Source organism: Diospyros lotus, chromosome 4 (genome assembly GCF_014633365.1).
Source record: "Diospyros lotus cultivar Yz01 chromosome 4, ASM1463336v1, whole genome shotgun sequence".
In the NCBI taxonomy this organism is placed as follows: domain Eukaryota; kingdom Viridiplantae; phylum Streptophyta; class Magnoliopsida; order Ericales; family Ebenaceae; genus Diospyros; species Diospyros lotus.
In genome coordinates, this window is record NC_068341.1 from 32,960,566 (window position 1) to 33,104,744 (window position 144,179).

At 38.1% G+C, this 144,179-nt stretch overlaps 4 protein-coding genes across 5 annotated transcripts; 1 reads left to right on the plus strand and 3 right to left on the minus strand.

Annotated features, from left to right (window-relative positions):
• Positions 1-19,342: 19,342 nt before the first annotated feature.
• Positions 19,343-21,997, minus strand: LOC127798947 (psbP domain-containing protein 2, chloroplastic). The gene is made up of 3 exons (XM_052332605.1): positions 21,640-21,997; positions 21,391-21,546; positions 19,343-19,939 (listed from the first exon to the last, which is right to left on the minus strand). Exons 1-3 carry the CDS (start codon positions 21,952-21,954, stop codon positions 19,673-19,675), a joined length of 738 nt encoding a protein of 245 aa, XP_052188565.1. The 5' UTR covers positions 21,955-21,997; the 3' UTR covers positions 19,343-19,672.
• A 12,745-nt stretch (positions 21,998-34,742) lies between these two features.
• On the plus strand, positions 34,743-64,085 carry LOC127800774 (RNA polymerase II transcriptional coactivator KIWI-like). Its single transcript, XM_052335576.1, has 4 exons — positions 34,743-35,019; positions 35,130-35,235; positions 63,548-63,570; positions 63,672-64,085. The coding sequence occupies exons 1-4, from the start codon at positions 34,897-34,899 to the stop codon at positions 63,732-63,734; spliced, it is 315 nt and encodes a 104-aa protein (XP_052191536.1). The 5' UTR covers positions 34,743-34,896; the 3' UTR covers positions 63,735-64,085.
• A 686-nt stretch (positions 64,086-64,771) lies between these two features.
• On the minus strand, positions 64,772-102,799 carry LOC127800773 (NAD-dependent protein deacylase SRT2). 2 transcript variants are annotated; one of them, XM_052335573.1, is made up of 12 exons: positions 102,647-102,798; positions 102,433-102,553; positions 101,518-101,560; positions 101,195-101,408; positions 101,002-101,067; positions 99,339-99,384; positions 95,080-95,240; positions 94,511-94,640; positions 78,221-78,382; positions 77,007-77,134; positions 65,204-65,303; positions 64,772-65,098 (listed from the first exon to the last, which is right to left on the minus strand). In XM_052335573.1, exons 2-12 carry the CDS (start codon positions 102,472-102,474, stop codon positions 65,048-65,050), a joined length of 1,143 nt encoding a protein of 380 aa, XP_052191533.1. In that variant the 5' UTR covers positions 102,475-102,553; positions 102,647-102,798; the 3' UTR covers positions 64,772-65,047. The 2 variants fall into 2 exon arrangements, with proteins under 2 accessions (XP_052191533.1, XP_052191535.1); XM_052335575.1 differs by lacking the exon at positions 78,221-78,382 and having other exon boundaries at positions 102,647-102,799.
• Positions 102,800-139,664: 36,865 nt separating this feature from the next.
• LOC127799783 (uncharacterized) lies at positions 139,665-140,372 on the minus strand. The gene has a single exon (XM_052334008.1). The coding sequence runs from the start codon at positions 140,370-140,372 to the stop codon at positions 139,665-139,667; it is 708 nt and encodes a 235-aa protein (XP_052189968.1).
• Between the last annotated feature and the right edge of the window lie 3,807 nt (positions 140,373-144,179).

Sequence of the window (144,179 nt, forward strand, 5' to 3'; positions counted from 1 at the left end):
AATAACCAGAAAACAGTCGTGGACTAGGCATCATTCAGACCGAACCAGGTAAAAATCTTGTGTGCTCTTTGTTTATTCTTTTGCTTCTGTTCCTTACTCTTTGGCACCTGTTATCGCATTGTGGGTTCTCGAACTCCGATTGACGGTTCTCGTACGTCAACATCTTGACGCTAGAAGGAGGGCCCGCACTGATCGAAAGCAATGGCAAGAGGAAGGAATGCACGAATCTCTAATGCAATCGTCGATTTGCCAAAAAATCATCACAACCAACAGCACGACGATCCGCCTGTCAGAGGGTCCGTTGCCCCAGCAACGGAAACTTTGGTTCCACTAATTACCGGTGTCACTGCTGGAGTGCCCCTGCGGGCTTCGGCTCAACCTGCCGCCCCAACTGTCAGACCAGAGGTGATTCAGGCCTGGCAGCAATGTCAGGAGGCACTGGAAAACACCGTAAGGTAGCTCGTTGAAGCGGTCAGGGCCCTTGCCCGGGCCCACCCGCAAATAGTCCCGAGACAGCCAGAACCACCATCACCCCGGAGAACTCGCCACCCACGAGAGGAAAGGCTCTCGTCAAATGGAGAAGCTGACAGAGTTCCCTCGCCAGAAGGGTCAGTAAATTCCTCTAACTCAGGGTCCAAGAGTACAGACCCCCTGTTATATTGCTCCCCAGGGAGAGGAAGCAGGCGACCACAGCTCCAGCGATCTGTGGACCAGGGCACAGCCGTGGAGGAGTTGCTCTAAAGGGTGCAGGAGTTGGAGGCACGGCAAGGAGCTCGTGGCCAAAGTAGTGGCTACGGAGAGAGGACGTCGTTCACGAGAGAAGTCGAGCTCGAAGCTCTCCCCAGGAGATTCAAGGTTCCAAGCATACCGCAGTACAATGGCGACAGCGACCCCTATGACCATCTGGGCGCATTCAATGTCCAGATGGACCTGCAGACCACTAGCTCACTGGTAAGGTGCCGGCTGTTCCCCGCGACCTTGGGAGACATTCCGCGTGCTTGGCTCAGAAGCCTTCCATCTCGCAGCATTGGCAGTTGGGAAGAATGACAGCGGAGGTTCCTCGGTCAGTACAGGGCACTGAGGCGGCAGCTCGCTCCTCCATGCCACCTCGCCACGGTCTTCCAGAGGTCGAGCGAGTCCCTCAAGGACTACATCACCAGGTTCTGGCACGAGGTGAGTAACGTCGAAAGTCCCTCTGCTGAAAGTATCTTGACGGCCATCCCGGCAGGCCTCCGAAAAGATGGGAAGCTCTATGAGAGCATCTACAAATCCCCCGTTACAGATCTGGGAGAGTTCTATAAGCGAGCTGCAAAGGAGATCCGATGGGAAGAGGCATTCGGTTCGAAGAAGCCCGCCGGACATAGGGAGGAAGTCGGAAGTTCTAGACGAGACAGGAAAAGAAACGACGGGGGAAATGGAAGGGACAACCATGATTAGCGGTCCAGCTATTGGCTGCACTCCCACCCTGCAATTAAAACACAAAACAAAACACAATAAAAATTTTATATTTTTTTCTTTATTTAAGTGAGAGGTTTATACTCGTCAGTGTACGAGTGCAGTTGTAGTCCAAACTTAAATTTATATTTTCTGAATGAGTCCAGGTCGTCCACTGAGAGATTTATTTATGGCAAAATAAAAAGAATGTCACACAAGCACACACGCATTTGGACAAATTGGCAACAAGATTTTTTATGGTTTTTTAAACAACAGATACTAGGAAATAAATTAAGGCAGTAATTGAAATAAATACTTTAAGTGAGAATATAAAATTAGATAGTACTTGAGTTAAGACAATTTCAGTGCCAACCCGTTGATTCCCAAATTTTAGCATAAAAGATTAGCAACATTAATTTAATTTCAGATATGAGGGTTTGTTATTAAATGCAATTAGAAATGATGATAGTTCTAGGTTAAGCAATCCCCATACATGATATGCGGGATTCTAATTTAAGCAACCACCATAAATCCAATTGCAATTAATACACAAAACAACTAAATTAATCATCCGGGTTTGGGTATGATAGCGTTTCCAGTTCTAGTAACTCTCATACATAGCATGAAAGCTCTAAGTTAGGCTTACGCTCCAATCCAAACCTAGTGATTTTTCAATAATTAATACACACTCATACTGAAATTTAAATTAATGTTACTTATTTAAAGCGCAGGTTTCTTTGGGAATCATTGGCGTTGGACACTGTCCTTGCCTTAACCCAAGATTAGATTTAGCTACTCATTTCCATTTAAAAATTAATTGACATGAATTTAAACGACATAATTTAAATAACAGAATTTAAATGACAAGAAATTTAAAGGCATAAACTAACCGGCCATTTAGGCGGTAGATAATTAAATGACAAGAATTAAAATTGCAAAAATTTAAAGGCATAAACTAACCGTCCATTTAGGCGGTGAACAATTAAATGACAAGAATTAAAATTGCAGAAATTTAAAACCACAAATTAACCGGCCATTTAGGCGGTGAATAATAAAGTAATAATAAATGACATAAGAATTTAAAAGAAGAAATGAAGGAAGTAAGATCACAAGAGAGAATACTAAAGAAAAGAGGAAAGAACAAGAACAATTCTCAAAGAGAGAATTATAAGGAAACAACTAAACTTTGATTCAAGAATAATAATCACACTTACAAATGCAATCAAGTGAGCTATTTATAGGCCACAAGATGCAATACAAACCACACAATTTCAATTATTCAATTAGACATAATTATATCTAATGGGCACTCACACACTTAAAGTTAAATGGATTTTAGCTATAATACACACCTAATATTAAATGGATTTTAGCTAAAATACATACCTAATAAAGCACTCATAAAGTTAAATGGATTTTAGCTATAATATCCACCTAATAGTTAAATGGATTTTAGCTAAAAAAACACACCTAATAAAGCTCTCACATAAAAAATAAAAATAGATTTCTATAAATTGATTTTTTAATCTTCATTAGGATTAAAAATAATCCTTGGGCTTTCTCCAAATAATATCTTCCATGGGTTGCTCAAATTGGGCCTTAATTCTTCATGGGCTTGAATTCTTCATGGACTTTAATTTTTCATGGGCTTGATTTCTTCATAGGTTTGATTTCTTCATGGATTTGAATTCTTCATGGACTTGATTTCTTCATGGACTTTAAGTCTTCATGGGTTTGAATTCTTCATGCCTAAAAAAAATAATTTAATGTTATTAATAAATTATATATTATATATATGTATTACACATGGCACGTATATATATTAGATTATATTATATATATATATATTACATGCATGCATATAATGATGTATATGTATTATATATAATTTTATATATTATTATTATTTACTTTAGAACTTCATTTCATTCATCTTTCAATTTAAACTTGCATATAACCATAAAATATATATTAATATCTAATTTAAGCCATTTTTAAGATAAAAAGAAGGGTATAATTATAACAAATTTTTTACAAAATTAACCACTAATCAGCTATCAGGTAGCCAAGCGAGTTTGACGGGAAGAGCGAGAGAAGCCACCTCCAAGGTAGGGCCGTTTCAACAACTACGCGGCCCTATCGAATTCTCAAGAGAGGATTTTCGCTATGGAAAAGAGAAGAGAAGATTTCGGGAGGCCGAACCCGATAAAAACTCCCAATAAGTTCAGAAACCAGGAGAAGTTTTGTGCATACCACAACGAGGTGAGGCACGACACCTTTGAATGCTACGCCCTGAAAGATGCAAATGAAGAACTGATTCGAAAGGGTTGGCTGCGAGATTACGTGGTGCGACCTGCAAACCAGCCACCCCAGTAGACGAATCAACAACGACCTCCCCCCGAGGATGAGTATGTGCCTGCTGTTCGAACGATCTACACAATCCACGGTGGACCTCACCTCGCAAGCACCTCTAACAGGTCACATGAAAGGTATGTACGCGAAGCTAATCACTTCTTGATAGCAGGATCTGTTGAGCAGATAGGACCATCTAAGTGAGCTAGGGTGGCAATGAAAGAAATCACCTTCTTCAAAGATGATGCCAGAGACATACACTGGCCGCACAATGACGCCCTTGTCATTCGTGCTCACATCGGCAACATGGAGGTACGAAGAATAATGGTGGACACTGGCAGCTCGGTGAACGTGATGTATAGGGCCTGTTTCGACCAGATGGGACTAGGGCCCGAACAATTGAGCTCGTCCCCAGAGCCGCTTTACGGATTCACGGGAGACGCAGTTGTTCCCATAGGGCAGGTTAAACTCCCATTCACTGTTGGGAGCCCAGGTCGCGAAGCAACGGCGATGGCAGAATTCCTCATTATTAACTGTCCATCAGCGTACAACGTTGTACTCGGGCGGCCAGTGATGAACGAGCTGGACATGGTCGCCTCAACTAGGTCTCTGACCGTCAAGTTCCCGACCAACAATCGAACAGGATGCGTGCGGGGAGAACAGCACCTCGCGAGACGCTGCTATGAGGACGCGGTCAAGATGGGGGCCAAAGGAAAGAAAGTAAACGTGGTCGCAGAAGGAGCTCAGCGACCTTCAAGTCCGAGCAGGGTAAACTATGACCTGGATCCCCGAGAAGTGGATTGTGACAAGGCCTCTGGCCCGGTGAAAGAACTTGAAGAAGTCCCGGCCAGCGAAGTGGATGCTGAAAGGTATCTGAAGCTCGGAAAGAATCTGGCCCCTGAGGTAAAGTGCCTATTGGTTGAATTCCTTAAAGCTAACCTGGATGTGTTTGCATGGAACCATGAAGATATGGTAGGCATATCCTTGGAGGTCATGTCGCACAGCCTCAACGTGGACCCCAGCTACAGACCAATGCGGCAGAAGAGGAGGCCAATGACTCTAGAGCGTTATGCCGCCCTTAAGGAGGAGATGGATAAGCTCCTGGACAATGGATTCATCAGAGAAGCCCAGTACCCAGTCTGGGTAGCCAATCCAGTCCTGGTGAAGAAAAAGAACGGAAAATGGAGGACCTGCATCGATTTCACCGACCTAAATAAGGCCTACCCAAAAGACAACTTTCCTCTTCCCAGGATTGACCAGCTCGTGGATGCAACAGCAGGGCACCAGCTCATCAGTTTCATGGACGCCTACTCGGGATACAACCAGATCCCCATGAATCCTAGCGAGGAGGAGCACACGTCGTTTATCACCGATTGTGGGCTGTACTGCTACAAAGTTATGCCGTTCGGACTGAAGAATGCTGGGGCCACCTACCAGAGGCTCGTGAATACAATGTTCGAAGCGCAGATTGGGAGAACAGTGGAGGTATATGTCGACATTATGCTGGTCAAATCTGAGTAGGTCGCAGATCATGTTCGCGATTTAGGAGAAATGTTCGAGATCCTCAAGAGCTACCACATGAAACTAAATCCACTGAAGTGCGCTTTTGGAGTGGCTTCCGAGAAATTCTTGGGATTCATGGTCAACAACAGAGGCATCGAGGCCAACCCGAAAAAAATAAAGGCCTTGCTGGATATGAGATCTCCCACAAAAATGAAGGATGTGCAGAGCCTTACTGGTCAGGTCGCTGCCATGAGTCGGTTTATCTCCAAGGCAACTGACAAGTGTATTCCTTTCTTCAATACGTTAAGGAAGGCCCAAGGCTTCAATTAGAGTGAAGAATGCTAGCTTGCCTTCCAGCAGTTGAAGGCGTACATAGGGCAAGCGCCGTTACTTTCAAAACCTAAGGATGGGGAAAAATTAGTCTTTTACCTGGGAGTGTCAGAGCACTCTCTTAGAGCAGCATTGATTCGGGAGGAAGAAGGGGTGCAATACCCCGTCTACTACGTCAGCAAGAGGTTGGTGGACGCGGAAACAAGGTACACACTGATAGAGAAGTTCGCATACTACCTAGTCACAGCATCGAGGAAGTTGCGTCCCTATTTTCAGGCCCATCAGATCGACGTTCTGACCAAGTACCCCTTGAAGTAGATTTTGCAGAAACAAGACACTTCAGGTCGCCTGCTGAAATGGGCGATCGAGCTCGCTCAGTTCGACTTGGAATACAAACTAAGGACGGCTATCAAAGGACAAGCACTCGTGGATTTCATTGCTGAATTCACTGGACCAGCCCAAGTGGGAGAAGAAGTCTCGGAAGGACCGTCCTGGGAGCTATATGTTGACGGATCGTCAAGCGATCAAGGAGCTGGGGCTGGAGTTATGTTAATCAGCCCGGAGGGCCACAGGATCCTCTCTTCCCTACGATTCGGTTTCCAAGCTACTAACAATGAGGCCAAGTACGAGGCATTGCTCACAGGGCTACGCCTGGCAAATGAGGTACGAGCCGAAGTAGTTGTAATCTTTAGCGACTCCCAACTGGTCGTTAATCAAATACAGGGGGAATATCAAGCAAAAGGTGCAAAGATGGCGGCATACTTGCTCAAAGTGCTCGAGCTTTTGGCCTTTCTCCCAAAATTCGAGCTACGCCAGATTCCCCGTTCTCAAAATTTCCATGCAGACGCACTAGCTCGACTGGCAACTGCGCGAGATACAGAGTTTCTGGGGGCTATACCGGTGGAATTTCTAGCCGCCCTTAGCACAGAACAATCGGCTGAGACGATGGTGATTAGCGCACCCCAGGGTTCATGGATGAGTCCTATTCTAGAGTATCTACGGGGCGGAAAGCTGCCAATAGACAAACTCAAAGCGCGCAGACTGTGAGCTCGAGCTGTCCGCTACTGTCTCTACGATGAGGTGTTGTATAAGTGAGGATTCACAGCTCCATTGTTAAGGTGTATCGAGGGACCTGATTGTCGGACCGTGCTGGAGGAAATACATGCTGGACATTGCGGCAACCACGCTGGGGCTCTGTCGCTAGCCCAAAAAGCACTTCGGCAAGGATTCTATTGGCCCACGATGAAACAGGATGCAATAGAGCTGGTGAAGAGGTGTGAAAAGTGCCAACGGTTTGCTAAAATCCCGCGAGCTCCTCCAGTCTATCTCCAACAGATGAGCAGCCCGTGGCCATTTGCTTTCTGGGGCATGGACCTGATCGGGCCACTCCCAACGGCTCGAGGTAACTGCAAGCATTTCATCATGGCGGTAGATTACTTCACCAAGTTGGCCGAAGCGAAAGAACTCGTCGAAATCTCCACCTCCAAGGTACAAAAATTCATCTGGGATAATATCATTTGTAGGTTTGGCGTCCACAGCAGATAATTACGGACAACGGGACTCAATTCACCAGCGAGCAGTTCATTCGATTTTGCGAGTCACTAGGCATTCAAAAGAGCTTCACGGTCGTAGACCATCCCCAAGCGAACGGGCAAGTAGAGGCAGTTAACAAGATCATCAAGCATGCCCTAAAGACGAAGCTGGAGAACAAGAAGGGTGCTTGGGCAGATGAACTACAAACAGTGCTCTGGCATATTGGACGACAGCTCGCACCAGCACAGGGGAGACTCCTTTTTCGTTGGCCTACGGATCCGAAACTATGATCCCAGAAGAATATGAGGTGACAAGCCAGCGAAGAGCCACCTTCAACCTAGAAGGGAATCACGAACTGCTAGCTGTAAATTTGGACCTACTGGAGGAAGCAAGAGACATAGCTCATTTAAAGATCGTCGTATACCAACAAATCGTAGCGCCTTACTATAACAGAAAAGTCCGGATCAGGCATTATAAAGTTGGAGATCGCATACTACGCTTAATACTTCCCGCAGCTCGGAAAGCCAGTGACGGCACGCTTGGCCCAAACTGGGAAGGACCCTTTGTCATCCACAAAGACTTGGGCAACGGGGCGTATCATCTAGCCAACATGGACGGGGCTGTCCTCCCGCGAGCCTGGAACGCGGAGCACCTTCGCCCCTATTATCAGTAAAAGTGTTTTATTTTTGCCTATGTTTCATGTTACAATTCTTTAAGCTCGATTGAGATTAATAAATTTTTGCCTGATCAATTTTGCTACACTTTGTTGTCTGTTCTCCACCACAACATCTTAACATTTTCGGGGGAAGGGTAAAAACCATGGTTTGCGAGCTGGGGCCCATTCATCTTAGTCGACGGGCTATAGTTTGTGGCTTATCTGAGCATTCCTCTTGGTCCTCCCCCAGGTCGTGGTTTGCTAGCTGAGGCCCATTTATCTTGATCCAATGTCACGGTTTGGCGCTTACCTGGGCAACCACTTCCATCTCGAGCGAAGGGATCACTAGCTAAGACCCCTTTCATTCAGCTGACGAGCTGGAACCGGTCCCGCAGGGCGAACCCAAAATACCCAAGGCCCAATAAGCCGACCGGAATTCCTTAGAGGCCCGCCAGGCCCAGAGATCGAGAACCACCAATGAAGAGTCTCACGGTAAAAAGTTAAGTCGCTTGAAGATAGCGAGCTCACTTAGGGCGAGCTCGCTCAAAACAACATCCCAGCATCACAACATCACGACTTCAGCTTCGCTGAAAGACACGCTAAAGATTAGAACAACTAGAAGACCACGAGATAATCAGAAGTGATATACACCTACCTATCAGAAGTAATTCAAATCCCTGAAGATAAGGAACGTATCCCTGATATTCCGAAGCCGATAAGGAAAATGCCATCAATGGAATAGACTCATTCCATACTTAGAACTTATTCGAATTGTAAACAACACGACTCTATTTATAAAGAAGGATACGCCACTGTAAAGAGAGGGATGACTGAATTACATACTGTGACTCTGCCGGAATAACCAGAGAACAGTCGTGGACTAGGCATCATTCGGGCCGAACCACGTAAAAATCTTGTGTGCTTCTTGTTTGTTCTTTTGCTTTTGTTCCTTACTCTTCGGCACCTGTTATCGCATTATGGGTTCTCGAACTCCGTTTGACGGTTCTCGTACGTCAACATCTTGGCGCTAGAAGGAGGGCCCGCACTGATCGAAAGCAATGGCAAGAGGAAGAAATGCACAAAGCTCTGATACAATCGCTGATTTGCCAAAAAATCATCACAACCAACCGCACGACGATCCGCCTGTCGGAGGGTCCGTTGCCCCAGCAACGGAAACTTTGGTTCCACTAATTACCAGAGTCACTGCTGGAGTGCCCCCGCGGGATTCGACTCAACCTACCGCCCCAACCATCAGAGCAGAGGCGATTCAGGCCTGGCAGCAACGTCAGGAGGCACTGGAAAACACCGTAAGGCAGCTCGCCGAAGCGGTCAGGGCCCTTGCCCGGGCCCAGCCGCAAACAGTCCCGAGACAGCCAGAACCACCATCACCCCGGAGAGCTCGCCACCCACGAGAGGAAAGGCCCCCACCAAATGGAGAAGCTGACAGAGTTCCCTCGCCAGAAGGGTCAGTAAATTCCTCTAACTCAAGGTCCAAGAGTACAGACCCCTCATTATATCGCTCCCTGGGGAGAGGAAGCAGGCGAACGGGCGGTAGATTACTTCACCAAGTGGGCCGAAGCGAAAGAACTCGCCGAAATCTCCACCTCCAAGGTACAAAAATTCGTCTGGGATAATATCATTTGCAGGTTTGGGGTCCCACAGCAGATAATTACCGACAAGGGGACCCATTTCACCAGCGAGCAATTCATTCGGTTTTGTGAGTCACTAGGCATTCAAAAGAGCTTCACGGCCGTAGACCACCCCCAGGTGAATGGGCAGGTCGAGGCAGTTAATAAGATCATCAAGAACGCCCTAAAGACGAAGCTAGAGAACAGGAAGGGTGCTTGGGCAGACGAACTGCAAACAGTGCTCTGGGCATATCGGACGACAGCTCGCACCAGCACAAGGGAGACTCTTTTTCCCTTGGCCTACGGATCCGAAGCTATGATCCCAGCGGAATACGAGGTGACAAGCCAGCGAAGAGCCACCTTCAACCCAAAAGGGAATCACGAACTGCTAGCTGTAAATTTGGACCTACTGGAGGAAGCAAGAGACATAGCTCGTTTAAAGATCGTCGTATACCAACAAAGGGTAGCGCGTTACTATAACAGAAAAGTCTGGATCAGGCATTATAAAGTTGGAGATCGCGTACTACGATTAATACTTCCCGCAGCTCGAAAAGCCAGTGACGGCACGTTTGGCCCAAACTGGGAAGAACCCTTTGTCATCCACAAAGACTTGGGCAACGGGGCATACCATCTAGCCAACATGGACGGGGCTGTCCTTCCGCGAGCCTGGAACGCGGAGCACCTCCGCCCCTACTATCAGTAAAAGTGTTTATCTTTGCCTATGTTTCATGTTGCAATTCTTTAAGCTCGATTGAGATCAATAAATTCTTGCCTGATCAATTTTGCTGCACTTTGTTGTCTTTTCTCCACCACAACATCTTAACATTTTCGGGGGAAGGGTAAAAACCATGGTTTGCGAGCTGGGGCCCATTCATCTTAGTCGACGAGCTATGGTTTATGGCTTATCTGAGCATTCCTCTTGGTCCTTCCCCAGATCGTGGTTTGCTAGCTGAGGCCCATTCATCTTGACCCAATGTCACGGTTTGGCGCCTACCTGGGCAACCACTTCCATCTTGAGCGAAGGGATCACTACTTGAGACCCCTTTCATCTCCAATACGACTATGATCTACGGTCTACCTGGGTGTCCCCCCCCCCTCGAGCCAACCACGGAAGAACCATGGTATGTTAGCTGAGGCCGCTATGCTACCTACCTGGACATATATCTTGGTAGGGTCTTCAACTCCCATGTAAAAACTTATGGAAGAGCCATGGTATGTTAGCTGAGGCCGCTATGCGACCTACCTGGACATATATCTTGGTTGGGTCTTCAACTTCCATGCAAAAACTTATGGAAGAGCCATGGTATGTTAGCTGAGGCCGCTATGCGACCTACCTAGACATATATCTTGGTGGGGTCTTCAACTTCATTGCAAAAACTTATGGAAGAGCCATGGTATGTTAGCTGAGGCCGCTATGCGACCTACCTGGACATATATCTTGGTTGGGTCTTCAACTCCCATGCAAAAACTTATGGAAGAGCCACGGTATGTTAGCTGAGGTCGCTATGCGACCTACCTGGACATATATCTTGGCTGGATCTTCGACTCCTATACGAATTTACAAGAAAAGCCCTGATATGTTAACTGAGGTCGCTCGGTGACCTACCCGGACATGTATCTTGGCTGTCATCAACTTTTCCGTGGGAATATATCTCCCACAGGAAACTCGTCTCGAGCCACAGCCCGTTAGCTGAGATCGTGAAATGGTCTATGAAGGCGTATGATTCGGCCAAGTCGCAATACAACTCTCTCTCTCTCTATGTTTGCAACAGCTCATTTTGGTTTTATAAGTTATTTCAACAGTAGATCATTTATCCTCTCGACGAACTGATTAAAGCGTCTGAAGGTTATTTACGACCTGCTGCTCAACTAGGCAAAGCTTTCGAGACAAGAAACTTGCGACCTACAATCAAAGATTTATTATTAAAGAACAATCGTTCTGAGAAACTCTTTAAGATCGCAGGATTAATTCAAAGCGAACATCGTTTTATTACAAGAAGGTATCTGATCCAAGAATTTTCTACCGAACTACAGCATGAAGAAGGAATGAAGCCTAAACAAACTAGAGGATAACCAGAGTCCACAATGATCTCTGGCCTCCCCAGAAAGCAAGAAAAAGACACAGTTAGCCGGATCCCAAGAGGCTCGGCAGTCTTCAACCTTTAGCCGCGCGATCCAACAACCTTCAGCTTTGACCGAGCGGCCGACAATCCTCTTCGTCCCACATTCGACAGAAAATGAAGAAGAAGATTGCCGGACCGCTTGGCCGCAGTTGAAATATTGGAGTACAGCGACCAGCCTCATGCCTACAAGAACATTCCACTAAGCAACCCAGAATAAACATGCCTTGATAGCTTGAAAACAAATGGGGTATTTATAAGTCCCGTCTTAGAACAAGGGGGGACGCACGGTCAAAACCATGAAAAGTGGGGCCGTAATGGTAGCCCTCGTTCCTGGGTCCGCTGACTATTTTCGGAGTCCAAAAATTGTTCCCAAGGATATGGCAAGTCCCAAGACGACGGTCAAACTTCGTAAAGCAAAGCATAGGTCGCCGGCGAATTAAACCTTAGCTCCCAGATCGCATGACGAACTGCGAGCTGGGGGATGCGAGGTAAGGGGATGCGAGGTTGAGCGTTGAGCTGGGCCAATATCCGAAGCGTTGCGAGGCGCGAGCTCCTTGATGGGTCTTCGAACACACGATAACGAGCTCGCAGTGCAAAAATTTCGAAACAACGACCCAAAGCCAATTCAAATCCCGCTCCGACATGACCTAACATCTCTACTCGATAAGTCAGGTTTAAGTTCCACTTTTTCAAAATTTTGACTGAGTTTACTTTGATTATTTATGAAGTTCTCTAAAGTTGCACCCTGAAGCTCGACCCGTCGAGACTTGAGCTACCAAGACCCAAAAGCTCAACCAAATCTGAGCTCGAAGAAAAAACCAAAGAGATACAAAAGCATTGGGGTTTCATTGAAACATAAATGTCTTACAAAAAAAAAGAGAGAAAAACCCTAGCTAGAGAGGGGAATCGCGGTTTCATGAGGAAGGCCGGCAGCATCCTGAGTAGGATGGGTAGCTTCGGTCTAATCAGGCTGAGTGGAAGTCCCAGCAGCCTCTCCTTCAGCTACCTCGGTCTAATCAGGCTGAGTGGAAGTCCCAGCAGCCTCTCCTTCAGCTGCCTCAGCTGCATACCTTGCAAACTCTTCCACGGCATCAGCACCAAAGAAAGAGACATCCAGATCGGGGTGAACTGTCCACAAAGAATACAGAAACTCGATTGAATTTTCTGAAGCAGCCTCTTCGCACTACTGGGTCACCCGAGCTCCAACCTCAACTTTTTTTCGCACGAACTCCTCCTTGAACTTCTCCAGCTCGCGAGCAATAGCTTCAGCTCGCTCCTCGGCCAACCTCTGTGCCTTCCTGCTTTCCTCCAGCTCCTCCAAAGCTTTCTTGAGCTTCACGTTATAACTGGAAAAGGCCTCGACATACATGGATTTCTCTTTAAAGAGCTCGTCCTCAGCTTCCCTCTTAGCCTCCTGGGCCACCCGGACGCGGTCTGCGAGCCCCTCCTGGTGACTCCGCATCTTCCGGGTCTCCTCCGTCAGATAGGAGAGGCTATCTTGCAACTTCTTCTTATCCTCCTTGAGGTCCTTAGCGAGAGTCGCAAGCCTCTCCTTCTCCTTCAAGAGGACAAAGAGCTCCTTCGCTTGTTTGACGCAGCTGAGGACAGACTGAAAAGCAAAACAAAATGTGTAAACTTTTAAACAAAAGGGACGGCAAAGATATGAAAAACAAGGAAAGCTTACCAAGAAGCCGTGACGAGCAGAAAAGAGTGGGAGTCTTTCTCCCGTAACACTTTCCCTCTCCAAGGCCTAGGCAGAATTCCCAAGGACTCGGTTCAGGTTGTCCAAAAGGAGGTCGAAGTATACTCCCCCCGCAGAAACCTCTTGGGCCGCAAAATCCGGAGGAGCGGCAGCCTTTTTCTTCTTCTCGGCTTGGCTCCTTGTAGTAGGAGACGAAGTCGATGGAGCCTTCCTCTTGCTCCCAGAAGCTGAGGCAGTTTGACCTTTGGCCCGAGCCTTCCTACGAGCAAGTATGGCCACAACCACCTCGGGGTCGTGGGTCGTGACTGTCTCTGGGGCGGGTAGAGCAGATGGAATCGCCGGAGGATCGGCCGCAGGTACTATAGACCCTTCAAACCCGGGCACATCCACCCGAGCCTGCGAGGTCGGAGCTGAAGGAGTTGCAGCAGAGGTCACCGCTGACTTGCCGCATGGGGCGTACTTCAGTTTTACCGTCTTCGGCATCGATTGACTGGCCTGTTCTTCTCGATCACCTTCGTCCGAGCTCGCACCCAAGTCAATCTGTTCAAGAGCGAACTTAACGTCCTTCCTCCCCGGGACCCTTATCCTTTTCTTGTCTATCTCCTTTACGTTGAGAGAGGGGGCGAGCCTGAACTTGCGAAGCAGGTCGTCAGAAGGCTCGATGTCATCGACGTCCGTCTTCAGAGCAGCAACACTCTCGAGCAGCTCAACCTCGTCCTTGGTCAAGCTGGGCTTTTCACCAAAGGTATCTGAAAAAGAAAGCAGTTAGTCAAAAGAATAAGCGAAAAGCATGAAAGACAAGGATATAAGCCCGCTTACTGGGACATTGAACGAAGCCGTAGCTCGTGAGCTCGTGAAAAGAAATGCAAGAGGCAAAAAACCACCGTACCTTATATGCCCTTATGTTGGACTTCCCCTTTGCCTTACCTTTTAGCAGGAGATCTTTATATTTGGACCTACGAGCGGTGAGATAGTACAGCCCGCTACCTAAACCCTTAAAAGAGAAGAGGAACCTAATGATCCTAGGGGATGGAGGCTCAAGGCCTGCCCTCTTAAAAAGGAGAGCTAATGAAGAAAGTTGGGTGTTGGAGTTTGGGGTGAGCTGGAAAGGTGAAAGTCTCAGGTTATTCAGGAGGGCTATCAAGTAAGGAGGGACTGGAAACCTAAAACCAGATTCTAGATGTTGAAGGCTCAGAGCAATGAACCATTTAGGGGGGTTGGCAGCATGGTCATCAGGAGAAGGAACCATGGCACTGGAGCTCAAAGGGAAGCTATACTCCCTAACCCATGAATTAAGCTCATTGAATGTCACGTTTGAATGATGACGCTCGAACACCTCACGGGCGCTTCGGTCATCCTCAGACCGCTGAGACGAAGCGAGTTCCCGAGCGCCCCCATCTCGCCGAGATGAGGGCCCTTGAACAGTCTCTTCCCACCCTTCGCATGGTTCTGAAGAAGTCGGAGTGTCCATGTCTCCTATCTTGTAGTCGCGGCGCCTGTAACCTGAGAGAGACATCTACGACAAGATTAGAGTCAGGTCACCGGAAGCCGACCAGTACTCGCGAGATAGAAAAAAGCCTTAAGGGCTCCCCCATTCAATCAAGTCGCGCAAGATCCGCAAAACAAGGACACTGCCTAAAGCAAAGGGGGGGCTGGACATTCCAGCTCGGAAGATATCTATACATGAGCCGAGCTCACTTCTACAGCCGCGAGCCAAAAAGGGGCAAACGACGCTCCAAAACTGGAAAAAGACGGCCATCACGAAGAAGGCAGTACGTGAATAAGACTGAAGTGCAGCTAACCAAAAGGCTAATTAAAAGAGTTGGAACTTACTGAAAAAATAGCAGGCGAGTGGTGCCGGAGTCGGGAACGGCAGCAAAGGCACCCAAAAACTAAGAAGGCGATCGTAACCGATGCTGAGCGCGGAGACGGAAGAAAAAGCCTTTGCACAAGCAAAAATTCGAAATGACAAGTGAAGAGGGAAGAAGGTAGCCTCTACCCGTTATTTATACCTTTCACTCGAAAGATCTCGGTCGTCAGATCAGAAAACGACTCACGGCATGCCCCAAATAAATCGGCCGCACGATATCTCGTGGGGCCCACAGGCATAATCACGCGCAGTAATGGGAAAGTGCGCACATTAAAAGTGGTACGGACAAGACGTGCCATTCGAAACGTTTCTCGAGGAAAGGACGGGAGATAGTCTAAAACGTGGATAAACAAGTCGCGGCAACTAAAACAGCTCTCAGTCCACAGATCGCACTAAGAGCTGGGGGGCTTATGTTATGGGCGATCTCCGGGAATCAGCTGACGGGCTGGACCCGATCCCGCAGGGCGAACCCAAAATACCCAAGGCCCAATAGGCCGGCCGGAATTCCTTAGAGGCCTGCCAGGCCCAGAGATCGAGAACCACCAATGAAGAGTCTTACTGTAAAAAGTCAAGTCGCTTAAAAATAGCGAGCTCGCTCAAAACAACATCCCAGCATCACAACATCATGACTTCAGCTTTGCCGAAAGACGCGCCAAAGATTAAAACAGCTAGAAGATCGTGAGATAATCGGAAGCGATATACACCTACCTATCAGAAGTAATTCAAATCCCGAAAGACAAAGAACATATCCCTGATATTTTGAAGCCGATAAGGAAAACGCCATCAACGAAATAGACTCATTCCATACTTAGAACTGATTCGAATTGTAAACAACACGACTCTATTTATAAAGAAGGATACGCCACTGTAGAGAGAGGGATGACTGAATTACATACTGTGACTCTGCCGGAATAACCAGAGAACAGTCGTGGACTAGGCATCATTCGGGTCGAACCACGTAAAAATCTTGTGTGCTTCTTGTTTGTTCTTTTGCTTCTGTTCCTTACTCTTCGGCACCTGTTATCGCATTGTGGGTTCTTGAACTCCGGTTGATGGTTCTCGTACGTCAACAAAACCTAAACTCAAACCTCACAAATTAATAGTAAAATAAAAGAGATTGAGCTTATAACTCACGAAATATTGATATCAATAGATACTTTACTAATGGTTGTACAAATCTCTTATATGAGCTTGAGATAAGGAGAGTTAGGAGCAATAAGACTTCTTGGTTCCACTTGCTTATCCTTTACACATTCAATGCACAATAAATGTATGAGGATTTTTCTTTGAGAGCTCAATAAATGTTTTTTGTTCCCTTCTACTCTTTCTTCATCTTCAAACACCTGCTATTTATATGAAAATACAAAATTTTAGCCGTTTCTTGTCGTTAGAGACAAGATTTCACAAAATTTTAAAATAAGTTTCGAAACACAACTAATCAGGTTTCGAAACATTTCAATTTTCACTGAGGTTTCGAAACATTCTCCATGTTTCGAAACATCTGACCATTACAACTGGCCCTACAGACTGGAATAACATTTACTGCAAAGCAACAACATTTATCACTCAAGATTTGCAATGATTACATATTCAAATTTGAATTTTCTTTCACCAAAAAGAATTTAGAGATTTGATTGCTTTTAGATACAACTTAACAAATTCCACAAAAATATATTTTAAATTTTTTTTTTTTTTTTTTGCTTTTGTTGTTAGAAACCATAGAGGTTTCAAAATCTAGCATGCATGTTTCAAAATATGTGTACTTATAAACCAAAACCTCATACCATGGAATTTTTGAAACATAATGTTAAAGTTTTGAAACATGACATATACATTCAAAGAAACATCTAAAATCTTATCAGATTGAATTTCGAAACATTCACAGAAACATAATTAAATTAAGTTTTGAAATACAGAACATAAGTTTCAAAATATAATGTACAAATTTTAGATTTTTTCAAACTTTTGAATTTTTGAACCAAAACCATATTTGGGTTTTTTATAGATTTCAAAATATGATTTCAACAAATTGGATTTCTTGGCTCTAATTTTGGTTTTTCCTCAAACATATTATCCCATTAATCAAAAAATATGTCACAACAATCCATCGCTCAGACAGGTCATCCACCATTGTCACTCCACCTTGGGAGAGTCATCCATTACTCCAAAGAGTCACTCATCATCCGGATAAACCACCCTTGTGTTATCTTTAGACGGTCTCCTATACCTAAATTAATTATTGTAATTCAGCAATAACATAAACAATTTATGATTTTTTGTACAAAAAAATCTCGTTATCACATTCTCAATAACTTAAGAATGGGATCTCTAACAAGACATCTATGACTCATTCATATAAAATTAGATAGTTATAAATGAAGATAAAATATCATTTTATTATATACAAGAACACATCAAAATTCCCATTCAAATGTCATTCAAATCTAGCATTAGGGCATATTACTACAAATAATAGATAACGTTAACTCTTAATTTGGATGGAGGGGGTGTAGGCGCAAAGAAATGAAACCATAGGGCTTCCAAGGCTAATTTTAAAGTATAAATAATCTTTAAAAATGGGTCAAACTATGAGAGGGTGTATATGTAATTTTTCCATTTTTAAATAAAAATAAAGCCTGAAGGGAAATTTTGTTTGAATTTTTTAAATAAATCTAATCTTTTCATTTAAATAAATATAATCTACCATAAAATATAGATATGATATCTATTCTTGAAATTTTATTTTTATATTTTTTGTCAAAAATTTCTTTTTAAATTAACTTTTATTTTTAGAATAAAAAAATATGATATCTTTTCTTGGAATTTTATTTTTTATAATTTTATCAAAAAAAATTTCTAACTTAAGTTTTATTTTCCAAATAAATATAAATATAGATGTGATATCTTTTCTTAAAATTTTCATATTTTTTTGGACAGAATGCTAAATTAATTACTGAACTTTAAAATAGGTTAATAAATCATTGAAATTTTATGAATTGGTTACATTAGTCAAACATCAATTTTTCATTTCAACTCCATTAGGCAACCGTAACACCATCAACAATTTATTGTTGGCTAACTTAATCTTATTTATGAAAGTCTAGTGGCTTATTTGACCCATTTTATAGACCAAATTAACTACTATATTTTAAAATGGGTCAAATAACCTACTGAATTTTCATAAATGAGGTTGTTCCTTGCCTTTCTTTTGCAAATTTGGGAATGTTTGGCTTCTTGTGAAGTCAAAAATTAATTGTAGTTAGCAAAAAAGAAAAAACCTGGTCAAAATTTATGGGTAATAAGCACTTGAAAAACATCAACAAAGTACCTTCAGATTGCTTGTTAACCACTTGATAGTGAATCGTGTAATCTAGTTCCCTTGCGGGTAAAATTCTATAGAGTTTTATCATATTGTTGTTAAGTCAATCGAGAAATGTCTTTAATATTGAAGTAAAAGATGCATAAATTTAGGCAAGAATTTATTTAAACACTTGGTGGGTAAAAGTAAATCTTTTTGCACCTTTCAAAAATCTTCTTTTCAGTTTCTTGTTGGTATGGATTAGTGCTTTTGATTGTCAATGTGAAAAGGGGCAAAAACAAATGAATCACAAATTTTCATGTACGTTTCCAAACATCAATCACTAGGATGTGAGATTTTAGAAATGACCTTTCATTTTGAAAATTTTGGCAAAGTGTCAAATTAACCACAAAATTTTGACCCTAATTGGGCCAAATTGGTCATTGAACTTTAAGAAGGGTCGAATAAGCCACTGCATGTTAATCTATCATTGATTGAGTCTAATAACACTAAAACAAAAAGTTGATAGTTGGTTAATATAACCCAATTTGTGAAAATCCAATGGTTTATTTGACTAATTTAAAGTTCAGTGACCAATTTGACACTTTACCCTATTTTTCATCAATCTCTCTCTAAGTTAAATGTTTTTTTTTCAAATTAAAAATAAATATACTTATGGTATCATTTCTTGAAATTTTATTTTTGTTATCAAAAAGTTATTTCGAAGTTAAGTTTTGTTTTCCAAAAAAAGATAAATATAAATTTAATATTAAAGTAAATATAACTAGAGATGACATGAAATTTTTTTGAAAGTGGAAGAATGTAGTATATGTATTGTATATTATAGAAGATGTGAGCTTCCAGGCACTAAGAGATGGACAATCAAGCAGTATCCACATGAACAGTATAGACTCTGAACAAAACCTATTAATGGGAAGAGGACATTTCTTTCCGAACAAAAGTTCATAATCACATGTTCTTACGAATCTCTTCCCAACAGATAGATAGATTTCTGAATCTTAAGACAAGGAAATACACAATGCATGTACATCCTCCATTCAAGGTGCCTGCTGCCTAGCTACCCTAACCGCCAAGGTAACCACCATTCAGCATTCATACCTAACTCCTTCCTCTCTGTGCTCTGAGATATACTGCAAATATGACAAAAAACATCTGCTTATCTCTGCCTTGGAATGTAAGAGCAGAGCTGCAAAGCACGAAATCACTGAGAAAGAAGTGTCGATTCAAGCCATAGGCGTGGTAATGGTATCGAAGGAATGAAGGACTTGCTCCAATATCTCGCGCATTCCTGTGTCTAAAGGACTCTCTGGTTTGTCAGAGTGAGCAATGTTAAGAACATAGAGTTTCTTCGAAGCCACAAATGCAGCCGAAAATATCCTCTTCATACCGCCCCTGGTGCTATCGACCTTGTACTCAAACTCGTACACTTGTAGGCCTCCGTTGCCTAATCTCTGTGAAGCTTCAATTACCTCGGCATCCTTGGTGCTTTCCTGTCCAAATTGGGAACTCGTGAATACAAAAACCAACCTAGAACTTGCACAAGCTGTGCACACACACAAATATCCATCTAAATCTAACTGCAAGCTTTATTTCTACTGACATTTTCTTTTTCCTTGTTTTTTTTAATATGAACCAGCTGCAAGTTGCTGAATCATCTAATAATAGTGGTAATGGAAACAGAACAAACAAACATGAAAGCATTAATCGTAATTTTTCTTCTCCCTTAACCGAATTCAGTGGCTGGAATGTTAAAACAAGCATATGAAGAAAAAGCAAGCAGGTAGCTTGTGCGGGTCAGTTGGCCAGTTACATTTGCTAGTCCACAACAAAGGGGCTTGAGAATTGAGTTGTTTCCTTCTACAAAAACCAAACCAAGATAGCAGAACACCTGCCAGTGCTGTGGCATGTTAAAGTACTGCCTCCCTTGGGCTAGCTTTCACAGCCCAATAACCCTCGAAAGATGTATTCTATTCTCCCCCACGCAAATATGCATTCATAAATTAGGGCAGAAAATCATAGGAAAAATTGTAGAAACAATAGCAAATGCTCTCTCTTGAAAGGACAAGTTTATCAGGAAAACATTTTGACAGATAAGTGAAATGTAAGCATATATCAGAACCCTTTAACCCATGCTGTCACTATGGGTTATGCAAAAAGGTAAAAATGTAGCTAATAAGCCTAAGGATCAGCAGACCCATAAACTATTGTTGTGCTTGATCATGGCAAAGAACTGAATAATATCCAATAAGCTCAAGGACCGTTGGTTCAACCAGCAAATTTTTGCTATTTTTTAAAACCTTTAAAAGAACCGCTTATTGAACGAACAGGTTTATCCTGAAGAGGAACGACCAATAGCATTTTGTTAAATAATTTCATAGTAGTAGTTTAGTGATCTTGTTTATAAATAGCAGTAGTCTTGAAAGCAAAAAAAAATCGTTCTAAAGTATGTCACTGACTCACTGCAGCACTAAGTCAGTGTTTATGGACCAAGATCATTAAACAAAACAGCATACGATATGGCATACCATATTATATAATTTTATGAAGACATTAAACAGCATGTAAAAGCTGTGTGTGTTCTTAGAAAATAACAAATTTGTGCTCCGTCAAGTAATTTTGAAAAGGGTGTCCCCATGCTAAGGGGCTCTCCACTTTGCAAGGACGGGGCTTAGAGAGGATCGTATTTGTACCTAACGTTCTCTTTACAGTTTTGCAAAGATACTGTATCCACAACTCGACCCATTGGTCTTGGCATTCCAATCACAAAGAAGCAACCTTAGTGTTGCTACCAAAGCCCGGATTCTTCCCTCATTGCAAATTATATTTTAGCATTATCCTTTCTACCCACAATTCAATATCTTCATCCCCTCCTCCAACCCACAATCAATTCAATTGAGAATGGAATGGTCTTGAAAGAAACACAAGCAGCTTAACCAATTACCTTGCGCTTCTCAGCTTGAATAAGTTTATCTGCAACAAACTCAGGACTGCCAAATTCTTCAAGCTTTGTAAGACGAACAGGGTTTACCACAACTCCGATGTTATTAGCGGCTTTGTTTGGCTCCTCAAACAGAAGAGTGGCCCCAGCTTTATCCACCTAACAATCCAAACGCCTAACCACATTCACCTTGAGAGTAATCACCACAAACAAAATGAAACCAGAATTCGCAGAGGAGAGGGGGAATGAAACCTTAATCCAAGAAGGGGGCAGGAGGAGAGTGAAACCCTCTTTCAAATCTGTGTACCTTTGGAGCTCTAAATCATCGGCCGTGGCTTTGGAAAGGGTGGGAATGGACGATGATGAGAAGATAATTGCGGCAACGGAGAGGCTGAGCATTCTCTTCCCCAGACAGATTGTGCGGTACCCTTTGGAAATGTCGCTTGATTCTCTTCTGGGTCTCTGAGCAAAAGAAGAAGAAGAAGAAGAAGAAGAACAATGGGATACAGAGACGAACAAGCGGCGTGTGGTTGAGGACAAAAAGCAAACGCTTGATGAAGAAGCCATTAGTACTTGAGGAGATAAGAAATGTAAATGTGAAGGAGGAAGAAGCTATTCATCCAGCCTTTGCTGCTTTCTGTCCCACCTGCTTCGCTTCTTTGTTTTTCTTGGGAAAAAAATAATTACAAAAATAACAAATTCTAGTTTTACCCATAATTATTGCATTTTTAACCCATTTTACATGGATATGTTACAAGTTATTTTAATTTTGTTTACAACTCAAATATGACACGAAAGGAAATTTAATCAAGCTATTGTTTTACTAAAATATATATATATATAATAAATTACACTTCTATCTCTTATAATTCAAATTATTTGCATAGAAATTTTTTGTGATTTTGTCAATTTTCTTTTCTTTGTCGATCTCTCAAATTTTGTCGGCTCTTTTTTTATGTGTATATATACACACACATAGTAATTAGACCGAAGAAGATGATGAAGTCAATTTGCTCTCTCAAACCTTACATCCCTCAATCCAAGCTTCATTTTCTTATTGTCACAAATAGGGTAAAGTGATAAGAAAATAATCAAGGATCAACAATAATGATATTGGCGATGTCTGTTAGCTTTTTTTATTTTTAAATTTTAATTAGAATGAGAATTAGAAAAATAATAATTAAATTAAATTTAAGTTGATTAATCAACAAGTAACCTAACAACTAATTGAGGGGTGTCATAGCACAAAATGTAAATTATGGAGACTTTTAGAAACAAAAATAAAGCATAAGAGCAGAGATGGCAAACGGGCCGGGACGGACCGGCCCGGCCCGCCACCAAGTGGCCCGCGGGCCAAGCGGGCCGGGCCAAATCGGCCCGCTTAAAAACGGGCCAGCAGATTGCTGGCCCTAGCCAAACGGGCCAACCCAGCCCGCCCAGATTTTTTTTTTTTCTGTTTGATACCATTTTTGGCCATTTAGCCCACTTTGACTACGTGGCCCACTTCCGTTTACCTACTTCATTCTTTAGTTGCAGGTCAATTCCCTTACATCTGTCATTCTCAAAGTTGTAATGTATTATATCAGAAGTTACAAAATAAATAAAATTTTTTACAAATATTTAAAATAATTAAAATTAAATTAAATAAGAAAATGGCAGCCACCGGAACTAAAATGCTGTAAGGTTACACATTGTATCAAAGAAAGTGGTATGTGCCATTAAACTGGCAAAGCAATCCAATCACAAAACATTCAATTATCTAACTAGAGAAGTAATTAAAATTACTACTACATGAGCATACAAATTCCAGATGAAGAAAAACAACATGCTCAAAGAGTCATTTCTGGAGGTCAAATTACAAATAAGAAGAAAAAAATAATTAAAAATTATGCCTCTAATCTTCATCCTCTTCATCAACAACAACATTTGAGTCTTGTTTAGAAAGTCTTATATCATCAATGCTTGACTCCTTCTCCTCATCATCATTTATAATAAAAAATTACATATGTTAATTATTTATCATATAAGAGAAATGTTTAATGTTATGTTAAATCTCAGATATTAGAAAGTTTAAAACAAATTACCTCCAAAACCATGCAATCAACTTCGTGTGCACAAGAGAGCTTGAACTGTTTCATCATACAAACGACTTCCATACTTGTTCAAAATACGACAGAGGGCGAGAGCGACAGAGGGTGAGAGGCGAGGCTGAGAGCGAGGGGCGCAGGCTGTTTGGGGGGGGGGTATGGCCAATTAGCGGGCCAAGTGGGCCAAATCGGCCTGGCCTTAAATGGGCCAGCAAAATGCTGGTCCTAGCCCGGTGCTGGGCCGGGCCCCAACGGGCCAGCCCGCCAGGCCAAGCCCATTTTGCCATCTCTACATAGGAGATTTCCATGCCAATGACCCAAACCAAGAGAGGTATAAATGCAATTTACCAAAAAAATCAATAATGTTTTTAAATTATATAAAATTCCCTTACAAATAATAGTACTTTTATTAATTATCTCTTAAAGTCTTTATTTATTTATTTATTGGTCGTAAGGCTTTGTTTGAGAAAGAACAAGTAGTAATGAAATAGAATAAAATAAAATAGAGTAAAATAAAATGAGAAAAAAAGGCTTTTTCTCTTTCACATCTCTTTAATTAATAATTTATAAAAATAATAAAACAAATATTACTAGTAGTGGTTTATTGCCATCAACAACCATTAGAGAAGGAACGAAAGAGAAAAAAAAGGGAAAAGAAATATGAGAGAGAAAATAGAGGAAAAAAACTTGTGGTGATTGACCAATCACCATCACTATCGTTAGTAAACCCGAATTATTGGATTTATTAACTAAGCATTATTGGGTTCTATAGATCTTGTTTTGGGTTCATTACATAACTTTTATTAGGTTCGAAAGGAAAGGAAGAGAGACAGAGAAGGAAATAGATTAACCTTAATAGATTTTTTAGTGTTCTTAAGAAAGAAAGAAACGAATGAAGAAAATAGGGGAATAAGATGAACCCATAGTGCGGTTTGACATCTTGAAAGAAGAAATAGATAGAAGGGAAAGAGAATGAGAATAACCATAACAGGGGTTTCGTGTTTGAAAATGGAGAAAGAAATGGTGTGAAAAAAATAAGAAACTTGTCGCAACAGAAGAAAAAAAGAAATGAAAAGATAAATGGTTTAGCCAAAAGAGAGAGAAACGAGGAGGAGAAAGACAAAAAAAAAGAAAAAAGAATGAGGGTATTTTGGTTATTTAAAAAAATATAAGTGATGTTAACTAATGTCGGGAAAAATAATTATACATTTTTTAATCTTAATAAAGGAAAGCGTAATTTCTAAAAAGTAAATGTACTATTAGCAGGCAAGCTAAAAGTCTACTCTTTTTTTTTTTTTTCATATAACTTAATGAAAAGTTATAATTTATAATTATAAAATATTAAGACATTTTTTGTATCAAACCTAGCTGCAATTATAGGATCTTTGACCTAGCACAACACAAAATTGTTATGGTAGGTTACCTAAGCTAGGGAACCTAACTTGCTTTGCACCTCTAGCTAGTTTGTTTGGAAGACTCACAACTTGGTTGTGGACGATGACTTAAAACCCAAAACATAAATGCATTCTTTTGCATAATAGTTATAAGTAAGGGTTGCTCGTATAATTTACTCTCTAAATACATGAATTAATTAATTACTCACTCTACATGTTAGAAGCACAACAATGCGGGTTTACACCTTGTTTGGAATATAGAATTCATTACTAATTTCAAATTTTCATGTTTGTAATGACAAAAAATTATATTTCAATTATAAGAATTTATGAAATTGTTTAGTTGTTGAATCTATGAATTGAACACAACTAAACTAAATTCCATAAAATAGGTAAAATTTGTTAATGAATCAGGCTAACCTCAATAAACAAGTTTTGTGGATAAAAATATCCACAATCTTTATTTTCTTATCTCCTTCTCACTTATTATATCAAGGATATTTTATGAAATAAGAGCAAATAGAACTTCAATAATAGACTTATTCCAAATATAAGTTTATACAATTCATTTTAATTCTATAATTTAATTTTACGAAAAATTGCATATGATACCCCTAAAAATTAAAATATTACAAAACTACCCTTGACTTTTTGAGAAAATACAATGAATATGCTAGAGGTTTAATGCTGTAATACCCCATATTTTCGTGAGATTGTCACGTATTTTAAGTGAGTTTAAAATACCGAAAAGTGGCTTGATAGTAAAATAAATTGTCGAATCAATGGAAGGGAGTACCCTAGAACATAAATACTTGAGGAAATAGGAAATTTCAAAGGGTTATGAAAATCTGGAGGGAAAAGTTCAGTTTCTAAGTTAGGGGCAAAATCGTAATTTTTTAGGTTCGAGTAAAAGTGTAATTTACTTAAAAATTAGGGATATTAGCGAAATTAGTCCTTTATTTGGGGGACTACAATGTAATTAAAAATTGGTCTAGGGACCAAGTTGAAAAGGCTCTAAGTGCAATTACTTGAAAAGTTTGGGTCAATGTGTAATTCTTGAAACCTTTTTCCTAAGGGCATCTGGGAGATTAAAGATAAAGTCTCATGATAACTTTAAAAATAAGATGAAAGCTCATGATGACTTATTTGATAAGATTTGATGAGATTTGATTGGATGCGATTTGATTTGGATAAAAATGATTGTAAAAAATCTTAGAAAATTTAAAATGATTAGATAATATCTTAAAAGATTTGGAATGATTATAAAATATTTTAGAAGATTTGAAATGATTGGAATATCTTTGAAGATTTAGAAAATATTTGAAATAATTGTGACTTACTTGGTGGCCAAGTTTCCAAACTTATGAATAGGGTGCTCATGGCCAAGGGTTTCCTCATTCTAAGTTATGATAAATTTGTGCTAGATGAGAGTGCTTCGCGCTTAGTGGATAGAAGAATTTTGTTCCTAGAGAAGAAGAAGCACTTGCGCAATGCGTGAGGACGTGTGAGAAGGTGGTTTGGTTAAAAGACTTGAGAATTTGCACAAATTTTGAGGAATCCCGAAATTAAGTCAATGTGAGACTCCTATACTCCAAACCCTATTTTTGTTCTCTTATATGAGACTACTATTACATGAAATGTGTTTTGTGTAATGTTTTTGTACACAAAATCATATTGTTCTTTTACATGAAATCATGTTGCATATATGAAATATAATTTATTGGAAAATATATGTTGTTGATTTTCAACTATTGCATTTATAAAATCCGTGTGGTCATACTGTTTTACTTATCTATTGTTGTTCGAGGGCAAAAGTCGGGATATCCCCCGAGAGGCGCTGTGCGTGCACCATCGAGAAAGCTCTCGTGGGGAAGACCGTGAGTTTAAAGGACAACGGGTGTGGTGTAGGGTTGGCAATGGTTCAGTTTGGTTTCGGTTTTTGCCAAAACCATAACCAAACCAAACTTAAATTACTAAAACCAAAACCAAACCATTACCCATTTGGTTTTAAAAATTTAAAACCATAACCAAACCATTCGGTTTCGGTTTAGTTTCGGTTTAACCATGGTTTTTTTAGTTTAATCCATATCAACAAACAAAGACAAATAGTATTCATAATTTTTTTTGATAATTTCACAACAAACAAAGATAAATTCTAATAAAGTTACCTTATTCTTGCATAAAGTTACAAAACTTATTGGATATAAAATCACATTTTCAAACCTACAATTGTTAAGATCAATAAATTAATATGTGCATAATTAAATTATAATTTAAGCTAAAAAAATTAGCTACGAAAGTTAATACCTTCATCAACAACATTAATATATTCTTCGTAAATTGATGCATATCCATCTGAAATGAATGAGCCAACTCCATCTGACAAAATTATAAATATCAAAAATAAATTAATATGAAGAGAGATGAGGCAGAGAGCGAGACGCAACGAGGGTGAGAGAGATCGAGGGCGAGCGAGAGCAAGAGGGGCCAAGCCTTAACGAGAGCAAGAGAGATCTAGCGAGAGCGAGTGAGAGCAAGAGAGATGCAGAGAGCGAGGGCGATTGGCGAGCTCGCGCGGATGAGCAAGAGAAATGAGGCAGAAAGGGTGAGAGAGATTGAGGGCAAGCGAGAGTAGGGGCCAAGCCCTAGCGAGAGCAAGAGAGATCCAGTGAGGGCGAGCAAGAGACATGCAGAGAGCAAGGGCGAGAGCGGGCGAACGAGCGAAAGGCAGCGAGGGTGAGAGAGAGTGAGAGCGAGGTTGAGAGAGGAAGGAGAAGAGAAGGGGAGAAGGATTTGCAAGCAAGGCAATTGGGCTGGGGTGGGCTAGCCTCAGGTGGACGGGGTTGTATATAATATATATTATATTATATATTCGGTTCGGTTTCGGTTCGGGTTTTGGTTTGGTTTTAGTAAAAACCATAACCAAACCATACCTATTGAAACAGTATTCGTTTTTTCCCCGAACCAAACCATTACCCAGTCAAATGGTTTTTAACCGCGTTGACCGGTTCGGTTTCGGTTCGATTCCCCACGGTTTCAGTTGCAATTGCCATCCCTAGTGTGGTGTTTGAATGAGTTCTATGAGGTCAGGCCGAGGTGATATGGTTAGGGACCTCCCGAGAGGCGCTATGCGTGCACCACTGAGAAAGCTCTCGTTGGAGTAGGCTGACATGTTCATGAGACATGTCAACTCACTTTATTTATAAAACTCCTAGCAAATCATTAAAAATGCGGAAGCGATAATCGAAACCTGATATGGTACATAATCAACTTACTTTATTTATAACATAAGAATTCGTACCATAATTAACATCATATCCTCAATATTGAAATACATAAATACATGGAGATTCCATAATATTATAACAAGACTAAACATCAATAAAGCATCAACTAAAATATATCCGAGTCAGCTCGCTGAATCCATCGACTACGCCATCACATGCCGTCATATCTCAACCTGCTCCTTGCCCTAACTGCAAGTCTAAAACTGGAATGTTGAATGTTCCAGGGGCATAACCCATTAGAAGATGAAACTTCTAGTGAGGGTCCAAAACATATATATGAATGCATGATGCAATAATATGAACAACATGTGCCCTTAGTGTAACTTCCCTGGCCCGCAAGCCCGGCTAGGAATCCTAGGCAAATCCCGAACCTCTGCAGGATAAGCCTAACATTATTCCCTCAACGCCCTTGGAGAATTACGGCTACACTCTGGGGGCGACATCCCATTCCCATGCACAAATATCAACGTGACAATAATATCGTGTCATGCAATTATCACGACTTTCCATGTAATATGAAAAAATGAATCATATCTTTTGTAAATATTATGCATATAAAAGCAGTCATATCTTTCATAAATATCATGTATAATAAACAATCATATCATGTAGGATAGGAAAACTCACTAAACCATGTTTAGTATAAAATTACTCACCTTTTGAGATAAACTTGCATTTTCTTGAAAAGCGTGCATTGCCTCGATATGCGTGCCCCGCTCGATTTTCGTGCCAACTCTCAAAAGCTGCACCAATCACATCATATCGATCTCTTCAAATATAAAATAATATTTAATCACTAAATATCCTCAATATTCCATTTATTTCATTTTTCCTTCATTTTCTTTCATTTTTCCTTTCTGAAAATTCCAATAAATACCTCGAGATTATTTTCTCAAATCTACTTTCACAAAAATTCATAATAGACTATAAACTTCCAAGAAAAAATACTGAACTTACCCGGATGATGCATTTTCACGCAAAATGAGACTTTTTGGTGCAGAAACCGAGACATTGGGAATCCCAACTTCAAAATTTTTTGCATGGACCCCCATAAAATATTTTTCTAGAATTTTAGGGAATTTTTGCACATTTTTCTAGACCCGCACGCGCCCTCACGCGCTGGCACGTGGGCTACGCGTGTTGACCAGCACATGTAGCCCATGCGCCGGTCGTCTTCTCCGGCCCCGGCCATGCCGGCGATGCTGGTTCTCAATGCCACCTTGTAGCCTTCATTCAGTCGATCCTAATGGATCCTCTTGAGGCTTGAAAGGACCACCAGAAGACGTCCCATCGGGCATTTGGAATCTCGGATCGGCCACCCGCCTCCAAACTCCGGCGAAGCCCAAAACCCCTTCAAACCTCGACCAAAATGCATCAAACTCTCCAGAATCCATCTACACCTCATGGGCTTCAAAAGCCCTATGGTTTTGGCCTCCAATTCGTTCAAAACAACGGCCGATTTCAAGCTTCATTTCTTTAAAACTTTCGGCCGCAAGAACGCCTATTTATAGGCAAAACCGAGCATCCAAATGCTCTTGGCCGCTTAACCCATCACCCTTAGAGGATAAACCTCCCCCGAATCGACCTCGAGGCGGCACTTGTCGACCAAGAAATCGACTTGCAGGTGCCGCAACCAAGCGATCAACTTTCGGTCGGATTTTCTTACTTTTCTGGCCAACCTAATGGCCATTGTCGGATCCTCCTTTACAAAAGATGCTCCCCCGAAAGTGCCTCGTGCAACCCCATGGTCCATTTCGGCCATGGCCAACCGGCCATGTGCTGGTCATTGGCTAACTTTGAAAAATTACAGTTTAACCCCTTAACTTTTGGGCTATCTCACTTTGACCCTTTTCACTTAACCCCTTAACTTTTCATAATTGAATTTAAGACCCTCAAGTCCTAAAACATCATTTTGACCCCCGAAGATTTCGAAAAATCATCGTTTCGGTCTTCCTCTAGCAATTTCAAAAAACTGCACTTAGCCCCGAATTTTCGTTTTGGCCCTAAACCTCTTTGTTTCTTCCTGAAACCACTGAAGGGTTGTTTCTTATGAAAAATCAAAGCCCCTTCAAGCTTTCGTTGACTTCCGGGAAGTCGTCTACCACAATTCAGTATTGCAGCCTAATTGACTGCATTTTAGCTGTACCGAAAACTGTTCCCGATCTTATTTATTTCAATGCTATAAATCATATCTCGGGGTGATCATTAATGCCACATCATTTTCTTTTGGTATCTCGGCTCCAGGGCACTCCCGACAGTCGATTTGGTCATTCATATAGTAATAAATTACCGTTATACCCTCTATTTATCCTTAAATTTCATTTTTTCCCCAAGATAAGTTATTCTTGAGTCATTTAAAATTTCTCAGGTATTACAATATAAACTGTTTTGGAGTTCTCACTAGAAGGTTCATCTTCTAATTGGACTATGTCCCTGAAATATTCAAACATTCCACGTTCGACAAGCGGCTCTAAGGGAAAAGAGATGGCTAAAGGATAAGCATGTTTTGTTGCTTGTAATATGTTTTATCATATCTTTATGTATGTATGAGAAATTCAGTTGATGCGAACCTCAGTATGATTTGGTTATGTTGAGGCGTTTGGTTATCGCTTTCGAGAAATGATATCCATGTAATACGTTTGTAAACATCTTGAACGATTTCTTATATTATAAATAAAGCATTATAGTTGTGCACCATATCAGGTTCGACCGAGCTTCTGCATTTGTAATGATATCACATGTTTTAGCTATATGATTATCGGGTTTGTTAGGCTGAGAATGTGAAATTATGATTATTGGGAATTTGTGTGATGCATGTCAATGATTGTGGTATGAAAAGAAATTTATATTCTTGAACTCCTAAGTTATAACACACCCGAAAAATTAGAGGTGTTACAAATGTTGTATTGCAATTTCCTCCTTGTCATTAGTTAACTCTAACAAAATATTCATAAATTACCAAAATACCTTTGTATTTAAAAGTTTCTTTTTTTTTTTCTTCTTTTTTTCCTCTCTGTCTATGCATTCTTTGGCTATCAAATCATCATAAACACCCCTATTCTCTTTTGGCATTCTTCTTTTCCTTATTTTTTATTTCCCCCAATTCTCTTACAACCCAGCTATCTCTATTATTGTGCGTCATCTATGTAATTGCTGCCACAATTGTCGTTGCCACAGATTGGTCTTGCTCTCTTTTGGCGTGAGATAACTTATCTTCGTTTTATGTTTCACCATCATTTTCACTTGCTTGTTCTTCTTTTTCTTTTACTTTTTCTATCACTCTTTGTGTTTTTAGCCATCAAATCTAGATATAGAAGGTTCGAGCAAACCACTTATCTAGTTTGATTCAAACCCTATTAGAGTTTGATTGAACCCCAATACACTTGGGTTTATAAGGGGTTGAGGAGGTTTGAATTGAATCTAGATATAGAGGATTCAAACCTCTTACATATGGCTTGGATGTTCATTTGTGTAATGGCCTGTAATTTCGCTCTAATTAATTAAACCCATTAGTTGGAATTTCTAAGATAATTTGGGTATTTAAGGCTATTTGAGAGGAATTTCGAGTTACTGGACTAGCTTGACTAGATAAGTAGACCTTCTGGGGTTTAGACAAGAAAAACTTAAGGAGATTAATGACTTGCAATGGAAATAAGAGTATCAAAGGAATTAAGGAGTATGGAAAAAAAAAAAGGTGATAATATCTTAGAGGGTGTCTTTAATAGACCAAAGATTGAGGCATGGAAGTCTCAATCAACCAAAGTTAAAAGATCAAAACTTGTTCCGCTTATTTAAAGGTTCAGCAAACCAAACTAAAGTTTTAGTCAATCCGAGCATGAAGGCCTAGACTTGTCTTATACACTAGACAAGTTTGAACGCTCAAACTTAAGGGTTCAAACGATTAAATATAGCCTTGTTGAAATGACAAGTTATTGTGGCCAATTTGAGTTACAATTAGGTCTTGAATCATGGACTTAGGGATTTGAAAGTATGTCCTTGGGACATTAATAACCACATAATGGGACATTTCTATGGGTAAATAATTGTCAAATAATTAAGGTGGTTTATGATTAGATTAATTGTTAGGGATTATGTGACTAATTAAAGGAGTTAGGATAACATGAAGATCGTTTATGGTTTAGGACCAAACTAATGACAAGAAATTTTCCTCATTAGTGTCTCTAGGAACTTTGGACAAATTTGGAGAATGGAGAATGAGAACCGAAAGTGAAGGAATTAGCATGCAAGATAGAGAAGATCATTGTAGAAATTAAATGCAACTTGGAGAAAGCAACAAGGGTTGATGTTTGCCTTGAAAACTAGGCTAAGACAAATCTAAAACATGAATGATGTTTGTCTTAAAAACCAAGTGAAGACACAAAAAAAAAAAAAAAATTAGTTTGGTGTCCAAACTTGGTGGACCAAGATGTCCTCATGAAAGGGATTAGTAGAGGATCAAATAAGGGTAATTGTTGGCTTAGTATAAAAGTCCTAGAGATAGGGTTATTCTCGTGCCAACCATTGTAGAGAAAATTTGAGAAAAAGAAAAGGAAAGTAAGGAAAGGTATTGGGAGCTTGGGATGACAATCTCTTTCAAGACAAAAGGCTAAAGAGAGGGGTGAGCAACAACTTATGAATAACTCTTGGTGTTGGAAATCTTAGCCATGCCAAGCCTTCCATTAAACCCTTTCATTATGCATAAAGCACGATGGTATGACATGCATGACATATAGCTTGTGTTATGTTGCATTTTGTTTTCATAGTATACAACTTTCATGGGAATTTGAGATGCATGAACGATGGTACGGTGATGAATATCTTGTCCAAGGGGGGCTTTCACCATTGACATGAGATGATAGCATGGTGAGGCTATTCGTGGGGGACTTTCATCATTGGGGTGGCATGGTCATTCCAAAGATGGTGACCATAAAGGTCACTCTCTCTCTTTCAAAGTGGGGATTGTCGTGGATATCTCGACCATTACCAAAAACAAATGTCGGTGACACAATTCTTTTGAGTGGGTACTAGTGCATCATCCCAAAATTTTAAATAAATTTAGAATGTTAAATTTTGGGAAAAAAATCATTAAAATTGAGCACAAAATAAATTCTACTAGTAATCAATTAATAGTGTACATTGTGAAATAATGGGACTTTAAGATTTATTTGATTCAATGAATAAGTGTGAAAATAAATCAATAATAGATATACTAGTATGTTCTTCACGTATATATATTTCTCTTTCATATATATATATATATACACTTTTTTTAGTATATTTCACCATTATAATTCTGCGTCTTTTTTTTTTTTATGGCTCCCTTTCATTCTCAAATAGTCTAAATTCAATTTAAAGGGGTCAATTGAATTAGGAATGTTCCAAAAGGATTAAATTGAATAAAAAGTTCTTAAATTAATTCTTCTCTCAATGAAAACATTAAGGCAAAAATTGAGTCTATATAAAGGAAAACAAAGAGGATGGTCTTCCACTCTTAATAACTTAAGATATAGTGTGAAATTAAAGTGAAAGAGAATAGAGGCATTGGCTAAGGAAGAAGAATGTTAATTATCAAGCTAAAGGGTATGAGCAAACTTTTCTTATATTATATGACATTATGTTATTTGAATTTAATACTTTCATACAAGATTGTTTTATTAGCGTTCTACTTATCATAAAATTTTTATGAATTTTGAAGATAGTTTGGATATTTTATATATTTGATTTCGACAGATTATTGAGTAATAATCATACTAAATAAAAACTTTAAAAGTTTCTTAAGCATAAAAGTGAGTCAAAGATGACTAAAAAAAAAAAAATCTAAAGTGATAATATCGTTGAGATTTGATTTGAAATTTAGATGCATTAAGACTCTAATTATTACCCTTAATTCCAATTTTCAATTCATTACACACTTAAAAGAGTAGCTCTTATATTAACTACTTATACCAAACAAGACATATTGTTTTAAACTAAGACACGAGACTTGTCTCAAGGGCTAATTTATAAGTTGCGTTGACTATTCATTTTATCTTTATATTTTTGGCTAATTTTTAGTCATGTTCTTCTTCTTCTTCTTCTTCAATCTCTACCTCTCGTTGCTTGTTGCCTAGCTCTTCTGGCCGCCATTATCAGCCATCGCCATCGCCCTACCACCTGCTTCTCGTCGGCTATCACCCTCATCGACTGTTGCCCCCCTCTGCTTCAACTTCTCCTTCGTCACTCTATCGATCATTGCCCATTATCATCCCCACCCTCATCTCCTCCTCGTTGCCATTGTATATATATATATATAATAATATATTTTTTAAAATTATGTATAATTATAAAATTTTGCATCATTTAATATTATGTCTATTTTGATTTTTTATCAAATTTTAATAATTTATTAATTTTTTCAAATCAAACACATAACTATTAATTAATTAACTATTAAAAATATATTTATTTAAATATATTATTAATTTAAAGACTGTCTAATTTTTAAATTTTATATAACTTAAAAGCTAAATAACTTTAGAAGTTATGAAAAAAAGGGGTAAGCCAAACACCCCCTAAAGCAATCGATCGGTCAGTAATATCAGAAACGACGACTCACAGGGTTTCGAATCCCAACGCTACCACGTCCTTCTTCTCTTTCTTTCTCTCTCTGGCTTTTCTAGGGTTTTTTAAGCGACTATAATTTTGCGGTCTCCCAACCGTAGCTGTACTTTGCTCTCTGCTTTTATAGAGCGGGAAGGAGAAATGTCAAAAAGGGGAAAGAGGAAGGACGAGGAAGAGTACTCCGAAGGCGATGCTCCGGTATCGAAGGTCGCCAAGAAGGATACCGGCGATGATTCCGACTCCGAAGATATCTTCGTCTGCCAGGTCTTTCTCTCTCTCTCTCTCTCTCTCTCTCTCTCTCTCTCGACACAGTGGTATCTTTTAATATCTATATGAATGCCTGTCTAATTTATGGCGGTGATTTTGGCGTGTAGATTTCAAAAAATCGGAGAGTGTCTGTGAGGAACTGGCAAGGGAAAGTTGTGGTGGATATTAGGGAATTCTATGTGAAAGATGGCAAGGAAATGCCCGGCAAGAAAGGTTCTCCTCCTTTCACTTCTCCTTCTCTAGGCTTTTCTTCGACCCCTCTTTTTCTATATAATTGCAATGAATTCTATGTGCATTGTGTTTTAGCATTTCCTTCTTTCTCCTTTTCTGGTAGTTCCATCTGTGCGCTTCATATGATATCAAATTCTCTTGTTGTAAGTTGGTCTTTTGAAAATATTTTATTACTTTTTCAGATCAGCTGCGTTGGAATGTAGACCAATAGAAGTGTAATGTTAAGGAGCCTGTCACGCCTTTAAATATAATTTTGGGGGATTAAGTTTGCGGAGTGTTGCCTTTAAATATAGTTTTGCGGTTCATTTCATCTCCTTGAAGTTCAATATGCACATTAGTCATACATAGAAGATAAGACAATAGTGTTTCAAATGTGAAGGTGAATAAAAGTCTTTAGAGAATATTATAGAAACACAGCAAAATAATTGATAAATGATAAGTAAAGGGAAGAAGCCGAAGTCCTCTGTTGTTGAGCAGCAGACTGCTGCGATCTTCTTTGTTGCTTTTGTCGAGCAGCATATTGTTGTCGTTGTACTCTTCATTGTTGTTAAGCAATGTGCTGTCGCCGTCTTCTTGAGCAGTGGGCTGTCTCCTATTCTTTGTTGTTGTGTTATTCCCTTTTACAAATATATCTCCCTCCCTCTCTCTCTCTCTCTAACATGAACACCCCCCCCCCCCCCCCCCCCCCCCAAAACATTTTGTTTAGGAATGTGGGTTCACACTCTGGGTCACCATTTTTGGTCCAGTTTGCTACGCAGCATGAGTTGGGATGTTCGACCCAATTTATGGTTCTACAGTTGGTAGTGTGACCTAGGCATGTACAGGTGTCGCAACTACAACAAAAGATTTTATCTCAAAGAAGAAAAATGGGTAAATACTAGCTAGATCCCTAGCAGTTAAGGTCTTTTATAGACACCTCAATGGTATTTTGTTATTTGAGTTCTTATGGTTTATTTTTACCAAATCAACCCGTTTCACTAGTTTAGAGTCTGATGGGGGATGGGGTTTAGTTGTGGAAAACAACCCCAGTTTTCTGGGAAATTATTCCACAGAAAATGAAAACTTTGAAATATTGTTCAAAGGCAAAAAATTTCTAAATGGAATATGGAGATTTTGAAAACGTGGTTCTCCAAAAATCAAATACAAAAATTCCCTAAATAGAAAATGGAGATTTGGAAAACGTGATACTCCAAAAATGAACTGAACTTGGAAAAGTCTTAAAATGAGTTTTCTAAATTTTCTTTATTCATTTGGAGAATTGGAATACTTTGTTTTCCATATTTTTTTTTTTCAAAATCATTTCTTTGACACAAGTTACACTTACACCAAAAAAAAAAAAAAAAAAAAACCTCTCTCTCTTTTCTTGAACATATGTTTCAATTATGTATATATTGGAAATTATTGTTATATCTCACAGCACACTACTCTATTCTCCCAACCCAAATAGCTTCCTAACTTACTCAAGATAAACTGATATTATAGAACACAAAAGGAACAACACAATCACAGAAGAAAAACAGCAAGAATTATCCTGGTTCGGTCTTGAAATCCAAGACCTACATCCAGACTGCTTAGAAGCGAATCAAATCCACTATCTTGAAGTCAACCAAGGATGATTACAACGAGAACTTAATCCCTCCCGCCCATGTACTCTGAAAGCTGTAGGGAAAATGGGAAACCAAGCTAAAAACCAGCTATTCCCAACCTCTCGCACTCAATCCCGACTCAAGACAGAAAGTTGAAACAAAATCGTCTCAATTTCTGGCACACTAAGACTCTCACACTATGTCTTTTCTGACCTATCCACGACCCCTATTTATAGGATATAAGGGTGGCGGAATACATGGGATAAAATAAAACCAACTAACCGCCTAACAGAAAAACATACAGCTGGCACTTCTTCTAGAAACATACCTTCTAGAAGATCAGCTATTTCTAACCATACAACAGAAAATATATGCAGTAAACAGAAGATACATTTTACCTAATCTAATACAAATGTTACAACAATTATTTTTCTCTTTTTGCATTTCTAACATTGAATGCATTTTTTCAAAATCTTTTGTGGAAAATTAAAAGTAGAGATTTTATAGCAAATTAGAGATAGAAAACTAGGGATATTGTAGCAAATTAGATATAGAAGGCTTGAAAACATGTTCCACAACTGAACAACCAAACTTCCAAAATTGCATTGATTTTAACAAATCCTACTTTTTGGCTCTACTTTTGACCTTCAGCACTTTTTCCTCTCTCGTACCCTTTGTTTGTCTCTTCTACTCTCTCTCTAGAATCTTTTTGTTCCTCTTGCTACATTCTTTCTGCAACTTCTAACTGGTGTGGATGGTAGGCTGACCTATATTTCTTTGATTTAATAGGACTTCTTACAAGAGTTGTTTCTATCTACTATTATCTATAGATAATCAAGTTATTAATGACTGGAGAAAACCAATAAATAACCCATAGAAGATCTCCTTTTAGATCAAACAATTCCATCAAATTGAGTATGATTGTTTGTGTGATAGCATCTACCATAGCAGGAATATCAATAAACCTGATTATTGCAATTGCTCATGATACCCTTTTTTAGCTTCTAGGGTCTTGTTAGAAGACGACAACATTCTTATGTGCAGGGCCTTTCCTTATATACAACTTTACTTTTCTGGTTGTATTGTGTATTGTCTTTCCTTATTTCTTTGTTTGTTTGATTTGATTGTATGTAGTAGCTGCAGGATCCTTTTCTTGTAAATATCTTCCTCTATACATCTTTCCTAATCTAGTTTGGAAAGCTATCTAATTAGGAAGTCCCGTAATTAGTATTAGGAAACTAGTGCCTATATGATCGATAGTGTGTATATATGCAACTGAGGTTGTTTGAATGTAATAAGTTGGTCTTTTCCCCTTCTTCTTGATAGGTCTATTTCTTAATTGAAGATCCCTCTTAATAACTGGAATCAAAGAATTGGTAGATCCGTTTCATTCAAAATGGGAATGGGCTTAGGGTTATGAACTTATAATCTATAATATGATGATTGAGTTGATTCCATGATTGTAATTTCTTTCCAATCATAGTTGAAGCTTCTCCTTTATTTGACACCATAGCTGAACCTTTTGAATTGGGTTCACTAAGCATCGCTACCCTTTGATTCTTTGTACTTCTAACAATAGCAAAAACCTCATTAAGGGAAGACTGAAGAGAGTCTCTGTCTACCAAGAATTTGCACTCTAACTTGGTCAAATTCTATGTTGACCGACTAGGAATTCCACAACCCTATCTCTTTGAAGTATTTGACTGAGGGTGGCAGCATCCTCATTGCACACCATTTTGATGTTCTAATAATGGTCTAGCTCTAGCCACAAACCATTCATCTTGTTATAATATTCTGTTACAGTCAAGCCCCTTTGTTTAGTGTTACTAATCTTTGTTTTAACTTCAAAGATTACTAAGACATCTTAGATCTTAGAGTAAGTATGTTTCACCGTTTCCCAAATCTCCTTTGCTAAAGCCAAAAACATATAATTTTTATTCACCTCGGGTTGCGTGGCATTCCATAGTGTTGAATTGGGAGCACTAGAATCACTCTATTTTGCCAATACACAGCCACACACATAGATGGATTGGATACTCAATAGAAATAGAACAATAGAACAAATATGGAAATCAAATAATCAAATAAAGAACATGCAAACCACAATGAAGACAGCCGATTTTTATCCTGGTTCAGATTATCAAAAGATAATCCTACATCCAGCCTCTTGATCCCAAGAGCGATCTACTAAGAAATCAAACTATCAGTACAAGAACCTTCCCTCACACGAGTACACCAATTGCAAGCTTACAAAGCACTATCAAAATAGGTTTTTCTCTCACTTTATAGCACTCGCACAATAAGAATGAATGGTAGCCAGTGATTGCCCCTCATGCCTCTTATTTTTAGACAAATGGGTGGACATTATAAGGACTAATCAAATATTACACAAACCCTAATATACTCCTCATAATTAAAATACAGTTAGACATAAAACCTAACAAACACTGCCGCTTGATCGACTTGAATGCACTGACTTCTTCTAAATCTTCTAGGCTATACTCTATGCAAAACCATAACAATTCTCCACCATTTTGCATGAGTGATGCCTAAAACTTTACTTCTTTGATCTGCTCTCCTTAGGACCTGCATATAACTTGATCATTCACACAAAGAAACCTACAAAAGCCTTAAACAATGGAGCAATTTAGATATAGGGACTGCCTTAGTGAACATATCAGCTGCATTTTCTTGACCTCCAACCTTAATCAGATCTATTTCCTTTCTCTCAACTACGTTTCTAATAAAATGGTACCTTACATCAATATGCTTTGTTCTCTCATGGTGGGCTTGATTCTTAGTTAAGTGTATAGGACTTTGGCTATCACACATTAGGGCAGCCTTAGCATTTTTCCCTAGTAATTCACTCACTAATCCTTTCAACCATAAAGCCTCTTTTATAGCTTAATTGACAGCTATATACTTGGCCTTGATGGTTGAAAGAGCCACCACAGATTGTAAATTAGTTTTTCAGCTAATGGTTATGCAATACCCAGGATTTTCTTGAGGCTATAAATGGTATTTCACGAAGGGTATAAAAGGAATTGTTGAGATAATGAGGCTTTAGGGTACACTATCGCAGTTTTAAGAGACTGAATTGACTGGAAGGGGTACCTCGGACCTTAGATAGCCAAGGAAAATGTAATTGTATCGACAAGTAATACGAGTTATGATTTTAGGTGATAAAAAAAATTGGATCGGGAACAGTTTTCGGTACAGCTATTGACCGGGCTAAGAAAATCGAATCGACGTGGGGAATATCTGGAAAATCAACGGAGTGTCTTGAGGACTTAGATTTTGTACTGTGTTGGGACAAATTGGTCCGATTGATGGATAGTGGTTGGGAAGAGAAATAGTAATATGCCAGGATGTCAGGTTACCATAGGAGAAATTGTGTTCTTCATAGACTTAAATTGACGATTTGCGTGACCAGCCGCAAGAGGCTATCTCTAAAGTTAATGTGCAATCGAGATACTGACAATTGAGAGAAAGGTACGCTGAGTTAGCTCAATGTTATCAATTTCTGTGTGATCATGGCAGTTGAGTTAGTTCAATGTTATCAATTTCTGTGTAATCGTACCATATGCATAAGCATAAGAGCGGGTTGGGAGAACCATGAGTCAAATAAATGGGATGTGATGACACGATTAGAAGTCGTATTAGGTTTTATAAATTATTTTGGGATTCGTGTAGCCGCTGGTATAGAGCTACAACGAGATATTCTGGAGAATAAGAAACATGTCTGGTAAGCTTGGACCATATAGAAATGAAAGTTAGGAATGGTATTTATGACATTTCAATTGGGAGTCATTAGCAATAGTAATGATTCAATTATCACGGGCCAAATTTCGAGGAAAAAAATTATTAAAGGGGGGAGAATGTAATACCCAGGATTTTCTTGAGGCTATAAATGGTATTTCATGAAGGGTATAAAAGGAATTGTTGAGATAATGAGGCTTTAGGGTACACTATTATAGTTTTAAGAGACTGAATTGACCGAAGGGGGTACCCCGGACCTTAGATAGCCAAGGAAAATGTAATGGTATCGACAAATAATACGAGTTATGATTTTAGGTGATAAAAGAAATTGGATCGGGAACAGTTTTCGGTACAGCTATTGAACCGGGCTGAGAAAACTGAATTGACGTGGGGAATATCCGAAAAATCAATGGAGTGTCTTGAGGGCTTAGATTTTGTATATGAAACAACCCTTGAGCGATTTCGGGTTGAAACGAATAGATTTAAGGTTAAATCGATCAACCGGCCTAAGTGTAATTTTCTAAATTTGCCTGAGGGATGTCTAAATGATGGTTTTTCAGAAAATTCGAGGATGAAACAAAGAATACAATGCTTGTGGACCTTAGTGATATTGTTGGATAGTTCAAGGGTGATTTGAAAAAGGCTAAAATAGCATTTGAAGAAGTCAGGGGGGTCAAAAGTGTAATAAACCAAACTTCAAGTGTGAACGCAATGAGGAAGAAATTGCTGCCGCTTTCTTCTGCACATGGTCGCCGATTTCGGCGATGGGACGGCTGAGGGAGGCTTGGGGGAGGTTATATCCGGCGCTAAGATGCTTGGGGACCAGGGTGTTAAAGTTGTCTAGAGTATAGGCAAATGAAGTATTAAATAGAAGTTGTATCCCAAAACTGTAATTAGTAAAAGTTATGGGGTGAAATTGTAAATATTTATATCTTCATAGGGATATCCACCCTCTATTATAAATAGAGGGCAAGGGGTAGAGAGAGAGAGAGAATTCTCAGTTTTTCTTGTTTGTAAGACTACTGGCCATCCTCTTATGTGCTGAGTGCTGTGGGAAGAAGAGATCAAGATTGTGAGAAAAGTGATTCTTGGAGCGATCTAGTGGAAATCTCTTTGGTTATTTTCATTGTACTTGGGAGCGCTGTAACAGGAGGGAGTAGGGGACATTTGTACTGCTGTAATCACTCTTGGTTTCTAGTGGATTTGTCTCGGAGAGAAAGCTGGATGTAGGATTGCTCTTTGCAGTCCGAACCAAGATAATTTTGTGCTTCTTGGATGGTTTGATTGTTCTTCTCTCTCATTTCTTTGTTGTTTTCAATTGCTGTTAAATCTATTCTGTTGTGGTTTGATTTCTGGGTGAGGAGATTAGAGAGATTGGCAAATCTAAGTCTTGAATCGGTTTCTAAGAGCTCCTAAACATAACAGTTTGGCCGGTGATTGGCCAAGGAGTGGCTGGATTTTGCTATAAAAGGGGCGAGGGTTTGGCCGAAATTTAGCAAGCAAATTGGCCTCGTTTTGGTGTGATTTTGAGAGATTTGGTATAGGGCTTTTGGTCTCGAGGGTTCAAGGATCATTTTTGGAGCATTTGGAGGAGTTTGGGGTGCGTTTTGTGGCCATTTGAATCTCGGCCGGAGACGGGTGGCGGACCGCGTCCGCCGACCTGCAACTGCTGCTTTGGAGGCTTTTCCGGCATCCTTTTGGCCGGAAACCAGTGCCATTCAGATCGACTGGATGAGGGTTTCAAGGGGGTACCTTCAGATTGGCTATCGGAGATGTCGATGACGGTTGGAATATTGAGGAAGAAGGTGGCGCGTGGCTGCACGCGCCACACTCCATGCGTAGGGCGCGTGAAGGCGTGTGGACAGGGGTAATTTTGAGATTTTTCTTGCAGTATTTTCCTTGAATTATTTTAAGATTTATTGTGTTGAAAAATTTGGAAAAATGTTTGAGGAGATAATTATTTTGGAATTATTGAGGTGAAAATTGGGGGAAAAATAGAGAAAATTATGGAAAAATTGTGGAAAATGGATTTTGATGCTTCCTTAATTAAATATGATGTTTAGGAAGTATCGTGGCTGGAGGTGGAGCATAAACACGAGTGTTTGTGATTGGGCATGCATTTCAAGGAATCAAGGCGAAAACCGGATTTTTCTGAATGAGTTGTTTGACCCTAGTCTTACCTTGTTTGTAAGTGTGTTGAAGTGTGTGTAGTGGGTTTAGGTGAGCGGTTTTACCCTCCCAAGCTTAGGATTTGTATGTTATTGAACCAGTTCAAGTGAGCGATCATACCCTCCAGAATTGGGGATGTTATGCATATGCGTTTTACTTATGTACATGTGGCTTCATTTGCATATTGAACATGGGGTATATTGCATCAACTGTTTTTACTTATAAAAAAGTCGGTGCATGGCATGTGATTTTCATATCATCGGGGCATTAATTTTCGTGTCGTTATGTCCTTGGGGGACGGGATGGGGTCTTCTTGAGAATGGGACAAGGTTAATCTAGGTGAAGGAGTGACACGGTAGGGCACTCGAGGGATTAAGTATGTCGCGGCAAGATCAATTCCAATGGTGTGTGGAATGAATTTTCTACGGGAGGTTGAGTATGTCAGGGAGATTTCTCAAGTTAGACATGTTTCATGTTATTGTTGTCTGTATATGCCATGCTTGTGTGTCTTTCATGTATTCAGTAAACTGTTTCATGCCATCACTTAGATGTTTTATCATCTAACTTGGGTTATGCCCCTGGAACATTCAACGTTCCAGCCAGGGACTGCTGCGAGGGTGAGGACATGGCCTGCTGAGGGCCAATGGTGTTTAGTTTGATTGTCATTGTATATTTCTGGAGGCTTTAGTATGTAATTCGGTTTATGTATGAACAGTTGTATGAAGACGTCGTTATCATTTGGTGGGCTGTATTACGTATTTTGTTGTGGAAATATTATGTAAGAACCACGGTATTTTGATGTTAATGTATCTGTTGCATTGTACTATGTCTCGTTTAGTTGTGAGATTATTGATCTTGTTAGTTAAACGGGCAAGGCATGGGTTTTTCGGGATCTATTTGCATGTGGCGATTGTCCTCGAAATCACTGCGGATGCCGGCCATGGTATGTGTCGGGCATGTTTTCTGCATGTGAAGATTGTTCTTGATACACCGCGTGTGATAGACTCAAAAAAAAAAAAAAAATTCCTGAGGATTCCCTTATAATGACGCGCCCATGTAAGGTGGGGTGTTACGGGTTAAGTTCCATAGCTTGAAAACATACCCTGGAGATGACTTTTTTTTGTCTAAAGCTACTGCATAATCAGCATTAGTAAACTTTAGAATGTTAGGCTCTTCTTCTTCTACACTAGCTCCACCATAAACTAAAGCCATATTGATTGATCTTTTAAGGTATCTAAAAATCCACTTAACAACAGCCCAGTGATAATTTTCTGGATTAGCCATGAACCTACTTGTAACACTCATGACATGGGCTAAATCAGGCCTAGTGCACACCATACAATACATAAGACTTCCTACAACACTTGAATAAGAGATCTTGTTCATTTCTTTAATGCTCTCTTCATCGCTTGGGGATTGCATATGAAATAATTTGAAATGCTGAGCAAAAGGAACATTCATTTCCTTTGCATCAAGCATATGAAATTTCCTAATTAGCTTCTCAAGGTAGGACTTTTGAGATAGCTGGAGCAATCTTTGCTGTCTATTCCTTGATATTTCTATCCCTCAAATCTTCTTAGCCTCTCCTAACTCCTTCATTTCAAAGGTTGATTTTAGCTTCAGCTTTAAACTTTGAATTTCTCCATCTGATTGACTTGCAATCAACATGTCATCAACATAAAGGAGGAGATAGATTGAGATCTTAGTAGAAATATATTTTATATAAACACAACAATCAAAATCATTTCTCTTGAACCATTTATTAATCATGAATGTGTCAAATTTTCTATACCACTGCCTATGAGACTGCTTAAGCCCATATAAGGACTTTTTCAGCATGCACACTTGCTCTCTCTACTCCTAATTTCAAATCCTTTAGGTTGCTCCATTAGGATATCCTCTTCTAATTTGCCATGAAGGAATGCAGTGGTCACATCCATTTGCTCTAGGCTTAGGTTTAAATGGGCAGTCATAGCAAGCAAAATTCTAATAGAAGTGTGTCTCATAACTGGTGAGAAGACTTCATTAAAATCTACCCCAGCTACTTGGGTAAAACCTTTTGCTACTAACCTAGCTTTATACCTAGGTTTTTGATCAATTCCTACCCCTTCTTTTATTTTAAACAACCACTTCCAGCCTACCACCCTTTTACCTAAGGGTCTATTAACCAAGGTCCAAGTATCATTTTTTCTAAGTGATTCCATCTCAGATTCCATGGCAGCAAGCCATTTCTTGGAATCTTTTGATCTAAGAGCCTCTTCATAAGAAAGAGGATCTTCTCCAGCAACTTCTATTGCACTTGACAGTGCATAAGACACTAAATCAGAGAATCCATATCTCATAGGAGGTCTATTCACTCTCTTTTGCCAATCTCTGGCTACATTATACCTCCCTAGGCTCGGGTCACTTTCTAAGCTAGAGGAACCAGCACTATCACCTTGCTGGTCTGTTGCCTGATCATCATGACTGTCAATGGCAGCATCATATATTTCATCTTGCTGTTCTATTTCAACAGCCTTAGATTTTCCTTTTACATCCTCTATCTTATCATCTCTCATGAAGGAATTCTCATCCAATGTTACATCCCTACTTACTATAGTTCTTGGTAATCCTTCTTCCAAATTTCATAATTTGTATCCCTTAACCCCTGATGGATAACCAATAAATAAGCATCTTTTGGCTCTAGGCTCTAATTTGCCTTGCTTTACATGGGCATAAGCTATACACCCAAATACTCTTAGGTGATCTAGGCTAGGCTTGGCTTATGGCCATTCCATATTTCATAGGGTGTTTTAAACCCTATAGCTGTCGATGGTGACTTATTTATTACATATGCAGCTGTTACCACAGCTTCACCCCAAAAAGACTTAGACATTCTAGCATGGAACAACATGCATCTCACCCTCTCAAGTAGGGTCCTATTCATTCTCTTAGCTAGGCCATTTTGTTTAGGGTTTCCAAGGGCTGTTAGGTGCCTAAGGATGCCACTCTCACTACACATTTGTGTAAAATCTTTATTATAAAACTCTAGACTATTATCAGTCCTAATGATCTTAATTTTCATACCCTTTTGATTCTCTATCATGATTTTCCAGGTTCTAAAGGTCTCAAAAGTGTGGTCTTTTGATTTCAAAACATAAACCCAAACCATCCTAGAGAAATCTGATAGAACTCTTACTCAATTGATTGAATTCAGCTATTTCAGTGGAAACTTCCCAATTATAGTAGCTTTCAGCAATGGAAATCAGCAATAGCAAGAAAAGAAAACAAAAGAAATCAGGCCTATTCGAGAGGGCCTCACTCTCCCACAACTTCTTCAACAATTTTCCAGATCTTCCACACCTTTCTCTCTCCTTTCCCCTCACCTTATATACCTTCTCAACAATCTGTTACAACCACGTGAAGGAATATTCTTCCCCTAACAAACTTTGGACTCTTCTATCCCTGGGTCAATTTCCTTGGCTACCCTTGATTTCTCCCCTCCTTTTACGCTTTTGATAGGTATGAATAACGGGGGTCCTAACATTACCCTCGCCCAAGAGACACCTTGTCCTCAAGGTGAAATTCAGGAAACTGTTGTTGTATCTGATGGTAGGGCTCCCAAGTTGCCTCTAGGGGTGGCAGCCCCTTCCATTGGATTAGAACATCAAGGTTTCTCAAATTCTTTCCTGCGCCCGGCCTGACCCCCCAGCAAAAACTCCGGTTCCACCTTCATCTCCTGCTCAGTCGTGAGATGGTCTGGAATTTCTACTGTCCCTTGCACTGCTCCTTCCACCTTGCAAAGTTGGGAGACATGGAAGACGGGGTGGATTGCGCAAGGTGGTAGGGATAGCTTGTACGCCACCTTCCCAATCTTCTTCTCCACAGAAAAAGGCTCATAAAATTTCGGTGACAACTTCTCGTTCACCCTAGCAGCCAGTGTCTTCTGTCGGTAGGGGCGGATTTTCACATAAACTAGTTCGCCGACCTCAAATTGCATGTTTCGTTGCCTTTTATCTGCTAAATTCTTCATTCTTGCCTGCGCTCGCCATAATTGGGCCTGCAACTCCTCCAAAACAGCATCCCGCTCTAGCAACTGTTGCTCGATTGCTGAAACTGTCGTAGTTCCTTTCACATAACGCAGCAACGGGGGAGGTTCACGCCCATAGACTATCTAAAACAGAGTTAGTTTTGAGGAGACATGATAAGAGGTATTATACCAATATTCTGCCCACGGAAGCCAGCTGCACCATGCCTTGGGTTTGGAGGAGAAACACCGGAGATAAGTCTCTAAAGTGTGGTTTAGGACCTCAGTTTGACCATCTGACTCGGGGTGGTATGCGGTGCTTCTGTTCAACTGAGTGCCTTGCAACCTGAATATTTCTTCCTAGAAATGGCTGACAAAAACTTTATCTCGGTCGGAAACGATCGAGTTTGGAACTCCATGCAACTGAACAATCTCTTTCATGAAGATCCCTGCTATGTTGGCCAGTGTTCGAAAATTCGGCCTAGGCGGTCGCCTAGGCGCTGAGCGGCCACCGGTTGCGGCGATTTAGGGCTACTCGGCAGCCCTATGCGCCATGCCCGACTAATCGGGCTGCGGCGCTGCCTAGGCGGACCAGGCGGCGCCTAATCGCCTGGGTTGCGCACGACATGGGCCACCTAGGTTGTGCGCGTCTTGGGCCGACCTTATTTCCCCCTCCCTTTCTCTATTTTCCCATTCCCTTTCTCTCTCTAGTTGTGTTCATCGCGACTCCTCTCTCTCTCGCCTTCGATCTCCTCTTGGTCGTTCGCCGCCGCCATCGATCTCTTCTCTTGGTCCTGCTCTCTCGTTGCCGCCGACCTCACCTATTGGTCGTTCTCTCTCGTCGCCGATCGGGTCTTGCTGCGGTATGTATCCAACTATCTATCTTTTTCCGCCAACACAAGCTTGCGTTGCTGTTTGTTGTAGCAGCAAGCAGCAACTCAAAGCTGCTCGTTGCTCACTTGCGTATTGCTTGCTTCAACAAGCAGCAACTTGCTGCTGCGGTGCTGCTTGTTGAAGCAAGCAATAGGCAAGCAGCAAGCTTGCTGCTTCGTTGCTACACCAGCTGTTGATTTCATTAGATGGCTTTTAATTAAATTTCAATGTCAATTATTCAATACTCAGGGAAAAAAAAGAAAACAAGAAGTGAAATGAATGATTCAAATAGAACTGGAAGTAGGGGAGCATCGTTCGAGGCCTCCTCAATTCTTAAAAGGAAGTCAAATGATGTCGGATGGGAGTATGGAATGTTAGTTGATCCGAAGAATATGGATAAAATTAAATGTAAGTTGTGTGGTAAAATTATGTTTGGAGGTGTTTACAGAGTAAAAGAACACATTGGCCACATTTCTGGAAATGTTTCTGTATGTTCAAAATCTTCTCCGACTGATCAAGCCAAATGTAAGAATGCTATTGCTGAGGCAAAGAATAAGAGGAAAAATAAGGAGGAGGAAGATTTGATGAGATCAACTGTTAATATCTCTGAAAGAGTGGAAAGGGATGATGAAGATGAATTGCAAGAGTTAGGTAGCAGAAAAACGTCACGTACTCTTGGTGGATAAGTTTGCTAGCTCCATCAGGCCTGAAACTTGTTTGAGTGCGAGAATGACCCAAAGACAACAAACTATTAGTGAAGCACTATTTAAAGAGAGAACACAGTCTGTTCGTAAATATTGTGCTAGATGGGTGTATCAAGCTGGTATACCTTTCAATGCTATTGACAATGATAGCTTCAAATTGTTTGTTGAGGCGGTTGGTCAATTTGGGCCGGGCTTCAAACCTCCCAGTCAATACCAATTGAAGGAACCACTATTAAAGGGGGAAGTTGACAGAATAGAAGAGTTATTGAAGAAGCATGAAGAAGAGTGGACATGAACTGGGTGCTCCATTATGACAGATGCTTGGACAGATAGAAAAAGGAGGAACATCATGAACCTATGTGTTAATTCTAATGCAGGTACTGCTTTCCTTTCTTCTAGAGAGTCTTCAGATGAAGCACATACAAGTGAACTTATCTTTGAGTATGTGGATAAGTGCATTGAACAAGTTGGGCCACAAAACGTCATCCAAGTAGTAACCGACAATGCTGCCAATAATGCGGTAGCGGCAAAATTATTGAAGGTGAAGAGGCCAAATATCTTTTGGACCTCATGTGCTATTCACACCATCAATTTGATGCTTGAAAGTATTGGAAAACTGCCGAAGTATAAGAAAGTTATTGATCAGGCCAAGAGTTTCACAATCTTCATTTATGCACACCATAAGACCTTGTCTTTAATGAGGTCATTTACGAAGAAGAGGGATATAGTGAGACCAGGAGTCACTAGATTCGCTTCTGCTTTCTTGACTTTACAGGGAGAAAAAGGCTCAATTGAGGGCAATGTTTACCAGCTCTGAATGGGAGGAGTGCAAATGGTTGAAGATTGTTAAAGGGAAAGAAGCCTATGTTACTGTGATGAGCATTGCCTTTTGGAATGGTGTGACTATATGCCTTAAGGTTTTTGCACCTTTGGTGAAGGTGCTTTGAATTGTTGATGCAGATAGAAAGCCTTTTATGGGCTTTTTATGTGGAGAGATTAAGCAAGCAAAAGAAGATATTAAGGAGGCCTTAAATAATATTGAAAAGAACTATAAGCCTATTATGGAGATTATTGAAGCAAGGGTAAAAGATAGGCTAGATAGTCCACTACATTTTGCAGCTTACCTTTTGAATCCCTACTACTTTTTCAATGATATGGATATACAACTTGACGATGAAGTGATAAATGAGCTTTTTAACTGTGTGGAGATGTTTTATCATTATGATGGTGAATTGCAAGGCCATGTTATAAATGTTGAGTTGCCAAAGTATACTCGTAAAGATGGAGCTTTTGGAAAATCGTGGGCAACTCAAGAGTGTGCGAAAAATGATGACAGTTATAATCCAAGTATAAAATTCCTTTAATCTTTTCTATTGTGTATTAGTGTATAAATTAAATTTGTTTACTTTATACTTGTTTGACCTATGTAGTTACATGGTGGATGACTTATGGAAATCAAACTCCAAACTTGCAACGAATGGCGAGAAAGATTCTCTCGTTAACCACTAGTTCATCTGGTTGTGAAAGAAATTGGAGCACTTTTGAAGGGGTTAGTGTATATATGAATTATATTTATTTACTATCAATTAGTTATCCTTATTCAGTTATCATTTATATTGATATTGCTTTTATTTTATTTATGTAGATACATAACAACAACATATCCAGCCTTTATCCCACTATGTGGGGTCGACTACATGAATTCTAGACTTCCATGTATTTCCGTCTTTTGTCATATCCTCATTTAGATCCATATATTTCATATCAAATTTTAATGTGTCTCCCAAAGTCTTCTTGAGTCTACCTCTACCTCTTTTTGTGACTAATTATTCCATTTCATCAACTCTCCTCACAGGAGCGTCTCTTAGTCTCCTTCTCACATGACCAAACCATCTTAGTCTAGTCTCTCTCATCTTCTCCTCGATTGGCACTACTCCGACCTTATTACGAATAACTTCATTTCTAATTTTATCATTTCTTGTATGTTCCACATTCATCTTAACATCCTCATCTTCGCTACACTCGTCTTTTGCTCATGCTGGTATTTGACTGCCCAACATTCTGAGCCATACAGCAAGACTGGTCTTATAGCTGTCCTATAAAATTTTCCTTTCAATTTTAATGGGATTTTACCATCACATAACACCCCCGATGCATTTCTCCATTTTAGCCAACCTGCCTTAATTCTATGTGCGACATCCTCGTGGATTTCTCCATCATTTTGAATCACTGATCCCAAATATCGAAAATGGTCTTTTCTTTGTAAGATTTGGTCTTCTAATTTTATTATAACATCATCCACTCTTGCATTTTTACTAAATTTGCATTCCATATATTCTGTTTTCTTTCTACTTAATTTAAATCCCTTAGATTCTAAATTGTTTCTCCACAATTCAAGCTTAGTGTTCACTCCTTCTTTTGTTTCATCCACCAACACTATGTCGTCTGCAAATAGCATACACCATGGCACATCTGTCTGAATATCTTTAGTGAGTTCATCCATTACTAAGGCAAATAAGTATGGGCTTAGTGCAGAACCTTGATGCAGTCCTATTGTAGTTGTAAATGGTTCAGTATCCCCTCCGCATGTTCTGACCCTTGTCTCTACACCATGATACATGTCCTTAAAGGCTTGTATATAGGCTATTTTGACTCATTTCTTCTCTAAAACTCTCCATAATACTTCTCTAGGGACCCTATCATAGACCTTTTCTAGATCTATAAACACCATATGTAGGTCCTTCTGATGATCTCGATACCTTTCCATTAGACGCCTTAGTAAATATATAGCTTCCATTGTTGACCTACCAGGCATGAAACCAAACTGATTTTCTGACACCTTTGTTTCCTTTCTGAGCCTCTGCTCTATTACTCTCTCCCAGAGTTTCATGGTATGACTCATTAACTTAATTCCTCTATAATTTTCACAGTTTTGAACATCTCCTTTGTTCTTATATATAGGAACCAAAGTACTCTTCCTCCACTCATCTGGCATCTTTTTTGATTTAAGGATGGCGTTAAATAGTTGCGTTAGCCAGGAGATGCCCTCTTCTCCCATGCATTTCCATGCTTCTATTGGTATATTATCTCTCCCATGCATTTATGTAGATACATACGAAGAAAAAAAATAGACTAGACGTGAATTGATTGAACAGTCTAGTCTATGTTCAATTTAATGCGAAATTGATGAACAAGCACAAAAGGGAGAAGGAAAGGAATGTTGATGTGCTACTTGCTAGTGATGCTAGTAATGCACAAGGATGGATGTTGATGGAGAAGATGATGAAGAAGTTGAGCCTGGTACGGGGCTCACTTGGGAAGTGGTTGGTGAAGCATTGGGAGCAGACGAGATGCTTCAAGCTCGAAGAAGTTCTAGGATGAGAGAGCTTCATGAAGATGATTTTCAATTAGAAGAAGAAGATGAGCAAGAAATCAATGAATTTGATTTTGAGTCCGATGAAGATCGTGTATTGGAAGAATATGGAGAGGAAGAAGACCAATTAGATAGTTAGACTTAGATTCTTTGGATATGGTTTATGTTGTATTATTGCTACTTCTACCTTCTTGAACTTATAACTAATATAATAGTTTATTTTCTGAGTCTTAATTCCATTATTTCACTTGTCTTTTCAACTTTGATTTACCTGAAAATAATATCAAATTACATCAAAAGGTTTTTAGAAAAAAAAAAATATCATTTTTCCTAGTCGCCGCCTAGGCGCCCTAGGCGCTAGGCCCCAGCCTGGCGCCTGACTAGTGCCTAGCGCGTTTTTGAACACTGATGTTGGCTGCTGTAAATGGGTGTCGTAGAGCAATAAAATGTCCATATTTACTAAGTCGGTTCACCACCACTAAGATAGAATCTCTCCCCACTGATTTGGGCAACCCTTCGATGAAATCCATAGATACCTCCTCCCAGATTTGACGAGGAACAGGAAGGGGCTGCAGCAGCCCTCCCGGAGACAACGCCACATATTTGTTTTGCTGACACACAGGGCAATGCCTAACATATCGCTGAATGTCCCGCTTCATTCCCGTCCAATACACATTGGCTGATATCCTCTTATAAGTCTTGAGGAACCCGGAGTGGCCCCCAATCTGTCCGTCATGTCCTTTTAACATCAAAGGAATGAGAGTGGAGCCCTTAGGGAGAAACAATTTCCCTTTGTACAGCAACTGCCCATCCACCCATGCAAAATCGGGTCTGTTCTTAGGATTTTCCAGCACCTCTCTAATAATTTCTTGAAGTGTCCCATCTTCATCAACCTCTTTTTTGAGCTGGTCCAGCTGCAATACTCGGGGAATGATGAGGGTCATAAGTGTGGCAAGTGAATGGATGCGTGAGAGGGCATCTGCAGCCCGATTCTCCATCCCCAGGTGATATCGGATCTCAAAGTCGTAACCCATTAGTTTCACAACCCACTTTTGGCACTCCGGACTGACTACTCGCTGTTCCATCAAGAATTTAAGGCTTCGTTGATCCGTTCTTATAACGAACATGTCTTCACTTCCTCACAGCAAAAACTATCGCCATCAGCTCCCTCTCATACATCGACTTGTTTCGACCATTGGGATTTAGGGCATGACTGAAGAAAGCGATAGGTCGCTGCCCCTGCATCAAGACTGCCTCCAAACCATGACCCCTGTCTCCACTATGAATTCCTTCGAAAAGTCCGGCAAAGCCAGCACGGGCAGTTCAACCATTGCCCTCTTAAGAGATTGGAAAGCTTGCTCCGTCTCCTCATCCCAAGAGAAATTATCCTTCCTTAGGCAATCTGTCAACAGCCGAGCCAACTTGCTGTAATTCCTTACAAATCTTCGATAATACCCCGTAAGGCCTAAAAATCCTCGAAGTTCTCGCAGCGACTTGGGATTGGGCCAGTCCAACATCACCTACACTTTGGCATTATCAACAGCCACTCTTTGGGAGATGATGTACCCCAAATACCCAATCTTCCGCTGTCCGAACATGCACTTCTTAGCATTAGCATATAGCTGGTGAGCAGTTAGAACTGTTAACACACACTTTAGATGTTCCTTGTTGTTGTAAATCACTTGTATTAGATTAGCTTGTATATCTTGAGGGAGTCGGTTTTGTCTTTCTGCTATTAAGCATTTGTGTATCACTTGTTTTATTCTAGAAGATTTGTTTCTAGAATGGTTAGTTAGCTATTGTGTTAATCGGTTAGTTAGTTGTAACTGTCGATAGATTGTTTTTGATAGCATTCTGTTACCGCCTCTATGTTGTATAAATAGAGGTCGGGTGTTAGCTTTAGGAGTACGCTCTTATTCTGTCTTGGGAAGAGAGAAAGAGAGGAGTATGCGCTGGTTTCTACTGAAATACTTAGAGGTTATATCTTTGTAGTTTGGTAGGGAAAACTCTCAGCAGTTCTGTGTATAAGGCTAGAGAGATAGATTAGTGCATGTAATCCTTTCCAAGTTCACTCAAGATAGTGAAGATAAAAGCACCTAAGGGCAGTCTGGATGTAGGTCTTGCAAAAGGCCGAACCAGGATAAAATTCTTGGTGTTCTTGATTGTTTGGTTGTTGATCTGTTCTCTGATTAACCGAAAGTCTTGTGTGTGTTTCGAGTGAGTGATTCAAGGAGTGTTTCGGTTGTGATTTTTGAGTGTGATTGAGTGTTTCGGAGCTGGGGATTATTCCAACACTTGTGCTCCCTCATACTCTTACTGTAGACCAGAATGTCATCAAAGAACACCAAAACGAATCGTCTCAAGTGCTCCTTAAAAATCTCATTCATTAAGGATTGAAAAGTAGCGGGTGCCTTTGTTAAGCCAAACGGCATGACTAAGAATTCATAATGACCCTCGTGAGTGCGAAAAACAGTCTTCAGAATGTCATTCGGTGCGATACGTATCTGATGATACCCCGATTTCAAGTCTAGCTTAGAAAAAACAGTAGCCCCGTGGAGTTTGTCCAATAACTCTTCAATGACAGGAATGAGAAATTTATCGGGAATTGTTGCCTTGTTTAAAGCCCTATAATCTACACAAAATCTCTAGCCGCCATCCTTCTTCTTGACTAAGCAACATTGGGCTGGAAAATGGGCTGATACTCGGCCTGATAAGACTTGCTGCCAACATTTCTCAAACCAGCTTCTCAATTTTGTTTTTCTGGAGATGGGGGTAATAGTAAGGTCGTACACTTACCGGAGGGACTCCAGATTGTAACGTAATCATGTGATCCCTTCCCCGGTGTAGGGGCAGCCCACAATGCTTCTTAAACACCTCCTTAAAATCTGCCAGCAGGTCTTGCAATTCCCCAGGAACCACCTCTTCTCCCTTCTTTTCTTCAGCTGTCAAACTTCCCAACTCCAACAGCACTCCTTCTCTGTTTTCTCGAAAAGCCTTCATCATCGACTTCAAAGTTACCAATGTTTTGCTGAGGCTGGGGTCCCCAAGCAGTGTGACTGTCATACCCCCCCGATCTGAACTTCATAACCAATGAACCCCAATCTACTTGGGTCTCCCCAAGCGTGGCTAGCCACTTCATTCCAAGAATTACATCAGAGCTTCCTAGCTCTAATGGTAGGAAATCCTCAACTACCTCAACATTTTGCAACTGCAGAGTAACCCCCTTACACACTCCAGCCCTTTGAACATCCATGCTCGACCCCATGATCACTCCATAGCCTCTTGTTTGAGTCTGAGACAGCCCCTGCTTCTGCACCAGTTCAACAGCTATGAAGTTGTGAGAAGCCCCACCATCGATTAAGACCACTACTTCTTAGCCATCAATTTCTCCCTTGATCTTCATGGTCTGTGGAGGTGTTAACCCCACCACATAATTCAGGGATAGCTCCACCACTTCCCCTATTCTGACTGTGTCTTCTGTTTCCTTTGAGTTTTCTCCAGTTTCAGCCTCTGCTGTTTCTTCTTCTCCCTCTTCCCTTTCTTCCTCATAAATTACCATCACCTGCAGCTCTCTGTTCTTGCACTTGTGCCCCACCGAGTACTTCTCATCACAACGAAAACAGAGACCCTTCGCCCGTTTGGCTTGCAACTCGCTCTCGCTTAGCCGTTTAAAAGGAGGGTTGCTCCACCTACTGACGGCTGGTGGCCGATGCGAGGAGGCAGTGCTGTGTGTCGCCAACTTCGGCAGTGCTGGTGGAGGGGGCTGAATCACCGGCTGGGTGTTTGTTACTGGGAAGGAAAGGGCCGATACCCGAGTTGGGCCTGATCCAAGATAACCTCCGTGGACCACCTGATTCCTCTCCTCAATCCTTTGGGCCAGCTCCATCATCTGCTCCAGTCCCGTTGGCCACAGTACCCTCATCTCCGCCTGGATCTAGCTTCAGGCCATTTAGGAAGTGACCTTCCAGAAATGCTTCTGGCAGACCTTCAAGTGATGAAGCTAAGGTCTCAAAACAAAGGCGGTAGTCCTTGACGGACCCCGTCTGCCTAAGCGTGAGGAACCTCTCTTCCACGGTGCCTTCTTGAGTCGATCGGAATCGATTGACCAGTATCGCTTTGAGCTCCTCCCAACTCCTCACGTGTTGATGCCTTTGCTCCCACTGAAACCAGGTGAAAGCAGCTCCTTCAAAATAGAGCGCCGTCGAGTCCAGCTTCTTCGTGTCCGACAGTCGATTCATAGCGAAGCAGCGTTCCGCCCTAAGGACCCACCCCTTAGGGTCGTCTCCCTCAAACAGTGGCATCTCCAAGCTTCGACCTCTCGTCTCTACTCTTCCAAAGTCCTCAGGCACTCCGCATTCGTCTCTCACTCTTTCTCCCACCCCTGGTGTCTCATCCACTGTAAAAGAGGAACCCAAGGGTACGTTCTCCTCACCTTGTTTCCCTTTCCTATCCTTCTCCTGCGCCTCCCACCTCTCTATCAGTAAGTTGAATTGGTCCAACATCATCGCCATGTTCTTCTCTATGTTATGCACCTTCTGGAAGTCATTCCGCATAGAATCCAACCCCACTTGCAATCCCTCCATTCGCTCTTCCATCTGTTGTTGATAACTTTCCAATCTTGCCTCCAACTCCCCTACTCTCTCAGAAACGGAGATACTCATGGATCAATGCTCTGATACCAGAATGATAGAACTCTTACTCAATTGATTGAATTCAGCTACTACAGTGGAAACTACCCAATTACAGTAGCTTGCAGCAATGAAAATCAGCAATAGCAAGAAAAGAAAACAAAAGAAATCAGGCCTATTTGAGAGGGCCTCACTCTCCCACAACTTCTTCAACAATTTTCCAGATCTTCCACACCTCTCTCTCTCCTTTTTCCTCACCTTATATACCTTCTCAATAATCTGTTACAGCCACGTGAAGGAATATTCTTCCCCTAACAAACTTTGGACTCTTCTATCCCTTGGTCAATTTCCTTGGCTACCCTTGACTTCTCCTCTCCTTTTACGCCTCTGATAGGTATGAATAACGGGGGTCCTAACAAAATCATCCATAATCGATAGAAAATACCATACTCCTCCTTATGTTAGAGACTGACTAGGGCCGCACAGATCTGAATGTATGTATTCTAAGGGGGCTTTTGAGGAATGAATGGCTTTCTTAGGGAATTTTACTTTTTTAGACTTACCAAAGATACAAGATTCACATTTATCTAACTCCGTAAAATTTCCAGCACCTAGAATTCCTTGATTGGACAGTTCTCTAATGCCTTGCTCACTAATATGAGCCATCCTAAAATGCCACAACCTAGTGTGCTCATAGGTCTTATTTTCACCTATAGCTGCATCACCACATAATGTGGATGCCTGCTGCACATATATTCCATTTTGAAGGACAGCCTTCATGCATATAAGTGAGCCCCTTGTTACCTTTAGAACTCCACCATCCCCCCTATAGGAATAGCCATTTTTATCCAATTCTTCTAGAGAAATTAGGTTCCTTTTTAAATCTGGAACGTATCTAACAGCAGTTAGGGTTTTAACTATTCCATCATGCGTCTTAAGTTTTATGTCTCCAATTCCCCTAATGTTACACTATGGTTGTTTCCCAAAATTACCTTACCACCACCAATATCTCTATAGTTCAAGAACCACTTTCTATGGGGTGTCATATGGAATGAGCAACTAGAGTCAAGCGCCCAAACCTCCCTATCTTCCTTGCTAGATACAACCAAGGCATCAACACTATCATAGTCAAACTCACAAATGGAGGATGATCAGAATTTGATTTTTCTTGGAATTTCTTCTTTCTTTTAGGGCAATGCTTGTTGATATGCCCTTCTTCATGGCTATGATAACACATCACTTTTCTGCCATTTCTTGACTTTGACTGAGACCTACCCCTACTCCTAGAGTCCCTTCTATCTGTTCTAACCTTCACTGCAAGAACATCCCCTGCTGTGTTCTTGCCTTCAACCTTTTGTTGCAATTCTTTGGAGTTCAATGCCCCAATTATATCATCCAAGGTTAATGTGTCTCTATCGTGCTTAAGAATATCTACAAAGGTTTCATAGGACTTCGACAATGAATGCAATAGAACTAGGGCTTTGTCTTCATCATCATATTTCACCTCTATGTTTTCTAAGTCAAGACATAGCTTATTAAAATTATCTATATGATCTTGAAGTTTATGCCCTTCTAGCATCTTAAAAGTGCAAAACCTTGCCTTTAAATACAGCCTATTAGAAAGGGACTTAGTCATGTATAGGCTTTCTAATTTTAACCAAAGTTCTGCAGCGATTTTCATCTTAGATACCTTGCGCAATACTTTGTCTCCTAGACTCAAGATTAATGTATTGAAGACTTTCTTTCCTATATCCTTCTTCTTTTCTATGGTATAGGCGGCTGGCATTTTGGACTCACCTTTGAGTGCCTCTTCCAGCCCAAGATTACCCAACAAGGCCCTCATCTTCATCTTCCAAAGGCCAAAATCATTCTGCCCATCAAACTTCTCAATATCTTATCGAGTGGTAGAGGCTGTAGAAGCCATTCCAACGATCTTATCTATTGCCTTTTGAATGATTCTTGGCTTTCTTGATGAGTTAATCGTGCTCTGATACCAATTTGTTGAATTGGGAGCATTGGAATCACTCTATCCCTCCCCCCACCCCACACACACACGCACATATGGACAGATTGGATACTCAACAAAAACAAAACAATAGAACAAATATGGAAATCAAATAATCAAATAGAGAGCATGCAAACCACAATGAAGACAGTCGATTTTATCTTGGTTCAGATTATCAAAAGATAATCCTACATCCAGCCTCTTGATCCCAAGAGCAATCTACTAAGAAATCAAACTATCAGTACAAGAACCTTCCCTCACACGAGTACACCAATTGCAAGATACAAAGCACTATCAAACTAAGTTTTTCCCTCACTTTATAGCACTCGCACAATAAGAATGAATGATAGCTAGTGATTGCCCCCTATGCCTCTTATTTTTAGACAAATGGGTGGACATTACAAGGACTAATTAAATATTACACAAACCCTAATATCATAGTTGTTAAAGGCGCGCCTAGGCGTAAGGTGCCTTAAGGCGCCAGTTCTGTGCCTCGCCTGGGCCGAGGTGAGGCGAGGCGATTTCAATGAGGCTCTCGCCTTGCACAATGAGGCGTAGAGGCGAGAGGCGCGCCTCATGAAACTGCTTTTAATTCAAAACTTGGGCAGCCCAATTCCTCTCCTCTTCTTGGTTCCAGCATGTATACATTACAACATACAACTTATTTACATTTCTTTAGTTTAAGTAAATGTCACTTTAATACATAAATGTAAATAAGAAAGTACCTCCCATTTGGATTCAATAAAAATATCTAAAAAATCAAAATCCATAATAATAAGAAAATAGAATTTTAGTTTTAGTACAAACTCGGGATTTAGTGATTTTATCACCTTCAAAATACATACCTACTATTTCTTGAAAAATTCATTAAAAATCATTTTAACAACAATGAATATTAGCTATCAAAATACCGGGAGATAATTTTTCAAAATGAAAACATTTTCTTATATGTCTCCTTATAATGCGCTAATCTTCCAGATTTAGAAAAATAACATTTTTCAAAATGAAAACATTTTCTTGATTGTGGACTTGTAGTGTTTATATGTTTATTTAGAATTTTGCATGATGATTGGTACTTGTTTGAATTTGAGACTTTAAGTTTGAACTTTGATGATGTTTCTAGTTTAGAATTTGCATGATGATGAATGAATCAACTTTGACGATGTTAGTTTAGAATTTGAAGATAATGAATCATTAATGATATGCATGTGTTATTATTGATAATTTGATAGTTTTTTATGATTTTACAAGATTTTGAGGTTTTTTTTAAAAGGTGCGCCTCAGGCTCTAGGACCCTTTGTGCCTAGCTGCGCCTCACGCCTTTCAGAACTATGCCTAATATACCCCTCATAATTAAAATACAGTTAGACTGTCATGTGTCGTGAGATAAGGAGAGGGTGCTACTGTAATTGGGCTACACTAAGGGTAACAAGTAGTATATTAGAAAGTATGCTTTAAGGAGTTGTAAATTGTTTGTTGCTACATTAGGGTGCTAGTACATTCCCAACAACAGGAATCTGTTATCGCACATGGGAAGAGTTGGATCAGCTATATATATGAGGTGATCATTTCTCCAATCATCATTAATGAATATTCTCGGAAGTTTCCATTCTCTCTTTTGTCTCCTTTCTCATTCTCTCTATTGCTCTCTCTCTTTCTCTATTCTTCTCGGTTATCATTCTCGATCATTCAATTGATCAAGTAAACCAGTCAGACCCTCGGGGGTTGACATTTGGATTAGAACGGTGTTCTTGGGCATCAGTAGAGTAGGAGAAGATTATCCATATGGCTGAGGGAACAAGGATGAAGCAAATGGAGTCCCAACTGCAGCAATGGCGGAAATGCAAACAAGACTGGGGACTCTTGAATCCTCGATTGGAGCAGGGGTGGATGCTTGGATTGATCAGGCCATGGAAAGGTGGCGGGGTGAGAATCGGGAATAGAGTGCTCTGTTTCGTGAGTAGGTGATGGAACAAATGTGCCAGATCATGTGGATGTTTGCATCCCAGCAGCCAGTAAGGCTTTCGCTCGAGTTTCCTCCGAGGGATTGGCTAGAATCTATTCTTTAGGGAGTAGTAATGGAGTGCTGACCAATAGGAACGTCAGAATTTGAATTTGAGACGGAAGGAACTGGAAATAATATAAGGGAGAGAAGACCAGGAGCTTAGGCTAATCGTTACGAACCGAGCTTCCCAGTATCCAAACTGGAGATCCCACTCTTTGATGGGGAAAATCCGAGATGGTGGATAAGGAGGTGTGAGCGTATGTTCACCCTGTATCAAGTACATGAACAACAAAAGGTCACCTTGGCCTCTGCTTACTTGAATGATATGGGTAACGCGTGGTTCCAGGGATGGATCGCAGTGAAAGAAGGTAGCCTGTGGAATGAGTTCGCTGACAACTTATGTGAAAGGTTTGGGGACAGGAGTATGCGAGATATAATTGAGGAATTCAACAAACTCAAGCAACTGGGATCGGTGCAGACCTATTAGCTCAAATTTTAGGAGCTGAGGTCTTTAATGATGGTGCACAATCCCCATCTATCAGAAGAGTATTTTGTGTTGAGTTTTATTAGTGTCCTCAGAGATGAGGTGAGACCCATGGTGAAGATGATGCAACCAACGACAGTGAGACAGGCTGCAAAGAGTGCGAGATTGCAAGAAATGACGATTGAGGCACTGCTAAAAAAGTAATGTAGCCAAGTGAAATGAGTGATTTCTGGAGGAAGATAGTCTGGTAACAGGACTGTAGGAAGAGAGATGGGGGCCGAGTTCCAACGTCTCCATCCTCTCCTCTATTTGCAAAACCATAACACATAGTCATGACATAATCTGAAAATCTTCAATGTCTCACATCGGTGTTACAACCCTTTGGGTAAAACTCACTCTCCAAAAGCTAGTTATTGAGGGGAGGGTGCCTAAGAGGTTATAAACCTCACACCAAGAGTTAATACACCTTACAATGGACCATAACATACCACCACGCTGCACAGCCTTGACGCCCACGTTGGCAAATTGGAGCCACGCTCTGCAACCTTGGCCATGGCCACATCGGTAGGTTGGAGCCATGGGGTCGGCTCTGATACCGTTATTACAACCCTTTGGGTAAAACTCACCCCCTAAAAGTTAGCTGTTGAGGGGAGGGTGCCCAAAAGGTTATAAACTCCACACCAAGAGCCCATATTTCCCGATGTGAGACAAGACCCATACCTTGCAATGGACCATAACACCCTTCTGCCACTCTATATTGATAAAAAATCGTTCATGTCTTCGTATCCATCAACTTGGCTTGTCTGCTTCAAATACCGGGATATCTAGCCTCGGCATTGGGGTGTGATACTGATTCGCATTTGTTCCCCTTGTGGAATTTTCTGGTACAAATTCTGACAGTTCCTCTGCTTCCAGAGGATCAGGAACATGCTGCTGGATTCTTGACTCACTCAGAATTGGGGCTGAGGTGGGCCTTGGAGGGAAGTCTGCCTGCAAGCTCGCGTTAGGAATTTTGGAGAACATACTTAGATTTCTCTCCACGGCCGTTGTCTCTGCTCTCACTTCCTCTTGAGTTTGAGGGGGGCCGAGTTCCAACGTCTCCATCCTCTCCTCTATCTGCTCCAGATTCTGTTGCAGGCCCATCTCCATCGCATCCAACTGCATCTCCAGTTGCTTCATCCTAGTGCCTTTGGCATCCTTCAGCAGTCTCCCTAACTTTGCCTTTAATTCACTGAGAATTGCCAGCCACGCCCACTGTACTGATTGCCAATGGACAAGTCATCGCCCAGATCTGAGCAGAAGTTTCTGGGGATCAGCGATTGCTCTACCACTACTTCCAACTGCGCCTACCTTACTCGCCAGAGCCTGCTACGCCGAAAATGCTGCGCAGCTTCAGAAACCCACCTTGTGCCTTGCAGTTACCTCTGCTTCGTGTCTTAAAAGTTTCAGCCCAAGAATCACTGGCTCGTTCGGAATCTGCTTCTGGAATACCCTGTTGGAAATTGTAAGAATAACAACTGGAATAGTCTAAATCACGGCTAAGAACTGACTGGTTCTGATACCAATTGTCACACCCTTAGGTTGAGCTAGGGTATGAAAAAGGAACTGGGAAGATTGAGAGAAGAATTTGGAGGAAGAGATCAGACCGGAGAGAGAGAAACAACAAGAAAGATGAAGAATATTCGAGAGAAAGGTAACAGAGAGAGAGAGAGAGAGAAATAAAAGAATTTCAATTCATTCCTTCACCTGCCCTACCGTCCTACAGCTGTGGCTTATTTATAGCCTCATAGCCCCTGCACCCATGTGTAATAACCGTTTAGCCTCAGCCCATGCACCCATGTGCGGTACAACTGTAATCATAACCACCTATAGCTAAGGTAAATATCTATAACAGGAAACGAAATTACAAATACTACTTTGGAACGTGACAATTAGTTACTTGTGTATCACTGACCCGGAAGGGAATTTTGATTGTACAAGGTCTGGTGAGTACCTGTTTGTTTATAATGTGATAAATTGATTTATTTGATGCCTTTATTAACCCAATAAAGGGATTATCTGTTTTCGTATTAATTATTTGGGATATCTGGCTACAAAGAGCAATAACTCTCCCATTTTGTTCCATGAGTGCTGTATTTGTAAGAAAGGTAGGCAGGGAAAATGTGATACCGTAGCTGCCTTTTTTTGAAGAAGTGATTGATTCTTATGACAACAATGTGGCTGTTATATTTGAAGGCAACAAAAATATGCACCTGTATTTTAGTTTGTTTTGAAAATAATAATTAAAAATTCAACTCAATTGCCAATACCTAATAAATCTGACTCCTAAATGCCATGTCAGATGTTATAATGCCATTTTATTCATTTTCCTGGCCTAGTTCAAGATAAAATTCGGGATCTCTAGTCGTGTCTCTTGTTCCTGTTTCTCAAAGAGAAATGTGGCAAATGCTTGTAGAGGGGGTTTGTGTTTCAGCGGACGTTATGTTGCTATTTTTTTAACTGCTTCTGCTTAAACAACTTGAGAACCATTTTAAGTTATCATCTTAATAATCTTAAATGTGTCGAATGCTCTGAATTTACTAATTTACCATGGGGTTGGGGGCGCTACCAATTGATTGCTTGAACTTTCATATTTATTTGGTTGTTGGCTTGGTAAATTGTACGTTGCTTACTGATGAACCGGCTTATTGTGCTGCTTTCAGGTGTTTCACTAAGCATGGAACAGGTATCCATGAAGCTTCCATTTCCGTTTCATTTTTTATTTATTTAATTTTTGTGAGTTAGAGAGAGACGTGTGTAATTTCTTTCTGTGTTCTGCTACTGCAGTGGAGTAAGCTCCGGGACCATGCGGCCGAAATCGACGAGGCCATTGGGGAGAGAGAAGAGTAATTAAGAAGTGATAAAATGAAATGGGGCTGCTGCTGCTGTAACTTTTGATGTCGTTTTGGTAGAAGCCATATAGGACGAATGGGTACTGATCAATCTGTACTGTACGTGTAGTTGTAAGTAGGCGCGGCATGGTATGACATAATGGTGTGGTGGGTTTTGATATGTATGCTTGCTTGAATTGAAACGGGGACCGACATTATGCAGCGCTTCTGTTGGAACTTTGGTGGGTGTAATGTTGCATTTCGCAAATGGAGATGAAACTTAAAACATGCTGCTTTCTTGTGTCATGGGGAATTTTGTTCCAATTCATGTTCATAGTGGGAGACAAATATTATTCCCTTTCGCTCGTCTGATCGTTGAAAAAGGTTTCTTTATTTCTTTTTTCTATTTTTTTTTTGTTGTAAATGTTTATTATAAGAATGTAACTCCAATTTGGATTTGGACTATTTTAGTAGCTTTAAATTTTTAGGTCCGCCTTACAGTACACACACTGGTAAAGGCCCAGTTAATGTTGAAAGTGAGGCGGTGCCTCGATTATAAAGATTATAAACATTCACTGGTGCAGGTGGTTTGCTTGTAATAAAATTAATAATAAGCTAAAATAGTGATGGATTAAATAATATTATTTAATATTTACATTCTTAAAATATTATTTAAAATAATAATTATTTTATACTCTTTTAACATAAAAAAGTAAATAAAATATTTCTTGATAAAAAATGCTTAAATATGATCACTTTGCTTTTGCTTGTTGACCATAAGAACACGTTTAAGAATCTGATCTTGACCACCAAGAAGTATAGCATCTTAGAATTACAAAAATTATAATTTTAAACCACAGAAGATATATTTTAATTTTAAAATATTTTATAATGTTCATGAATTTTTTCTTTTGAAACCCATTATATTTATATCAAAATTTTAAAAATAATTGATAAAAATTTAAAATTAAAAAAAAAGCTTCAAATGATTACAACTATATCAATAAAGTTGTAACTGCATATAGTATATATATATATAGGAAAGGCTTCAAATGATTACATAAATTACTCAATTCATTTATAGGTGGCAGCATATATAGGTACAAGTGCAACATTGCAGGACGGGTCATATCATAATACTCATATTGCAAACAATGGAGAAAGGAGCCATAGAGGGAAGAAGAACGCATGATTCAATGTAAATGACGACCATATCCTGGTTTGAAATTACTTCATTTCTGAATTCATCATAAGTATGTATATATATATATATATATATTCATCTCACCTAGTTGCATTCACACATTTGACCATCTCTTTCTGATATGCTTGCTACACGGCAGGGATGCTGAGGGAGCCCATATTGAGCAATCTTGGTAGTATCTGCAAGAAAAAACCGAGGAATGCAAGCATACAAAAAAGCTGTTATTTGTGTGTGTTACGAGAATGTGGAGAACTTGTTACTATGGTAATTCCGAGCAACGATACCTCTCCAAGTCGTGCCTTGATTTTTAAGGGCACAAAATCATCAGCTCGGGTCGCACCAACATTTACAATAGCTGTAGCAGCACCGGCCTCATGAGCAGCTCTGTGAATTCAATTCGAAGAGACATTAGCAGTGGCCTGTACATAATTAGGTGATAAATCCATAACCTCTTACTCCCTCTTTCACCCAAAGTATCTCCAAAGAAGACAGGTTTACTCTTCTGAAGAAGCATTGGTTTCCCAACATATATTTCAGGAGCTAAATTGAATGTAAAGATGAGATTTTTTTACAACATATCACTTGCTTCAGATTTGATTATGAACATAATCCACTGAAACGACAACCTTAGTCAGCAACAGATCTACTTGTGTCAGGATGCAAATTTGTGCTTAAAGTAGAAACTATTCCAACTCAAGCTACACTTTTATGAGCAGCTATGCTTTGAACAATTGTGAGAAAACTTGGTATATTTTTTTTTTCTAATTTTCACTAGGAATGGTTACAACATATATAGGAGAAAGAAATCAATCAAATCCCTAAAATTAAGGAAAAAAAGAAGGAATTCTAATTATATCAATTACTAATTTACATTAATCAATCAATCCCAACAATTAAAATTGATTATAATCAATCCTATAAATTGTAGAATAATTGGGATTGATAATCAATCCCATAAATTGTGGGATCTGATTTCCAACACTCCTTTTCAAACTGGTGACTAGATGTCAATTATTTCCAACTTACCTACACAAGACTCAAAGCTTGATTTGGATAGAGGTTTGGTAAGAACATCAGCTTCATGAGAAGTTGTGAGAACATAGGAAAAGAATATAGTTCCATTATCTATTTCAGACCGGATGAAATGTTACTTGATGCTAACGTGCTTCATCCTATCATGATGAATTGGATTGTGTACTACACTTATAGCTAATTTACTGTCGTTGTAAAGTTTCATGGGACTAGTGATAGGCATGTTTAAATCCGCCATAAGTCTTTGGATCCAAATGAGCTCATAAGTTCCTTGAGCCAATACATGAAACTCGTCTTCTACACTGCTTCTTACAACAACGATTTGTTTTTTACTTTTCCAAGTGACTAGCTTTCCCCAAACTTTAGTGCAATACCCAGTTGTAGATTTACTCTCATCTACTACTTCTGTCCAATCTGCATTTGAGTACCCCACCTTAGTACTCTTCTTTTTGAATAGTAATCCTTTTTCTGGACTTCCTTTTAAGTACCTTAGGATCTGAATTGCTGCATCAATATGCCTCTTCGTGAGAGCATATATGAATTGGCTGATCAAGCTCACACTAAAAGTGATGTCTGGCCTAGTTAAGGATAAATAGATCAATTTCCCAATTAGGTGTTGATAGGTCTCCCTATCCACTGGAGGATCATCATTTGTAATATTCTGTTTCTAATTCCTCTCTAGAGGTGTTGATGTAGGTCTACATCCCAATTTTCTAGTTTCCTTTTACAGATCCAGAACATATTTTCTTTATGAGATGAAAATTCCTTGTTTACTCCTAGCAAACTCTATTCCTAAGAAATACTTTAGAGTTCCGAGGTCTTTCACTTTGAATTCTGACCGGAGTTCTTTATTTAAATTCACAATCTCTATAGTGTCATCACCTGTGATAACCATATCATCTACAAAGACAATTAGAATTGCTTGCTAGGATTATCACTTCTTTTGACAAATAAAGTGTGATCTACTTGTCCTTGTTTATACCCAAGTTTCTTCATAACATAGCTAAATCTAGTAAACCATACCCTAGGAGACTATTTTAGACCATGAAGGGATATTTCAATTTAGATACCTTCCCTGATCCAACATGCATCTCAAATCCTAGAGGAGTTCTCATGTAAACTTCCTCATCCAGAGTGCCACTCAAAAAAGCATTCTTAATGTCCATTTGGTGTAGTTCCCAATCTAAGTTTGCAGCTAGTGATAGCAATACTCAAATTGTATTTAGTTTTGCCACCAGAGCAAAGGTCTCTTCATAGTAAACTCCATAGGTTTGGGTGTATTGTTGAGCCACTAATCGATCCTTATATCTTTCTACAGTGCCATCTGATTTGTACTTCACTATAAGCACCCACTTGCTTCCAACAATTTTTTTTCCTTCGAGCAACTCCATCATCTCCCATGTTTCATTTTCTTTTAGAGCTTTCATTTCTTCCATTACTACCATTTTCCACTGTGGATCTTGTAATGCTTCAAAAATAGTGCAAGGCACTTGAATCTCATTTACTTTGAAAATAAAGGCACTGTAACTTCTTGATAATTGAGAATATGTGAGATAGTTAGAAATTGGGTGCTTTGTACAATCTCTTACCCATTTTCTAACAACAATTGGAAGATCCAAGTCATCCTCTTCAACCACACATGGTTCATTTTCCATAGGAGGATCTACCATTGGTTCAGACTCATGGTTTTGTTCGAGAGTATGTAGTCTACGAGAGTAAACATGTTTCAATGGTGGTCCAGGATTGTGGGACACTCTCCTTGGATTTGGGACCGATTTAGTTTGAGTGTTTGGAGAGGAAGAGCTGGGAAAATCAAGGCAGGTAGGGTTACAAGATGCAAGGGAAAAGCTTGTTGCTCAGGGTTCGGTCTAACAAGTTCTCCTATGGCTATTGGATCCCAATGATGATCTCTTGATGAAGTCTCCCCCTGCAAAGTAGCTTGGGGATAGAAGAATTGGTGTTCCACAAAGGAAACATCACAGGAAATCAAAAATCTTTTGGAGGGAGGATGATAACACTTGTACCATTTCTGAGAAACAGAATAGCGTAGGAAAATACACCTATAGGCTTTGGGGTCAAGCTTATTGGGATTGAGTTGATTATTGTGAAAAAAAGGCAAGACACCTAAAAAGTCGAAGTGGAAGAGAGTTATGAATGTGAGATGAAGGAAAGACAGAGAGTAAAGCACTAAGTGGAGTGCTAAATTTGAGAACTTTGGATGGCAACCGGTTGATAAGGTAGGCTGAAGTCTAAACAAAGTAAGGTCCCTTAGGTAGAGAACCCGAGACCTAGAAGCTTAGTTTGAGAGAAATCAAACTCTTACTTTGATTAATTGAGGGAACTAACTTTATACATGATTCTATGCTATCCAATCCTAATATTTAGGAGATAATATACAACAGAAATTTAAAATACACAGGATAAGATAACTTACACATCCTACTCCTATTATTTCTCCTGAATTTTAGGAACTTATCTAGATTATCTCTTTAAGTCTTTAATTCCCCCTTATCACTGCTTTTCAGCACATGATCGAGACTCGTTCCTTGTGTAAACTCCTTAGCAACCTAGGACTCTCCAACACCCCCCCTTCAGCTAAGGAATAGATATCTCTCATTCCTAGCTTGTTAATGGGAGTTTCAAACCCTGGTCTTGACATAGCTTTGGTAAGCACATATGCAACCTGCTCTGTTGTAGGAACATAGATCAGCTTTACACCTCCTTCTTCAATTTTCCTTTGGATGAAACTCCAATCAATCCTGACATGTTTCATTTTATCATGATGCATTGGGTTGTTAACAATGCTTATAGCTGACTTATTATCACTATATAGCTTTGTTGGTTGGGTTAGAGACATTTGTAGGTCTTCCATTAGTCTTATCAGCCAAATTAGCTCACAAATACCTTGGGCAATTGTCCTGAATTCTGCTTCTGCGCTGCTTCTAGCTATCACCGTTTGTTTTTTACTTCAACATGTAACCAAGTTGCCCCGCAATTTTGTACAAAAACCAGATGTTGATCGACTATCCATAATTGATCCTACCCAATCTGCATCGGAAAAACCTTCAGCCCCTCTTTCACTACTCTTTTAAGACATAAGTCCCTTACCTAGGGGCGGAGCCAAGATTTTGATTCAATGGGGGCAAACTTAAATACGATAAATATAATTTCAAAAATAAGACAATAATGATAATATTAAAATGCAAAAACTTTTTACAATTATTCCCTACAACTTTTTATACTTTAATAAAGCTGTATAATGACCTCATTATCAATTTAATTAAATACATCATTTTCAACATACATAACTAAGCTATCATTCATCCATTGGTCTTCAATCTTATTACGTAATCGATTTTTCAAAATATTCATTGTAGAAAATATTCTTTCAACTGCAGCAGTAGCAACCGAAAGAAAGAAAATTAGGTGGGTACTAGGAAAGAAAGCAAGAAATGGGATAAATTTAGAAATGAAATGGATTAGGACTTAGGAATTAGTGGATTTGGACCATTTGACCGATTTAAGCTAAGCTTTAATACAATAATTTTGAATTGATTTTGGGAGTTGGACTTGATTAAAAAGAATATAAAATAAAAATAAAAAAATTTTAAGATCTGGCCCAGTGGGGGCAACTGCCCCCACTGTGCCTCACTTGGCTTTGCCACTACCCTTACCTGATGTTCCTTTCAAGTACTTCAAAATATGGTATATAGTTGTCAAATGTTGTTGAGTGGGAGCATGCACAAATTGGCTCACGATGCTTATTGCATAGGCTATGTCCGAGCGAGTTAGGGAGAGATAAATTAACCTCCCAACTAGCTGTTGATACCTCTCCTTATCAACCAGTGGGTCACCATCCTTTTTCACATATTTCCAATTTCTTTCTAGAGGAGTACATCTTGGTTTACATCCCAACATTCCAGTTTCTTTCAAGAGATCAAGAGTATATTTTCGTTGAGAGATTACTATACCTTCTTTGCTTCTAGCCACTTCCATTCCAAGGAAATATTTCATTGTGCCCAATTCCTTGACTTCGAACTCCTCTTTTAAAGCTGCAATTTCATGAGTGTCATCCCTTGTAACGATTATATCGTCGACATACACAATTAAGATGTATCTTTTTCCGTTAGCAGCATGTTTAGTAAAGACAGTATGATCAGCCTCACCTTGTTTGTAGCCAAATTTAGTGAGGGTAGTGTTGAATTTCTTAAACCATGCCCTTGGACATTGTTTTAACCCATAGGGAGACCTATGTAATTTGCATACCTTGCCACTTCTCTCTTCTTTCTCAAATTCGGGTGAAATCCTCAAACATACCTCTTCTTCTAACTCCCCATATAGGAATGCATTTTTGATATCGAATTGAAACAATTCCCAATCTAGATTTACAGCAATGGATAGCAGTACTCTTATAGAATTTAGCTTTGTTACCTGGGCAAAAGTCTCCTCATAGTCTATCCCATAGGTTTGGGAGAATCCTTGGGCAACTAACCTGGCTTTATATTAGTCTATACCTCCATCTGATTTGTATTTGACGGTAAACACCCATTTGCACCCTATAATCTTCTTGTTCTTTAGGAAATCTACAATATCCCAAATGTGATTACTGTTCAGTGCTCGCATCTCTTCCATCACTACCTCCTTCTGCTTAGGGTTTTTTAATGCTTCTTGAATATTTCGAGGTGTGACTTCATCCATACTCATAGTGAATGCCTTGAATTGAGGAGATAACTTGGAATATGTCAAGAAGTTTGATATTGGATGCTTAACACACGACCTTACCCCTTTTCTGAGGGCAATAGGGACGTTCAAATCACTGATGGCTACAGTGTCTTCCTCCTCATTTGTTGGACCTCCCCCTGGTTCTAATGGTTGGCTAAGTTGAGGAGTTGGATGTTTAGCTTGTCTTGAGTAAACCTTTATTGGCTTTTCTAGGTATAGATCTTCCCCTAAATCAGTTACCCCTGGTTCTGCTGAGGATTGAGGATCTTGAGGAGATGATGAATTGAGATTGTTGGGTTCAAATGGTGCTGGCTGTGAATGATCAACTGCAACTGTTTGAATAGGATTATCATTGGGAGGAGAAGAAGAAATCGGTAATGTAATAGGCATTGGCACAGTAGGATCCCAGTGATTTTCTTCCATTTGTAATGGAGTACTTGAGTGATAGAAATCATCTTCAACAAAGGTTACATCACAAGAAACAAATAATTTTTGTGATGTAGGGCAAAAATACTTATATCCTTTTTAGATTGGAGAATACCCTATAAATATGCACTTGATTGCCCTAGGTTCCAGTTTATGATGATTAGGGCTAGTTTGATAGACATACACCACACACCTGAATACTTTGGGAGAGAGAGTGTTGAGAATTCGAACATGGGGAAATACAGACATGAGGTTGTGGAATGGAGTTTGATAATTTAGAACCTTGGAAGGCAGCCTATTGATTAAATAAAATGTTGTTATGACTGCTTCCCCCCAATACCTGTTAGGAGTAGAACTAGTAAACATGAGAGATCTAGCTACCTCAAGCAAATGTCGATTTTTTCTCTCAACTATCCCATTTTGTTGAGGGGTATAGGGGCAAGGGCTTTGATGAAAAATTCCGTTAGTAGTAAGGTATTGAGTGAATGAGTAAGAAAAATATTCCTAGCCGAAAAATATTCCCGGCCATTGTCAGTCCTAAGGATACAAATAGAGGATTGATAATTGTTTAGAATGAGTTTATGAAAGTTTTGAAAAATTGCACACACCTCAAATTTTTCTTTCATTAGGTAAACCCAACACACTCTTGTGTGGTAATTAATAAAGGTTACAAACCATCTAGCACCATTTAAGTTTGGAACTCTAGCTGGTCCCCAAATATCACTATGGATCAAGTAGAAAGGTTTAGAAGGAGTGTATGGGTTTGGTTGATGAGTATTATGAGTTTGTTTGGGAAAAATACAATGATCACACTTAAGTACCAACTTCTCTTCATTGATAAATAAATTTGGGTACAAGTGTTTCAAATATGAAAAACTAGGATGATCAACACGTTTATGCCATAACAAAATTTCAGAATTTGAACTAACGGTAAGAGAGAACCTAGGAGGAACTTGACTAGGGAAAGCCTTGTTATCAGATAGCCAATAAAGTCCATCTTTCTCCTCAGTACTGCCAATCATCTTCCTCGAGGATCGGTCTTGAAAGACACAATATGAAGGGAAAAGTGTTACAATACAATCCATATCCCTAGTTAGCTTGCTCATAGATAGTAAACTGCATTTTAGGTTGGGTACATATAACACAAATTCGAGTTGTAAACCAGCAACACAAACATTTCCTTTTCCCTTGACTAAGGATACTGTACCATCTGTCATCAATATGATTAAATCCGTGTCTCTAATTTGAAATTTCTAGCAATAGATCCAGTCATGTAGTCAGATGCCCTGGTATCTACCACCCAATAACTTCTATTCATCCTCCTAGCAGTTAAAGAAAGAGCCTAGTTACCTTTTTTGTACCATGGATGTTGTGGGATTAGTTGTTAAATCATCTGATTCCTTTGCAATGTGAAAGCCATTTAACAGTTTTTGTAAAAATTCAATCTGGTCAGTTGTTAAACCCATACCTATTTCACTAGTGGGTATACTGCCTGCTGCATATGCTGGTTTCTCTTTTTCCCTCTTAGATTTGGATTTCCAGTTTGGTGGCTTTTCGTGTAACTTCCAGCATGTGTTCTTTGTATGGTAAGGTTGGTTGTAGTGCTCGCACCAATGTTTGTCCCTAGGATTGTCTTCTTTCTTGGTAGTAGCAAGAGCTGATCCTGAATTTGGCTCTGGCTGGGAGCATGACCTTCTTTCTGCTTTCCTCCCGTCTAACCTCCGCAAATACCTCTCGAAGGGATGGTAATGGCTTGGTACCTAGGAGTCATCCTCTCACTTCATCCAAATCTAGATTGTGCCCTTGGAGGAAGTAAAAAATCCTCTCATTTTCCAACATCTTGCTATATTTCTGGCTGTCAATTGTACACTCCCAACTTGGATCATAAAACAAATCCATCTCTGCCATAACTCCATTAGATTATTGTAATATTCCATAACTCCAAAACTACCATGTTTGGTAGTCCTAATTGCCGCTCTAATCCCAAAACATTGAGTTGTGTTTTCTAGATCATGGTAAATTTCTTGGACTGCATCCCGTACTGCTTTTGCAGTCTTGTAGAACAGATAGGGTCGGCCTACTTTGGGCTCCATTGAGTTGATAAGTCAAACCATCAAAATTGAGTTTTCTACCTCCCATCGTTGATACTCTTCGGAATCTTTTGGTGGAGTTGGAATAGCCCCGGTGAGTTAGCCATATTTTCCCTTGCCTTTAATCACCAAGATGATGGATTGAAACCATTCTTTGAAGTTTCTTCCGTTCAACCTATGTTGTGTGATTTGCAGGGTGTGGCTATCCATTGACAGGGTGTTGGTTGGTACTATGGCAGTCAAAGTTGCTGTTTGTTGAAGAGTCGAACTAATGGATGACTAACACATCCTACTCCTATTATTTCTCCCGAATTTTAGGAATTTATCTAGATTTTCTCTTTGGGTCTTCAATTCCTCCTTATCACTACTTTTCAGGACATGATCAGGACCCGTTCCTTGCGTAGACTCCTTAGTAGCTACTCTTTTTCCTTTCGGCGAGACTCCTTAGCAGCCTAGGACTCTCCAACAAAGTCAAAAGAGCCTTTCCCCAATGAGAATGAGGGATATGACTAGCGATCATGAGGGACCGGGCAACTTCCAACAAGTAACAATTTTTGTGCTCGACTACCCCATTTTGCTGAGGAGTATAAGAGTAAGAATTTTGGTGGAAAATACCCTAGTCTAGAAGGTAGTGATTAAAGGCATGAGAAAAGTATTCTTTACCATTGTCAATGTAGAGTATCTGTATAGAAGACTGGAAAACATTTTTGATAAGTTGGTGAAACTGTTTGAAGATCATGAGAACCTCAGACTTATCTTTCATCAAGTAGTCCCAACAAACTCGGGTATGATGATCAATAAACGTGACAAACCACCGTTTTCCAATGATGGTGGAAACTTGAGATGAACCCTAGACATCACTATGCACAAGGTGGAATGGGCGTGATGGTGTATAAGGACGAGAAGGATGGAGAGAATGTGAATGCTTTGCTAGTACACAATGATCACAATGAAAGGAACTAGGGTTTTTATTAAGGAATAACTGGGGGTATAAAAACTTTAAATATGAAAAATTAGGATGCCCTAATCGTTGGTGCCAGAGAAGGACATTGGATTCTGAGATAGTGTGAAGACCCACAGGAACAGAAGGATTGAATAGACCACTATTAGACAAATAGTACAGGCCATTATGCTTTCTAGCATTGCTTGCCAATCGTCATCGCCAATGGTAAATCTTGAAATCAACAGTGGGAAGGAAAAAAAGTTATAGAGTAATGTAAATCAGTTGCCAATTTATGAACAGAGATTAAATTGCACTGTAATTTGGGCACATAAAGAACAAAATTAAGTGGCAACCCAAACACCATGAGATCACCCCAGCCCGCAGCTTTACACAAGGATCCATCTACCATGGTAATACCAATGTCCTTGTACAAGGGAAAAAATTAAGGAGTCCAGCTGAAGAGCCACACATATGGTTAGTTGCTCTAGAATCCACAATCCAAACGTCTTGGGGACCTTTCTAGGATAAAAGAGAAGTAGAAAAGCTAATTTTACCTTTGTGAGCCATATGTGCAATGGAACTAAAATTAGGTTCCTTAGTAGGATGGAGGAGTTTTTTCAGCATCGCCATTTGTTTGGCTGTGAATGGAAAGATGCGAGAGGAGGGAGAGGCAAGTGGGGCATCAGGATAAGTTGTTTTTGTGCGTCTTTAACTTTTGGGTTTCTAGTCAGTAGGCTTCCCATGAAGCTCCCAACAAGTCTCCTTAGTGTAATATGGTTTGCTGCAATGCTCACACCATAAACGATCTTTTTGAGGCCCGAGAGATTGCTGCTCAGAAGGTCCTTTGGATTTTTCAGGACAATAAAGCTACTAATGCGGAGCCTTGGGTAGTAGAATCCATGCCAGGATCTTTGGAATGAGGCATCATAACATGTTTGCAACTTTCTTCGTGGCGGACAATTGCAAAGACCTCATTGATAGTCGGCAAAGGTTTGGTCCCCAAAATACGGCCCCGTACCTCATCTAAATCAGCATTGAGTCCCTTGTAAAAAATCAAACACACGGTCTTTCTCCTGCATAGCTAGAGACAGTTGATCATCCTTGGTATAATGCCAAGTAACGGTGTGATACAAATCAAGCTCTTGCCACAACTCATAAATGGTATTAAAATATTTCGTGACTGACATACTTCCCTGTTTTGTGGAGTCTGGACTTCAAACAATTGAAAGATGTTCTCCAAGTTGGAGTACATTTAGTGGATAACAGTCCACATTTCTTGGCAGTGTTGTAGAACAAATAGCGCCTTCCAATTTTGGGTTCCATGGATTGGATGAGCCAGGCCATCACCAAAGAATTTTTTGCTACCCATGTGTTGTATTTGGGAGATTAAGGGCTTGGGGCTAGTGGAACACTAGTAAGATAGCCCATTTTCCCTTTACTAGTCATCACAAACTTCATAGATTGGTACCATTCTCGAAAATTGGTGCCATTGAGATGATGAACAGTCAAGGGGATGGGGTGTTGGTTAAGGTGGGATGTCTGCATAGTGGCAGCGCCAAGATTGAGGGAAAGAGGCGTTGGGATAGTGTTTGGGTCAGTGTTTTTTTTGGTGTGGGAGTCAAGGGTCGAAAACATGGAGGGTTCCGCAGGTGGATAGCTGGTCGGTGAGGCCATGGTGGTAGCTTGATTAGTCGACACTATTGTCGTTGCTGGGGGCAGGGGTTCAGTGTTTGGGTCAGTGGGTATTGTAGGCTGGAGGATACTTCACGGCTCTGATACCATGAACAATTATGAGAAAACTTGATATATTTTTTTCTAATCTTCACTAGGAAAGATTACAAAATATATAAGAGAAAGAAATCAATCAAATCCCTATAACTAAGGAAAAAAAAAAAGGAATCCTAATTACATCAATTACTAATTTACATTAATCAATCAATCCCAACAATTAAGATTGATTATAATCAGTCCCATAGATTGTGGGATAAGATTGATTATAATCAATCCCATAAATTGTGGGATTTGATTTTCCAACATGCTTTCATACACAATCAAATATGGCCGATTAGGGCAGGAGAATTATAATCTGCATGAACTGACACAACTATGTAGAAATGCACAAGTTAGATATTAAGTCACCACCAGTGTTAAAAAACATAAGACTTTAGAAAAGCAGTCTAATTATATTTATCACACTTTCCAATATTAGAGAATGCATAATTTTTATTTGGCCATTTCAGATTAAGCTAAAGAGAATGCTGATCATCTAAGATATAGCCTATTTCATGCAAATTTCTAGTAAAGGGTGTCACCGAATGCACGATGCTCTGCATTTTTGTGAGGGTTGAATTTATACACAGCCTTTCCCTTGTTTCTTCTTTATTTATTTATTTATTTATTTACGAAAAGTGGTTTTCACAATTCAAACCATGACCTTCTAGTCACAAAGGAGCAACTTTACCGTTGCTACCAAGGAAACTACCATCACCATAGATATAATATTCAGTTTGGATTAGTTACCCCCATACTCTGCACTCAATCCCACTTTACTCCTTGAGTATCCATTTCTCCAACTTAACCCTACCACTTAAGTCTAGCTGCAATGCGATCCCTCCACCAGCTTGATTTGTGAATGTGAAAGAAAAGTGACATGTGACACTTAGATATTTTCATCATTACAAAAGAAAACTCGTAGAGGCATAATATTGCTACTTGACCATCATTGTAGAGGCCGACTTTCATAACAGAAGAGTTGGAGGGTAAAGAATGGATTAGGAATAACTGTAACTAACTGATTTAGGTTTCTATTACCAGTTACACAGAAATTGCAGGTATTTTATTTGAAGAAAAAGGTTAGCAAAACAGAATATGTACCTGATAAGCCTGAAAGCAGACATTGTCATAAGAGATGATCCAAGCACAAGGAAAGCATCGCATTGTTTTGCAGCTTCCATTGCTCTATCAGCTCGATCTTTTGGCACATTGTCACCAAAGAAGACAACCTTCAAAATTAACAAGTACCAATAGATTATCTATGAGTTTGGCTCAGCGTATACTTTTTCAACTAATTCAATAGCTTAAGATATACGTTTGCATAGAAGCCAGGGAATACAGATGTAATGATAATTAAACCAAGAATAAACTATCCAAACAAAGTGAATGAAGTGTATGATGGCAATTAGAACTTACGGATCCTCCAAATAAGCAAAACAAGTAAATTTGATCATTGACAAGTTAACAATAATTACACAACTTGGAAGGAAGTTCAATTTACATTTCTTTATTTAATATTAGAAACTACCTCTAAAGGAAATGAAGATTGTGAAAGCTCAAAGTCCCAGTATGCAATAGCAACAGATTTGAACATTTTCCATCTTTATCAGTTAATGGACAGTAACAAGCCTTAAGCCATCACTAAAATCCCTTCATGTCTTAGCATCTTGTTCCACGAAGAACAATTAATATATGGAACATCAAGTAATCTATTATACCTAATAGATAATCTTAAGATAATGGTTTTATTTCCCGTACAAAGAACTGTAGAACTATGAAGTGTTCCTATAACTTCTTTGGGCAGCAGTGGTCTTCACTGCATACACATCTAAGGCAAACTTTGCTAGCAGTGATCTACATTACTATTTCATGCCACCCAAGGAGAAGTTCTGTTGACATCACATGCTTACCAAAAATGTCGAATTGCAGTTCTCCATAGGTAATGTGTATCCAAGCCATTATCGAACCAAATTTACATTCAATAGCATTTTTAGGACATGTTCGTTGCCCCTCAAAAGTGCACCTAAGGGAGCATTTTTATTTATATATTTTTAACATAAGCAAGGGCTACATTCATCATTCTTTAATGTCAGCAAGGTTTCAGATGCAAAATGAACAGATAAAAGAGTTTTGATCAGTAAGTGTAAGGTAAGAAGTGTGTATCGGTTTTCAATATCATCTAGCAGTACAAGTAAATTGACCACCTATTTCCATGAAACACATATATTTTCCTTTTAAGGTTAGGGTTATCAGCATCCTTCAAGAAAGTAAACCACAAGTGCAAAATTGGATATATTAAAAGCCAAATGTCTTACTTCAGGTTTTACTACTCCATTGCATTTCTGGCAAGTGGGAATGTGAAAATCCTCCTCCCAAAATTTCTCATCAATTTCGATGTCTCCATCAGGCCTTATCCTCATGCCAAAGCTTTTATCTGACCGGCTGTCATAGTCCAAACTTTCAATTGCTGCAGCCCACTGCAGGAGAACATTATATTTCTCAGTTGCCATCAGGTGAAAGTGAAATATGGCTTGAGGTTAACACAAGTTCAGTCTCTATCATCTAGGTGAACACTACAAAAAGAGGGAAAAGAAAAAAAAGAATTTAACACTTCTAAGAAGGTGCCAATATTGCATTGGATTAGTTGTCAATAACTACTCATGAAAACATTTGTGCACATGAAATGGATACTCATGTTAATGTTTTCTATTCTTTTCTAACTTATCTTTAACTGGATACTTCGGGAAAACACAATCCCATAGTGGGAGTGCCCATCCATCACTTGAATAAATAATAAATATGGCTTAAAAGAATATGCCAAATATCAATTATAAAATGAAAAGAATATGGAATATGAAGCGTGGACAATCCAGAAACGAGGTTGTGTCTGAACTCTTAACACATCATACTCACTAGATAAGCTAAATAGGTGTCAGACATGCCATGTTGTGTGCCTAATACTGATAACTCTTTGAATTCAAAAAAGATATGCATGAGGCACACCGCATGGCATTTCCAACTGGGATAATTTGCTGATATGTGTCTGTGCCCCAGATACTTGTGTCCAGATCTGCATCAACATATATCCCTCTTAGTCTTACCTCCTTGACACTTTCAGAAATATTTAAATCATAACATTTGAACCCCATTTGATTTTGTTAGCCAGATTTCATGTGTTTGTTTCCAGCTTAAGTATTCAAATTCTTGTGTTCAGTTTTTGTTTCCAATTGAAGAAAATGAAAATCGAAACTGTCATTTGGTTTTTGTAGAATCTTCAAAAATTTGAAAACAAAAACACAAAATGTTGTTTGATAAATCTATTTGTGTTATTATTTTTCTTCATATGGTTATAGAACTTTTGTAAGTCAACCAAATATAATTTTATTGTTCACATTTATCATTTTTTACTTAATATTTTCAATTAGTTGTGAAAATACATATTTTTGAAAATTTATTGAAGAAAATCAGGTCAGAAAATGGAGACTGAAATGAACACAACAAACCATTTTTTTAAAACGAGTTCATTTTTTTGAAAAGAAAAACACCCAGACAAATGACATTTTCTGTTTTTTTATTTTTTTCAAAATTTTGAAAACGAACACAAAAAATTGGAAACAACAATAATATGAACCAGATCCTTAACTTGTGATGAGTACGGTTTCAAAATAGATATTAGCCTGTTCACACTTTCTTAAAAATATGTAGAATATGAAAAACAGTTTCCAAATTTTGACATAACAAAATATAACTGCATTTACAATGTGATTTTGTGCCTATGAATGAAATGAATTTTTAATATGTTTGATGCCTTATGATTATTTTACAAAATTGCTGTATTGGCATGTTCTTCTCATGCTCAAAACCATACTGCGTATATTTACATTATAATCAAGATTTCTAGGGGCTGTTTACTCGTGGTAAATTGGAGTAGTTTTCTGAAAAATATCTCTACAGAGATGGAAAATTGGAAACTGCATTCAAAATAATTTTTTTTCCCCTCTAGAATTTCTGTTTCCTAAAATTGTACTACACTTTAAAAAACATCTGAAAGATGTTTTCTAAGTTTTCCTTTATAACAATTTGCTTGTTTTCCACTTCATTTTCTGTGGAAAACATGATTCTCCATGGGATATGCCCACACATTTGCAGGTTCGAACCTACGCAGAAGCATTTTAAAGAAAACACCTTCCAGTCTTCATCTCCTTCACAGAACAATCCTCGGCCTCTCCTCTTTGCAGAAAACATCTTCCCGTCTTCATCTCCTTCGCAGAACAATCCTCAGCCTCCCCTCTTCGCAGAATGATCTTCTCGTCTTCATCTCCTTAACAAAAAACATCTTCTTGTCTTCATCTGAAAGTTTCATCCCATCGTCGGATTGTTGGCCTCTCCTCTTCTCGGTGTCATCATGTGACGCCCCGACCCCACTATCGGGTGCCACCGTAACCTGTAGTTACCTCCACGGCCTATCTTGAAGGACGGTTGTGCCCTATCGACATAAATTATTAAAATAATATGGGCGCCCTGGGTGGGGTCTAAGCTTCGCCGCCTTCGAGTGTCGAGAACTCGAGTGTAAAATGCATAGGCAGTGGAAATTCACCAGAGTCTCGTACCCAATTAGGCCTTTAAAATATAAATCTAATTTCAAATAAATAAATACCAACTTGCTCAACAAAATATTTCAACAGTCAAGCATATCTCATAATCTTGATCACAATCGATCGGTTCAGACACACACTCTGAATTACTCATAGTGGGAACCTTGAAATATAGAGAATATATATTATATTATATAAACAATACAGAAACACGACCCACATTCTCATTGCCCGCCTTTACTGTTAACTGACGATTCTTCCACTAACACTGCTTTTCCTTTCCCAGACCCTGAGCCACTTGTTAGGTTAGTGGGGAAATATAGGGGTGAGTCCGGGAACTCAATAAGGGTAATATGAGATGCGGTAAATTAAAATGCATGACAATTATAGAAAAATGTGAAGTGTATCATGCATGTAGGCCTGTCCACCGCACCCTGGTCCGGATTTTGGTGGCCCCACAAATTTCATTTAGGACCCCATCTCGAGACTCACACGGTCCAAATTTATAGCCCCATGCCTAGGCACTTCCCCCATCGTCTAATACAAGACATGCCAAAATACATTTACACACAAAGCATATTAAACCTTACAGCGTATTAGTTGCTTGCTTCGTGTCGGATTCGCGTCCCAATTTTCTATAATTATAAAATTATATAATTAGGCACACGATTAATTTTAATTATTGTTGCTACATTATAACATAGTATAGCTAAACACGTGATTAATTAACATTATTAAATAAATTTAAAATATTTTTATACCTCACATATATCCACGGACAGAGTTTCAGCACGTTCAATATTTCACAGCGAAAAATCCCGTTATTTATAGGCGCCAGAGGCTCGGGTGAAAGGAGACACAAGGGTCGGGGGTTAAAAGAAAGCCCCCCCATAGGCTGCCACGTGGCAGCAGTGGAGAGGGAAGGGTGGCGCATGACCACGCCATGCGGCCTGGGATGCGCGCCCACAGTGCATGGGCGTTGCCTGGCGTCTCAAAACAATGCCGTTTGGCGCCCCACCCTTCCACGCGCTAGCCCTCCCACTCGAACCTGAGTTGCCTAGCTGGTCCCTCATGCGCGCGACTAGCTGGACTGGCTGCCTCCTTTGCCATATAATATGCACCGATTAAAATTTAAACTACTTCTTGCCTTCCCCGGCCAAAATGCATTAAATACAATATTCTTTATTAATTTTCCCCACTTCACAACCATTCAATAAATCATAATTAAATCCCCATAGCCACGATTCTTTAATAGATCACAATTAATCCATCTCAACCTCACAATTAACCGATAATCATACACAAATCATCATAAACCCAATAATAAATTATTTTCAAAGTCAGGGATGTTACACATCAGTAAGTTTTGTCTTCTCTTCTCTTCTCTCCTAGTTTTATTGTTGCCTTGGTGTATTCGATTGTTGGTTTTTATGTGGGAGATTTTCTCCTCTTCTCTATGTTTCGATCTGTTCTCTCCCTGATTTATCATCTTTTGGTTATTGGTAGATGTTCTTCTCTCCTCTTCTCAGCTCCAATCAGTTTTGATCTGTTCTTCCCTCCTCTTCTCAGTTCCGATCTGCTGTTCTCTTCCTGATCTGTTCATTTTTGCACTTTGGTTTGTTCAACAATTTTGCTTCATTATTATTATTATTATAACTTCCCAATATGTTTAAGTATACCTACCAATGGTTATGTCATCTACATAGGAACTTAATAAAGATATATCAACTCACGTTGATTAGCATACACTTGGGAACCATTTTCACTCTTTTTATCATAATGAGACATGGATAGCTACTAAACCCTCTTTAACATTGGCTTCCAAGCAGTTGTACCTTACTGTCTTACTTGCAACCTTCACCAATTTGTTTATGATTGAGATTTCTATCAAAGGGCCATGTTCATGATGCAATATGATTTAAGTAGGTTAGTTAATTCTCTTATTGATGATTGATTGCTTTGGTGCGTTCTTAAGAAGATTGCTATAATTTTACTGACTTGTGGATAGGGTTCACTGGAATTAGAGAGAACTGTTTAATAAGGCCATGAAACTTGTTACTATCTCTTGGAAGGTCTACAAAAACCAAAATAACATTCGTGGAATGCCTTGAAAATGTCATTGTAGTTGCGTGTCATATATACATGTTCTAATCATTTATGACAGTGAACACCTATGTTGTTACCCTTCTTTTATTGAGATTTAGGGTGCTGACTTGTATCATAGGCCAAGACATTTAGAGGTCTAACATATATATCATAGGTTTCTCCAAAAGATCATGTAGGAGACCCTTGAATTGTTTGTGGCTAGAGTATAGTGTAGAATGGACTCCCTAGAAACCAAAGCATGCAGCTCATCTCTTATTGGAGGAATAAATGGATTGAATTCTTGATGTTTCAGGTGAGAACAATGTATAAATATATGAGTAGACATTGATTGAATTTTTCTGATGATGTACTTGGTTAAGTAACTTGCTTGAAATTGTTGCATGTCCATTCTATGAACTTGCATTCTCATCTCAAAGCCCCTCTTGAAATTATATTACTATCTCTCCAATTGTACATTGTTTTGAGAAACAACAAGGGATGTTCTATTAGTTTTAATTGATTATTTGAAGTGAGACAATTATAAAGTAAATTCTGTCCAATTACTCTTTAGTTTGAACTGATTTTTTATTTTGTATTTAGATGGGGGGAAAGAGTGGGGATAATAAGGATGTTATGGATTGGTCTGACCCAAATGAGGCATCGTTTTTACTCGTATTATATGAACAAGTTAAGAAAGATCTAAATGGTACTCCCAATTTTAAGACGACAGACTGGCAAACAATGGATGAAGAAATATTTCTAAAAACAGGAGTGAGATATGGGATAGACAGATTAACAGGGAAGATTAATTGTCTTCGAAGAAAGCATTGTAATTTATGAGTTGTTGGAATGCATTGGTGTTACATACGAGATAACTACAAACACAGAGTTCGCAATTGAAACTACATGACAGCATTTATATGTGGTATGCTATCTTATGTGTACATTACTTCAGATATTTAAAGAATTATCCTACTTTTCGTATTGCTGATGATTTTCTTCTTGGCAACACCCGGGTTAAGAAACAATCAAAATTTGACAAGATGGACTCATGCTTAGAAATGTGGGCATCTATATTAAGTGCTAGAGCTGAAAAAGAGAAAGCAAAGACTGAGAAGTATAAATCTTAGAGTACTAAAGTGACAAGTCTTGTATCTGACTCATTTTATTATTGCGTGCATGGACAAGTTGGAGAGTATGCATGATGTTTTTGATGCATCATACAACAAAACTATTGCAATGTTTACATCATTAGAATGGAGGCAAATTTTTAAGTCAATGTTAGAATCTAGAAGAAAAACTTAGCTTAAGAGCTTGAAATGAATTATTTGTTAAAATTGTGAATCCTATGAATGTTTTCATCTTGTGTATTGAAACTTGTTTGTTTTGAACACTTGTGTGATTTCCAAGCGTCATGTCTGTCTATTAAATTGTGTAATCTGTTTGAACTATTTGGACATGCACGAACTATTTTCTCTATGTGATGTGTTTTTTTTTTTTTCAAGTATCTAATTCATTTTTCATTAACTTGTTAATTATGCAGGTGGTGACGGCACACGATTTGGTTACTACTTCAATATGTTCCTTGTCAAGCAATGGAATATCTAGTTCTAGCAATGATGAAGAGGAAGAATTGTAAGATTTTATGATGGTAAGATACTTAATGGAAAAAGAAAGAATATTTGTTGAATAAATTCCTTGTAGGACTTTTATGCTCAGAGGCAAAATACAAACTCATAGTCTTATTAGGAAATCCTACAAAATACTATGAAGGATTTCACATGAAACCCCATGTATTTAGAAATTTATCTAATAGATTAAAAATGAGAAATTTGTTACAAGATTCTAGAAATGTAAGTGCAGAAGAAGGTGTAGCTATGGGATTAGAAATTTTGTGTCATGGGACCACACAGAGTTGTAGTTGAAAAGTTTCAACATTCACTTGGTACGATGCATAAATGGTGTGAAAAGGTGATAAGAACATTTGCATCTTTAGCAACTGATTTGGTTAAGCATGTTAACAGAGGTGTTATTGAACTAGAAATTCAAAACAATCCAAAGTGGTTTCCGTACTTCGAGGTATGAAGTTTTATACTCTAGATCATGTTATATGGGCTACTATAGTTTTACCTAGGTTATAATCTAACACAAAATTATATTTTCTAGAAATGGATAGGTGATATAGATGGTACTCATGGTAGCATGGGCTCCAACATCAAAACAAAAAACTTTTCGTGGTAGAAAAAAGCATTGGTGAAACAAAATATTATGGCTGTTTGTTCTCATGATATGATGTTTACTTTTGTATATACTGGATGAGAAGGGACTGCTAATGATTCTCTTGTGTTTTTAGATGCTCTAACAAGAGAAGGAAATAACTTTTCATTTCCTAACGATGGCAAGATTTAATATCTATAATATTAGTTTTTTTTTTTCATACAAAATATGACACTAATAGTACATGTTTATTTTAAAAGTTGTTATTATGTTGTTGATTCAGGTTATCTAAATATTCCAAGATTTTTAGCTCCATATTGCGGTGAGAGATACCACTTAAATGATTTTCATGGTTCAGGAAGAATTTGTGAAAGAAATGAATTATTTAACTATGGGCATTCATCTTTACGTAATGTTATTGAGAGAGCCTTTAGTGTGTTGAAAGCTTGGTTTCACATTTTAAAATCAATATTGAACTACTGTTTAAAGTGACAAAAGTTGCTTCCTATTGCATGTTATGCACTTACACAATTTTATTTTGTAAGAAGATAGAGCTAACAATTTATTTATACTTTATGGAAAAGAAGGTTTGGAGATACCTGATGAGATGGGCGATGAAGTAGAGCAAGAAGGGTTTTTGATAGATATGTCTCAACAACAAATGAACCTTGTTAGAGAGGCCATTGCAGACCAACAATGGAATGACTATAACAATCGTTAGTGTGGCAACTAGGTAGTCTTGATATGATTTGGTTAAGTTTTCTATTTTTGAATGATATGCTTTGTATGATGATATCTATAATTATGTTATGTTTTAATCACTAAATTTTATAATATTTCTTTAATTTTAGATTTATTATTTACTTAATACAAATACAATAAATAGGTTTGAAAAATGGAAAAAAAATAATAAAATATAAGGATAAATCAATGCTAGTTTATTTTCAGTTTTTGTTTAAGTTGAAAATAACATGATTTTAAACACATTTTCTTGTTTTTTGAAGTCTAAAACTAGTTTCATATATGACAGAAATGAACCCGTTTTCTATTTTTCTCTGATTTTCTGTAGAAATAGAAACATAGAAACAAAGATGAAAATTGGAGATGGAAAACATAAAACATTCTCCTCAAATAAAAAGCTCCTAACTATCCCTACGAGTTTTCCCAGGAAAAAAAATAAAATAAAGAATGACAGAAAAATGACTATTCAGGAACAAAATCGGTATTGACTCTGTTGTTGAATCAATTCAAGAAAAGGTTGCTCTATCCAAAAAAGTGGAGTTTCTAGTTGCAATAATATATGGACATCCCCTTGGGCCCTGGAGTTGTTCCCAGAACCACCAGTATTTCCTTTTCAGTAAAAACCAATTATACATGTCAATTTGTCAACTGAGGTGGATAAAATCCTTCAAAAACCTCTTTCACCTATTGTCTATTAGTTTTGACCAACAGAGATGTAATAAATTGACCAGCATAAGTTGAATTCGGTATAACACGAACTTAATAATATGTAAAAATTTTACTTTGCAATTCACTTTTATTTATTAAATATTACCTTTAAGTATCAGATATTGGTTTTAACACACATATTTTATGCATATAATGGCCTATCAGTCCAGACTCATAATAGATGGGGTCACATGAACAAATTTCTACATTGCTTTCCTCACGCTCCATCCTCAATGCTTGGCTAAGGTTAATCATTACTCTCCATTCGCACTGAAAATTGCTTTTTGTATATCATTATTGTTTATTTTAAAACCTTTTCCACTTGGTACCATAGAGAGCGAGCTTAGATAGCAATGGTAAAGTTGCTCCTTTGTATCGGAAGGTTATGAGATTGAGTTGTAGGAATAGCTTCTTTACAAAGCAAGGGAAAGGCTTCATACAAAAAACCCTCTCCTGACCCTCACAAATTGGGAGACCTCATGCATTGGGGATGTTTTTTCAACTTGGTACCACAACCTTTTTAATGAACCTCTAACTAGCATATATTGCAGTTAACCTAAAACAAAAGTAGAAACCACCACTACAAACTTGAAAGTTTTCTTACGGTTTATGATACTCCAGTAAATGTTATGCATGCTTCTTACTTTTCCCTTTGACTATAACAAACACTACCAAAAAATAAGCCATACTAAGAATAGATAGACCTATGTTTTACATGTAATCAGGAATTTATACCTTGTATGTCAATGAACAAGTAACAATGTAATTTTACAATTTAGTGAACAAATACCCGTGTCTACTATCCTTACATTGGGACTCATGCAAGACAGCATTGACAGTTCCTATTCTGTTGTTAACACTTGTTTCTGACATCTGTTAACTAACAAATTAAGGATCTAATGCTTTTTTAACACCAATTCCCACCAAGTGTCTCAATGTTGCATCATTTTCCAAGATGATGCCAATTTACTAACGAGCCAACTTTGCCTGTACGGTTGATGCAAACCTGTACATAATTTTTATTTTCATGTGTTTTTTTTAATTGGGTATTATGGTACTTTTAGCTTTTGGGGGTATATTTTAGTGTAAGTTAATTTTGGGGTGTCTCTTTGTATGATCAAGTGTTTTGTTGGGGTTCCTTGAAGATTAGTGACTTTTAGGGGAGCTATTAGCAAAAAGGGTGTTGGCTTCTCTTGGAAAGCTTGAAGAGATAGAGGTTGGCTTCCCTTGAAAGCTTGAGGGTAGGTATAATAGAGTCTCACAGCCAATTGAGGGTTTTTTTTTTTTAAATTTTTTTTAGCATTTTTGAAGACAGAAGTCTCTGCAGGGATTTTCAGCCCCAAAACAGCTAGGGTTTTGAGGAGCTGACCCTGCAGCGCCTACCAATCCCTCCACTGCTGCCATAAGCGCAAGAGGCTAGCAAGAAGCTACTGCCACTTTGCTTTTCTAGATCAGGAAAGGTGTGATTTCAGTTGTTTAAGTGAGCTATTTTCTGTTCATTGCTTCAGCACTGCAACATTGTTGTGTTTTTGGCTATTTTGCTGTCCCTATTTGCATCAACGGTGCAGAAAGTATGCATACTGAGCCACTTTGACAGACAGTGGAAGACTTTTGTTGCTTGGGATTTGAGGATGAGAGTCTCACCACAAATATATACCCAGCTCATGTTCTGATAACCTACAAGCTATCTTTGCTATAAGAGGGATTGCCATTATCTAGAATGATCGTCAACACTTCTGTAACCAACAGAGATTATTCAATTTCTAGTTAACAAATTGGAGTAAAATAATTACATACAAGAAGAGTAATCCCCTTCTGTAATAGTTTAAATTTCTAGATGAGTTGGTTGTCAACAACTTGTCATGATATGCAAGCAAAGGTTGTATATCCAAATCTCATTCAAAACCTAATATTTAAATAGTTGCACTTATTTAACTCGGTATGCAGTCAAGTCTGGCCGCACATGAGTGGACATGTTAAGAGGAAAACTAATAAAATACAAGAAATATTATCCCTCTCTCTAATAACCATAACTTTTAGATTAGTTGGTTGACAAAGAATTTGACATAGACCCTCACAATCTCAATTTCCTGTTAGTAAAAATACACATTATTCTTCTGAAAAGTTTGATATAACCAACCAACAAATGGATTTTCAAAAAAATGAATAAAACATAGTAATATGTGCAGCTGAACTTTAAAATTGTTAGCTTAGGAGTCCCAAATTACTATTAGAACAACATATTTAAGGAATTATAGGATTTTGATGAACAAAACATAACAAATGTTACTGTTATTAGTGAAGCTCCAAATACGGCATCGTTTTCTGGCAGGGGCTGGAGGGTCTTTTGGCAACCCCTATGGCTGCCCAAAACGGCAGCGTTTTGGGCCCAAGGTGGAGGGCCAAAACGGCAACCTCCCTGCCGTTTTGTTTGGCGTGCTGGTTCTTGTCTTTTAGCCTGCCTCTCTGCCGATCGTCGATGCTCTGCTCTTTCCTTTGTACGGCTCGATCTCCACCGCTTGAGTCGCCTTTATATCAGCTTCAATCTCCTCGGGATCATAATAGCGACGACCTCCGATTATCTGCTGCATTAGGGTTTGTTCTGATTATTCTTCTGTTCTCATTCTCGTAGTTTTTGGATGTTCTCTGTTTTTGCTCTATTTTCTAAGTTGTAAGCCTCTAACCTTAGATTGTGGTTATGGGGTCGAGCTAATGTTTTCAGAGGGTTATTCTTTGTACAGTGAGATCAGAGAGTTGTTGTTTTTGGTGTTGTAATCGGAGGCTCGCTGGCTGTGTAAAACTTTTATCCCTATAGTGCAGTGAACTCCTTTTGTCGGAGCTCAACGTGGACGTAGCCCTCGTTAATGGGTGAACCACGGTAAATCTCTTGTGTTTATATTGTGTTCATTATTTTATGCTTGTGTATGGTTCTCTGTCCATTCTTTTGTATATGTTTTTGGGTCGCTGCTATTTGAGTATTAAGGGGGTTGATTAGGGTTGAGCTTTTGACTCCTCCCAACAGTGGTATCAGAGCCTTTTATACTCACGGTACCTTCGACTGAGGTTTGTCTCGGTTAGGGTTTACTGGTGTGGTGTTGTCTGTCTTGGATTCCTAGGGTTTACTGTAAGTCTCTCGTCGGTCTATTATTTTTTGCTGAGTGAGTCTGGTCAGTGTCTAGGGTTTCCTAGGGTACCTTCGTGCAAAGCGAAGATGACATCAACCCGATTTGAAATCGACACATTTGATGGTAAAAGCGATTTCGGTAGTTGGAAGAAAAAGATGAGAGTTCTGCTCTCTCATCATAAAGTGCTTATTGCACTAGAATCCAACGAAGAGAAATGGACAGCAGAACAGCTCTCAAGAGCTGACGAGGTAAGGGAAGAAGCATTCAATCTTATTTTTCTGCATCTTGGTGATAGTGTTATACGTAAAGTAGATGGCATGAATACCCCTCTTGAATTGTGGAATAAACTAGATTCATTATACTCTGTTTTATCTGCTCCAAATTTAGTTTATTTAAAGGGTATGCTATTTAACTATAAGATGAATGTCTCTAGATCTATGGATGAAAACATAGATGAGTTTACCAAACTTAGTTTATTATTAAGAGGTACTGATCAAGCCCTTGGTGATACCAGTGAGGCTATGATTCTTTTAAATTCTCTGCCTGATGAATACAATGTGGTTAAACATGCTTTACAGTATACTGGTATTGTGCCTAGTTTAGACCTTGTTATCTCAGGAATTAAGGCAAGAGAATTAGAATTAAATGCATCTAAGAAACCAGCTAATAACCTGTTTGTTAAAGATAAATCTGATAAGAGAAACAACATAGGAAACAGTAACCAAACTGTAGGTTCAGGTTTTAAGGGTAAGGGTAAAAAGGGTAAGCAAAAGCCTAAATGGAAATGCTACCATTGTGGGAAAGAGGGTCATATAAAGAAATATTGTTATGACTTGCTAAAGAAACAAAAACAAGGGGGGGATGCATCGGTAGCTGCAAGCAGCTCCAATAACCTAGCTGAAGTTCTTACTGTTTCTAGCTCAACTGTTGTTAATGAATGGATAATGGACTCGGGTTGTTCATTTCACATGTGTCCAAACATTGAGTGGTTTCAAAATTTTAGTAACAAAGAAACAGGAACAGTTTTTATGGGTAACTATCAATCTTGTTGTATTCAAGGCATGGGTGATATATCTTTGAAAGTTCATGATAACAAGATTAAGATTCTTACAAATGTTAGATATGTGCCTGGATTAAAAAGAAATCTCATATCTCTTGGAACCTTAGATGAATTAGGTTATTCTTATAAAGCAGAAAAAGAGAATATGCATGTCTTTAAGAATAAACACCTAATTCTCTCTGGTACTAAAAAACATGGTCTATATGTTCTAAATGGTTATTCATTACCCTCTGTTAATTTTTCAATTGCATGCATGGCTAAAGCTGATAAGACAGATCTCTGGCACCTGAGACTTGGTCACATGACCCAGAAAGGTCTGAAGGCTCTATCAAACCAAGGTTACCTTGGTTCAGTGCCTACAGATCCTTTGAACTTTTGTGAGTCATGCATCCTAAGCAAGCAACACAGGATGAGTTTCCATACAGGAACTCACCTGGCGAAGGTATGCTTAGAATATGTGCATGCTGATCTGTGGGGTCCCTCTCAAAAGCCTACTCTCGGTGGGAACAGATATTTTCTATCAATTGTGGATGACTATACAAGGAAGGTTTGGGTTTTTCTTCTTAGAACTAAGGATCAGATTTTAGATAAATTTAAAATATGGAAAGCCTTAGTTGAAAACCAATCTGACAAGAAGGTTAAAACTCTAAGAACTGACAATGGCTTAGAATTCTGTAATAGAGACTTTGATGAGTTTTGTGACTCTCATGGCATTGTTAGGCATAAAACCGTGAGGAATACACCCCAACAAAATGGGGTGGCTGAGAGAATGAACAGGACCTTGTTAGAAAAGGTTAGATGCCTCCTCTTTACAGCTGGCCTACTTAAAACCTTTTGGGGAGAGGCTCTCTCCACTGCTGCCCACTTGATAAATCGTAGCCCTTCCACTGTTTTGAACTTAAAGTGTCCAGAAGAAAAATGGACAGGCAGAAAATTAAATTTCAATTATCTTAAGGTTTTTGGTTGTGAGGCATATGCCCACCAATCAGTGGGAAAATTGGATCCTAGATCCATAAAATGTGTTTTTGTGGGGTACCAAGATGGAACAAAAGGATATAGGTTGTGGGATAGGAGTTCAGGTGGAGTCAAGATAATAATTAGCAGAGATGTTATATTTAATGAATCTACCTTCCCTTGTAAATTAGAAAGTTTGGAAGACTATCCCACACCTGGCACCCCAGATATCTTCCCTATCATTGCCAATACCCAAAATGGGGTGGAGCAACCGACAGATGTTCCTGATCTACTGGCTACTTCCTCCTCAGATGTTTCAAACCCTGAAGTTGATTTACCCTCTGATCATGAAAGTGATCATGAGGAGCCATCTGTAGCTCCTGGAGGTGAGGAAGAGCAATATGACTCTCCACACCAGGTCCTAAGGGACTACCAGCTGGCAAGGGACAGAAGCAGGAGGACTATAAGGCCTCCTGCAAGATATTCTTACTCAGATTTAGTTTACTATGCCTTAGTGGCAGGTTTGGAGATGAGGAGTAGTGAGCCTACCTCCTATGAGGAGGCTGTCAACTCCCATGACTGTTTGAAATGGCAGCAAGCTATGGACGAAGAGATGAACTCATTGATGACAAACAAAACTTGGGAACTGGTCCCAAGACCTCAGAAACAGAAGCTGATAAAATGTAAGTGGCTGTTCAAAGTTAAAGAAGGTATGTTACCCTCTGATCCCTTAAGGTTTAAAGCTAGATTAGTAGCTAAAGGGTTTACCCAGAGGGAAGGTATTGATTATACTGAAATATTTTCTCCTGTTGTTAAATTTAAAACTATTCGAATGATGCTTTCAATAGTTGTTCAGTATAATTTAGAATTAGAACAGCTGGATGTTAAAACTGCTTTCTTACATGGGGACTTAGAAGAATTAATTTATATGGAACAGCCAGTAGGATATGTTAACAAAAAACATCCAGATCATGTGTGTTTGTTAAAGAAGTCCTTGTATGGGTTAAAACAATCTCCACGTCAATGGTATAAAAAATTTGACAATTTTGTAACTGGAATTGGTTTTAACAGAAGTGAATATGATAACTGTTTTTACTTCATCTTATCTGAGACTCCTGTTTATTTGTTGCTGTATGTTGATGACATTCTATTAATCAGCAAGTCTAAGTCTAAAATTTGTGAGTTAAAATCCGTGTTAAATACCAACTTTGATATGAAAGACTTAGGACCTGCTAGAAGAATTTTAGGAATGATTATCGAAAGAGATAGAAATAACTCTTGTCTGAAAATTCATCAACATGATTATTTGTTAAAAGCTGTTCAAAAGTTTGGCATGACTGGTTGTAAACTAGTAAATGTTCCATTGGCTGGTCACTTCATCTTATCTAAAAAACAATGTCCAATATCCGACTCTGAAATGCTTAAAATGGAAAACATCCCATATGCTAATGTCATTGGAACCATAATGTACTCAATGATTAGTACCAGGCCTGATTTAGCTTTTTCAATTTCTCTACTTAGTAGATTCATGTCTAATCCTGGTAAAATTCATTGGGAAGCTTTAAAGTATGTGTTAAGGTACATTAATGGCTCTGCTGATATTGGGTTAATTTATAAAAAGAATTGTGATGTTTTTAATCTTGTTGGATGTGTGGACTCTGACTTTGCTGGTGACAGGGACTCTCGAAAATCTACAACTTCTTTCTTCTTTACCCAGGGAGGGAACTGCATCAGCTGGAAGTCTCAGTTGCAGCCATTGGTTGCATTGTCTTCCACTGAGGCAGAATATGTGGCTGTCACTGATGCCTTCAAAGAAGCCATCTGGCTCCAAGGTTTGTTAAAGGAAATTCATATGTTACAAGGTAAGGTTGTAGTATTTTCAGACAGTCAGAGTGCCATACATTTATGTAAAAACCCTGTATATCACGAGAGAACCAAACATGTAGATGTAAAGTTTCATTTTGTAAGGGACCAAGTAGCCAAAGAGAGTGTATTTATTCAAAAGGTCCCAACAGAAAACAACCCAGCTGATATGGGGACAAAGATTGTGACTGCAGCCAAGTTCAAACACTGTTTGGACTTGCTGCACGTCACAGTTGGTTGAAAGACCAAACATCCTGAGTGATGATGACATAGATTGTAAGCTTGCTGCATTTTTTAGTGGATTGTCCCTTAATGTTTTGAAGCTTCAAGGTGGAGATTGTTATTAGTGAAGCTCCAAATACGGCATCGTTTTCTGGCAGGGGCTGGAGGGTCTTTTGGCAACCCCTATGGCTGCCCAAAACGGCAGCGTTTTGGGCCCAAGGTGGAGGGCCAAAACGGCAACCTCCCTGCCGTTTTGTTTGGCGTGCTGGTTCTTGTCTTTTAGCCTGCCTCTCTTCCGATCGTCGATGCTCTGCTCTTTCCTTTGTACGGCTCGATCTCCACTGCTTGAGTCGCCTTTATATCAGCTTCAATCTCCTCGGGATCATAATAGCGACGACCTCCGATTATCTGCTGCATTAGGGTTTGTTCTGATTATTCTTTTGTTCTCATTCTCGTAGTTTTTGGATGTTCTCTGTTTTTGCTCTATTTTCTAAGTTGTAAGCCTCTAACCTTAGATTGTGGTTATGGGGTCGAGCTAATGTTTTCAGAAGGTTATTCTTTGTACAGTGAGATCAGAGAGTTGTTGTTTTTGGTGTTGTAATCGGAGGCTTGCTGGCTGTGTAAAACTTTTATCCCTATAGTGCAGTGAACTCCTTTTGTCGGAGCTCAACGTGGACGTAGCCCTCGTTAATGGGTGAACCACGGTAAATCTCTTGTGTTTATATTGTGTTCATTATTTTATGCTTGTGTATGGTTCTCTGTCCATTCTTTTGTATATGTTTTTGGGTCGCTGCTATTTGAGTATTAAGGGGGTTGATTAGGGTTGAGCTTTTGACTCCTCCCAACAGTTACACACCATGAAATTTAAGTAATAGTAAAATATTGGAAACTCATAGTGCCATAATTATTTGCAGGTCACTAATCAACTCACTTTCACACTATGATAACTAATAAGATGAAAACATAATATGGTATCACAGAAGCATATGATGCAATTCATTCTGTATCAATAAATATACATCCTTTAAGACTAACCTTGGGATTAAGGGCCTTCAGTTGGTCTTGAAACAGCTGTCGGGAGAAAGAAAAGCCACAACTTAAACAAACTACAATATATACAGTCCCATGTAATTCAAGTGGGTTGCTACCAGCATGATGATGTAACCTGGACAAGATATTGATAGATCAGTTGATGCATAAACCAGGAAATAGGTAAGGATTAAAGAAGAAGAAGAAGAAGAAGAAGAAGAAAAAGAAGAAGAAGAATCAGTTGATGCATAAACCAGGAAATAGGTAAGGATTAAAGAAGAAGAAGAAGAAGAAGAAGAAGAAGAATGATGCATAAACCAGGAAATAGGTAAGGATTAAAGAAGAAGAAGAAGAAGAAGAAGAATGATGCATAAACCAGGAAATAGGTAAGAAGGCGATTTTTCTGAATACATTGTATGCCTAAACAAAATACAATAAATCAAGATAAATCTAAATAACTAAATATTTATCAAACATCAAAATTTGATACTTTTAGTTCCTCATCAGCAATGCTATCAGATTGCTCAGGGTCCTGCAGAGTGCTAAAATTTAATGTGAGATAGAAAGCCAATTACCTGTCAACATTTTGTGTAATCATAAAATGTATGCGACCAGCTTTCTCAAGAGATGCCAAAGCAATATGAGCTGCACCTGGCTGGGATGCAGTGAAGCGTCTCCATCCCGCATAGCTCCTTGCCCAGTACCGCCTTCGGGTCCGGTTAGAACGGAGAAATTCCTGTTAATTGGAATTCCCAAGAGAGCATAAGTTAACCATGAAGTTCAGCAGTTGATATAAACAAGAACAATCACTAATGTGCATTATTTCATGTACTTGATCAATCAGGCCAAAATTCAAATGGTAGGCAGGGAGAAAACCAGCATTAGATAGAAGGTAGCCATGGTCCCCTACTTTGGCAAAACTCTTATGTACCCACCCCCCACCAAGTAAAATACTTTTCATACTCATATTCAACCTAGGGCCCCTAAAGATGTTTCATCCTCCTTTTAAGAAATCCTAGTACCATTTATGGTCTTGCAGGTAAATTCAACCATTTTTAATCTTCACAGGTTCTAGAGGAAAGTGGGGAGAATCGAGGAAGAAATGTCTCAGTCTGCAAAGAATAGCATCACACAGATTCTCTCTCTTGTTAGATCAGTTACTTTGTCAGTAAATCCAGAAAACTATAAATCCTGATGGAGCTACAGAGATGAATCAAGAAAACTACACATTAACTTGTCAAGCACGGAAAGCCATTTCACCATTATGTATACTGCTCATGGTTACATGAACATCTGATGCCTTCCACATCGAAGGCTGGAATCCATTATATGATGTGATAACCAACTGAGATACAATTGTTCAACCACCGTCAAAAATAAAGCATGGGTTTTATTCTTCTGTCACTGTGTGCACAAGAATGAACAATTTATTTTTCTTAGTGAGTACACAACCATAAGCCTAAGTTCAAGGCCATTGATGTAACTGAATAAATATCAATTCTTAACTTGTTCATTGCAGGAAAAAAAAACAAACAAAAGAGTTATTCATTAGAGTTTAAAACATCAAAGCACACAATTCAATGGAATTTGCAATATTTGTTCAACATTTGATACTAATTCTGAAAACCTTGATATACCTATCCTTGCCAAGTCTCTACATATCTTCATTAAACCAATTTGTATAGTCTTCATTGATTTCTTATTTTCCTGAATGACACCAGACATTGTGATCCATAAGTATATCTATGTTTTCAAAATAACAATATATTCATTCCTTGTCAAAATCTTTGGAGTAACTGTAAAAGCTGAATATCAAATGATTGAATTGATTATGATATGTACATGACCATCCTTCTTATAGGAAGGGAAAATTACAACATAGGAAACTCTATCAACAAGAAAGAAAAATATATATATAGCGTTTTAGGAAGTTTCCTAAACCTAGTTTAGGCAAGTATCCTAAACTGATTTGGAAACACTAAATAGGAAACCTCTAAATATACACTACAACTCATCTCTTCAATATTCACGAGATCTAACACTCCCCCTTGAGCTGGAGAGTGTATATCGATCATTCCCAACTTGCATGTTAGATCCTTAAACCTTTTGACTGCCAGCCCTTTAGTTAATAAATCTGCCCTTGTTCTTGTGATGGAATATAAGATATATGAATTAGGCCTGCATCCAACTTCTCTTTAATGAAGTGCTGGTTTATTTCAACATGCTTCGTCCTGTCATGTTGGACAAGGTTGTGAGCAATGTTGATGGCTGATTGGTTGTCACAAAACAACCTAATTGAACCTTGAACCTTGATCCTCAAATCCTCTAGGATGATTCTTAACATCAATACCTCACATAGGCTAAGGGCCATGGCCCTAAATTCTGCTTCTGCACTTAACCTTGCACAACACTTTACTTCTTGCTTCTCCAAGACACAAGGTTTCTACCTAGGAACACACAATATCCACTTGTTGATCTCTTATCAACTAGAGATCCAACATAGTTTGCATCTGTGAATCCTTTAATGTCCAATTCTTCTTTTGACTGGAACAAGATTCCCTTACCTAGAGTAGCCTTCAGTAGCTTAAAATTTTCCTCATTGCCTGCATATGTTCCTCTGTTGGGTTGTGCATAAATTAGCTCACTAGGCTGAGAACAAATGCAATGTTAGACCTAGTGTGGGAGAGATAGATCAGTCGGCCCACCAGCCTTTGATATCTACCCTTGTCAACAAGCTAACTGCTAGGATTAACCCTCAACTTACTGTTAGGCTCTACTAGCACATTAGAACCTCTACCACCTGATATTCCTGTTTTAGCCAATAAGTCTAGCACATATTTCCTTTGGGAGAGAAATATTCCAATCTTGGAATAGGCTACTTCAATTCCTAAAAAGTATTTGAGAAGTCCCAAATCTTTGATCTTAAATTCCTTGGCTAGCTTATCCTTGAGAATCTTTTGTTCTTCAGCATCATCCTCGGTGACTATTATGTCATCTACATACACTAATAAAGCAGTAAGCTTCTCACTTCTTGAATACTTAAAAAACAAAGTATGATCACCCCTGCTTTGGCTATACCCCATTGCTGTCATAACCTTTGAGAACCTACCAAACCAGACTCTTGAGGATTGTTTAAGCCCATAGAGAGCTTTCTTGAGCCTGAAAACATGCCCTGCATCTCTTTCATGAAATTCGGGAGGCAATTCCATAAATACTTCTTCTTCTAAGTCTCCACACAAGAATGCATTCTTTACATCCAATTGCTGTAAATTCCATCCATAATAGGCAGCTAGGGATAATAGTATTCTCACAGTAGACATCTTTGACATAGGGGCAAATGTTTCAAGGTAATTTATACCATATGATTGGGTGTAACCCTTGGCTACCAACCTAACTTTATTCCTGTCTAGGGTTCCATCAGCCTTGCACTTGACATTAAAAATCCACCTGCAGCCAACCGGTGTAACCCCCTATGATTTAGGCACTAAGTCCCATGTATGATTCTTCTTTAGAGCTCTCATCTCTTCTAGCATAGCTTGCCTCAAGTTTAGATCCTTTAAGGCCTCATCAACTGACTTAGGGATCTTAACGGAGTCCAAAGATACTAGGAAACCCTTGTGGTTGTGGGAAAGACGATGATAGGGCAAGAAGTTGGCCAAAGGATGTCAGGTGCAGCTTCTAACCCCTTTTCGAACAGCTATAGGAAGGTCTAAATCAGCATTAGTAGTATCAATTTGAATTGATGATGAGGGTTGAATGACCTCCATACCTTGACTAGGGGCAAACATTGGTGCATGCTGAGGCTGCCTATGTTTGAATACATGAGGAGATCCCTTATACCTGACTGGAGATAGCAGCTCTTAAGTGGCTAATTGCTCTTGCTCAGGGTTACCTTGATCACAAACTAACTCATGACTGCCTCTTGAAGAGCAGTTAGGGTCCAAATCAGCAGGCTGAAGAGGTGTATCGGACTAATCAGGCTAATCATGATGCTGAGGAGATGAGACAGTGATGGTAGGAGGCTGAGGGGAGTAGATGGGAGGCTGAGTGAGAAAGGGATCATTAGGGTCACCATGAACCATAGTCTCCCCTTGGTGACCAGCTTGGGAGTCGAAAAAGGAAGCTGACTCCACAAAAATAACATCTTCAGATACATAAACCTTCCTAGTGGAGGAATGATAACACTTGTACCCCTTTTGAGTAGGTGAGTGTCCTATGAAAGCACAACGTAGGGCTCTAGGGTCAAATTTATCATGGTGATGTTTAGCTATGTGGACCAAGGAAACACAGCCAAACACCAGTAAAGGAAGAGAGGCATGCTGAAACAGGTCTGGAAAATGAGCAGAGGGGCATTGAAGAGGGCTTTGATGCTGTAAAAGCTGAATATCAAATGATTGAATTGATTATGATATGTACACGGCCATCCTTCTTATAGGAAGGGAAAATTACAACATAAGAAACTCTATAAGAAAATATATATACAGCCTTTTAGGAAGTTTCCTAAACCTAGTTTAGGCAAGTATCCTAAACTGATTTGGAAACACTAAATAGGAAACTTCTAAATATACACTACAACTCATCTCTTCAATATTCACGAGATCCAACAGTAACATATGAAAAACTTATTGAATAAATATCAGGAAATCTTCATGTCCTCCTCAGTAGCTTCCAGTTTTGATTCAACAGGAGCTATTCCTTTATTTTGTAGTCTGCCACTATTGTTCCTTACTCCAACTCCCTCCTTGTCTAGAAACTCAAGAAACTAAATGATTATTTCTTCCACAATTAAATATATATAAAGAAAAAGATATTAGTGCTCATGCCTTCAGATCACCTGGTGTGTAATTGGTCTGAATCCAGAACTATATGCTCCATGTGGACTGCAATGGAAAAAAACAGTCAGGACATGCACAAAAAAGCACACATATAGACATACCATACATTCCTATGTCCAACAAGTAAGTTTTCTGCTTTTCATTTAAAATTAATTTTTTTTTTTTTGGGTGCAAGCATGAATAAAGCTAACCGATCAAAGATTATGGTGCAGAGACAAATTACCCGTGTATTAGTATCCTAGAATAAGGATGCATTAATTGGCTGGTTTCAAATATTTGGTTTAAATCATGGTGCCACTACAAAGCAATCAGAACAATTTATAATTTCTTTTGAGTTGAAATACTTCCAGAACGGGTTTATATTCAAACAGTAAAAGCATAAATAAACAAGGGTAAATTACACTCAGCACCCCTGAAGTTTGATAAAAAAAAGACAGGGACAACCCTGACATTTAAGAAATGATAGAGACCTTCCCTGACACTTAAGAAATGACAGAAATGTCCCCTGACTTTACAACTCTAATTACACTTTCCCCCTACTATTACTTTACAGATGTTAAACATTTTAATATGATGAAAATACCCTCATATTTTCTCTCTCCCTCCATCTCTTCTCCTCGCATGGCAAACTAGCCAGAATACAGCTCTCTCTTTCTCTCCAGTTCGGCAATGGCTGAACCAGAGAGAGATCAACAAACTATTGGATTTTTGCTAGACAAAGGAGGAGGACAAAGAGAGGGGGAGAGAAAATGTGAGGATATTTTTGTCATATTAACAATTTTACAATGATGGGACTGGGGGGTTGGGTGGGGAGTGTAGCTAGAGTGGTAAAGTCGGGGGAGGTTATTGTCATTTCTCAAATGTCAAGGGTGTCTGTCACTTTACCGAACCTCAAGGGTTCTAAATGTAATTTATCCAATAAACAAATAAGGATACAAAGCAACAACAATATATTACAGCATAAAGGAAGAACAAAATTTTTAAGCTAAAAGTAAAGAACAACAGTAAAATCTTTCAGCATAAAGGAATAACAACATATATATATTTATATATATTACCTAACAAAAAAAAAAAGAAAAGAAAATGCCATCAGGTGTATGCTTTTACATTGTGATAGAAAACAATAAGCAGAACCATATGAAACTATAGTGAAGGAGAATAAATATATATGTACATTATATGTAACAAAACATAACCAGAACTGAAGAAAGCCATAAAATGCATATTAATGCAAAAGGGAGAGGTTAAAGTTAATTAAAGGGGAGGAGATCTACTGGAACAATAAAAGAACTAAGAAAATTTGATAATCAGTATTGATCAAAATGCAGCGTTCTAAGAGCATATTAGAAAAACAGCAAAGAACAGAACAGCAAAATGAGTTAATATGGGTGATCTACACCATATATCTTTCCCAGCAATCACCTATTGTTTGCCACTTTGCCAGATAAATAAATAAATCCGTGTAAGGTTTTATGAGGTACAAACTAACATTAAGATTCACAAATATAGATTAAAATATATCAGTGTATGTTGGCTAGGAACTTCAGCCAGATCGCAATCTCTTTGATACCATTCAAATTATGCAATCAACAATGATGGTTGGAATGAAATCTTTGAAACATTTTGGAGATGAATATAGAAATTGAAATGTGGAAGTATGACCTTCTATAATCAGGAATTCCACATTCTGTGCTTATTCCAGCTCCAGTCAAAACCACAAGCTTGGTACTACAAATTTTACAGAACCAATACAACAGAAGCTAGTCAGAACCTCACACGTAGTTTCAATTAACTGCATAATTAATCAAGAGAACCTAAACACAGAGAGAGAGAGAGAGTAAAAATTCTTTGAAACCTCTGGTCAAAGAATTGGTACAACAGCTCCACATCCTTGGAGGTTGGGGGATCTGAATCAGGAGTCAACTTCTTGTCCCTCAAAAAGTTTAAAGGCACTTTTTCTTCAGTTACCGATGAAGTACCAGGAATGGTGAGACGACATGTTGTTTGTACATATCTACAAGAGCCTTGAAAGGAGACAACTCTTCCTGCAGTGCCTAATTTTGCAGTATCTGTACAGACACAAAATAAAATGGTATCAGATATACAAATCTATAGGATGATGATGTAAGATAGGTATAAATGATGCTGAAGAATGGGAGACAGAATAAGAAGACTTGCTTGCCCTTGCTGTCCCAAGCACCCTCCTCACGTTTCTAATAGTCTGCATATCAAAAAGCAGAGATGAAAATCAATGAATTCCATAGTACAACCAAAGAAGAAAAAAGGATAAACAAGGAATTCACCATATAATATTTTCATTTTTTTTGTCTTTTTTTTACTTCATTTTCTATTTTGATAACTTGGTAGCTGCAAAATATATCCTAATATGCAATACAAGCCTGCTTTCTTGTTTCCTAGAAGCAGCCATTAAAAAGTGACCATTGCCTCATTTCAAGCTCAGACTAGTTCATTACTCTCTTCCGGCTACCATAGTTAATTCAAAGTATATAGCGACAAAATAACTCATTGTCACCATGCAACCAGGCCGCAATCAAGATCAGTATGAAGTCTCTTCTTCTCCTTCAAAAGCATCAACTTGAGCTTGATAAATATGAAGAACACTTTCAGAAATAATCCTCCAGGACAAACAAACCCATACCTATGCTGCTCTTCAATCGTCTTCTATATATGCCACATTTTTTTCCAGTCAATTCAAAGTTTATTTTCGGAAAAATTACCATCCAAACATTTCCTTCCATAAATTTTAACCATTAAATTTACAAACAGATATAAATTTTGCAAGTCATTCATTTGTCAATGAAACCCATGTGGAACAACTAAGTTCCTTGGTTATGAAACAGAAAAGTCCAACATAAGTACAACTATGGTAAATTACACCAAAATTCTTATTTTCTTTCCGTATAATCTCTAATCTATCAACATAAAGTCCCAACATCAACATTCCCTTAGAAACATCTGATTCTAAAAGCCAAGGTCATCACCATACTCAAAGACACATTTTTAAGATACCAAAATCCCCTAATTACAGGAGAGAGAGAGAGAGAGAGAGAGAGAGAGAGAGAGAGGAGTTACAGAAATGAATGATCGGGGAGGCATCTGCAACGATATAACCATCCGGCCTTTGCTCTCTTGTTTTTCCCTATCTTCCGATTTTCGCTAAGTCCTCTCGCAATGCATTGAAGAATTATTTACACTAGAAATTCATAATCATCATCACAATCACACATATTTAAGGGAAAAAAGTAATCTAATCTAATCTAGAGAGAGAGAGAGAGAGAGGACTTACAGACACGAAGAAGAAGATGGTTCATCGGGGAGGCGTCGGCAACGACATAATAATCCATTGAAGAAATCTAGTTTCTTTCTTTTATTTATGGCTTTCTTTTCTGAACTATCTGAACCTTGTAATTGTAAGTAAATATCATTCTATATTTTTTCTTTAATTTTTCTTCTTTGGCGGCTTTGTGGTTCCACGATGCACTGTTCTTCGCCACTTAAAAAACTCTCCTTTCATCACATAGGAAAATGTAAACAAATTGGAATTTTTTTAATTAACTATAAAAAACATTTATTTGTTTAATATTTTAACTTCTTATAAATTTAATTTTTTAAGATGGATCATACTATTGGTATCCTTGAACTACACCTTAAATTACACAATACATCATAAATGACAAAAATATCCCTCACACTTCATCAACTTGGGTAAAGAGTATTTTAATCATGCACTTCATCGTCTCATACCGTCTCACCTCACTGTCTTGAGTAAAGGATATTTTAAACATTTTATCTTCGTTATGTAGTCTAAGGTATAAGCCATAATAATATACCAATAACATTTTCCTTCTAAGATAACCCTTTCTTATACATCAAATTCCTTTGTTTTAAATTATAAATTATATTATATATATATATATATAAATGGCCAAATAGAGATGAAAGTATCCCCAAAAATAATTAATAAATTAAAATTCACATTCTGATAATAGAAAGAAATGACAACGATTACGTGCCCTAATAGATAAAATGAAAAAAGGAAGATTTTTGGGTACGAGGTCCTTTAATTTGCCTACAACCTGGAAATAATTTTTTTAATAAATTTTGTTTTATTTTAAATATGTATAATTTCATATATTGATAACTGATAATTATATTTTCAATTATATATAGTAATACATAATCATATGTTAGTACAGGTATATGTAATGTTATAATATATTGTAATTTTGTGATGTTATGAATAGATCATTTATATTATATATTATGTTATATATATATATATCATTGTAAATATTTTTGAATTATAACATGTATAACATTGTGTGTATACCATAGCATCACAAAATAAAAATAGAAGCACCACAAGTGTAAAATAAATGCATCATAAGAGTAAAATAAAAGTAAAAGTATTGCAACACTAACATGGGAGTATTATATTAGTAAAATTAGAGTATTGTAAGTGTAAAAATCAAAGTACTGCAATTGTTAAGAAAGAACATCACGAGAGTAAATAGTAACATCGCAAAATTAAAATAGAAACATTGCAATACTAAGACGGTAACGCCATAATAATAATAAACACAAGAGCACTATAAGTCTAAAATGGAAGCCTTGTAGGAATAAAATGAGAGCATTGCAATACTAAAATGCGAACACCATAAGATTAAAATAGGAGCATCATAAGACTCAAATGAAAATATTGTAAGAGTAAAATGATAGCACTACAAGAGTAAAATAAGAGCACTGCAGGACTAAAATGAGAGCTTCGAAAAGCTAACGTGGGAGTGTTGGGATCAATATACCCAATCCCTGACTTGTGAAAACCTACGAGGAAACAAAGTAACCAGCCAAGTAATAAATGCAATCACAAAAATAAATGAGATAACCAATTTACGTGAAAAACTCCTTCAATATGAGGAGTAAAAATCATGGGATTGAAGTCTACCTAAAAATTCAATTAATATCACCAAATTTGGGTTACAAAATCTTCTCAACAATCATAAGAGACAAAATGGCTTGATTATTAAGGATCTCGACCTCTAAATCATATCTTCACAGTTTAGATCTTAGAACTACAAGTTTGGAATATACCTCAAAATTTTAGCTTAATTAGACCACAAAAAACCATATGATTGTCTGTTTTATCACAATTGCATAGACAAAAATTGAAAACCACAAGGTAGTATAAAAATGGTTCGATCCTAGAATCACCGTTTAGATCCTAGAATCACGAGTCTCAAATGTACTCTCCAAATTTTAGTTCAATCGAAGCACAAAACACGGTGTGTTCGCCTGTTTGATCACAGTTGCACATGCAAAAATGGAAATTTGAATTTCTCCAAGAACTTTGCCCTTTTTCCTTTTGTTTTTCTCACTTATTATGCACGACTTTTATAGCCTAAGGGGTACAAAAACCCTAAGCTCATTAAAGGGTATTTTAGTCCTATGAGATAAAAATATTAGTGAAAGAAACATGGCCATCTTTTTAGAAATACCCAATAATTACCCAGCCATCCTTTTAGGAATACTCAACCATTATTGGGCCGTCCTCCAACTAGGAGAGAAGCCCAACCCAACAAATCTCCCCCTTCATGACTAGTTGGAGGAGATCGCCATTCTAGCGATTGATCGACAAGTCTCAAGCTTCTTCCTCGATAATGTTTTTGTCAACATATCAGCTTCATTATCATCCGTGTGAACTTTTTCAAGCTCCAAATCCTTAGTGCTTAAAACATTACGTATCTAATGATATCGAACATCAATATGTTTTGACTTTTAATGAAATGTCGAATTCTTACCAAGGTGAAGAATAACGCTCTAACTGTCACAAAACAATACATAACGATCTTGCCTAAAACCGATCTCCTGAAGACTTTTTTTCATCCACAACAACTGTCTGCATGCTTTTGTAATTGCAATGAATTCTGCCTCAGTAGTAGAAAGTGCAACATACTTCTGTAACTTGGATTGCCATGCCACAACTCCACCCATAAATTTTACTAAGTACCTTGAAGTAGATTTTTGAGAATCAACATCTCTGGCCATATCAGCATCAGTGTAACCGACCAGTAATGGTTTCTTCCCTCCAAAGGTAAGACTTAACCCAAATGTCCCACGTAGATATCTCAAAATCCACTTAATGGCATTCCAATGCTCTCTTCCTAGATTAGAAAGAAAGCGACTAACTATACCAACTGTATGAGCTATGTTTGGTCTTATACACACCATGACAGATATACTACAAGAATTTGAGGGTTTCATCCATACACGTAAATGTGGGTAAAAATTACCCTATGTGTTAATTATAATTTTTCCTTACACATAATGCAAATGTCAAGATGTGTGGGTAAATGGGGATTATAAAATAACTTTTACCCACACATATATGTATGTGTGGGTAAAGCTTAATATATTACCCACACATATATGTGTAGGTAAATATTTCTATATGTGTAGGTATTTTTATATTAGAAAATTGTAATTGTGACGTGGTTAATGATGTGGTTGATGATATGGCTAATGACGTGGCTAATGATGTGGTTGATAACTTGGCTTTAATTGGATGATGATGTGGCATGACATGTGTATTTGTTTATGTGGAGGTAAACTTAAGATTATGTGTGGATAATAATATAAAAAATAATTTTCATATGTGGGTAAAAAATGTTATGTGTAGGTAAAAAAAATATTATGTGTAGATAATAATTTTAAAATTTTTTGAATGTGTAGGTAAAAAAAATATAATGTGGATAACAAACATATTATGTATGAGCAATAATATAAAAAATAATTTCCATACGAGAGGATAATTTCCATATACGTGACTACAAAACATATTATGTGTGAACAAAATTAAAATTTTATATTTAAAATTTCAATTGTTGCAACATCTATTACAATATAGTTCAAACATATACGCACCAAAAAGTCATAAAGTCACAAAATAAGCATAAAATCATGAAGTCATCTAAAAAGTTCAAACACATATGAAAAAAAAGCATAAAACAAATTTTTAAATCTCGTCGCCAAACTCCTGTTCAGTAGAATGGAGGGAATGGCTAGAGTTAGATGGGTTGAGACGGGAAGGACCGAGGCGAGATTGTCCTGAATTATGATCCGATGGTACATGTGGAGTGGACGGATCAGCACATAATATTCTTCTCAATCAACACTTGTCGCAACATATTTACATCTCCTTGGAGCTCTGGAAAAATAGACTTGTATTGGTTCAAATCTTCAACCAATTAATTGTAGGTTGGACAACTAGACTCCTCACTAGTGCATGTTGTCCCAGAAGTATTATATAAGAGATCGCCCCCAACCAAACAAACGGATAGATTATCGTCCAAGGACCTTTTATAAGATATCTTTATTAGTCATTTTATCTGGAAGATTATCTCGCCTCAACTGTATCATTTGCTCCTGTAAAAAAATGAAACATATTCTTAATCAACTATTTTTAAATTAATACATAGATATCCACACAAATATAACATTTGTAATTATGTGTGGATAAGTTTATAAACAATTACCCACACATGCGTAATATTTTTAATATGTGTGGGCAATATAATCCAAAAATAAATGCCACATCACCTAAAATTTTACTAGGATATTATCCCACCAACCTTAGAAAGTGGAGGGAATTTTTTCGTCAAAATTAAGTGTGGGTATATCAATTTGGATAATGTAACAAGTTTGTATAATTTAATCACTCACATATATTACCATTATGTGTGGGTAAATACCCACGTATAATATGTATGGGTAATTTATGTGTGGGTAAGTTTATAAATAATTACTCACACATACATAACATTTATTAATATGTGTGGGAAATATAATTAAAAAAATTGCCACATCAGGTAATATGTGGATACCTACACATATATAACAATTGTAATTATATATGGATAAATTTTTAAGTAATTATCCACACATGTGTAATTTTTATTAATATGGGTAGGTAATATAATCCAAAATAAATGCCACATCAACTAAAATTTTATTGAGAAATATCCCACTAACCTCTGAAAGTGGAGGGAATTTTTCCTATCAAAATAAGTGTGGATATATCTATTTACCCACACATAATAAATGTGGATAATATAACGAATTTGTCTAATTTAATTACCCACACATATTATCATTATGTGTGGATAAATACCCACGTATAATATGTGTGGGTAATTTATGTGTGGGTAAATCCCCCAAATTCTTGTAGTGACTCCCTACTGTTGGAGCATATGGAACTCTAGCCATATCATCTTTCTTTGAATTTGTTGATTGCTCAATCTAAAGTGTGTAGCAAGAGGAGAGATAACAACTTTAAATTTACCCATATGGAACCTGTAAAGCACCTTTTCTATGTACTTATCCTATGATAAAGATAATGTCTTTTCTCTTCAATCTCGAATGATTCTTATACTAAGAATTTGCTTTGCCAGTCTCAATTCTTTCATATCAAAAGACTTACTGAGTTGTTTTTTCAATTGCACAATTCTAACTAAGCTCTTTCCCACAATCAACATATCATCAACATAGAGCAACAAGATGATAAAATCGTCATCAGAGAACTTTTGCACAAAAACATAATGGTCTGAAGTGGTCTTATGCCCTTGCTCCCCCATAACTGATTCAAACTTCTTATACCATTGCCTCGGTGTCTGTTTCAACCCATAAAGATTTTTCTTCAAATGACACGCATAATCATTTTTTTCCTCTTTAACAAAGCCTTCAGGTTGTACCATGTAAATCTCATCCTCCAAATCACCATGAAGGAAGATTGTCTTTACATCCATTTTCTCAACCTCTAAATTAATACTAGCAACCAAACTAAGAACAACATGAATGGATGACATCTTCACAACAGGTGAAAAAATCTCGTCAAAATCAACTCCCTTCTTTTGGATGAATCCCTTAACAACTAGTCTAGCCTTGTATCGAGGAAACAAACTATGCTTTTCATGCTTGATCCTATACACCCACTTGTTCTGCAAAGCCCTTTTACCCTTGGGTAACTTTATTAACTCGAATGTGTGGTTCTTGTACAAAGAATTCATCTCATTTTCCATGGTTTTCCACCACTCTTCCTTGTGTTCATCTTTTAAAGCTTCATCAAAGCTTTCCAGTTCTTCTACTTCAGTAAGTAATACATACTCACTAGGATCATATCTAGTGGATGATCTTTGTTCTCTCATAGATCTTTTAACTGGAGGAATGTCCTCGGTAGTTGGTGTCTCAACATGATCATCATCACCAACACTATCATCAACCTGTGCGGGAGCATCTGTACTAGGTGGATTAATCTGAACCTCATCCTCAACTTGACCCTGAATAGATGTAAGAGGAACTATCTATGAATCAACCAAGCTATCTTTATTTTGAACTAATTTTCTAGACTTATCAATATCTTGAATGGTCTGATCTTCAATGAATACAACATCTCTACTCTTGATGAGTTTCTTATCAACGGGATCATAAAACCTGTACCCAAATTCATCCTGACCATAATCAATGAACACACACTGTCGAGACCTTGCCTCAAGATTGGACCTCTCATCTTTAGGAATATGAACAAATGCCTTACACCCAAAGACCTTAGGAAATATCCTTACTTGTCCAAACCCTATCTGGAACATCACTTTGTAAAGATGTGCTAGGTGACAATTCAACACATGCACTACAGTACTCAAAGCCTCACCCTAAAACGATTTTGGTAAATCTGCTTGTGAAAGCAAGCATCAAATCCTCTCAACAAGTGTTTTGTTCATCATTTTTGCCAACCCATTTAACTGAGTTGTCTTAGGTGGCGTCTTTTGATGTCTAATACCATGCTATCAACAATAAGCATCAAATGGTCTAGAATACTCTTTTCCATTATCGATTCGAATACACTTCAACTTCTTCCTTATCTGTCTCTCAACCAATGCTTGGAATTGCTGGAAAATACTCAATACTTGATCTTTACTCTTCATAGTGTAAGCCCACACCTTTCTTGAGTGTTCATCAATAAATGTGACAAAATAAGATGCACCACCAAAGAGACCTTGTCTTCATCGGACCACACATATTAGAGTGTATCAAATCAAGTATTTATGGTTTTCTTGTAAGAAAAAGCGATTTGAATGAGACCTTATGTTGTTTGTCAGCCAAATAGTGATAACTTTTCAAGTGTAAACTAGAGATTCTCAAAATTAGCTCTTTCTTGGACAACACAGACATTCATTTCTCACTCATGTGACCGAGCCTCTTATTCTATAACTCAATAGCACCATCATTCTCCATTGCATTCACAATGCCTCTGGAAAGTTTAGCCTGCATCACATACAAAGACAAAGATTTGTTACCTCTAGCCATAACCATGAAACCTTTTGTAAGCATCCATTAACCATCACTAAATTTACTACAGAAATCCTCATCATCAAATCTTTTTGCTAAAATCAAGTTCAAACGAATATTCGGAACATGTTTAACACCCTTAAGTACAAGTTTAGTACCATTACTAGTTTCTAAGCAAACATCTCCCATGCCAACAACACTAGCCATACCATCGTTACCCATCTTGATAGAGCCAAAATTACTTGAGGTATATGTAGCAAAGAATGTTTACCTCGATGTAGCATGAATAGATGCTCCACCATCAATGACCCAACTCCTCTCGTGACTTGTAAGATTCACAACATTTTTATCAAGAATAACGAGAAACTCTGGGACCAACCTTCGTATGAGCTCTAGCTATCATCCTTAAGCGAATGGGCAGACAGAAGTGGTTAATCATACGCTTGAATAGTATCTTTGGTGTTTCACAATCGATCAACCCAAGAAGTGGATAGATTGGCTATATCCTAGGCTGAATATAGTTATAATACTTTAGTATATTTTGCAACGAAAATTTCTCCTTTTGAAGCCTTTTATGGATAACCTCCTCCAAACTTGCTTTCGTATGTCCCTGGAAGATTACAAACCTCCCACTCAAATGGGCCTTCTAGCTTACGCTAGATAATACAAGAAAATGAATAAGATAATCTAAGAGTGAATATTCTTAGTTACAAGTTTTCTCTACAAATAATCTTAAGACTTGAAATGAATAAAATCGATTGAGTAAAAAGCATCAATACAATAGTAAATGAGAGAACAAAAAATTTAAGCGAGATAGAAAGATTTAATGCACGATCGTTGAGCAATCAATGATCTAAAGAACTGCCTTCAATGCTCTTTAATACCATATATATAATTACTGGTGGATACTTCCAAAAATTGAACCGTTAGGGTGGTTGGGCAAGCATTAAATGCGCCAAAAACTAGTTATAATTTTCTGTGAAACAAACTATTGATAGACTCAAGAGGTTAGTTGACTAATTATATGAACAAAATAAAACATAGTCGATAAAACTAGAAGCACAGTCAACTGAAAACCAAACAATTTCACTGATAGTCGACAACCACCCTTACATAGTTGACAAATCAAAAATATGAAGAAAACTTCTTCTAAAATACACACTGATAGTCAACAGACCAAATTATTCTGTCGACAGAACCATGAGGATAGTTGACAGATCAAAACATAGTCGACAGATGCATAGCATATAGTCAATAGATGCTTGGCATAGTAGATAGATCAAACACACTTAGTCGACTATTCTCTTATAAAAACTTAACACTTAGATGTCAACATGAACAAGAATACTTGATTGATATAACTGGGATTCCAAACATAAAATTCTTTAACTTGAACTCTCTTAACTTTATTTCTTTTGGAAGTAAGTTGAGATTATCAAAATGAGATTGCTTTTGAATTCAAACACATAATTTTGTTTCTTTTTATTTCAAGATTGATTTTCATATATTGAAAAACTTGTGTCATTATCAAAACTCTTTTAATACTCAAGAGTAAAATATCACATAATAGCTATCACCTAATTTTATCACAAAATTATTTTAGTTACAAGTTTTGAATCCACAATATGATGCTCTAAACTTCCCTAATAAATCACAACAGTGGAATCAAACAATTACTAACTCACACCTCAAGGCTATATAGATCAGATCACAATAAACATAATATTAATACTAAAGCTCCTAATCGCAACATGTGCCCAAAGATCTTTTCGGTTAGGATTGTCTTGTATACATAGCTACCTAAAGGAAATGAATATCAATTGCCATAGGATCCACTATCAAACATCATCTTTCACACTTGGAATGATGTTAAAACAAAGTGAATCACAAGACTCAGCAAGCATGTAGAAGAATAACAATAAGGCTAGGGATAACTCTCTCACATTGAACACAACCCACAAAATGTTGTGTTGTAAATTAAATGTCACACCATACCATATACCAAGATATCTGGTTCTCAACACAAATACCAATGCACATAGCGGTCCTTGGGGCCCACATAATAAATGCACAACCTGACACCCAAGTCCCGACATACAGCATGAACTGGCTAGCATAATCCACATGAGCCCAAGGCCCTCATATTACGACATATTGGAGTTCTAGAGTCATAGCTACCCAGAGCAGAGCTCCACTCATAGCTATCAAGGGTTAACTCCATACCACATCATAACGTAACCATGCAATGCAATAAATAATAGATGCAATATAGTGTAGTAAGTATCAATGTGATACATTGGCCCCCATAAGCTAAGCATCAGGCCATGCTTTGCCCACATAGGAATACACATCCAATGCAATGCTTATGCACCTAATCATTCTAAGATGTACGTGTCCAAGCATTCATATCTTATGTCTCATCCAATAAAGCCCAGTCTCATGCACTACAATGCCATGTAGTATATCACATAATGGCAGAGTCGGTCGATAGTGACTAGGCATCCATGACAGTCCTTGACTAAAAGCAATTGGTCGACAGCCTTCCTCAGGCTGGTCAACAGTTCGCTTCGGTGTCACCAAACGGTCGGCACTTTACCTTACTTGACAACTCCTGCACCCTGTTACAACGGTTCACACCTGCAGCAATCCATAACCATAACCAAACCCCTTCAATCCTCTAGGAACCTAGTCCCCAAATTGGTTTGACATCATTTCCAAGGAGATAGGGGTAACACAAACCCCATAAGCATTTAGAAATAAAAATCCCAAGAAATCTCTTATTTAACTCAAATGGGGGTAAGAGAATGAACAAAACACGTAAAATGAAGAGAACTTGCAACAATAAGAATAAGAGAATGGAACTTGCCTTTTACCGATGGTACTCAAAACTGGAACTAGTTTCTCCAGAAGTTAATTCACCAGCTTAATAGCTTGCAACTAAGAAAAGATAACAAGAACAGTGTCTTTTAACTGCAACGAGATACTTACCCAAGTAGCAAGGAAGATGAACAAAGCAAGAATACTTGCAATTTGAATTTGTTGCTATGAAAAATATCCATGAAAACTCATCCATGAAGCATAAAAAAAGGAGGAACAAGAGGAGTTGCCAAAAGTCTCCGAACTCTCCCAAAACCTAGATAATTCAAGAAGTCTCTCCAAGCGGTCGTGCCTCATATTCTGCTGTTGCTTCCTTTCCTTCTCATATTGTATATGACGCATATATATGTACATGGAGATATATATATATACATATTTAAATGGAAGCACATGCTTCGAAAGTGACCCTTTTTTTCGCGTCCCATATGCGAAAAATTCTGCTCACTTCTTAATCTTCCCATTTCCTATATATATTAACATAATAGAATGTGTGTATTATTAATATAATATATGTTAACACAATACACATATTTCATATTTCCTATATATATATATATATACGTATGCACTGCTGCACCCTCTCCAATTGACTTCACCTTTGTTTGCATGCCCATATTATATTTTATCATCTAGTGTAGAAATATAATATAATATAAGATTTATGTATATAACATGCATTTTGGTGGCCTTGGAGAGCAAGTCTCCAATTTGAGACTTTCTAGGCGCAATCATGCTCCCTGCCATCCCCCCTTTCCTCATCTTCTCCACTCAATCTAATCTGCCAGATTTTTCTTCCCCTTCTTAATAATATATATACATATATTTCCTTTTCTAATAATAACATATATATATATATAATATTATTACTTTTTAGTTATAATGGCCGTAAATGGTCTTCCATTTTGAGCCACCAAATTTTAACTTTTTCAATCCTTTTTTCCCATTTTGACCTTTCAAAATTCCCTTATTTTGAATTTTCAACAATTACACACACGTAGACATACATTGACTTGACTTATATAATACCATTCATTCCAACCATTCTTAAGCTTATGAGAAAATTTTCGACATTAGGCCAAATAATGCCAACCTGCTACACAAACAATATAGGGCCACATTACTTGAGTCTTTATATATACATGCATTACTCATTTACTTAAATGGAAGGAAAAATGGGAATGGCTATGTTGTAATATTGTGCAAGTTCAAGGGAAAAATGGGTAAGAATGGAAGGTATATAAGAGATTCTTAGCGTGCAAGTCTTCCATACCTTCGTCTCTCCTGTTCCTTCTTTTTTTTTCCATTTTCCTCTTACTTTCTCCATGGCTTATCTTGGATTTGAAGTTGTTGATTTGGTAGTCTTGTTCTTCAATCCAACCATCAAGAAGCTTATAAAGGAAAGTTCTCCCTTGCACTTGTTTTTGTTTTGTTGTGCAAGTTCCCTTTCTTCTTTCTTCATACCATTGTGAATCTATTTCCGTTTTTGTGGGGGATGTTGTAGTGGCCCAATCCCGAATAGTCCCACTAGCATAGGATATTTGAAAGGAGGTCATCACAAGGATGATATAGAATAATAACGTACAACTCGATATTACAATCCTTAGATAAATTCAGCGGAAGTCAACATAAATGTTTACAATATCTTGGCACCATGGCCTACATAAAATGAAATACAAGGGCACTAAAAAATTTTACAACATAAAATTTCCTCACACATACCCTCTTCACAAACACTAACATGGACCATCTAGTTTGGGAGGTCTCCATACACCTCTAACCCTGGGCTTTAGCCGCAGTGGACTCGCCCTCAACCACTGCTTTACGTTTACCTGGAATGACACGAGAGTACAACAAGGTGAGCTACAAGGCTCAACAAGTATATTTATAAAGCATGGAGATATAGAATCAAAGGTATGGTTAATCAAGATAGAGTAAACAACTCTATGAGAAGATATTAGTATAACACAACTCATAAGTTTTCCATTTACATCAATTTCCCATGCCATGATTATTATACATACCATGTAGTCATTTTTATGCTCACGCACATCCACCAATAGTAAGGAAGTTTCCACATAATTCCCAAGGCTCCCACGACCAATATATCCATACATGAATATTTATGCATCATGAAAATATATCAACAAGCAATAATAATTTGAGCCTTGCTTACCGGGTTAATGGCCACCTCAGCCGCGTCAGGCGCTCCTTGGATATCATTTTCTCACCCATAGACATAGCCGTCACGCAAAATAATAGGTGTGCAAAGATAATAATCATGCATCACACATACATATCCCAATTTCATGTCAATTCTCAATGATTAAGAAAAATTCCACATCATGCTTATTATGCACAATTACATAAATTAAGTTGTGCATTATCTCATGATCACATGATAAATTTTTACCCCAACAGCAACTGCAAGAAACCAAAACTTATACATGCAAGAAACATTAAATCTTGCATGACTCTAGACCCTAATCAATAAATGTGTCATTACTTAAGAAATATGGGGTGATACAAAACCTTATTGAGGCTTCCAACAAAACTCCACAAAATACAAGAAAATTTCAAAACTTAGCAAAACAAGAGAGATACAACCCATTTAGCAAAATGGGGGTTTTTCATGGGCAAAAACTAAGATATTAACATAGGAAGTGTAGCAACACAACAAATTCTCAAATTTTTTAGATTTCAACTACAACTTTGGAGACCTATTTCGGGCTCATAACTTAGCCAAATATTATGAATAATATAATCGAATTGAAGCCCTGGACCTTTAGTTTCTAAAACAATAAATGGATTTGAAATAAAAAATAATCACAATGAGTTATTGCTCAACAACCAAAGCAAGGCAGATTAAGCGGTACAGGAAATTTCTAGATTTTTGGACAGAATTTAACAAGGTCATTACAGGTCCAAATCATAACCAAATAAGTCGATTAATAAACCAAAACGAAGCTTATGATGTCTATTTTACAGATTAATAAATGGATTTCATTTTGGATACGAACACAAAAAGTTATAGGCTAGAAACCGAAATAATAACAGATTACACAGAAATAAAAATTCTAGATTTGAGTAAGTTTTTCACAGGGCACATACAGGCTCAATACTTAGCCAAAAATTCTAAGTAATATATGAAAATAAAGCTCAAGAAGTCTAGTTTACATAAAAACAAATGGATATTGATTTGGATGTAAACACAGAAAGTTATAGGCCAAAAACAGAAGCAATGACAGATTACACAAAAATATAATTTTCAGATTTGAGTAGATATTTCATAGGACACTTATAGACTCAATAATTGGCCAAAAAATTCCAAGTAATATATCAAAATGAAGCTCAATAAGTTTAGTTTACAATGAAATAAACGGATCTCTATTTGGATCTAATTACAAAAAGTTATAGGCCAAAAACCGAAGCAATGACAGATTACACGAAAACAAAATTTCCAGATTCGAGTAGATATTTCACAGGGCACTTACAAGTTCAATACTTGGAAAAAAAAATCCAAGTAATATATCAAAATGAAGCTCAAGAAATCTAGTTTATAATTCAACAAATAGATCTCAATTTGGATATAAATACAGAAAGTTATAGCCTGAAATGTACAACATACGCAAGTTGGCTGAAAATTTAATAATTTCAAAATGAAGAACATGGAAGGAATGGAACTTTCCTTAGATGGAGAAACCGAATTTAGAGAAGAAGAAGCCTGCTAAATGTTGCAAAGCCACACCCCTTGAAGCTCCAAATTAGAAAAAAAAAAAAAAAGAATAAGATAGGAAGTTGGAGGAGGAGAAGAAGAAGAAGAAGAAGAAGAAATACTAATGGGAGAGAGAGAAGGGAGTAAGAAAGCAAGGAGGAGGAGAGTAAGGAGGAAAATAGGGGAATGTCTGCGACCCCACCCCCCATTTATGCTTTCTCAACTTTGCCCCTCCCACTTGCACACACACATATATATTTCCATGCCCTTTTATGTCATTTGCCACTCATTTAATTTTCTTTTTAAATTTAAATCATCCTCTTGTAAATGGGCTCAAGCTCGAAGCCATTCATCCTTCACATATAATTTATGCCCAACTCATTTAATTAGGCCCAACATCTCATAAAACCCAAAAAGATTATTTTCAACTTGGCCCAACACTTAAGGCCTAAATGATCTATTTTTCACTTGGTCTAACCCACTTCATTTAAAATCAACTATGGACTTAATCTATACATAGTTAGTGTAACACCTCGCTCTCCAGAAGGGCGTTACGTAACGTAAGATTCCAGGGATATAATTTTTTTTTTTCCAAATAAAAACCCATCACAAAAACCGTTCCCCGAAGATCCCATTACACCTTCTCAGTATATCAACTATGAACCATTAATAAACTAAGACAGGTACATCATCTCAAATGTGGAAGCTAGATCGAAACCTTAACAGGTCATAACCGAAATCACTTTATTTATAACAAAAAGTCGAACCAACGTTTACATGACGTTCTCAAAATAAACAACATAACCAAAATGACATAATATAAAAACATCCTCTAATCGCCGTCACTCCTCGGCAATTCCCGTTCCCTTCGCGCCGCTGTCTTCACCTGGAACGTTTGAATATTCCAAATTAGATGATGAATCATCTAAGTGAGAGTTCAAAACACATTTTTCATGAATGAATGCAAGACATGAAATAAACCAATACACCCGGTAAGCCCTAGCCCAAGAGAATCCCCAGTGCTTAACCCTACCACGGGAAAAGAGCAATCTCTCTAAAAGCTATGCCACTATACCGACTCGATGATGCGACGCGATTCTAACTTAATGGGGGCTGCCAATGCATCTCACCAGATTACGTTCCCACCTTAAGCATCCAAGAACCACCATACAATCCCAACTCCAAAATTTCACATGGACCACCTAGTCATCCTAGTGCAACTTCCCTGGCCAAACGGCCTGGCATGGAAACCAAGGCGGCTATCCTGAGATGCATACCAGCATCAGATACCCTTATTATTCCGTCACGCTTTTGGAGAATTATGGCTACACGATCCAGACAACATCCCACATGAACAACACAGTATGGATCACCTAGTCGTCCTAGTGCAACTTCCTTGACCAAACGGTCTGGCACGGAAAATAAGGCGGCTGTCCTGACATGCGCACCAGCATCAGATACCCCTATTATTCCGTCACGCCCTTGGAGAATTATGGCTACACTATCCAGACAACATCCGAGGCTGACATTCCATACGTACACACAAAACTCAAGACAATGCCACATTTCACAATTCAATGCATCATATAAACAACAGTTTTATAAAATGCAATGCACAATTTCAAAACATTTAGGGACGAACCTCCCTTATAAACCAACCGTCACCGGTTACCGTTTCAATGCACAAAACCATTTTGCATGAAATCCACAACACATTTAGGTAACACAAATACCAAATTTTAGGGTAAACTACTCATAGTAAACAAGTTTTGGGGGCGAACACTCACCTTGACGTATTCGAATCACCTCGATCCTCATGCACAATCTCGTTTTGTGTGTCAAAACAAATACTCGTACTTGTACTCAACCTCGAGCCACGACACTCCTAAAACACCATATTTAATTTAAGGAAGCATTAAAATCCATTTTCCTTAATTTCCTCTATTTTCTCCCATTTTTCACCTCGGTAATTCCAAAATAATTATTTCCTCAACCATTTTCCAAAATATTTTAACACAGTAAATCCTAAAATAATTAAATAAAAATTCTGGAAGTGAAATTACCAAAAAGGCCCTTGTCACGCGCCTTCACGCTCTTGGCGCGTGGGTGCAAGTAAAGGCTGGCGTGTGGCTGCACGCGTCACTATTTTCTCTGTTGAGCCAGTCGCCGGCGGTTTCTCCGATGGCCACGAAATTGGTACCCCCTTGAAGCCCTTCTTCACTCGATCACAACCCCACAAAAATCAGGTCGAAACAACACCTAAAAGACCTCCAAAAGTCGATTTACAGGTAGCCCTAGGTGGTCCGCCTGTCACTCACAGCCAAGCTTCGAATGGCCACCAAACTCACTCAAAAATGCCTCGAAATGCTCTCAAAGTGATCCTTGATGCCTCGCGACCAAAAGCCCTTTATCAAAGCTCCCAAAATCATCAAAAAATGTGATCGATTTCTTGCAAAAACTTCGAAACCCTCTGCCCCCATTTTATAGCAATTTTCGGCCAATTCTCGGCTAATCACTGGCTAAGCCTTGCTCCCCAAGCCTCTTACTGCCGTATAGCACCTCCCCCAAGCCAGCCTCGGCTGTCTCATCGCCGGAAACGGTGGCCATGTGTGGTTGAAGGTGGCGACCAAAATCCTTTGCTGCATTCACACTACCAATTTTCTGTTTATTGCACTTTCACCCTATGTTTCATCTAATCTCATTTTGGCCCCTTTTCATGATACCCCTGATCTTTCTAACACCATCACTAAGGCCCACAAGTCTTGTACTCTTCATTTGATCCTTGAAACTTCTAAAAAATTACTGTTTTGACCTCCCTCGGGCAAATTTAAAAAATTACACTTAGGCCCGACTGGTTGATTTGACCTTAAATCCGTTCGTTTTAACCCGAAATCACTTAAGGGTTGTTCTATACATAAAATATAGGTCATTGACACGCTCCGTTGACTTTTCAGACATCTCCTACGTCGATTCGATTTTCCCAGCCTAGTCGACAGCTGTACTGGAAACTGTTCCCGATCCGATTTCTTTCATCACTAAAAATCATAATTCGTGTTACTCGTCGACACTATATCATTTCCCTTGCATATCTATGGTCCGGGGTACTGCCTTCGACTAATTCGGTGATCCAAAGCTGCATTAGTGTACCCTATAGTGTCACTTTTTCGTAAATTCCATTTATGCCCTTCGTTAGATATCGTTTATATCCTCAAATCATTCCCGGGTATTACAGTTAGGCCCAATCCATTAAAATGGTTTCATTTAAATTCTAAGTACCATTTGCCATGGGCTTTCTCATATTAGCCCAAATCTAGCTTCATTAAACCCTCAATCCATTTTATTTAATTTTAAAATAATGCCATTATATAATATATATGTACACCAAAATGAAATAAATATCAATAATGACATAAACCAATAATGGGTCGTTACAGTTTCTCCCCCCTTTAAAGAATTTGGTCCCCTAAATTCATACTTGGTCACACAAACAATTAGGGAAAGAAATGCCTCATCTCATCCTTGAGCTCCCAAGTAGCCTTGTTTGAAGAGTAATGCTGCCACTTGACTTTCACAAACGAAATCGTCTTGTTTCTCAATACTTTCTCCCTCCACTCCAGCATACTGACTGGCATTTCCTCATAAGAAACATCATCTCTGACCTCTATGGTCTGATAATCAATAATATGTTGGGGATCTAGCATATACTTCCTCAACATAGACACATGGAAGATGTTGTGAACACAGGATAACTAAGGTGGCAAAGCCAACCTGTATGCCAAAGTCCCAACTTGCTCTAAAATTTCAAACTGTCTAATGTAACGGGCCTAAGCTTCCCCAAAACTACAAATCGATGCACACCCTTTGTGGGCATTACCCTTAACCATACATGATCACCCACATCAAATTCCAAGTCATGCCACCTCTTGTCCGCGTAACTCTTTTGTCTATCTTGGGCTGTTTTCATTTAGGCCCTAATGGTTTAGATCTTTTTTGTTGTCTGTTCAATTACCTTAGGTCCCAACAATGCTCGATCTCTAACATCCTCCCAACAAATAGGCGACCTACACAGTCTTCCATACAATGCCTCATAAGGTGGGATCCCAATACTTATGTGATTACTATTATTGTAGGCAAATTCCACCAACAGTAGATGATCATCTCAACTACCATGGAAATCTAATACACATGCCCTAAGCATATCCTCCAGGGTCTGGATAGTCCTCTCTGTCTGCCCATCAGTCTGCATATGAAATGCAGTACTGAATCTTAGCTTAGTGCCTAAAGCATCATGCAGAGCCTCCCAAAAATGCAAAGTAAAACGAGGATCACGATATGACACAATATTAGACGGAATGCCATGTAGTCTCACGATCTCCTCAATGTATATCTTTGCCAAATGGCTCAGAGGGTAAGTCTTCTTTATCGGTAAGAAGTGAGCTAATTTAGTCAGCCTATCAACTATCACCCATATGTCATCGTGCCCCTTCACCATCCTAGGCAAATTTGTCACAAAGTCCATGGATATTTTATCCCACTTCCACTCCAGAATAGATAACGACTGTAGGAGACCGGCTGGTCTTTAATGTTCAACCTTAATTTGCTGACACACTGCACATTGTGAAACATACTTTACCATATCTCTTTTCAAACCATCCCACCAAAACTGTTGTCGGCCTTGGCCAATTAACTATTGCCTTCACTTTTTCAGGGTCCATTGCAATATCCTTTCTAGACACTACATGTCCTATGAAACCCACATTTCGCTGCCAAAAATCACACTTACTAAATTTTGCATACAACGGTTCTTCTTTTAGCCTTTGCAAGGCTGCCTTGAGATGGGTCTCATGTTCTTCCAAGCTCGACGAGTAAATAAGGATATTATTGATGAACACAATAACAAGACAATCCAAGTATTCCTTGAATACTCTGTTCATCAAATCCATGAAGACTGCTGGGGCGCTCATCAACCCGAATGGCATGATCACAAACTTATAATGGCCATACTGGGTGCAAAATGTTATTTTCTACACATCTTCTTCTTTGACCCTCACTTGATGACACCTTGATTTCAAATCAATCTTTGGAAAGACTGAGGCTCCCTGGAGTTAGTCTAACAAATCATCAACACGTGGGAGAGCATACTTGTTTTTCAATGTCACTTGGTTTAACTACTAGTAGTCAATGCATAGTCTCATGGATCCATCTTTTTTCCTCACAAAAAACACTAGAACACCCCAAGGTGAGGCACTCGGGCGGATAAATCCCTTCTCAATCAGTTCTTGCAACTGGACCTTCAGTTCCTTTAATTCATTATCTACCATTCTATAAAGGGTCTTGGAAATAGGCTGCGTACTTGGCACCAACTCAATAGAAAACTCAATCTCCCTTGGTGGTGGCATCCCAACAATTCTTCAGGAAACACATCGGGAAATTCCCTAACTACTAGAATATCTGACAACTCTTCCTTATTCTCCTAATCTATCATCACAAAAAGCCAAATATACCTCACATCTATGTTGAACCAACTTCTTTTCCTTCATTACAAAAATCATGGGCATGGAGCTCATAGGCTTGATGCCTCGATACACTATAATTGATTGCTGAGGCAACTCAAAATGAATTACCTTGGGCCGACAATCAACCTTGGCATAATGTTGGAATAACCAATCCATGCCCAAAATAAGATCAAAATCCCTTATGTCCAATACCATCAAATTTCCTAGTAGCTCCTTATCATGCACCATAATTTTACAATCTCTATAAACTTCACTACATACCAATTCTACATTCCTCGGTGTAAACATAATCAAATAATATGGTAGTAATGTTGTAGGAATTGGAACATGACATACAACTCGGGGTGCCACTACAAAAAAACTGGCATTTAGCGGTCATTTTTTTTTGCATTTAGCGCTAAGTAATTTAGCGGCGGTTTTGAAAACCATCGCTAAATCAGCCGTCGCGGAGCATTTAGCGGCGATTTTCAGTAACCGCTGGAATAACCGTTGCAAATCATATTTTTTGCGATGATTTTTAAATCACCGCAAAATTAGTGATTTAGCGGCGGTTTTTAAAATATTTAGCGACAGTTTTCGAACCGCCGTAAAAATTAAAAAAAAATTAAAAATTTTAATTTTAGCGACGATTTTTAGAACCGTCGTAAAAATTAAAAGAAAGTTAAAATTTTTAATTTTAGCGACGGTTCTTAGAACTACTGCGAAAATTAAAAGAAAATTAAAATTTTTAATTTTAGCACTGCCACAAAAATTAAAATTTTAAATTTCTCCCAACAGCCTGTGCCAGCGCCCAGACTCGTGCTCGCCTAGTAGCCTGGACCTGCCCAGCCCCTCACGCTCAGACCTGCGCATGCCTAGCCATCTGGACTCGCCTAGCCACGTGGCCACGCGCCATGTGGCGATACTGGAAATTAAATTTCCAACCTTCCATCCCCAATTTCGAACTCGCGACCTCCCCTGTGCGTAGGGTTGTGCAATGGTTTGGTTATACCGAACTAACTGAACTGAATCAATCGATTCAGTTTGGTTAATTATATAGGGAAGAACGGTTCGATTAGCATATGGGAGGGATTCGGTTATCGATTTTTAGGTTAGAATAATCGACAAAATTGAATCGACCGACATTTAAAACGATGTCGTTTAGTTCTTCATAAAATGATGTCGTTTCATGAATACCCACATGTGTATTCCTGAGCGAATGAGGCTTCTTCACACACAATCACTCACACTTCACACTATTCGACGAGCTGAGAGAGAGAGAGATCGAGAGAAACCCTAACCCTCACCATCGCTAGAGAAATTCGACCGTCGGTTCGTCACCATCGCCCGTCGGTAAGCTCTTTCCTTCCTTGGTAATTTCATCTTACTTCTAACCGAACCCTAATCCTAAATCCTAATCACTTAGTTTCGATTCTTTAGATGAAATCGAGCCATACCCCACCGAGGACCGACAAACTTTCTTCCCTTGTGTGCTTTGACGATCGAAACATGTGACACACCAACTATCGACTTAGGTTAGTTTCGGTTATTTATTTTTATTTTTTTAATGTTAGGGTTTAGGGTTTCTCAAATTTGGGGACTTTTTAGTTACGAAAGCATTGTTGTTTGTAAGGGGTCTCTCGTTCTCTTTATCATTTCTTTTTGTTGCCATTCTTCTTCATTGCTGCTGTTGACTTGTTTGTTTAGGTTTAATTTGTTCGTTCAAATCTATTTCGTGCTACTGCTACTATTGTTGTGCAGGTTAGTTCATTTTTAAAATTTTTTTAGTTTATATATTTTTAGAGCTGTTAGCTGTATGTGGGTTGGCTCTAGTGGCTATATATTATTCTGTCATGTTTAGTCTATATATTATTCTGTCATGTTTTAGGGTTTATGTCATACTTTATCTTTACTATAGTCTATATATTACCTCTTCAATGACTTTGTCTTCTATTGAATTTTAATTACAACCCTTCATTTTAAAACCCTTTATGACTAGTAGTATTCTTCATGTAAGGAAATGGAGTTTATTTTGTGCCTCCAATTTTGGTTCAATTTATCAATTTAAGACTCTTTATAACTATGATTTTGGGGTAATTTGCAATTGCTTTCATCTGTTTGATATTGAAGTTATGGATGTGTATATAGAAGTGTAAACTTGCATGAGATATTTTTCACCTAAAATGTTGTCTTAGTCTTAGAGGTATGGGACTTATTGATCTGTTATGTGATCATTTGCTATTGATTATGCCTTATGGAATAATAACCTGCAAATTCCTTTATTATGCATTCCTTGTTTTCAGATTTTGGTTTGGTCCTTTTCCTTTCTGTTATGTTGTTATATGGTTCTATAGGAAATGGTCATTTTCTCATGTTCTAGTGCTAGTACTAGGAGTCTAGGACAGGGATATAATTTTTTGTTCTGGTTCTATAGGAAGTGGTCATTTTCCCACTCTTTAAATGCAATACATATTAATATTAATTATAATTGTATTAATTTTAGATGGCAAGAGAAGAAGACATGAGTCACACTACAAACATCCCTAGTATGGATGATAGTTCAGTGCCTACACCAATACTAATGGCACCAAACCAAGGTAATCAATCTCAACATGATAGAGGTGCAACATCACTAGGAAAGGCAAAGAGAAAAACAATAAGAGCTAGGTCAGATGTGTGGGATCATTTTACCAAGTTTACAAATTTAGAGGGTTAGATTAAAGGGAGATGCAACTATTGTTCTAGGGAGTTTCATTGTGATCCCAAAAAAAATGGGACTACGGCTTTAAGGAATCATATGGGAACATGTAAAAAACACCCTCATGCTTTGGAAACCCATCAAATGCAATTAAACTTGAAACAATCTTCAACATTGGGTGAGAGAAAAGGGGAGAGTATGGGATTGGTGAATTGGAAATTTGATCAAGTGCTTGCTAAAAAGGCTTTAGCTCGCATGGTGATGGTAGATGAGATGCCTTTCAAATTTGTTGAGCGTGAGGGGTTTAGGCACTTCATTAATGTGATTTGTCCAAAATTTTGAGTTCCTTCATGTTGGACAATTTATCGTGATTGTTTTGAATTATTTAATGAAGAAAGGTTGAAATTGATGAATGAGGTAAAAAATTCATGTCAAAGAGTTTGTTTAACCACTGATACATGGACCTCCATTCAAAGGATTAATTATATGTGCTTGACGGCACATTATATTGACAATAATTGGACATTGAAGAAAAAAATTTTAAATTTTTGTCCAATATATAATCACAAGGGTGATGCCATTGCTATGGCAATTGAGAAGTGTCTAATGGGATGGAAACTTGATAGAGTTTTGACTTTGATAGTAGATAATGGTAGTTCAAATGATGTTGTTGTGGGTAACTTCAAGAAAAAAATGGTAAAATGGGATGCTAGCATTATGAGTGGCAATTATTTACATATTAGGTGTGTGGCTCATATAATAAATCTGGTTATGCAACATGGGTTGAAAGAGCTAAATGAATCAATAACAAGAGTTAGGGATGCAGTCAGATATATTAGATAATCTCCAACAAGACTAAGAAAATTCAAAGAATGTGTAGAAGTTGAAAAAATCGAATCTAAGGGTCTATTGTCTTTGGATGTTGCAATTAGATGGAACTCCACATACTAAATGTTAGAGACTGCTCAAAAGTTTGAGAGGGCTTTTGAGAGATTTGATGAGGAAGAGCCATGTTTTATGCTTGATCTTTGTACAAGTAGTTGGAATAATGACCTATAACAGGTTATTACTATTGATGGGAGACCCAAGCTTGAGGATTGGACGAGGGTCAGAATGTTTGTTAAAGTGTTGCAACAATTTTATGAGCTTACTTTGCGGGTTTCAGGTACTTCATATGTCACCTCCAATACTTTTTTCCATGAGATTAGTACTGGTCATTGTCTCTTACATGAGTGGCAAGAGGGTGATGATCTCGAGTTGAGTGAGATGGCTGGAAAAATGAAAGAAAAGTTTGATAAATATTGGGGGGATCTAGAAAAAATAAATCACTTGCTTTACATTGTTGTGGTGCTTGATCCTAGGCACAAGTTAGAGTTTATGGAGTATGCACTTCAGGAGATGTATCAGGGTGAGAAAGGGGTTGTTGCAGTTTTGTCCTTAAAAAATGCCGTATATGCTTTGTATGAAGAATATAAGAAAAAATTGGCACCTCAAGGTGAAGTAGGAGAGCAGTCTCAAGTGTCTACTCCACCTGTTATGGAGAATGTCGAGAAGGGAAAATCTGGCAGACCAAACTTGCTTAGTTCTCGTTTCAAAAAGTATAAGTATGCTAGTGGTAGTGGGTCTACAACTATGTCTTCAGAATGGGATAAGTATTTAAGTGAAGTGTGTGAGGAGAAAACTGATGACTTTGATATTTTGAATTGGTGGAAAGTTAATTGTCATCGGTTTCCTATTCTATCTTCTATGGCTCGAGATATGTTGGCAATTCCAGTTTCTAATGTTGCATCCTAGTCTGCCTTCAGTACAGGGGGTCGAGTACTTGATCCATTTAGGAGTTCTCTTTCTCCTAAAGTGGTTGAAAGTCTGATTTGTACGCAAGATTGGCTTCGGTCATCTACCACCCCAATGAGTGTTGAAGAAGATTTGGATCATGTTGAACAACTTGAAGAAGGTAAACTCATTGTTACTCTTTTTTTTTTTTTTTAAATTTTAGTTCAATACTTGTTACTTTTAAATTATTTAATTAATTTTGTATATTATTTTAGAATTGGCAAAGGTTATTGTTGACAGCCCCGCACCTATAGAAATTTAGATTTTGAAGACTCATGCATTTGTAAGTAAGAGAATTTGAACCTCTCAGTATTTCAATATCTATTGGTTATTTGGTTTGCTTTGGTTGACTGTGTTTGAGGTTTTTTTTTAATTTCCAGCAGTTAGCACTCTATGCCATAACCTGTTCTAAAAATTTATTTTTAATTTCTATCACTCTATAAGTATTTGGAATGTTTGCTGCTGTTTCTAATGTTTCTAAATTGTTTTATTGATTTGCAACCTTGAGAACACTCTGAATTATGGTCTTGAAAGAGTTTGGAAAGTGAGCTTCCCTCTTTTTTTCTTTTCCTACCCACATCCACATGTTTGAGAGGGGGGGGGGGGTCATTGTAATTGTGATATGTTACAAATTTGAAATTTAGTGAAATTATCTTACTGGTACATTTGTGAGCTTGTTTCATTCAGAATCTTTAATTTCTTGTCTTTGGATTTTCCAATCTGGTATATTAGGCATCAGAGGGCTTGAAGTCATGCTTAAATTATCAGATACTCATTAACTAAACCCTGCAAGACCTCTTGGCTCTTAATTGTGTTATTCCTTTTATTGAATAGTATATTGCAATTTCAAGCAAATAATTAGGATATAAAAGTTTTAAGTACTCGTGCTAAATTTGATGCCCTTATCCTTGAGGGTGTTTAACACTTGTCTAACTACAACTTTATTTTTTATCTGTTGTACTTTCTTGACATGGTTGTAATTGGCTATGATGAAGGAACCATTATGGTAAAAATTGGTCGAGAAGTACCTATGGCATGGACAATAGTGAAAAAATCATATGGGCTAAGCATAATGAAATACAAACTGTTAACATTAAGAGTGTTGGAGCAGATTATGAGGTTTGATTTAGTTGCTTCTCATCTATACTTGAATGTAATAAATTACAATAATTTTTGCTTAATGTTACATTGAAATTCATTGTTCCTTTTTCATCTCAGGTTACTGATGGAGAGAGATTACCTTTGGCAGTGAAGGAATTGGGCATCACCCGATCCTTACCCACAAGTGAGTTGGTCTTCCTTTACCCTCTGTAGTAGGGTACTAGATTAGATATTATCATATTTTAATACTAGTGAGCTGGTTATGTTCAAGGAAGTGGAATTGCTACTATTTTATGGGCTCATGGAGATATATTTGTGTGCGCCCGTGTAAGAGTTTTCTAGTGGTATAACTTTAATAAAGTTCAACATTGAGATGTCAGAATTTGTGGCATATGCTTTAGGTGTTTCACTGCTTACTTTTCTTCACCTGCAAATTTTGGCTCTTGCTGTCTAAATTGTTTAAACTCTAAGGCCCCGTTTAATAGGCTTTTTCTTTCTTGGAAAAAGTCATATTTTCCACCTAATTTTCTACTTTTGTAGTAGTGTTTGATAGTCATTTTTTTCCAGGGAACTCATTTTCCCATTTCTGGTCACGTGACCGCTTTTTCCTTCAAATCACGGAAATCAAATTGCTTGGGGGGAGGAGCTTTGATTTTCCAGGCAATTGAAAACAACCAACCTTCTCATCTTCATCCCCTTCAACTTCAACCTCGAGTTCCTCTTCCCATTCGGCGTTGCTCTTCCCCTTGTTCGTCGCCATCTCTGCGAAGATGAGCTCCGAGGGTTGATCTTCATTTGGTTCAAGGTAAGCTTTTCGTTTTCATTTTCGATTTCCCCTTCCCTTGTAAGCAGATCTGCAACGAGAAAGCGACAGAGAGTGAACAAGAGGGAGAGCGAGCGAGCGCGAGAGAGAGGGCGAGCGAGAGAGTGGGTGAGAGGGGGTGAGCGGCTAGTGGCCAAGTGGTGGGTGAGTAGTGGCGAGCCTTCATTTTCAATGAACCTATTAATTTGGTTTTGATTGAAGGAAAAAGAGACATATGCAACTACAAGCAAAGCGCTCTCTCTCTCCCCCCCCTCTCTCTTTGTATTAAAAATCACTGTTCTTCACACTTTCCCTGCACCTTGTGTTGCTGATTTGGGGCCATTTAATCAGGTACCTTCACATTCATTTGTCAAAACCCTGTTGCTTCAGCTCGAGCTTTCAACAATTTAAATGTTTTTTGTAGCATTTTAAATCATGCATCTTCAATCTCACTCGATGCCTTCTTTGCAGCAACCATGTTGTTTCTGAACTCTGAAGCTTTCTTTGGGTTCCTACCTAGCTAGCTTAAGGTTCTCGTGAAGCCCCTTTAGGGATTGGGTTTTGTTGAAAACTCTTTTTTGTTTAATGGAACAATGGGTTTCAGTGAAAAGATGATTCTGGAAAAAGAAAAATAAAGAATTTGAAGTTCAGCTTTTGATAGTAAATTAATTCAGTACCTAAACCAAGGAAAGAATATGTTACTTGTGAGTTAGCCTATGGGCCTTCTTCAATGCATACACAAGAAATATTGGGTATACAAATAAGAGTGATACCATATATCTGCAATTTTTCTCACTGATTCTACACACCACCTCCAAATATGTTTCTATTATGATATTTCCTCTAGCAGAACCAAGGTGCATATGCAATTCTTATTAACATCTTTATGGTGCACAAGGTATTTGTTTGGGGAAGAAGTTATCAATTTATAGGATTTACTTGTTTTGTTGGCATGTTTCCAACCACTTGAACCCATCATTCTGAAATTCCTTCCATTTTTCACGAAATAACATCATGGCTCTGCAACTAATACTCTTAATCTTGATTCACAAGTTGTTACCTTTTTATGTGTTGAAAATGAAAAAGAATTAAGGCTTTTGTGATTAAATATTCAATGGATTGTTTATCTGATATTTATGCTTTTTTGCGAAGTTTGTTCTGAAGACAATAAATTGTTTGTTCTCTCACTTAAGGTAGCATTTGGTGAGTAGCATGTGGGGGGGTTGTCTTGGAATATTGATAATCACTTCCATTCCTTGTCAAGACTGACTTTAAATGAGCTTAAATGAAATGAAAACTTATTTTAATACAGTGATTTTCAATTTTCACTGAAGAAAATGGTAGAATTCCCCGTTTGTTACTAAAAAGTGCCATTTGAAATGTGATCCCATTCATATTTTTAATTTGAGCGTCATTGAAAGATTGAAATCACTGTGTATATAATTTACCCATAATATATAAATATCAAAATTACTTTTGATGAGTTTAGGTTACTTTTGGATTGTTTGTTTTGATCAAATAATAGAAAATATGGGTTTGTTTGTCCAGTTTAATGGCTCCATCAAGGAATGTACGTCGGCGCCAACAACAACAACTAGGGTTATTTTGGATGATGGTTGTAATACCCCAAAAATTTAATGTAAAGGTTGGATGATGCAACAAAGTATTTTAATGGAAGTTTTGGATTTAAGTGTTAATGGAAAATGGTTCTAATGACCTAAATAAAAATATCATAAAGGATAACTTCTCCAACAATAAGAATATTTGCAATGATAAAAGCTTATTTAAGAAGTCTTGAGTTGGAGAAATGGGATTGGGGAGTTAACCCTAAAAGTCTTAAAGCTTTGTGATAATAATAATTATTTTCACCTTAAAGTCAAAAGTAAATGGAACTTGGAAGGATTATATTGGCTCACCAAATGAAATGGATAAGGAGAGTTGTCTTAAAGGCCACATGAAAGGCAATTGGAAGCATGGGATTGGAGGAATGAAAGGCTTTCAAAGAAAGGAAGAATCAAGTGAAAGAATTTCAAAGCTAGCCATCATTACTAGGGTAGAAAAATAGCTAACTTAAGAGCTAAGTGTGATCTTGAGATTTGGGGGATGAAGGACTATAAAAAGGGTAGAAAGAAGGGCCACGTAGAGTGAAGAAGTAGGAGAGAAAAGCAAAGGAAAGAAGGATCCAAGGAAAGAAACCAAAGGAAGCCAAAATAGAGAGACCAGATTGGGAAATTGCCAAATCAGAAGAGAAACCAAAAAGGTAAGTCACTTTTCTTTCTGTAGGATCGTAGTATACTAAAAGGGGAGTCCGTAGGTTCAAACGGAAGGCGAATCGGAGTTAAAATGAAAGAGTTAATGGCTGTTTTAAACTTCGGAAGCAAAATCCATAAGAACCAGGGAGTCGGCGCGTGTAACACACGCTCCTGCCGCAGCTGCACGTGGCTGCCCTTCTGGTGGTGCATGAGGGCACGTGGCTGGGCTTCATGCTCTGAAATTTTTTAGGGTTTTCTTCTTAAATCATTTCCTATGATCCTATGTAAAAATATTCTAGTTAGGTGACCCAAATTGTATGAAATTGTAGCTTAATAGGGCTTAATTTCATAGAATCGGTGGACCGATAAGAATTACAGCAAGTGTGAGTGGTTTTCTACATCATTTGTGCTTCATATTGATCATCCTTTGAATTATTTGTGTTATATGTGGACATACTCACTTACTTCCTTTGTTTGGCATGAAACTTTACTTATTTCATCACTTCATGACATGTGGTTGTTTGTGGCAAGCTAGTGGCCGCCATGAGTGGCTCTTGGAGTCACATATGTGTGTTTTGAGGTGAGCATGGCGTGCGCGGGGGTGATTGCAACACCCTGGCGTGGCTTCGACAAAGGGGGTTTCATTTTTGCATACTTGCATTTCCATACATGAACTATTCTCTTCTTGAAACCATCTCACTTAGATTCATATAATCTAACTTGGGTTGATGCCCCTGGAACGTTCCGCGTTCCAGGTATGTTTGGTGTGCCAGGAGCTAAGGAAGCGAGGGAGGCAAATGGGAATGAATCTGTGGACGTTTAAATACTATTTTGTCGTTTTATGTAATTTTATTTCAGAAGTGTTGTAATTATTCGAAGATTGTACCTCTTTTTGTTATGTTAGATTTATATTTTATCTTAATGAAAGGTTTGTGCATATTTAGCTTGTATGGGAACCCTACAAATATTTCGACAGGTTCGATCCAATGTTTTCGCTGCTAGAGTTTCCTAACGCCTCTTGGGCAATTAGGTGTAAACCTACTGTGTTATTTGAGACGAGGAGGCATTACAATGGTCATGCAGACGCTTGCTATATATGGCCATATTAGGCGTCGTGACCGATATCTCCCTAGGGCTCCTCATACAAATTGGGATTCTGAAAGAGAAATGACCCTAACACGAATGTTTGGGATGAATAACACAATTTGTCATAACCTACTTAGGATGAAAATAGGTCCCTTCCAAACATTATGTGCCCGTTTAAGAACGTTTGGATTGGATGATAATAGATCTGTCCGTGTTGAGGAACAAGTAGCTATGTTTTTGCATACGGTTGGGCATGATGAACATAATCGAACTGAAAGCTTCACCTTCTTTAGATCCAGTCACACAATTAGTCATTACTTCCATGAAGTGTTGTGTGCTTGCCTTGGATTATATAGAGAAGTTGTTGTTAATGCCACCACTCATAACTCACCTCACGAGAAGACCAATGTGAAGCCTTGGTATTCATACTTTTAAGTTAGATTTTCAAATTCCATTACATTTCTAATTACATTGAGTACTCATATTTCATTATCAATAAACTAAAAAAATGTTTTCAAAAGGATGCTGTGGGGGCCATAGATGGTATGCACATTGCCGCGAATGTTTGACTAGAGGAATAAGCTAGGTACCGCAATAGAAAATAAGTAATTTCTCAAAATGTTCTAGTAGCTTGCACTTTTGACATGAAATTTACATATGTGCTTGTCGGTTGGGAGGGATCGGCACATAACGGTAGATTGTTAAGGAACACAATATTACGACAAGGACATAAGCTAATAGTACCTGTTGGTAAGTTGTATCCTCTAAATACTTCACGTTTTGTGTTTTAGTTATAAAAGAGTTTAATATTAACCCTGTTGTAAACTATTCTTTCGTAGATAAATATTATCTCGCTGATGCTGGCTTTCCAATGGTTTCAGGATTTCTTACTCCTTACCGCAAGACTCGTTACCATCTTAGAGACATAGAGGGGCAATGTCCTGAAAATAGTAAAGAGTTGTTCAACTTTCGACATTCATCTCTTCGTAATGTCATTGAGAGAACAATTGGTTTACTTAAAAGAAGATTCATATACTTGCGGCATCAACCCTACCATGACATTGAAACACAAGCAAAGATAGTCCTTGCATGTTGTGCCATTCACAACTTCTTATGGACCGACGACGTCGAAGATGTTTGTGATGATGACTTAGACTTAAGTGACGATGAGGTTAACCCTACTCATGTCGACGTAGCTGAAACTGAAACAATTAATGCTGACATAACTTTTTCAACTGAAGCAGCGTGGTCTAACAATAGGAATACAATTGCTGATTTATTGTGGGCTGAGTATCACCACAATGATGATCCTAGAGTGGACTTCCTAGATTGAGTTCGCTTGTTTTATGCTTTCTTAACTATTTATATATCAAACATGAATAACTATTGTGTTGTACTTCTTACATATCGATGTAGACATTATTTGGTTGGCCTTGCAATTAATTTGTACCTATGTTGTGATAATATGACTTTATTTATTAAGATTGTATATTGCATTAGTTTGTTCATGGATATTCGAGCTCAATATTATGTATAGTAAAGAGAACTTGTCTCCAATGATGTAGTGGATCAAATATTGCTTTTGTGCCTTTTTAGGCAATCAGGTGGAATCATTGTTTTGATTTGAAATATTGAAATCATGGCACATAATCAACAGTCTTCTGCAAACCCATTTCTTGTGCCGAGAACTCCCGGTACTCCAAGAGTTGAGGACATCGATCTTAGCTCTCCTACCAGGGATGTTAATGCGAAGATCAAACATGTGAGGTGGAATGATGTTATGGATGGTTTCTTAATTACTTCATTGGTTACCCAAGTGCTAATGGGTCACAAAAGAAGTGGTAATGGCTTCTCAAGCTTCTAGGTGTCAAAAGCAGTTGATGCCGTCTTTGTAGGATCCGGCGTTGTGGTGTCGGACAAAAATGTATGGGCTCGGCTGAAGACATTAAAAAAAGAATACGCGAAAGCTCACCACTTGTTGAATCTGAGTGGTTTTGGGCTAGATCCCGAGACTAAACGTATAGTGGCAGATCCGCTTGCTTGGGAGGAGTTAACAAAGGTAAATTATTATATACATCTTTCACGTTTTGCTTGATTTTTTTTCCAATATATAGCACCCTTAACTAAAGTTGTTTTACAGGGTAATCCTGAGTATGGAAGGTGGAAGACTAAGCTTTGTAGTCAATATGAGGATATGGAGATCATATTTGGAAATGATTTTGCCACTGGAGATAGCGCTGTTATCGGTTTTGACACTACCTCCCCAGTGCCAAGTATTATATGTATTATAAAGTAGTAAATATTTTTTTATACAAAATGAGTGGCATATTATATTCTTACTGATAATTTTCTTTTGTGCCTAAAAATAGTTGCTGACGAAAGTGTTAACGAGGTGGACTCCCAGATTGAGAATGCTAATCCAAGCTCTAGCGATACTCGTAAGCGTAAATCTGATGATGGTACGATAAAAGTTCGGTGTAGACATGCACACAATATAGACGACAATGTACTGGCTCTTTCATGCATTGCCAACTCTTCCACGAAGATTGCTAATGCTATGGAGATGCAAGCAACGTTGGACACACTCAATCATATCAATTGGCCAATGGTTATGCAAAAATTGGAGTCTATGGACCTGGACGTTGATGATGTTGTAAAAATGATGGAGATATTTCAAGTAGAAGAAGGTTTGGTAAGAGTCTTCCATCTTATGACAGATGTACGATACATGCGTGCGTTGGTGTTCAAGAAGCTTGGACGTAACCTACCCCCACATCATCATCCCCCACCAGCATAGTTTATCATGGGTTGGTACTTGTAATTTTTGTATGTAATGCTTGTGGAAAACTGGATCCACTTAAATTTTATGACGGTATGCTAATTTCTAACTCCTGTAGCCCACTATCTTTTGCATATAACATGGGTTCACTCCTTTTTCTTATCAGACATTGTATAGTACATGCTTGTAATAGTTTTATCACTATAGTCAGTCTTGTATTTTGGTGAAGAAATGGGTCCGTCTAAATGTGAAACAACTCTTTGTATGGAGGCATAATATGTGTTTTGGCTTTTCGTAATTAATGTATAAGTGGTGGAGATTTGAGAATAGTCTTCCATGCAGTGGGTTCTTCAGGCATTAGGAGGCTGGGAAGATGAACTTGCCTATTGTCAGAAGCTTCTTGAAGATGACATTTTCAACAATTCTGCTTAGAATCAGGTATGAACAAAAGTCTCAGCATCTGGTAGTTACAGTATGCTATCAAAACGGATTGATTCATAACATTTCAGTCTATTACATTACATTAGGATCTCATGACAAATGCTTACCAAGAAAAGAGAGCTGTTAGTAATTTGACAGAAATCTGATTGTTTCCACCATTAATTCCAATGTCCTTGGTAAAACATACTGATTTAGTTGGCTTCCTTCCATGAAATTCTTAAAAAATTGTACAATGTGCAGAATTACCACAAAATTTATACTATCATGATTAAGTAATTTGATTGCATGCATCTCCAATTAACACAAATAATCCAAAAATACCTACCATATTCAAGTTACTTATTTTTGGTTAATTATTTCCAAACCTTTCTTTATTTTTGATTATTTCTATTTGTTTTCTTCTCCATGTTCCTGAACTGTTCTTAAATTTAGCTGAAAAGTTATGACTAATTCTGGCTTCTGAACATGCTTGAATTATTCATCAACAAATTTGAATTGAATTCCAACCTTCATATGGTAACAAGCAGAACAGTTTTTGCCCCCAGGACATGATGAAGGCAAGCCTCATGCATGATTTGTACCTTTATTTATTGCCTTCGTTTCATGTATATATGTAGTACATAGTGGATGTGGGTGTGCAAGCATAGTTGTATGCCTGCATATATAGAGCTAATTATGGAATGTGAAACTGTTGACCAGCTTATAACGAAACAATTGTTTGTTTTAATAGAGATATTTTGTTGTGACAAGATCACCCCTTATGGGAGGCCTGAAAAACTTAAGAGAATCTGAAGTGCGTTATGCAGTGGAAGCTATTATGGCCACACCAGAGAATGAAAGTCCATGGAGATACTTCTGAGGCCTTTACAAAGATGATACGCAGTCTTGGACAAATGATCCTAAAGTGTCTCGAGTATGTTTGAAGGTATTGCATTCAAGAAGCAACTATATCTTTGCTCTAAACACACTTTTGGATCTTCTTTGTCATGGTTTTAAACTAGGCCAAGAGTTCAAAGATGCTGTAGAGACTTTGATTCCAGTGTCAGACTCATCAGATTCAGATTTGGCAAAAATAGTTTGTTCCCTCTTAGAGCATGTTGATCCAATGTGATGCAAGAAAACTCTTTCTTTACAATCAGTTTAGCATGGTAGAACCTTTGCTAGATGCTATTAACTATTGATAATCAACTCAAGTTCCGACTGTTATCTTCTCCATTTCTATTTCATTGTGAATGCTTTTGAATTGGTTATATACATGCAGTATAGAGTACGTGGATCTTATGCAACCAAATGCTTCAGAAATCATTTTGAAGGTCATTAATGTTGGTATTTTTATGGACTTATCAAGCAATTTTATTGATAATCAAAGTACTTATTTATACAACTTATTTAAAACAGAAAAAACATAAAAAGTGCAACCAAATCTGTTGCATGTTACATAACAGAAAAATTCCTAAAAAATAGCTGAAAACTAGATCAAGCCTAACATAACTTTGACAACTCCAATTCCATGTCAGCATTAAATCTTAACTTATTTGACTATTTCAGCAGCATCATAAGTCATTATTCAACATTCCTTCTTGACTTTGAGGGTGCAAATGCAAAACATTTTAATTTTGGCATGTCTTGGATATAGGTATGGGCATTTTATGGTTTATAGTTATAAGGCATAGGTATGGTTATGGGTTTTGGGGCATAGGCATTTTTTTGGGGTATAGGCATGGATATGGTTTTTTAAGTAGAGTTAAAATAACTCCTCCTCCTTATGTTGGTCAGTAGCAGCTCTAGCTTCTCCTTCTTGTTGTTGTGATCTACACACAATTGTGATGTGACCTAGTTGACCACATTTGTTGCACTTTACATCGGGCCTCCACCAACACTTGTGTTGTGGATGATTGGTTTTTTTGCAGTATGGGCAAGGTGGATAATTTCCACTATTGTTGTTTCCAGCATTTGCAAGCTTCTTGTTGTGATTCCAAACCTTTTTTTCACCTGTGGGCCTTGTTTGTGCCTACAAAGCTCCTTCGACGGCTCCTCCTATCCTCACAAGCCTTATTTGTTCTTAAGCCTGTAAAGCATTAAGTAACTCTACCAAGAAACTGCTTGACAGATCTTTTGCATTTTCTAGAGAAGATATGGTGACTTCATATCTCTTTGGAAGTGTAACAAGTATTTTTTCAATGATTATTTGATCAGGAAAATCCTTACCTAACAACCTCACTTTGTTAGCAAGGCTAAGCAACATGTTAATGTACTCCTTCACAATATCTGACTCCTTCATTCTTTGCATTTCAAACCCTCTGATCAAGTTTAACACTTGCATATTCTTCACTCGTTCATTGCCTTGGTATTTTTCTTTGAGATAATCCCAAATGGCTTTTGCTGAAGACAGGTTCATGATTTTTGTGAAAATATTGGGAGAAACTGCAACATACAAGTAGGCCATGGCTTTAGCCTTCCTTGTCTTCTTCTCCATTTCCATTTCATTGTGACTGCTTTTGAATTGGTTATATACATGTAGTATAGAGTTAGTGGATCTTATGCAACAAAATGCTTCAGAAATCATTTTGAAGGTCCTTAATGTTCATTAGGAATATGGCTCTTTGCATACTTTTTGATGAATTGTTGTCACAGTTACTCTGTAATCCAAAAGCAAAAATGCTTCTAGCACTAAAAAAGTATGCAATTTGTCCTAAATTCCACCCTTGCAAATTAATAAGTTTGGAAAACAATTTTTTTTTTTTAATTTTGTGGTTTTATTTCTTTGGAGAAATGATTTTTAGTTAACTTAAAATATGTTATTATTTTGATTTTTTTTATAGCATTTAGTATTTTCAATACATTTTCATCATTGAATTCCATAGAAAATGTGTCATTTTCCATGGAAAATAATGCCTATCAAACACAAAATGCTAGGAAAATGATCAAATTCTATGAAGAATATTACCAATCAAACACCAAAAGATGGAAAATAATATCATTTTCTAGGTAGAAAATTATAGCAATCAAACAGCTTAAACTTTCAATTTCCAGAAATTTATTTTCCCTAGAATTCATTTTCTTTCCACCCAAATTTCACTCTTGCAATCAAACGCACCTTAATTCTTAACACTAGAAACATTAGTTATATAGTGGTCGGTTCTTGGTTCGGTTATATAGTGGTCGGTTCTCGGTTCGGTTAATAATTTAGGCAAAACTTCGGTTATAGTTTTGGTTCGATTAAGACATTTTAGACTTCGGTTATTTCGATTTCAGTTAGTTCGGTTATACCATTGTTGGTGGTCGGTTCAGTTCGGTTAGTGTTTCCAGTTTGGTTCTGTTTGGTTATTGATTTTTGGGCAATTCGGTTATAATCGAATGCACACCCCTACTTGTGCGCGTGCGCGCGCGAAACCGTTTGATCTGCCAAGCCCCCTTATTATTTAACCGCACATATAAATTATATACCAATCCAACAACTATTTTTCAGAATTATATTTTATATTTTTTAAAATAAATTAAAAAACATTAATTAATTTATTATTTTTTAAAAGAATAAAGGAATAAATTAAAAATAAATTAATTGATGAAAAAATAAAAAAGATTTTATATATTTTTTAAAATTATTAAAATTTTATATAGTAAAATTTTGTTAAATTTTAAATTTCTTTTTAAGATTTTATATTTCTTTTTGTTAATTTAGTTTTTAATTATTTTCTTAAGTAAAATTCAAAATTTTAAATTAATTTTAATTTTAATTAAAATTTAAAATTAATTAATTAATTTAAATTAAGTAAAATTCAAATTTTTAAGTAACATTTAAATTCAAATGTTAATTTAATTTTAATTATTTAAAAATCACAAATTTTTAATTACAAATCGCAAATGTTAATTTAAATTTAAATTAACAAACCGCCGCAAATGTTAATTTAAATTTAAATTTTAAATTATTTAATTATTTTTGAATGTAGCAAAAACAACCGCTAAATTAAATTTTTTAATAAATTTTGCGACAGTTTTAAAAAATCGCCGCAAATGTTAATTTAATTTTAATTTTAAATTATTTAATTATTTTTTCATTTAGCGACGGTTTCTCAAAACTATCGCTAAATTCAATTTTTAGTCAATTTTGGGGCGGTTTTTCAAATGTATTTTATTTTTAATTATTTAATTATTTTTGAATTTAGCGATGGTTTTTGAGAAACTGCCACTAAATTCAATTTTATTTTTTTATTATTTAATTATTTTCTAAATTTAGCTACGATTTTTTGAGAACTACCGCAAAATTTAATGTTTTAATGAATTTTGTAGCCACAAAATGTTAAAAAAAATTGCCGCTAAAAACGTATTTTGAGGCGGTTTACAAACCGTCGCAAAAAATTAATTTTTTTGTATTGTGCAACAAAAGAGTGTGTGGATCCTGTGTCAAATAAAACACGTGCGCATGAATATCATATAAGGACAGAATACCTTGTATCGTATCGTTCCCCTTCTCAACCTCAATTGTAGTGAAAGCCAACACTCGCCCTGAACGTGGGGTCTGTCAGCAACCTCGGTGTATTGTCCCTATTGTAGTGCCAAGAGTAGAGCCATCCCCTGAACACTAGGTACTGTCGACCTCTGACCCTACCTATAACCTTAATTCCTAGATTTCTGTCCTCCTTGCTATGGTGGCTAAGTACAAACATTGGACTTATGGCCCTTCCGGCCACACCGGTAACAAATCACCTCTCTATCGCCTTTCGTGCTTGAACTCTGTGGGCAATCCTTCTATAGGTGCCCAATCTTCCCGCAGGTGTAACATGTTCGACACTGACCTCGGTGTTTTCTACCACAAGTCTTACATGGTGGGGTATCAGATGCATTACCTGTTGAACTTGGTGCCCCCTTCCTCTTCTTGTCACTGCCCTATCTATGAGATGAACTCGTTCCTCGTGAAGCTGCATGTGTTGCTCTCAACTCATTTATTTCCCTCGCAATTATGTAGGCCCTCTGCACCACTATAGCATAATCTATGAGTTGAGCACCGGCTAATTGATATCTAATCTTAACATGTAGTCTGTGCTGAAAATTTGTTGCCTTCTTCTCATTTGTAGATACTAAGTCTAGAGCAAACCTCACCAGAGAAGTAAACTTCGCTTCATACTGCGCTACTGACTTGTTCTCCTGAGTTAACTCAATGAACTCATAGGTTTTCTGGTCACAGATCCAAGCGAGAAAATAAGTACCATTGAATGCTTCCCTAAACTCTTCCCATGATGGCTCTCTACCCCTAAATCTCTGCTTAGTGGTTTCCCACCACCTTTTAGCATCCCCTCGTAACAGAAATGTCACCAGTTGAACCTTTTGAGCATCATTGCACCCTATAGTCTGAAGGTGCTTCTCTATAGACAACATCCAGTCTTCTGCTGCTAGTGCATCTGTCCCTCCCTGGAACTCAGGAGGCCTGAGAGTCATAAAGTTCCTTACCAGTTGACTTCTCGCATATCCATCTGTCCCCTGCGGCTCCATTCCCTGATTCATGGGGTTCGAAGTCTGCCCACTATTATTTTCATCCAACCCTAGTTCATTTTCTGCCCCCTGAGATACTTGACCTTGTTTCTCCTGGTTTGCCATGAAAGCCTCAAATGTCTCAACATGGTGGCCACTATACCTCTCAACTCGCTCATCTCTTGTCGTAACTCTATCATAGATTCCCTTGGAGTAGTAGGTGCGGGAGGTGGTGTAGGGGTAGGAACATGTGTAGGAATAGCCCGACCTCTACCTCAGGCACGAGTCGACGGTCTTCCTTGACGGCCACTCATTTTCCTACACAATCAAATTACTTTTTCAACACTATCTTAACTTAACCTCATTTAAACCACTAAACACACCCTTAACTCTACCTGTCATTCCAATGTGTTTAAAGACTCCTCTCATCCTAAACTTTTGCTCTTATAGCCTACTAGTAATCCCCAGTCCAGTATAACTAACCTGTGGCTAGTACATGGTCCCCGGTCCAGTACCCTTTAGCCTTTGGCTAGTACACTGTCCTCGGTCCAGTACCCCCAGCCTTTGGCTAGTACACTATCCCCTGTCCAGTACCCCCAACCTTTGGCTAGTACACGGTCCCAACACATGGCCCAGGTTGCTCTGATACCAAAACTGTAGTGGCCCACTACCAGATAGTCTCGCTAACATAAGATATTCGAAAGGAGGTCATCACAAGGATGATACAAAACAATAACGTACAATACCACATTACAATCCTTAGATAAATTTAGCGGAAGCCAATATAAAGGTTTACAACATCTTGGTACCATGGCCTACACAAAATGAAATACAAGGGCATTAACAAATTTTATAACATAAAATTTCCTCATATATGCCCTCTTTACAAATACTAACATATACCATCTAGTTTGGAAGGTTTCTATACACCTCTAACCCTGGGCTCTAGCCCTACTGGACTCGCCCTCAACCACTGCTTTACATTTACCTAAAATGACACGAGAGTACAATAAGGTGAGCCACAAGTCTTAGCAAGTATATTTATAAAGCATGGAGATATAGAATCAAAGGCATGGATAATCAAGATAGAGTAAACAACAACTCTATGAGAAGATATTAGTATAAGACAACTCATAAGTTTTTCATTTATGTCAATTTCCCATACCATGCTTATTATACATACCATGTAGTCATTTCCATGCTCACACACATGCACCAATAGTAAGGAACTTTCCACATAATTCCCAAGGCTCCCACGACCAATACATGAATATATATACATCATGAAAATACATCAACAAGCAATAACAATTTGAGCCTCACTTACCGAGTTGATGGCTACTTCACCCGCATCAGGTGTTCATAGGATATTTTTTTCTCACCCACGGACATAGCTGTCGCGCAAAAATAATAGGTGTGAAAATATAATAATCATGCATCGCACATACATATCCCAATTTCATGTCAATCCTCAATGATTAAGAAAAATCCCACATCATGCTTATCATGCATAATTATATAAATTAAGGTGTGTACTATCTCATGATCACATGGTAAATTTTTACCCAAACAATAACTACAAGAAACCAAAATTTATACATGCAAGAAATACCAAATCTTGCATGACTCTAGACCCTAATCAATAAACGTGTCATTACTTAAGAAATATAGGGTGATACAAAACCCTATTGAGACTTCCAACAAGACTCCACAAAATACCAGAAAATTTCAAAACTTAACAAAATAAGGGAGATACAACCCATTCAGCAAAATGGGGGTTTTACATGGGCAAAAACCATGATATTAACATATGAAGTGTAGCAACACAACAAATTCCAAAATTTTTAGATTTCTAGTACAAAATTGGAGACCTATTTCGGGCTCATAATTTAGTCAAATATTACGAATAATATAACCAAATCGAAGCCCTTGACCTCTAGTTTCTAAAACAATAAACAGATTCGGAATAAAAAATAATCACAATGAGTTATTTCCCAACAACCGATGCAAGGCAGATTATGCAGTACAAAAAATTTCTAGATTCTTGGACAGAATTTAACAAGGTCATTATAGGTCCAAATCATAACCAAATAAATTGATTAATAAACAAAAATGAAGCGTATGATGCCTATTTTACATATCAATAAACGGATTTCAATTTGGATATGAACACAGAAAGTTATAGGCCAGAAACCGAAGCAATAATAGATTATACAGAAATAAAAATTCCATATTAGAGTAGGTTTTTCATAGGGCACATACAGGCTCAATACTTGGCCAAAAATTTCAGGTAATATATCAAAACGAAGATCAAGAAGTCTAGTTTATATAAAAACAAACAGATCTTGATTTGAATGTAAAAAAAGAAAGTTATAGGCTAAAAACCGGAGCAATGACAGATTACAAGAAAACAGAATTTTCAGATTCGAGTAGATATTTCACAGGGCACTTACAGACTCAATACTTGGCCAAAAAAATCCAAGTAATATATAAAAATGAATCTCAATAAGTCTAGTTTACAATGAAATGAACAGATCTCAATTTGGATGTAAATACAAAAAGTTATAGGCCAAAAACCAAAGAATGACAGATTACATGAAAACAAAATTTTCAGATTCAAGTAGATATTTCACATGGAACTTACTGGCTCAATGCTTGGACAAAAAATCCAAGTAATATATAAAAATGAAGCTCAAGAAGTCCAGTTTACATCACAACAAATGGATCTTGATTTGGATGTAAACACAAAAAGTTATAGGCCAAAAACTGGAGCATTGATAGATTACAGGAAAACAAAATTTTCAGATTTGTGTAGATATTTCATAGAGAACTTATAGGCTCAATACTTGGCCAAAAAATCCAAGTAATATATCAAAATGAAGCTCAAGAAGTCTAGTTTACAACGCAACAAACAGATCTCGATTTGGATATAAATACAGAAAGTTATAGTTTGAAATGTACAACATGCGCAAGTTGGCCAAAAATTTAATAATTTCAAAATGAAGAACACGAAAGGAATGGAACTTGCCTTAGGTGGAGAAACTGAATTTAGAGAAAACAAGAAGAAGAAGAAGAAAAAAGAAGAAGATAGGAAGTTAGAGAAGAAGAAGAAGAAGAAGAAGAAATGCTAATGGGAGAAAGAGAATGGAGCAAGAAAGTAAGGTGGAGGAAAATAAGGAGGGAAATGGGGGAATGTCTGCTACCCCACCCCCTATTTATGCCTTTTCAACTTTACCCCCTCCACTTGAACACACACACACACACACATTTTTCCATTCCCTTTTATGTCATTTGACATTCATTTAATTTTTTTTTAAATTTAAATTATCCTTTTGTAAATGGGCTCAAGCCCAAACCCATTCATCCTTCACATATAATTTAAGCTCGACTCATTTAATTAGGCCCAACATCTCATAAAACTCAAAAAGATTATTTTTAACTTGACCCAACACTTAAGGCCCAAAAGATCTATTTTTCACTTGGTCCAACCCATTTCATTTAAAATCAACTACGGACTCAATCTATATAGTTAGGGCCAATCCATTAAAATGGTTTCATTTAAATTCTAACTACCATTTGCCATAGGCTTTCTCACATTGGCCCAAATCTAGCTTCATTATACCCTCAATCCATTTTATTTAATTTTAAAATAATACCATTATATATATACTCCAAAATAAAATAAATATCAATAATGGCATAGACCTAATAACGGGTCGTTACAGATGTAATTTAGAATCTTGGGGGTTTTTGGGTGTCCTTGGATCATGAAATTTTTGAAGTATGTTCTTGGGAATTTCGGGGGCTTTTTGTGGAAGGTTGGGGTTTTACAACAATTTGGTTGATTGCGTTTTGTATAATTTTTGGTGGAATCTTGATAAATTGATGTTATGGCTGAAATGAGGTCCTCTTTTATCTCATATTTTCATGGAA

Bases quoted from the DNA above. Each gene is read 5' to 3' on its own strand.
- LOC127800774 (XM_052335576.1), top strand. From the start codon at position 34,897: ATGTCAAAAAGGGGAAAGAGGAAGGACGAGGAAGAGTACTCCGAAGGC. The intron at 35,236-63,547 runs GTTCTCCTCCTT...TGCTGCTTTCAG, and splicing joins GGAAATGCCCGGCAAGAAAG to GTGTTTCACTAAGCATGGAA. The intron at 63,571-63,671 runs GTATCCATGAAG...CTGCTACTGCAG, and splicing joins TTTCACTAAGCATGGAACAG to TGGAGTAAGCTCCGGGACCA.
- LOC127798947 (XM_052332605.1), bottom strand. From the start codon at position 21,954: ATGGCTTCTTCATCAAGCGTTTGCTTTTTGTCCTCAACCACACGCCGC. The intron at 21,547-21,639 runs GTTTCATTCCCC...TTGGATTGTTAG, and splicing joins TGCCCCCTTCTTGGATTAAG to GTGGATAAAGCTGGGGCCAC. The intron at 19,940-21,390 runs GTAATTGGTTAA...CAATTTGGACAG, and splicing joins TTCAAGCTGAGAAGCGCAAG to GAAAGCACCAAGGATGCCGA.
- LOC127799783 (XM_052334008.1), bottom strand. From the start codon at position 140,372: ATGGCAAACCAGGAGAAACAAGGTCAAGTATCTCAGGGGGCAGAAAAT.
- LOC127800773 (XM_052335573.1), bottom strand. From the start codon at position 102,474: ATGGTTATATCGTTGCAGATGCCTCCCCGATCATTCATTTCT. The intron at 101,561-102,432 runs GTAACTCCTCTC...TTTGATATGCAG, and splicing joins CTCCCCGATCATTCATTTCT to ACTATTAGAAACGTGAGGAG. The intron at 65,304-77,006 runs GTACATATTCTG...TTGAATTCACAG, and splicing joins TCTGCTTTCAGGCTTATCAG to AGCTGCTCATGAGGCCGGTG.